This window comes from Vitis riparia, chromosome 2 (genome assembly GCF_004353265.1).
Source record: "Vitis riparia cultivar Riparia Gloire de Montpellier isolate 1030 chromosome 2, EGFV_Vit.rip_1.0, whole genome shotgun sequence".
NCBI classification, from domain to species: Eukaryota; Viridiplantae; Streptophyta; class Magnoliopsida; order Vitales; family Vitaceae; genus Vitis; species Vitis riparia.
The window spans coordinates 19,234,039-19,341,230 of NC_048432.1; the positions used below are offsets into that span (position 1 = coordinate 19,234,039).

Genomic DNA, 107,192 nt, shown 5'->3' on the forward strand with positions numbered 1-107,192 from the left:
GAAAGTGTAAAATAAAATAAAATTCACTCTGAATTTCTTTATGAAAGTATAAAAAAATGTATTCTTGAATAATGTGAGTATAAAAAAATGTATAAAATTCACAACGCTAACCTTGGAGCTCCAAGATCTAATAGTCCAAATTCTCTAAATAAGTACATGTTAAAAATGGTCAAACGGTGTAACAAACTGTAAGTATCGTACATAAAACATAATATTCAAATCATTACTACAAGGTATTATAGGTGGGCTAAACCATCTTCTAGCTACATGTAAATATTACACCAATAATTAAGATATAAATTTTGAAATGATTATGAATCTATGATAGAAGAGGAGAATTGTTTTATATATAGTTATATAATCTAAATTCTTTTAAACTAAGATTGGAAAAAATTATGATGCTAATTTGGCATAATATCAAATCTTAAATCTAAGTTTTTGAAGTGCAGGGTGAAAGATAAAGCACAAAGTAATGAGATGTTAGGTACAAAGTAATACAATCGGAATGAGGTCAAAATACACTTATGACACATTGTAATTGATAGTACATTTTTTTATATTATTCAATACTAGACTTTTATCCGTTAAAATCAGGTGTTATATAGTGTCTAAAAATCATCAATATTTTTAAATGTTATACTAATGAAATACCACCACAAACTTGGTGATGATTATGTTAATGAGGGAAAAGAAATAGAAAATTAAACAAATATTTGGTAATTTATACTTGGTTTTAGGAAAGTATTAAGGAAATAAAAGAATGAGGAAAAAAAAATATTTTTGTAAAAACTAAAAAAAAAAACAAATATAATTAAAATTAATTGGAAGCTTATCTATTTTCAAATTATTTAATTTTTATATATATAAAAAATAAGTTAAATGAGTTTGAAGTAACATATAAAAATAATTTATTAATTTTATTTTTTAATTTATATTTCCTTTTACTTTTATTTTTCTTCCCTATTTTCCCTAATTTTTTAAACTAAAGATTCTCATGTCTTTTATATATGTTGATTGAATTAACATTGAACGCCTAGAAGATGGATTGGTTGATTAAAATTTCCCATTATTGCTTACCAGTAATAGTGGAATCAATGGTCTAAAGCCAAAAAAAAAGATTTCATCCAAGCTTGGTTGAGAAAGAGTTACGAGTTATAAAACAATATATATATATATATATATATATATATATTAATTTGGGCGGGCATAATAATGAGATCAAATATTTTGTCTTTTGGAGCTCTATGGTAATGATGTGGCATCGTAAGCTCTCACACCCTTGGATATCAACCAATTTTTTTCACTGAGTGTGCGGTGCTAAGGACTCTTCCTTAGCCAACCTTCCTTCCCAGCCCTTAGAAAAACAAAGTAACAAGCAATCACAATTACAGGAACACCCTTCCCAACTTGTATTACTCAATTCTACAAGATACAAAATTGTCTTCCAAGTATCTCAATACTTGGTCTAAGTTAGAGTACAATGCTTGGAACCCTTTAAGCATTCAAAGACACATCCCATACTCTCATTCTCTATCTTAGATGCAGAAGGCCCTTTTAAAAGACTCAACTTGCAAGTTACAATTTGAATTTCAAAACCAAGGAGTCTGCTGGTGGTTATGCAACTGCCACAACCACCCCAACTGTCTGCATAACCACCCAGTTGGAGACATTGCTTCAGTCCAAGATGTCTCCTTGCACCAGCCATCAGCACCACAACCACTTGTCAATCCCTTGTAGCTAAATGTTGTCATTATCACTTGTTGACACTAGCTAGCTGGCATTCCCTAAAGCCTTTCCCATCAAGCTGCTAATGAGTCCCCCTAACAAGCTGTCTCCTCCTAGTAAGGTGCCTCTTGTGAATGGGTGTCCATCAACGTGTCTTTGGTCAAGGCCTTCTGAACCAACAGCATGCACCAACCAGTTAACAAGGTGCGTGGTGCATCATTGTGTCTTCCTTACACTGATGCGTGAGCCCATACCATGTCAAGGTGTCCATGGCTTGGGCTTGTTGTTAGTTCCCACTATCAAGTTAATCTCCATAGCAACGAGTCATGACATTGCGCCCATGGTTGTCCCTTCTTAGTGCACAAGGCATTGCGCCCCTGTGCCATGCATAGTTCTCATGGGCCTCAGTTAGCTACATGTCTAGTGCCCCATCAGACCATGGCATTGCGCTCATGGCTTCCCAACTGGCTCGCTGCACAAGGCTTAGGTGCCCTCGTGCTTGCGCAAGGAGGAGGTAGACTGCACCGGGCCCCGTGCCGTTGCGGCCACAAGGTGCACACCACACATGTTGTGGAGCCCACGTGTGCTTGCTTGAGTGTCGTCTGTGTATCCTAGGCACGCCCAAGGAAGTGTCATGGTGCCCCCTTGATGCGGTCAAGGCTTTCCCTTGGTGCCTCCTTGAGTCACCTACCACTCTCTTTAAAGAGCAATACAAGTTATTCTCAAGATGTTTGGAGAAGACATCATATATGCTTGAGGAGACATAATGAAATATTTAAATAATTATAAATTATATTCCAAAATGAACCTCACCTTCCATCTGCACCAGCTCCATAGTCAACATATGTTTGGCTCGTCCGCAATGTGCACGCAGTGCGTGTCTAGCTCGCGCATGGCCTCCTCGTTTTAACTCCTGGTGTTTGAACCACTAAACCTCCAGGTCATCCTTGCTCTCTGTCTAGACTCCTATGGGTGCAAGGTCTACCCATGAGGCCCTTTTCTCCATCTTTGGGTTAAGAGGCTAAGCGGCTGATATAAGCCGTGTATCACTTAAGATATTTTAGCAATTTATCTCAATATATTTTATTAAATAATAAAAAACTTATATGTACACTATATTTGATTTTCAAAAATACTAAAAGTGAAAAAAAATTAAGAAAAATGATTTTTGATTGTCTTATAAAAAATGTGAAAGAAAATAAAATATAATTAAAATTAATTAAAAATTTATATATTTTAAAATTATTTTGATTTTTATATTAATAAGTAAAATGAGTTTGAAATGATAAATAAAAATAATCTATTAATTAATTATTATTTTTTTCAAATTTACCTCTTTATTTTTTCTCTTACACTTTCCCTCGAAATTTCTAAAACCAAACATAACCCGACTTTAAATAAAATTTCAGACAAATTTTGACCTTCTCTATTTTTTTAGTAAAAATTTTTCAAGCCCTAATTTTAAAAGAGCTTAATCACTTAGTACCTGGGGCTTATTAAATACTTATAGCCACGAATGCCATCAAATGCCCCTTTATTTTCAACTTTTTACACGAATGACTTCTTTTAGCAGTGTAATTAACAAGAGGGTAGAGAAAGGACTCCCTCCACCGTAAACCGCCGTCGTGGAAATCACGGCCACGAGCCACTTTGCGGCACCTTGCGCAGTCACCGACGAGGCTTATCGTTATTGATGTGATTCGGAATAGCGCTTCCATGAAGTGCCGATCCGTAGCGTGCATCTGGTCCGGTGCTCCGCCGTACCACAGAATAACTGCCGCCGCAGTATTGACCAGGCCGCCGACTCTCTACACCGGCGGATCCGATGGCTCAATCGTCTGGTGGAATCTATCCGGCACCGATTCCGACCCGGTAATTGTTTGGCTATTCGAGTTAACTCGATTGCGGACTTATCATTTGGGCTTACTGCCATTTGTTAATTACTCTAGGTTCCGTTTGATTGGTGAGAAAATGTAGGCAAAGAGAAGGATTCTAATGTTGAATCTTCTATCTCTTGAAAATTTTCTTTCATAAACGTGAAAAGCTTGGCTCCAGAGAGCTTTACGGTTGTATTAGGCTCCGTAGAGTGGATTTCTTTTTCTCAGGTCTTTTCCTACATTTCTCAGCAACCAAACAAAGCCTTAACGACTGTTTCTCAGAGCTTGTGTTCACTCAGTGGGAGTTTAATGAAGTTATTAATTAGGTGGAGTTTTTCTCCCCTGGTCCTTACCTATGAAAATGTGACACTCAAAACACACACACATAAACTCATATGAATATGAATTCATTGTTTGTTTCTCAATTTATTTAGACAGTATCAGCCTAATGGAAGTCTGAATGTTATAGGAAATTAAACCAATTGCTATGTTGTGTGGTCATGCTGCACCCCTAGCTGATCTCGGCATTTGTTTTCCTATTGTGGACAATTCAAGTAATGTGAAAGTAAAGTCTATTCCAGCTGATCATGGCGCTTTAATAAGTGCATGTACTGATGGTGTGCTGTGCACATGGAGCAGAGGGAGTGGACATTGCAGGCGCAGAAGGAAAATGCCACCTTGGGTGGGCAGTCCATCCATGATTCGAGCATTGCCTACCAACCCAAGATATGTATGTATTGCCTGTAGTTTCATGGATGCTGTCCATTTATTTGACCAACATTCTGTTGATTTGGTTGAAGGGGGTGAGGCTTCCTTGGATAGAGAGTCTCAATATAGAAAACCCCCAAAATGCACTGTAGTTATTGTAGATTCATATAGCCTTACTATTGTCCAAACTGTTTTTCATGGGAATTTGTCTATTGGGCCATTGAAGTTCATGGCTGTAATTTTGTCCCCTGAGAATTGTGAGATGCAATCCGCCCTCATGGTTGATCCATATGGTAAGCTGCAGTCGGTTCCTATACTAAAGGACCCCACCTTAGGCGGGGAGAGTGGGGCTGGTTTGCATAAAAGTTCTTCTCATTTGGATACAACTATCTGGGAAGATGGATTGAGTGAGGGGGGTCCGGTGGTGTCAATTGCAACCCATGGACAGTTTTTTGTTCTTGTCTATAGAACCTGTTGTATATTTAGGCTATTGGCTAGTGGAACTGCAATTGGAAAGATTTCTTTTGTGGATAATCACCTCTGTTTCGAAGATGGTTCAACTCACTTGCACATTGTAGGGGGCATGTTTCTTGAAGGTAATGATGCTAGTAGTATGCCGAGGTCAGAAGATCCCTGTGACATAACTGAAGAAAATTTTATTGTGTGGAATGATAGAGGTTCAGCTATTGTGTATTCTGTATCATATTTGGACAATTTATTTAATTTTCAGCCTCTTTGTGAGATCCCTGCTGTTTCCCATCCCCATGATGCAAGGCTATCGATATCTTTCATCCAATTGAACCATTATCTTTTTCGAATTGAATCCGCTTGCTTTCACATTGAGGAACCTTTGCTGTGGAAACCTCTTGTTACAATCTGGTCTCTATATCAACAACATGATGACAATAGAAAGTTGTGTCCTCAATGCAAAATGGTTGGAAGAGGTGGTCTTTTTACAGACTCGGTTGTGGGCTTTGCTTCTTTTCATAAATCTGAGGGTCATGGGCATGATGTTGGTATAGAACCCACAGGCAGGGAGACTGAGTTAACTTCCCAGAAAAGTACAATTCCAAGTCTAGAAAAAATGAATAATATTTGCAGAGATGATGAAAAATATAGTTTTGTGCGGAAGGAGCAGGTTGTATCTTCTTCCATGGTTATCTCTGAAAACTTCCATACACCATATGCTGTTGTGTATGGCTTCTATAGTGGTGAAATAGAAGTTGCTCGATTTGATACATTTTTCCAACTACTAGAGTCACATGGTCAAAGTCCATGTGTTGAAGTGGATTCACATGCATCAAAACAATATTTTTTGGGACATACTGGTGCTGTACTATGTTTGGCTGCACATCGAATGGTGGGCAACTCCAATGGATGGAATTTTAATCATGTTTTAGTATCAGGAAGCATGGACTGCACGATTCGTGTATGGGATCTTGATACTAGCAATCTCATTACAGTGATGCACCAACACGTAGCTTCAGTACGCCAAATAATCCTTTGCCCACCTAGGACTGACCGTCCATGGAGTGATTGCTTTCTGTCTGTTGGGGAGGACTTTTGTGTTGCTCTCACTTCTCTTGAGACTTTGCGGGTGGAGAGGATGTTTCCTGGACACCCTAGCTATCCTGCAAAAGTTGTGTGGGATGGTGCTAGAGGTTATATCGCATGTCTCTGCCAGAACTATTCAGGGACATCTGATGCAGTAGATGTTTTGTTCATTTGGGACATGAAGACAGGTGTCCGAGAGCGCGTTCTTCGTGGGACAGCATCCCATTCAATGTTCGATAATTTTTGCAAAGGAATCAACATCAATTCCATTTCCGGCAGTGTATTGAATGGAGATACTTCAGCTTCCTCGTTACTTCTTCCAATAATTGAAGATGCAAGCTTGTTTCAATCTCATTTTAAACATTCAGTGAAGGGGATCACTTTGTCAAATACAATTACGACAAATGTATCTGAGCCCAGTACTTCCCAAGCACATGTTAATGAAGGAAGCTCTATGAAACTAATATCCACTTCATCATCAGTTTTTCAAGGCTACAAGCATCCCGTCAAATGCTCTTGTCCATTCCCTGGAATTGCTACTCTGAGTTTTGACCTTGCATCCTTGATGTCTCATTGTCTGAAGCATGAGTTCATAGGAAATGGTGGTGATAAGCAAGAGAATACCCATATGAGAGAACCGGGAACTGAGACACTGAAACCCCATCACATGACTGCAGATGATGGGTCTGATTTAAATGGGACCTTGAACAATACTATAGAAGGGCATGACTGGATTAGTTCACTTGAAAGATACTTACTCCAATTCTCCTTGTCCTTTTTGCACTTGTGGGATGTAGATTCTGAGCTTGATAAGTTGCTAATAACTGACATGAAGTTAGAGGGACCACAGAAATTTATTGTATCCCCTGGTTTCCAAGGGGACAAAGGTTCATTGACTTTGACATTCCCTGGTTTGGGTGCTAGCCTCGAGGTATTTTAAATGAATGGCATTGAGTGTTAATACTATTTCGCATTTGCCTTCATTATTCCTAAGTTGTCATATCAACTTTTCAGCTTTTGAAATCATCGTCAGAGTTTTGTGCGATGAGGTCACTAACAATGGTGTCCCTTGCCCAACGCATAGTTAGCTTGTCTCACTCTAGTTCAGCAGGCTGCAGGTATGACATTTTCCCACTGCTGCATGAAATCAGATTACATTCATTATTTATTTGTTCATTTGCTATTCTCAACATATTATATCGTAATCCAGGTTGGGGATTGCTGTACTGGCATCTAATTAATCCTGGTTGAGATGAAGAAATTCCATGGAAAATCATAATTTTATAGTAGCTAAGAAATGGAGATGGTTAGCGTTTCAAAGCGTTGTTAAAATTTTAGAACTTTTTATTTTATTTTATTTTATTTTTTATTTTTTTATTTTTTATTTTTTATTTTTTATTCCAAATGGTAGGATGCATGGTGATTTCTTTCTTTTTGTGATAGGCAAAAAATTGAGGCACAACCCAAGTACTCCGGGGATATATAGAAAGTGCCAAAAGATAGACTAGGGCAAAAAGAACAAATGAACAAAGGACCATAAGCCTAGCTTTTACCCAACCTCTCAATAGAGTCCCAAAGAGACAGGTCAAACCCTGAAGGAATCCTAGCCCAGTCAAAAACCATTTTTAAGCAAGACATTTTTCAGTGACTGACTTGAATGTTCATCTCTGAAATTTCTGTCATTGTGCTCCTACCAAATGCATCAAAACAGGCAAAGAAGGGCCATCCTCCACACACTCTTCCTTTTCCCCACACCCTTGTCAAGCCAAGCTAAGAGCACCTCTTTTACAAACTTAGGGAACACCCACCAAAGAACAAACAAAGACAGCCCAAGATCACACAGCATATGAGTTTTGTCACAGTGAATAGGGAAATGATTCCCTGACTCCTTTCTAAGCTTGCATGATTGCATCAAATGCATCTATTTGCCAAGGGTCAACCTCTTTTCATGAGCTGATTAACTGTAAGGATCTTCTGCCATATTGCTTTCCATGTGAAGAAGCATACTCTTAAAGGGCCTCTAAGGTCTAAATCCCTTCAGCTGGGAACTTCACCGATGCCTCAGCCGATGGTGATATGTAGAATGACATCACAAAAAATTACAAAATCCCCAAACCTGCAACACAATTTATCCTCCACCATTCCCTGTAAAGATGCTGCATGAATGTGATAAAAAAAACTACTCACCATCTGCATCTCTAATCATGGAATGCCCTATGAAAACAAGGGTTCCAGTGGCCCTTTCACTCCACCATTGCCCAAAGATTACCAACACTTGCATTTTTATTGGAATAAATTCTATACAAGGAAGGGTAGCATCTTGGAATGGGGGTTCATGTACTGTTTTACATCTTCAAACCTCAAGTCCAAGGCCTAGAGGAGGTGGATGAGGTGGGGATTTGGGTTGTGAAGGGTTGTGTTAGGTTGCTGATAAATAAAAAAGAATGAAATCTGGCTGTTGGTAGAAAAGGAGACAATGTCCTTCTTCATTGTGCTAAAATGAGAATTTTATGGCTCTTATGATTCACATTATTTAAAGTTGAGTGGGAATTGCCTTCTACTATCAAAAACTTCATCAAGTTGGCAGGGAACATTTGTGGGAAAGAAGCACATGAAGGTGTGGAGGGCTGCCTGTTTATGCTTATTCTAGACCACTTGAAAGCAAAGGAATTGTAGAACTTTTGTGAGTAAAGAACAAATGGATTAAGCTCTCAAAAAGTTTTTCTTGTGCTCTCTCTGGGTTAAGTCTAGAAAGTCTTTAGATGGAACCGCTATATCCATTTTAGATTTTGTTAATTGTTTGAACTCTTTTTTTATGGGGGAGAGGTGTTTTTTGTTAATCTCTCCATTCCATTGCCATTTTGGCATGTTTTTGTACTCCTTATATACTCGTGATTTTTTTTTTAGGTGTTGTTAATAAAATTCTTATTTGACTATAAAAAAAAAAAAGGAAAAGAAAAAAAAAGGAGACATGATAATACTTTTAAATTTAGCAATGATACGATACAAACTAGATCAATAGCAGGTTGTATATCACATAGTGGAGAAGGCTTATTAGGCAACTCTTTAGGGTGTAAAACTGAAAAGTCAACTAGTATGTTTTGTGCTTCTATCGGAAATTCCTTATTCTTCTCTTTAGGGTCATCCATTGCACATATGACTAAAGCAAAGATAATATTAGTATCTTTACTTTTCCTTTCAAATTCATGCATAGTCAGCACACTTTTTTATTGCTCCTCCTTTGACTTCTTAAAATTTTCTTCAAATAATGGAGAATATTCTTATGCCTATTGTGCACAAGAGTGTAGGTTTTTTGGTGGCCATCATGTTGCATCCTTTGATAAAAAAGCCATGATCTTTGAAGCAAGATATGGGCAACTTTCATTGGCAAAACATTACACAATAACATTTGTTTAGAGTTGTTACAAACAAAGAATGTAATTAAATAATGAAAACTTATTGGAATAGATGTATCATGCACCCATGGTACTGACTATGGATTTAGATGATTTCCCATTTGTTAATTAAACTGCATCAACCTAATATTTTTCTTGATTTCATTGTATTGTTGTTGGCATCCATCATGCTATTACTGCCTATAAAAAGGAAAAAAACATTTATTATCTTCAGTATCTGATGCCCAAAATATCATCATTGCATGTGAGAAATGAGCATATTCTGTCTACCTTTCATTTTTAACAGCTATGTTAGTTTTTAGGAGGTAAATGCTGACTCTTTTAATTGACTTGTATTCTTTGCAGTGCTTTAGCAGCATTCTATACTCGGCATTTTGCAGAGAAAATTCCTGATATAAAACCACCTTCACTCCAGGTGCCTATTAAGCTAATGGTTTTTGGTATTTGAATCTCTGATCTTAACTTGATAAATGGATGTTATATGAAATAGCTTCAATGTTTTATATGCTTTGGCCCAGTATCAATGAAATTTGTGGAATTGAATTAGATATATAAGATACAATAAAACCCCTGTAAGTAATGCTCTTGGGACCAAGAGAAATTATTATCTTAGCGGGATTATTCATTTATCGTTAAATGAATATTTACTAATTTATAAAGAGTATTATGTTTCTACTATAGAGTACTTGTACGTGTATGACTATTAAATTAAAATAAATAAATAAATATGGTAGAAAGTTAATACATAGAAACCTAAAAGATTCTAAAAATATAAAAGATGGTTATTGATTGTAAAGATAATTAGACTCTTAGAAGAGATATGGTGTCAAACCTTGTCAAATATGTGATGATTCCGAGGAGTGAATGGAGAAAAACAAAAATTATGAAAAGTTCCTCAATACTATATTATGAAATTCTATTTGCTATATCATGAATTTTTATTTGCGATATATATATATGTATGTATTTCATCAATTATTCATTTATATTTTCTTAGGCCCTTGAAGATTTCTAAAAATATTATTATCTTATGCATTTAGCAAGGTTATTAATTTAGTACACTGACCCGAGTTGGACCAGAAGATTTTATTATTTAAGTGAGGTTATTAATTTATCAAACATTCATTTATCGAGGTTTTACTGTACAAGCGACCTAAATATGTAACATATGTTTGATTTTTTTTTTTTAACTGATTAATACTACGTGCTTGGTTTTTTTATTTATGTTTGCAGCTTTTGGTGAGTTTTTGGCAAGATGAAAGTGAACATGTACGTATGGCTGCACGCTCTTTATTTCATTGTGCTGCTGCACGGGCTATTCCACCTCCCCTATGTAGTCGAAAAGCAATTGACCATACAAAACTTATGATCTCCACCAATAGCAAGAGGGCAAATGAAGATGGAAGTTCAAACAAAGAAAATGCATATAGGGATGGTCTGAATTCTGATACACCCCCTGAAACACCAGGGGATTCTCAGGTTGAGGAATGTAAAATACTTGCATGGCTAGAATCATTTGAAGAGCAAGATTGGATTTCTTGTGTTGGGGGAACAAGCCAAGATGCAATGACATCTCATATTATCGTGGCAGCGGCACTGGCAATTTGGTATCCTAGCCTTGTTAAGCAAAATCTTGCTATGCTGACTGTTCATCCATTAATGAAGTTGGTTATGGCCATGAATGAGAAATATAGTTCCACAGCAGCAGAGCTCCTGGCAGAAGGTATGGAGAGTACATGGAAGGAGTGCATTGGTTCTGAAATACCTCGTCTGGTTGGGGATATATTCTTCCAAATAGAGTGTGTAAGTGGTACATCTGGCAATTCTGCAGCTCAAAATCCTGCTATCCCTGTCACTATTCGGGAGACTTTGGTTGGGGTTCTTCTTCCAAGCTTAGCCATGGCTGATATACCAGGGTTTCTAAGTGTAATAGAGAGCCAAATTTGGTCTACTGCATCTGATTCACCCGTTCATTTAGTATCCCTCATGACTCTCATCAGGGTTGTGCGTGGTTCTCCAAGAAACTTAATTCAGTCCCTTGATAAGGTTTGTAGAGCTGATTCTTCAAACAAGCAACATGTCTCCATCTCGGTTGAAAGATTAGAGAAATAAAAAGAATAAAATTAAATAGAATAAACAAGCAAAGGAAGAAGAAATCATAGTTGCATCAATGAACATTGAGAAGTCCCATATTTACTGCAGATGGCACATTGTTCACACCATTCTATCATGTCAATACTTGGTATTTAAGATTTTCTAAATCTACTATATCAGGTGCACTATTGAATGGTGGGACTTAGCACATCTTCATGAGCAGTATCAATTTTAATGTCTATCATATATGGGACTTTTCTGTGTCTGTAGATGTCCCCAGTTTCCTCCAGTGGGAGATAATTGGACTGTAAGTTTTTGTTTGTAATGCCCCGATGTATAGTATCATGATTCTTATCAGTATTATACTATACATCTATTTATTTCTTTAGTAACATTCCATACTTAATTGCTGAATTCAGAATGTCATATATGATTTTCCACTTTTATCATATTTTTCTGATTGCTTGTTTCTACTCAACATATCTCATTCACTGAGGGTTCAAATGATTGAAATAAGGCTTTTGGATTTCAAATTTTTGTTGCTAACAACATGCTTGAAATATATTACACTTCATGAAACGTTGTTTCCCATACCAGGACATCGTTTTTCATTTATTTATTTATTTATTTATTTTCCGCTGAAATGAAGTGAAATATAGCAGAAAAAGAGGGCATCTGAATTCAATTTTCAGGGAAGGGGTAGATGCGGAGTGCCTACTAGGTGTTGGGGTCTATGTTTGAGAAGTTTGGTCCTTGGATGATGCCTTGTTTTTTTTTTTTTTTTTTAAACATTCAATTTTTTGGATTCTTGGTTAAAATTTCTTATGGAGACAGATCAGTCATGGTTGGCTGAAGCATTGATGATACAATTTTTTTCAATTTGTTTAATGAAATGTGTACCTTTTATTTCTGGGTCTTTTCAAATTCGATGCTTTATCTTGACAAATAAGCATCATTTTCTTTTAAACTATTGATAATTTTCACCCCCATGCATGGGTGTGACTTTTATTATCCTTCTCATCTATCAACATCCATTGCTATAGATCCAATGCATAAAAGATGCGGTGCCCCAATCAATACATGTCTCGAGGCACTGTTTGAGAAAACCTAAAAATCTTGTCATCCAAGGGGTGTTTGTCCAGCTAGATTTTATTTTGTTTGGGAAACAGATAGGACCAGTCCAACACCTTAACTTTATTTGAACAATCAGGTGCAAAGATGCAAAATTGAAGCCAGAAGTTGTTTCTCCCATTATACCAAATAGCAAGAGGAGTGTCTTTGATAATTTTTTTACTTCTTGTTTTTAGGTTATTGCTTATTCCGTGATTTTGTAAATCTATAATATTTGATCAGTTTCTTTTCTGATTATTGCATTACTTTTTTCCTTGGTGAACTTGCTACTTTCAAGATGCATTCAGATTTGATTGAGCTCATAAGTTTTAAGCTTCTATTACTTTCTGATATAACACCAATGAATAATTTTTATGAGTATGTTATATTTGCTTATGGTTCCAAGTTATTTCTGTGTGGATGTTCCTGACATTCTACTGCTAAGAATTTAAGTGCTTGAACAGTTTCTATGTGGATATCCCTGACATTGGGACAGATATGCAGGTGGTTAACTTCATTTTACAAACTATGGACCCTGGAAATTCAGTCATGCGCAGGACTTGCCTTCAAAGTTCAATGACAGCACTGAAAGAAGTTGTTCGTGTATTCCCTATGGTAGCACAGAATGACTCTTCAACACGTCTGGCTGTTGGGGATGCAATTGGAGAGATTAATAATGCTAGCATTCGGATATATGACTTGCAAAGGTATTGAAAGATGAATATATTTTGAATTTTCAAAAAGAGCCTCTTCTTTTCATTTAGTTATGTTTACATTTTTTATAAAATATAACTTCAAAAGTTCACTCATTTTTTATATGATCTTACCTTCTCTTTGTTATTCTTACATTTTCCCTCCTTATTTCCTGGATCTAAATTATGGGCCTTAACTAGAATGAACTTAGGTTTAAAATATGTTCTGGAAATAATACAAAAAATGAACAACACATAATACATATATAGTAGGATTTGAACAAAGAAACATTAAACATAGGACATTGAATCTGCTTCTTATTCTTTTTATTTGTTTCGTTGAAGTTGCTCCCTTAGTTTGTAAATTCTGGACGCTTGTCATGTAAGGAAAATAAAAAGTGGATTTGCTGTGATGCCTCAAATAAATTCTGAAGGAAATTCCTGAGGATTAGAAATAGATATCTTTTATGTTTTTTATTTTTAAGTTTCAGGCAGATTTCTTTATTTTGGTTGTTAGTTTGTCGTGCAATTAGCTTCTCGAAATGATGCCATTCTTGTTCTTAAACCATAATCATGGGTTCATGTTTGGGGTGTGGGGTACTTATATGTAGGGCAACATGAAAGAATGCCCTTGAAGTTAGAGATATTAATATGATGCCTTTGATAAGAACTTTTTATTTGGAACACCTCGAGGATTTTAGAAAAGAGCCCATTTCTGTAGATTGATGCTTTTAAGCTTTTGCATGATGTTAATATCATGGTATGTCTGGACAACCCCATCAGAGTTGTCTTTCACTTTTTTCTATTCATGCTGAGTATTTTGGACCATTCCAATATTCTGGATTTGTGCATCTCCAGTTCTTGGAATAACTGAAAAGGTAATACTTGTTTTACCTTTATGTAGTGTGACAAAAATAAAGGTTCTGGATGCAAGTGCTCCTCCTGGACTTCCAAGTTTGCTCTCAGGAGCTTCAGAAACAACAGTGACCACTGCAATTTCTGCTCTGAGCTTTTCACCGGATGGAGAGGTACCTATGATCAGTGCACGGGCCACATATACACAAAGTCCTTTTTCATTCTTCTACTAGTTTCTAATGCAATGCCAACCAGTTTTTGTTAAAAGTGTCATTATATCTACTTGTGGATTCTCTTGGAAGATAAGTAAAATAGGCTTCAAATGAAACCTGATGTCTAAAACCTTCCCTGCCTAGTCAACAGGTGTTGACCTTCAGCCAACCCAATTATTATTTCGTAGCAATAATTTGTGACATGTTCTTTTTGTTATTATTTAGTTTTTAACTTATATTTAGTGAAAAAAATTGTCTTATTCTAACTACAGTTTAATTTATTAAACATTTTGTATAAGATGGTTTGCTCATGGAGATTTAAGTGGCTTCAGAGCTGTCTAATTGTACCTATAATCCATATCCCACCATTGTTCAAGTATGGAACTCAGGATAGCATTTTTTGTTTTTCGTTTTTGGATAAAATATTGAACTCAGGATAGCATGTAGCACACAAAGCAAAATTTTCATTCCAACAAGTTCTCTCAGGCATAATTTTTAGTTCAATCTTGATCCTTTGTTAATCTTCTAGTTTTAGTTTCTAGCATTATGTATATCAGGTGCTGTTTGAGTGCCCATTCATCTGGCTGTATTTGCTAATTTATCCTTCCTACAATATCCCCAAAATGATTTGTAACACGTAATTATTGAAAATTCTGTTCTTCTCATCACTTTTTCAAATGGCTGTGCTTTCACAGTACATTATCGATCTACTTTTTCCTTTTAATTGGCTCTCCTGTGTGGCTTTATTGCTTTTTCTATAGACGCCATTGCCTTGAAAATTTTTGGGCATTATGTGACATGTCCTTTAAATTGCAGGGGCTAGTTGCCTTTTCCGAGCATGGATTGATGATTAGATGGTGGTCCTTGGGGTCAGCATGGTGGGAGAAACTCGGTCGAAATTTCGTTCCTGTCCAATACACTAAACTGATTTTTGTTCCTCCCTGGGAGGGAATGTCACCTAATTCTTCTCGGTCAAGCGTAATGGCAAGCATACTGGGACATGATAGGCAGGCCAATTCACAGGTACCCTCCTACTCTTGACCTGCTTATTTTGATGGGGATGACTGGATATATATATATATATAGAGAGAGAGAGAGAGAGATAGTAGTAATATGTTGGACTGAATCCAAATTAATCAAAGGATGATTTAGATATTAAGAACTGAGGTGTTGCCACACATGAAGAACTATCACAAACATAACATTTTATGAATTCTTTTTGTAGGAGAATACTAAGGGATCAGGGGACATGGACTGTTTGAAAGTCTTGATTCATAATATTGACCTCTCTTATCGGCTAGAATGGGTTGGTGAACGCAGAGTGCTAATCTTGAGGCATGGCCGTGAATTAGGCACATTCCAGTTATAAGCAATTCATTTTGCATATTCTTATTTGTGCAAGCTCTTGAGGGACGCCAGTTGAAATTCCCCAGATTATTGCTCAGTTTAACTTGCTGTCTCAACAAGGAAAAAAAGGAAGATCCAGCTAGATGGAGTCCTTCCTTTTTACACATGATTGGAATGAGACCTCATCCTTTGGCTTCTCATCATGATTTCAAGCTTTTGATCAACTCCCATGATTAGGGGTAATATGCAGTCTGATGATTTATTCTTTTATTCATTTGATGTTGGGTAGATTGTGGAGAGAAAATGAGGGGGAGAGGGAGAGGGGAGAAGAGGAGAGATCCCTCACACACTTCTGGCCAGCAGATCCCCCCATGTATTACATAGATTGGAATGTCGTTACAGAGCCAATGGCTCATTTTTCTGTTTGGATCTTGGATTTTCTTTAGCCATGTCTTTCTGTTTTACTGGAGGCAAGGCAATTATATGTATTAGTTTGAGAAATTTATGATGGCTGTAGCACAAGGTTCTTTACTATCACCATTTTGAGAAGTTACATGTCATAGAGACGGTGGCTATTGATGAATGGTATCATATCCTTTGGAGAAACTTTTCTTCTGTTTTTCTGTTCTCTTTGCTGTGCCTTTCATTAATGTCTTTTATGGTAACGAAAATTTGAAAAAACTCTTTTTTCTTAACTAGTTTGTTCCCTCTTTTGGATATGATGATGTTTGAATTATGTTGGTTTCTGGAGCAAGTAAGTGAAAAAAATTAATTGAGATTAATACAAGGAGTAGCATAAAAACAAAAATGAACAAATCACTTTACTAGACGACATTCTGAATCCATACCCATTTAATAGACTTTGAGAACTTGTAACTGAAGCCTCCCAAGTGTTTCAATCAAATTTATTGCTATTATAATTTTTCTTTTTCTAAATTTCATATTCTTCCCTCTTTTTTTTAAGAAAATAAAATTATATCAAGTGGAATTATTTATTTAGATAATTTAATCTTTTATTTTTATTTAAAAAAGGAAAATGGGCACGTGAAATCATGAAATTATGAGCCTCATCCTCTCCCTCTTTGTTCTCCTCACCTTCTCCATGTCTCATCCCCACTTCATCTCCTCGTTCTTTTAAATCATTCAATTTTTTTCTATACTTGAAAGGGAAAGAAGAAAAAGCGGAGAAGAGAAAGAAGGTAAGGTAGATGACGAAGAAAAAACAGCAGATTAGGGTCAGATTTGTAAAAAAATTGTCTAAATACGAAAATCTAAATTCAAATAAATTCCATAATCAATAATATTGGAAGTTTTTCTTTGTTCAGTGCATTATTTTCATTATATTTTTTTTCTTTATCATAGTCGTTCCAAATAAAAGAAAGCAATAAATACAATAAAATAATTTTATATATTTCGAATTTTGTACATTTAAATCATTTGCTTAGACTAAAATACAAAGAAAATTTTATGGTATTCATTCCATATTATTCTGAATTTTTTTATTCAGATTGTTCAAAATTTATAATAAAATTTATATATAATAAATACAATAATAATAATAATAATAAAAGTATAAAAAATAGGGATCAAAATATAAATAAATTGGATTAAAATACAAAGAAATAAGATGGAAATGTAAATTTAAAATACAAAATAATGAAACTTCGGATATAAAGCAATAGGTATCTTTCGATAGAGGTGATCACTTCATTTATGGTATGGAGAGTTATCATAGTTGGACCCTAAAGACAATGATAAATGGCTCTCTCTTGTGCACTACCTACCCTTCCCGTGTTCAAATCAAATTCCAGTGAGAATTCAAATCAACCAAAATACCATCATTACCACATTGGAATCTAATGACGTTGAGGAATGGGAGCACCAGATTTGTGATAAATCTCTGTGACATCTTATGTATATGACCTTGTGACACTATAACTCCCTCACGCCATGTCCACTCCTCCATCATCTTCATCTTCATCCATTTCACATGCATGTTTCCCAAAATACCCATACCTCTCAGTTCAAATAATGCACTTCTATAAATAGGAACCGGCCCTAGAGCGATCACTGCATGCATTTACAGAATTGATTAGAAGCATGGGCTATGGTGGAATGGTGTGGGGTCTGGTCTTGTGGTGTGTTTTGGCTAGCCGGAATGGTGTAGCCATGGAGGATGAGAGGTTGTTGGGGTTGGGTCATGATTATGGAGAGGCCCTTGGGAAGGCGATTTTGTTCTTTGAAGGGCAGCGGTCTGGGAAGCTGCCGTCCAGCCAGCGGGTGAAGTGGAGGGGAGACTCCGCGCTCTCTGATGGCATGCCTGAAAATGTATGAATTTTTTGTCAAAATAAGATTTTGAAAACTATTCTATTAATTGAACAAGGAAGAGGGGATATGAGAATGATTCTAGTTAAAGCACTTTTGCCCTGTAGCGCTTTTATTCATAACCATCTCATAAAAAAGCTTTTGAGAAAAATCATTTTGCATTTAAAAAAAAATACTTGGATTATGTTTTTAATAATGCATTATATAATAAGCATGTTGTTTTTTAAGAATAACTTGATAAGTTATTGTTCATGAATTGCTTCAGACGATCATTTAAATACCGTTGCCCATATTTAGGAGTTTTATGTAGAAGTGGAGTTTCACCTTCAAACATAACTTTTTCCAAGGATTTCCTTGGTTGGGATCTCCTATAAATTCCGGCTACTCACAGAGAATTTCATGGTTCGTGGTTGGTCTGTGACAGGTGAAATTGATTGGAGGATACTATGACGCCGGAGACAATGTCAAGTTTGGGTGGCCCATGGCGTTTAGTGTGAGCTTGTTGAGTTGGGCAGCTGTTGAGTACCGGACAGAGATTTCTTCAGTCAAGCAGCTCACCTACCTTCTTCAAGCAATCCGCTGGGGAGCTAATTTCATACTGCGGGCTCATACTTCATCCACCACACTATATACTCAGGTCCTCATTCAAAACTCCATTGATAGCTGAACACAGATAATTGGATGACCGTCAACTAAGCTTTCACTGTAACAACCAGACTGTTGGACCTTCGACCAGAAAATTATATAGGCCCCATTTGACAACTGTTCTTAGGGCAGCGGTCTTCTAACTTAGAAAACATGATTGATAAAGTTTTAACAACCAACGGTTTTTTCATAATTTGTTCTGAAAACAGTTTTTTAACAAGAAATTGGTTTTTATAACAAATTCGAGATGCTTTCAATTGTTTTTTATAACGTATTCTGGGTAATAATTGGAAACATGAGAAATACTTGGTAAACTTTTATATCTTATCATGGTGTGCAATAACTTTACAGAAAAGCTCAGAAAACTGTTTTTTTTCCTAATAAACTTTTGTTCCCGAAGTCAATTAAAAATTGTTTTTAAAAACTATTTTCAAAAACTGTTTTCTGATTATAAGTGATCATTAGTATGATTGCGATCCTTATTTGTTCATTGACACCCGCTCTACAGGTTGGAGATGGAAACAACGACCACCAGTGCTGGGAGCGGCCCGAAGACATGGACACTCCTCGAACGCTATACAAGATAAATTCTACTTCACCAGGCACCGAGGCAGCAGCTGAGGCTGCGGCCGCTCTTTCTGCTGCCTCAATTGCCTTTAAAGGGGTTGATTCCAGCTACTCTGCAACGCTATTAAATCGATCAAAGTTGGTAAGGAGTAGAATTTAAGTCGATTCATGCCACCCAAAACTCTAATATCTATTGGTCTGATTTGTTAAAGATGTGTTTCAGCTGTTTGAATTTGCAGACAAGTACAGAGGATCTTACCAAGCTTCTTGCCCTTTCTACTGCTCTTACTCAGGTTATCAGGTAACAGCCCAGCCACATACAAAGTATTAATAGCTATAATTGATCCTTACGTCTCATTATGGTTCCTAAATTCTTCAAAAGGACGAGCTGTTATGGGCTGCGGCTTGGCTGTACAAGGCTAGTGGAGAAAGCAGGTACTTGAACTATGTCTCAAGCAACCAAGGGTGGAGTCAGGCAGTGACAGAGTTCAGTTGGGACAACAAATTTGTGGGAGCTCAGACACTACTAGCCAAGGTATTAATATCGAAGCTTCAATGCTAATGTATTAATTCAAGAAAATAAAGATAAGTTTCAACTTAATTTAGGCAATTGTATATTCCCGGATAATAGAAATCATTTCATTATATTATAAAAACAATACTACTATTAGATTTCAAAACGTCCTTGTTTTTCTTTTTCTTGTATCTATTCCTTAGATTGTAACTCCTTTGCTCCACGAACTTTTCCTTTGTTCAGGAATTCTTTGACGGGACAAAGGATTTGGGAAAGTTTAAGACCGACGCAGACTCATTTGTATGTGCATTGATGCCGGGGAGTAGCTCTGTACAGATTAGAACCACTCCAGGTAAAATCCAAGATTTGAAGTCTTAATTCTCGACTTGAGCTTTTCAAGCCAAACAAACTGAGTTATGGCCTTTTTTGGTAGGTGGGCTTCTGTACACCAGAGACGGTAACAATTTACAGTATGTAACGACCTCTTCCATGGTGCTACTCATCTACTCTAAAACACTAGCCGCAGCTCAAATTGGAGGAGTCCAATGTGGCTCTGCACATTTCCCCACCTCTCAAATCAGAGCCTTTGCAAAATCACAGGTTAAGTGCATCATAGGATCAAGTTGTTATTTCTAAATTAGAAAATGGTAAAAAACAATTTTCAAAAGTAGTTACCAAACAAACCCTAACATAAATATATATTTTTTGTTGTTGGTTTAATAGGTGGACTACATACTAGGTAACAACCCCAAGAAGATGTCATACATGTTGGGTTACGGAAGCAAATATCCAATGCAATTACACCATAGGGGTGCATCCATCCCCTCAATCCATGCTCTTCCGGACAAGGTGGGCTGCAACCAGGGCTACTCAAGTTGGTATTCCTCTACCGAACCGAACCCAAACACCCATGTGGGTGCAATTGTGGGAGGCCCCAATTCTGATGATCAATTCAGTGATGTGAGATCAGACTACTCTCACTCTGAACCCACCACCTATGCCAATGCAGCCTTTGTGGGTTCAGTGGCTGCCTTGGTTCACAAAACCAGAGCAGAGCTTCCGCGCGCAGATGGGGCAGATGAATAGACATGGTTGATGTTTTGGGATATACCTAGAATTACACATATGAGTAAAAGTGAATGTAACTAAATAAAATGATATTCATATGGAATCAACTGTTTAGTTTATATTAGGTCTGTGAATTTAATAAGGGAATAAGTGCCATGATGTGTGGTGTAAAAAAACTGCCGTGACTACCGATAAGAAATGCTTTGAGCTTCGATGCAATTTCATTCTTTATTTATTTCAATTTTTTATCATAATTTATAGAAGCTTTCTAGCATTTCATTTTAGCTAAACATCCAAGAGATGCTACCTACCGACTTTTTATTCATTTGGAAGCCAAGAGCTTATTTTTTAAATTGCTCTAATATGTTTAATATATATATTTTTAAATATTCTTAAAAATAATTAAAAATATAGAATATATTTTAGAATTTTCGTATTCAATATAAATATATAGAATTTTAAAAAAAAATGTTGATTTTTGTTTCTTAAAACAATTGAGAATTACTTTTAAAAGCTGTTATTAAAAACTCTTTTTTGTAAGAATAAATCCTAAAAGTCAAAAACAACTATTGTAATCTCCCCTTTTTTTTTTCCTCATTCTTTTGGCAACCAAAGGAAAAATAAAAAAATAAAATAAATTATTTAAAAAAAAAAAAAACTACATAAAGGAAAATACCTCTGTGTAAATTGTAAGTAGGATTTTGTAACTAGTTGTTCACAAATGGGCTCGTAGTGCTGACGGCTGAGAAGAGAACAAGACTAATTCATTAGAAACGACACCGTTTTCTTTTCACTCTCCCTCAGATGTCACAGCCGTGCTATTGAATGCACATCCGCAGCTATATTTTCATTGGAACTTTAATTTGAAATAGGAAGTATATGTTTTGGGTGACTCAGCTTATACAAGTGATAAGGTTGGAAGTTATGATCTCCCAAATATTAAAATTTTTGTTTCACATTAATCTTGATTTTTTAAATTAACGCCTTAATATGGTATTAAATTATTAATTAATTCAAAAGTTTAGGCCGTTACTCTCGTGAGACCAATTACATATACCAAGTTAATTCAAATCCTAACAAAATATCGTCGCGCGCATCAGTGTGAACATGGAACGTTAAATGAGGATTTTAGGGAGGAAGCCGGTGAAGTAATCTGAATAGCTTAGGAGTTTTGAAAAGAATCAGCCCTTCTGTCTTGCAAGTCGCAAGGATGAGCGGACAATTTTTGTGGGGCTGCCTACGTGTTGTCTGCGTATAGAAGATTAAGAAAGTTTAAGGCCTTTTGGACTGTACTGCGGCGGACATTACTGGGCTTGAGCTCTGGATTCTTCAACCGTAATAATTAGCCTAACTAATTGTAATGACCTTTTTACATCCACATACTGTAAACCAAATGGTGTTTTTAAAAGATATGACAATCCAGGGGTTGATTAAACCAAGTCTTGCATTTATAAATATCAATGGACCATCACAACTTTATAACTTATTTACCCAAAAAAAAAGGGAGTTTATTATATATATGGTATCAAAAACTTCATTTCCGGGATCATGGATATATTTAGAGATATTTATTGAAGTCATTGAATCACTTTATGGAACAAATTCATTGCTAAATTTATGACTTAGGAGTTAGGACTCAATGGCAAATAACCCCCTTTGTACTATATTAAATTTATTGGGTCAGGCATAATGGGTGTTAATACCATTAATAATTTTTCAAATTATAACTTTTTGGATTCAAGCATTTGAATTCAAATTCCTTTGAAAAGGTAGGATCATCTTAAGTTCAAAGAAAAAGTTGAAATATGGAAGAATACATGGTAAAGTTTCGAGTAAGATACAAAAAATTAAGATAAAATATAAATTAATAATGAGATCCAAGTATAAAATAATAAGATTAATATAAAATAAATAACATCAGGCTTAATAAAAAATAATATGAGCTAAATGTATATATACATGGCATAACCTTATTAATCGGACCTTTAAATATATCTAGATTTAGTATAATATTCAAACCCTAAAATTTTGAAGCTTAATTAATCACGAGTGATCCAAGGTTATTAGTCAAACGCACATGTACTACATTATAATAAACTATAATGGACCGTCATTAATTTTATGTCGCCATTGCATACGTGGAGGAGCTGTGTACAACAAAGACACATGCAAATTAAAAAGAAGAGCCTAAAAGTCTTAGGGTATTAATTTTGCATTATTGAATGATTAATTAGGAAATGAGAGAGACGATGATGTTATCCTAATCCTGGTGGGAACTTAAAGAATTGGGAAACTAACTATCCAACTTGTTACATAAAATATCATTCTCAGATGTACAATATTCATCTTTCCTCTTGTCTAATGTCTGATACCATTTACAAAACCAGAAGTTAACAGTAAAAGAAAATGGAGATGGAGAGAGAGAGAAACAAGTATTGGAACAAAAGGTTAAAGGGAAAATTTAACGAGTAACATCCCATGTCGTGTGTGGTGGAATCAGCAACCGCCGGCGGCAGTTGCGGCGAACCAAGGTTGAGGAAAAGAAGACGGGAACTGTACAGAAAAGTCCATGTCCTCCAGGCCCAGGAAGAAATCGTTGTTCAGTATCTCATCAGAGATGTGAACCTCGTTGGTGTTATTCCTCTCGTTTAGCTTCTGATCTTCTTCTCCTCGGGTCTCTTGTTGGCTTACATATGGCTGCAACTCATCTTCCATGGCGGACATTAAAGGGGTTGTTGCAGAGAGATCGGAAGTTGAAATTGGAGAAGAGGACGAATCATTGGCCACTGTTGTTGGTGTGCTGGGCGGCTCGGCTTTGCTGGGTTTTTTAGGTGTGGAGAACTTGTTTCTGGTGATTCCGGCGAGGGAATTCCGGCGAGTTGGATGAGAATGGCTGTGTTCAGCTGTGTAGGTCACAATGAAAATCTCCGGATCTGTTCGGCTCCTCTCCACTTGTTTTCTCGCCAAACACCCCTTTAAACTACTGCACCTGTAATAACTCCTGATGTAAAAAAAAAAAAAAAAGGGCGAAAGACATGTGAGAGAGATGAATAGAATTATATGAGCCATGGCCTTCATCAAGAGAATTCCAAGCAAACCCACCTTGGATAAGGCGAACCCTTAATGGGTTTCTGCCCATATTTACGCCAAGCCCACACATCCGAAGACAGACCCTCGGCTGTTACATGTTGCACCACTCGTTTTTGCTGGCTCTTCCTGCTGAAAGCAAAAAATAAACATGAATGAAATGTTTCCATCAGAACTGCAACTACATATACCATAATCTAATTTCAAAGCACCAAACCCATAATCAATCAACCCACCTTTTCTTGGGTTTAGCCCCGTGAGAACCAGGGCCACCGCCACCATTGTCAGCAGAGCCAGGAAGATGGTCCTGCTCTTTCATCTTCTTTGGGTCTTCCATGGAAATGGAGGGCGCGGCAGCTGTTCGTACGGGAGAAAGCGGTTGCAGAACAGGGTAGAAAGGCTTGTACAACTGCTCCAATTCGTCCAAAACAGTGGTAGTTTCAAAGAAGTCGGGGAAGCTGAAGAGAAGTTCGTCTTGTTGAATCGCCAAGGGGCCGAAGCAAGGCAACGAAGTGTCCATGAAAGCGGCGGAGGAAGCTTCATTAATGGCGCATCCCCTAACCACAGACTGCAAATCCCAGTCCCCCATGCCCAAAAACTCGCTCATCATTGAGGAAGAAAAACAGCGAAAAATTAAATAATGGTGGCTCTGACTTTGGGTTGGAAAGAGAGATCAAGTTGTGAGAAGATATTCAGGGCGAATTTCATATATATACATCATAAATATTTGTCGACACTTGGAGAGGCCTCGTGGCGTCTATCCCATATCTTCAACCTGTTCCGCGTTTTCATTGGGTTGACTTTCAAAAATGTCAAAAGATAATGGTTTGAATACCACATTCGCATTATCAAAAAGGAAAAAGAGAAAGCGTCTCTCGCCTTTTCGATTTGAAGTAGTGTCAGAGCTCTGAAATGGAAGCACCTTCAACTACGAAATGTCTTTCCATGACACACTCATGACGGAAGAAATAAATTTTATAAGGACAAAAAGGAACAGAAATTTTGAGTTAATCTGTGGTACCTTTGACATTTCGCTAATCCATAAATTCACGGAAAAAAAGACATAACTTCAATAACAAATATACGACCCAGTAAAAAATAAGTCAAATGTATAAACTTGGACATAAATTAACGAGAATGAAATCTGTTTGTACATATGAGTTGATGATGCTCTTTTCATATGACACCAAAAAGATAAATTTTGATTTATATTTTAATTCATAACCAAAAAAACTAAGGTAGTTTTTGGATTTTTTATTTTTATTTTTATTTTTAAAATTAAAAGTTATTATCTTTTGAAAATTTAAAAAAATTTGTTCCTTTGTGAGCAGTCAATAGCTTCCAAAAAAACACTTATACGTGTAATTTTGTTCTTCAACGAGTTTGTGAGTTCATCACCCACGACCAGGAGCAAGTTGCAGAGTCGGTGGCAGCAGCGAGTGTGAAGCGTTTTATCTACTTTCAAGGGTGGGCCTCTGGATTGAATAAGAGAAAAAACCGTAATTAAAAAAAAAAAAAACTACAGGCTCGCACTCTTCGTACGTCGGCTGGGCACCATGGCCGGATAATTTGTCAAAAGGCTCGTGGGAAATTTTCTAAGTGTTCACGAAGTGTGTTTCGCTGTCCAATAGACTTTCAAACATGAGCTGTCAACACTTTTTAGGCACAAAAAGGCCGTGTAAATTCAACACCCCACCATTTGGATAGTTGTAACTTTTTATGGGGTTTGGGATTTGCTTTAAGGAGAGAATGATGGGAGACAGTTAATGAAAAGATATTAATATGAGAATGTGTGTGGGTGGGGGGTGATAATAAAGATCCTGCTTTTATGAATATTGATGAAATTTTTTATAAAATTAAAAAAAAAAAGCATGAAAATTGAATAAAGAAAATAAATCACAAAAAATGAATCAAAATATTGATAAGAATGAGATTAAATTTTTTTATTATAGTATTTTTTATATTTTTATTATAAAATATAATTCAGATAGTAATATGAATAAGAATGGAATTGATTTATCTTTTCTGTTTTTCTCAATTCCAATTTTTCAAAGTGATGACAATTTTTTTTTTCCAAAAATTTCAAGTTTTAAAAATTTATTTGTTCCCGAATAAATCAAAACATATTCCTAGTAGTTTTACATGTCCAATTTTATTCATTTTAGATCATATTTAAAATATTGGAATACAAAATGGGAATTGGAATTATAAATTCATTTTTATGAAAATTAGATCCTACTTTAACTAAATTTTGATTCATCTATTTGATACGGTATTATCAAATTTTTTCAATTTTCATCTTATTTTCATTTCTAGTACCCTCGCGAAACACTGTCATAACTTTAATACCCAATTTGAGGAAACACTTGCCATTTGAGTAAATGGGGCATGGACCTAATTTTTCCAGTCCTTACTCCGAATCACATAATGATGAAGCATCACATCTCCCTTGTGGAAAGGGAAAATGACCAAGTCATGCTTGCAAGTTGCGCAGTGTGCTGAACCCCACGAGTGATTGCAACCCTATTGCGTGAAATCCAGGAAACTCAAAAATAGACTTTTGGGACCGCCAACCCACTCTTTTTTTTTTTTCAGATTTAAAAAAGAAAAATGAAAATTGAAGTGAGAATGGAGAGCGTAGAGGGTTGTAGGCGAGTAGAGAGGCTTGATGGGATTGAAGGCAGTTGCGTTGAATGTGGGGAGCTCTATCCTGTACAGAATACGAATTTTAGATAATTCTAAAGCCTCATAATTAGCTTTCGGCTTTTGGCTTTTGGCTTTTGGCTTTTGGATTTGGTCCTTCTTTTCCTCTTTTGACATTCAACGTTTTACGCTTGAAAATTCCGGTTTGAGGAATTGAAGGCGCTTTGCTGGGGTTCAGTCAGAAATGGACCAAATGGTTGAAAGCCTTCCAGGCTGAATTGTAGACCGCATTGAAGAAAGAAGATGTTAGGAAATCGGGATACATTTCCTATTAAAATAACTTATTTTAACCATGGCTTTCGTACCAAGTTTTTGGTTTATTGTCTATTAAAATAATATGCACTTGTATACAATATCAACGTTCTTAAATCATTTTTAAAATTTCCAATTGTTTCCCCTAAATTTTTATTAAAAAAAAACCTAAAAATCGACATGTTTTAAAAAAAAAAAAAAACTAATTTTAAAAGAAATGTGGAGTTAGAAATTATTGAGAGATATAAAACAAGGTTACAAAAATAGAGAATTAAAATATAAAACAATAAAATTAAAGAGTATATAAGATACAAAATAATAAAACTCTAATCAAATCAAAGATACAAATATAAATAAAAATAAAAATAAATCGATACAAATCAATTAAAATTGATTATCGGTTTGACCATTAATTTTTTTTGTTATCAAATTGATATTTTAAAATTTATATATAATCATTTAATATTTGATAAGGCTTGTTATACTAGATTGTATTAAAGCAATGATTGAATTAATTTTTAACACGTGGATTGTATCTTGAACTAAAAAATTAAAATAAACTTTAAGTTTAAAATAGTTTCAATTAGTTTTAAAAATAAATTGGACTCAAAATGTAACTTAATGTGTATCTAATTTGATTTTGATTGAAGTATAATCATACCTTTTTACACCCCTAATCGGAGATAGTGATTCATGGTATTATATAAAAAGCGTACCATGCTTAGTCCTTCCAGGTATTGTACAAAATTTCGTGCTTTTTCATAAAATAGCCATATTGCTATTTTTCAAATTAATACACAATCGTACGGCACAATAATGATGAGTCATCACGACTGGCAACGACGTCGTTTGCATTCTCCAAAGTCAGTTCTGTTGTATTTTTTTTCAAATTCATTGTTACTCCCGCGCGCACGAACCAAGCCATGGCAGATCTCTGTGGATCTTCGACGTTCTTCTCCGATCAGAACCTCTGCAACGCAGACATCATCGGCTCCTCAGAGGCCAGAGCCAGAATCGAAGTGGCAGTTCTCAATTTTCTCAAGATCTTGAATTCTCCTTCTCCTGCTATCTCCGATCTCCCTCTGGTTCGTTGTTCGTTTCTCTCGGAAGCGCTTTATTTGATGTATCAGTGTTTGAATTTTGAAGATTTTTGTGTCTTGATCAGAACGAATCTAGCCTCAGTTTGTTCAGTTTCTGTTTGGTTTAGGAGGAAACAGAGGTTAAAAAAAGGAGCAAGTTGAATATTTGAATCTTTTGCTCAGAAGCGCGTAATTTGATCTATTATGGTTCAATGTTTAAGGTGTTTTTGTATAGTGGAAAACAAATCTTGCTTAAGGTTATAGAAGAAAATGGAGGAAAAGAAAAGGAAGAGAAAATGGAAGGTTCAAAATATTTGGATCTTTCGCTCAGAAATGCCTAATTTTATCGTTCGAATTCCAAAGATGTTTATGTGCAAATGAAAACAACAACTCTGTTTGTTTAAATTCGGTTAGATTCCGAGAAAATGGAGGAAAAGAGACAGAGGCAAAATGATTAAATCTTTTGCTCAGAAACGCTTACTTCGATCTGTTAGTGTTTTGAGTTCTGAAGATGCTTATGATAAATAAAAAATAAATATAGCCTCTGTTTGTTTACATTCCGTTTGGTTGCTAAGAAAATGGAGGAAAAGAAAAGGAAGCAAAACTAAACATTGAAAACATTTGAATTTCCACTTTTAAGTGCTTAATTTGATCTATTAGCATTTGAATGTGAAGAAGTTCTTTTGTGTGTGAATGAAAAGAAATCTAGTCTCTGTTTGTTTAACTTCCATAAAAGGAGGAAGAGGAAAGGAATCAAAATGAAAAATTAAAGAATGAAAGTATTTGAATCTTTCACTTGGAAGTGCTTAAATCCATTAGGGTTTGAATCCTAAGATGCTCATCCTGTGGGTAGTTGAGAAGGCAGATGATAAGAAGGCGAAGCAAAATAAAATATTCAAAGTGTTTGAATATTTCCATTAGAATCGTGCAATTTGTCCAAATTCTGAAGACGCATATTTGTTAATCAGATCGAATTTAACCTCTCTTTGTTTACCTTCATGTTGGTTGCTGAGACAAAGGAAAGAAACAAAATGAAAGATTCTAAATATTTCATTTAACCAAACAACTCCCAAGTATGTTTCTTCTGTGGACAGATCAGTAGAAGGTGGAGTAACAGTAGGGTGAATCGAGGATTGCTGACTGAGGTTTCTTGCATTTTCCTCTCGCATTCCTTTTGTACAAGGTCTTTGATGAGGCCAAATGCTGCTAAAGCCTTTGTTAGAGGTAACCATTTTCTTATTCGTCAGAAGGTTTGTACAATAAAAGGTTGATGATTTTTCAGTGGTGTGAGCAGTGTGGAAGGTTGTGGAGATGTGTTTCCAGATTCTGGTACAGGAAAAGAGGGTGACTCAGAGGGAGCTCTTCTACAAATTGCTTTGTAGTTCTCCACAGTATTTCAGTTGTCAGTTACAGGTTAACAGGACAATCCAAGGTCACTTCTACTGCCAATTGTGCTTCTTACATTAATTCTCTTGGGCTTTCCATACTATTTCTGACATTAGTTTATGCCTCAGATGTTGTGGCCTTGCTTCGGTGCAGTCGATATAGTCTTGGGATCATGGCATCTAGCAGAGGAGCTGTAACAGGCCGGCTTTTGTTGCAGGCATTCATCTCTGGTCTTTCCCTTTTTTTAACGTCTCTTCAGTGATTGACTATAAAATTTAACTTGACTAACTTGCCGGCCTTTAAGACTTTCAATCACAAGATAATGGATTTGGATGAACGACTTTGAAAAAATGGTAATGACTTAGCAAAGTTTGGTTTTTCACTTTTTCATTATTTGGGCTTGACTATGAGGCTATGTTTGGTTCCAGGAATATTTGAGGAACGGTAGGGAAAGAATAGAGGGAGGAAAATAAATAAAAATATAGAAAAATAGATTTAAAGTCAATATATTATTTTTATATATTATTTTAAATTTATTTTATTTATTTTTTTCTCTTTTATATAAAGATTTAATAATTAAAAAACATAAATTTCTAATTAATTTTAATTATATTGATTTTCTTTTGCATTTTTCATTAAAACCAAACATTAAAAAAAAAAAATTCACTTTTTATAGTGTTTTTTTTTTCTTTTGATTTGGGGATAAATTGACGTCAAGGGAAGTAAGTGTTGTTGGGAATAAGCTATATTGATTGAGATTTAGATTATATATCATATATGCTCCTAGTTATGACTCCAGAGGCTCAAAGTTGGGTCTGCTACCTTTGTTGTGGGGCAATGGATGAATATGGAGATCTATCTGGATAAAAATTTAAAACGAATGCGAGAAGATGAAGGAATGGGAACGAAATCCTTATAGGAGACTGGTTAACCAGTGGAGTCAGGTCTCCATGAAAAGTTTTAGAGTAATAGAATTAACTAAACATATTAAGGAGTCATCTTATCTATAGATTTTCCTTTCCCAAAAAGGAAAAAAAATCACCAGGAGATAGCAACAAACAGGCCTTGGTGAGCACACAACATGTTTACAAAGCATTAGTGACTTGATGAAACAAACCCTCGTCATGATTTGATGTTTTTGATGTTGTTTACTTTTAATTTGGATGGTATGATGCATACGTTAGTTAATGCTTGTTTCCTTGGTTTTGGAACTTCGAAAAGGAGCCAAACCAAGAAACTGTGGACTGTTCTGCATGTGGGTCATCTGGGCACGCCATCACTGGTGACATGAATTTATTAGAGAGGATGGTTATCAAGACAGATGCACGGTATATCATTGTGGTGGAAAAGGTATTTGGCCTACTTAAATTCTCCATAAACATAATGGTCATCCTCATTTCCATGCAAGGATTTTTTCAGTTATGGTTTCTGTTCAGCATGCAATATTCCAGCGGCTGGCTGAGGATCGAGTGTTCAATCAAATTCCAAGCATTCTTATCACGGCCAAAGGCTACCCAGATATTGCCACAAGGTAACTTCAAACGTGTGAACTGCTAAAGCTTTGGTTCAAATACTCATTGCATTTCTTTTTGGATGTTAGAAGCAACTCCAAGTGACAACTATTTATCTGGTGACTTTTTTTTTTTTTAAGTAATAGGGTTTTCTTGTTTGCTTCATATGATTATACCCTAAAGCTTGTAGAGTAATAAACAGGTTCCTGCTGTACCGAATGAGCAGAGCTTTCCCTGATTTGCCCATTTTGGCACTGGTTGACTGGTACGGATGACCTTTTTCGCCCAATGCATCATAAATGTTGTTGCTTCAGACTCATTTCCGGGACTTAAAAATTTCTAGGAATCCAGCTGGACTGGCTATACTCTGCACCTTCAAATTTGGAAGCATTGGGATGGGCCTCGAGGCATACAGATACGGTGCTTTCTTGCTTTCTCCTGCTAAAATTTTACCCTTTGCTGTATTAGAATTGAACATAAAAATACCAATTGATATATCTCCCAACATCCAGCTTGTAATGTCAAGTGGCTAGGGCTTCGAGGGGATGATTTACAGCTTATACCCGAAGAATCCTTGATTCCATTGAAGCCACGAGACCTTCAAATTGCTAAGAGCTTGAAGTCCTCAGAGATCTTAGAGGTAAAAAGCATCATCCAACATCACAGAATGTGATCTCTCTCGTGTTTAAAAACTTAGTTCTGTAAGAGAGTTTGTATTTTCTTTTTGTGCTTGTCAGGAGAACTACAGAAATGAATTAGAAGTGATGGTTCAGAGTGGCAGACGAGCAGAAATTGAAGCCCTCTACTTCCGTGGATACAATTTCTTGGGTAAATACATAGCAAAGAAAATAGTACAAGCCAATTACGTCTAATAGAATTAATGCAATTTTCTCTTGGAAGAAAAATATAAACTGGGTTAAAAGAAGATGCTTGAATTGAATGGATATAGTGTTACATTTGAAACCATGCTGTCTCTGATGCTTCAACCATCTTATTTTGCACTGTTCTAAAACAAAATGCATAATAATCATTACTGTCATTAATAATACATGCCTCAACTAAAAAATCCAACACACTCTGAATCATATAATCAGTCTAAAAAAATGTGTAGTGTGAGCAAAATAAATGCTTTCTACCCAATTGATTAAAGGAATCCAATAATTGCATTATAACTGAAACGGATCCAAATCCAGTCTCAACTGCAATGTACAGATCGTTGCAGGGCCCTCAAATTTCTAACAAAAATTTTCAGCCTCTCTTTGATGAGAGAGTCACTTCCTTTCCCTTCAATGAGAACTTCCTACTACCTTCAAGCTGCAGCCACAAGACAAAAATTGTCATTTTTTCACTTCTATGGTCAAAAGAAAATATATAATGCTTTCAACACATTAAATAAGAACATGCAAGCGGTTCCCTTGCCCTATAACTAAAAGAAAGTTTAGTTCTATGACAATCAACTAATATGTTCAGAAATGTTCTTTAGGTCAACCTAAACCTGGATAAGTATGTCATGAAAAATGACGAGAGCAGTTGAGATAAATCATTTGCAATCAGGACCAAGAAGCAGTATGCATAAATTAACAAAATTGTTCAAGAGATGCCACACAATCATACCTTTTGCTTCAAGTAAGATAGAGCATCCCTCTTTGAGGAGAAGTTGGAAAAAATGTAGGGTGAGTGTTCATCAATGAGTACTTTAAGCTGTTTCAGCTTCAATGACTTCTCAGGCACCTGCAAGAAGCAGTCAGTAGTGGTTAAAAGACATTTCTAGTTATTATAACAGGTCATCAACTTTGGGGGACACACCTGCCGAAGAAGCTGTTTACATAACCTTTTCAGCTTTACTTTGGGTTCACCATTCTCTTCTGTTTCAAACATGTCACCTTGTTTGCTTTTTGCTGAAGAACCATAATCAGAAGCATCCTCATCATCACTATCATTAAATGATGTCTTTTTCCCCTCAAAATAGCATCCAGCTACCTTTTTTGGGCGGTTCTTAATGCCTAGTCCTTGCTTACCAGTTGTGGCTTTATCCTGCAGATAAAAAAAACACATGTATCAAGAGTCTTATCTTGTTACCTTGTTTCTCCTATCTTTGCCCTTCTGGTCAGCAAATCACACATTAAACAGAGTTTTCAAAATTTATACCAGCTTGACTCAATGCAATGACTACAGTTTTAGTTATGCAGTATGAAACCCATAATAATTGCATATTTTGTAATGATAATGATAGTTTTTGTGTCTTGATATGGGGGAGATAAGAGTGCCAAAAAATCCATACTAGAAATAGTTTGTAAAGTTCAAGCAAAGAAAAGGGTACATACTTGGACAAGTTTGTAAAGATTCTCTTGATCTTCTTCAAAAAATGCAGTCCTCTTATTGAAATTTTGAGTGCTGTCAGTTGGACGGGACCTTTTTCTTGTAGATGCTCCAAGAAGACCTCCTGAGACAAATCCATACTTATGTCCCCACCAATCTTCTGAAACACTTTGGTCTTTGTTTCCTGACACAGAACAGGGGTTCTATTTCAAAAATACAATTTCTATCATATTTTCCAGCCAGCAGCAAAGTTGAGGAGAATATTGAGAAAATTAAAATGCTCTACATTGACCAGCATGCAACATATGAGATGTTTAGAGGTAGCATAGGCACATATATACAACATCAGTGAAGATGCTACATCATACAACCAAATGCTCAGAAAATCCATTATATGCAGTGGTTTTAAACAACAAATCATGAACAAAAAAAAAACAAATGACCTGCCAGTCCAACATGTTAAAAGACAACTTGCTGCTAAGGAAGTGTCAACTGTTGTTTAATGCAAGGAATCACAAGAACCAAGGGAGTCAGCATCAGATTCAGAGAGTGACACACAAACACACACCCAAGCATGCATAAGTACACTTCAGATCGCTGAAGTCTGATATTCCTTTTATTCTGTCATACACCTCTTTCCCATAATCATGTATCTATGAAACGTGGACATGGACATGGGGCCATTTTTCAACATGGACTCAGGATAACCCAATACCGAGGAACTAACTTAGTATTTAATGCATAGCATAAATCACAGCACTTGGGACAGTCACATCATCTTGAACAAATTGATAAGAGTATATTTAGAAAGAGGCACACATATACATATATCAAAAACACTGAAGCCTGACATTCCTCTTACCCTGTCATACACCTCTTTCCAAGTGGTAATTATGCATCTATGGACCGCGGGCATGGCACAGACATGCTACCACTTCCCAACATGGACTAGGGATGTTAGGGACAGGATCTCCCAATGATTTTAGCAATGATATAAAGACTAATCTTGGCAGCAACATGATGCTGAATGCTTGACTTTTTCTCTTTTAATAGTAACATTCCTGTCTTAAGTCTTATCCATAAAAAATTTTAAAAAATTAAAAATAAAATAAAATTAAAAAAGTCATCAAATTGTCTACTAAATTATACACGATCAGGAATATCATCCTTCATTACTTTGATGATTGGATCAAAGAATGCATGATACAGAGGTAAAATGATCATGCAGTGGCACCTCTTTTAGCACTAGCAAGTTATTACCTGGAATTTCAAAACACCTAAGCACGAGATAAAACAATAAAAATAAAACTGCACAAATCAAACAAAAGATGATACTTGGTTGAAATCTGGCTTTGATTCAGATAGTGGACATAGGATGGTCAAACCAGGTTTCAACTAGAACATGCAAAGTATATCATTCAAAGGAAACAAAACATGATAGAATTAAATGGAAACAAAATGCATGTGGAATTGAATTTTAACTAAATGAATGGCGGAATTCAATCACATCGAGAAAAATGGTAAGAGTACAGTTCTTGTTTACTTCAATTGCAAAAGCTACCTTCAACATGGAAAACATAACTGTCTGATTCCTCATCAGACCCCAATTCAGCATCTTGACTAGGATTTGTCTGTGGAGAATCCTCAACCTTTTTCACCTGCAGTACAAATTACCAGACATAAGTAAAAGGTGACAAATTCCAAACCAGTCATGAATTTAGTAATGAGCATACCCAATAGGGGAAACAATGCTCATATTCATGACCTTCTCAGCAAGTTGCAAGATTGATACCCATACCCCAATTTGTGGAGGAGTTGAAAATACGATAATGAGTCAATTAAAAGGATGGAATCTTGCCAACAGCACATTCTACTACCATCCTATTATTAGGTTGATACCTTAATATAAACTAATGTATTGTGATGGAGAGTTTCATATATTGATGGAAGATGAAATTTTTTTAACTTTTTTGGTCCCTGCCAGGACTTCATCTTCAACCCTCCCATGTCCCCACTCCAACTCCTCACCACAAGCTCCCATTTTTCTGTTTCATCTTTAAGTTTAGTATTGATTTAATTGAGAAATTTTCACAAATATTAAAATATTTTAAAACCAAAAGCTCATTAAGATAGACCTTAATAAGTCAATGTTATTTATTAGCTAACAAGAAAATGACACCCAAATCACTACATTATCTTCGGTATTGTTTTAATAAGTCATAGCAATCATCCATACAATAATATTACAGAACTTTGATTACACAACCTAGTCTTAAAATAGATCAGAAAAGAGATGCACTAATTTCAAAACTTGGAAAGTGCATGAGAACATAAAAACCAGGAAAATATGAATAGATGGTACAAACTCTATTCTTAAAGCATACCTCAAAATGTAGGAAGATATATGACACCAAAAAACCAGAATCTATAGAAGGAATGGGATTTTAAAATTTTAAAGGAGCATTCATTTCTAAATTTGAAAGTAGAGATATACTAGAGCATGCCAATAACAAACTAAGCCACATATAATATACCGGTGGCTGCTTTGTGGGGAAAAAGCAGAAGAAAGCATGAAGAATCGTCCCCTTGTGCCTCTTTTGGACACAATGGATGGGAAGAAACAGGAGAGTTTTCGAAAATGCACAACAGTCCATGCATATCTTTTTAGTTTGGGGGGTTGGAGTGTACATAGATGATACCTCTATGTCCATGATAGATTTTATAGATTGGTTGAACTCCAACTAAAGAGAGAGGTTTTTTGTTAGTTCTCTCCCTTTTTGTTTGCCTAATGCACGATTTGTATACATCATGTGTACTTTGGTGCCTTATTTTCAAACGCTTTTAATGCATTTTCTCATTTTGTCTATCCCATCCCACAACAATAATAATTAAAAAAATACTGGTGGCTGCAAAATTACAATCTTGCTATACCTACTTCAAACATCTCCACGATGGTGACAATGGTCCAATATCTCAATAAATGAAACATGGAGAAATTGTTTTTAAGGAAAAATAAATAAATAAATAAACAAAAAAAAACTAGCTAATGACAAAAAAACTTACAAGAATTCCTTCAAGATCCTTGGAAGAATATGAATGGACAAGCTTCCCTTTCTCTCTTCTCTTGTACCTGATCATTGCATACAACTCTCAACAACTACTAGTGAAAGGGGCACTGACCAATAACAATACAGAACTTAGGCAAAATGTATTTACCGTCCCTGTGGCCGAGTAACCTTGACAACTGGATCCTTGACATCTTTAGAGGCATCAGATTCTTTACCAGCTTGAACATCACTCTTTTCATCAACTGTTAAATACAAAGATGATAGTAATCGGTCTATACATTAGGATAGTAGAAGCAATGTTAAATCATTTATGTTTAGTTATACCTTCATCGTTGGTTTCCACTGCTTGCTGCTAATTATAAAGATCAAAAACAAAAAGAAAAAGATCAAGTTAACAAAAACAAATGGCCAGACCAAATGTACAGTTTGCTAAATTCTCGTTCAACGAATAAATGAAAATTACCACTTTCAATTTCTTGAGAATACTGTCAAATTGTGCAGTATCAAATGCCCAATTGTTTGGCTTTTCTACACCTACACCTGTTGTTCAAATCGAAAAACAAAAGGAAATCAATCAAAGCGAATCGTTCACACAGCTCGATATTTATTAATTCTCCTTTTGGTTTCCAACAAAACACAAGGAAAATACACAGTAACACAACCAGGAGAAACAGTCTTATCAAGCTCAATCGACCATAAAAGAATGAATCCACATTCTAAAACTTCATTTCTTTTTTACTATCCTGCATTTTCTCAACAACCAAACGGATCATAAATTGGATATACGAAACGCTAAAAAGAGATAAAAAGAACAAACCTAAAGTGTCCTGCTTGTTTTGGACTCTAACGTAGCCTTTAATCCCTTGCTTGTCCTTGCCAAGCCCTTCGCCTTCCTCCCACCCCTACATCTCGCCAACTCGAATCGATCAAACGAAATCGCATACCAAAAACTTTTCCCAGAAAAAATCTCCAACAAACTCAGAAGATGAATATACATATATAGAGAAAGACAGTACCATTTGTTTCATGAGGCGAAAAGCAGCGGATTGCCTGGCAATTCCGACGTAGCAGAGAGGGGCTTCAGGAGCGGCCATGGCCGCTTCACTGTTCCGCCGACGAAACAAAGTCGTTTCCCAAAGAGCGGAAAGAGAATAAGTTCAGAAGAGCTCGAAACCTAAGAGGGTGTGAAGGCAAAATTACGGTGCTTCTCGACCATATTTTTCGTTGGTGGAGACGCGTGGATCGGTGGGTGCCTTCCAGAAAACTCATGGGCCCCCCCAATATCGACGGCCCTTATCAAATCAGCTATCTGATACAGTAGGTAATTCCATAGTGCTTTGGACACCGCCTAAAATGGATATTATTTTTATCCGACTTCGAAATGGTTTTTTTTTTTTCCTTAAAAAAAAAATAAATCAAAAATAATTTTTTCAATTTACTTTTAAAAATGGTTAATTTCACTCACATCGAGGCTAAACACAGGCAATAATTATTAGTTTAGAATTTCGTGATCTATACCTTTCCCATTCTTGTTTTTCCGCTATGTCTTCTTTAATTCAAAATTAATGGATTCCATGAAATTTAAACTCTAATTAAGTGTATTTCAAGAAAGAGTGAAATTTACTCTCTTTTTTTAATTTTAAATAAAGCCTGGATTTATTTTTTTATTTTTAAAAATAAAAACAATTATACAAAATATAAGAAAGGGAAGTATGGCATTCTTAAAACCTCTTTAAAAATTTTAAAAATAAAAATAAAATCATGAGAGTGAAAAGTTTTTTCTTTCTTAATTTTTTTTTTTTAAAAAAAAGAAATGTAATGTAGGGTTTGGTTGAAAAAGTTTTCAAAAATAATTAACAAATGTACATATTTAAACCAAAATTCGATCAAATTTCTATTTTTTTAAATTATTTATTTATTTATTATACTTTACTTTAATTTCCCTTTATATTTATATAGTTATTTTTAAAAATAATAAAACTAATTAAAAGCAATTAAAATATGTTATTAAAAAATACAATATTTTTGTGGAACATATCTCAAAAACATATTTAGAAAACATTTAACGACCAAATATGTTATCATTTTTTTTTTCTAAAAAAACTTATTGAAAACAATTACACCTAGCCTTAGTTTTATTTCAACCACTCTTACAAACAAAAAAGTAAAACTTAAAAAAAAATCACAAAAAATAAAGTAAAATAAGATCTCTTTTTTTTTTTCACCAATCAAAATCTAAAATCTTTAATTATATGAAAATCATAATTCAAAATAGATTTAACTAATATGAAAATCACAAATCAAAACTTTTTTACACATAATTATATTTATTCAAAATTTTTCATTAAATAAATAAATCATAAACTCAATAAGATATAATGCATTAAATTCATTAATAAACTTAATAATTTTTTAAATAATTTAAAATTAAAATACTCATTAAATCAATGTCATAAATTAATGAATAAAAATTAATTTATAATAACGATATTATTTCTTTTATGCTTGTAACCTTATTTTTACAAATTTTTCATATTAAAAAAATGAAATTTAAATTGAGTGGAACATAATATGCTAGATTGTCAACAAGTTTAAGTTCAACAATTTGAGAATATGACTTGGAACTTAAAATAACTCCTTATTTTTTATTTGCATGTAACTATAATATTATGATTTTTTTTATTAAATTACTAAATATCAAATCAAGTATGATATAAGTATTTTTTATTTATTTATTGAATTTAGTATATTTTAAAAATAATTTTTTAAATAATATTGATAAAAGTTTAATGATTAATTTTATTCATAATTATTAAATTAATAATGATTTTTTACGATAAGAAGTTGTAGATAAAATAAGAGTGCATTTATGAGAAGTGTTTTTAATATTTAAAGGATAAATTTTTTTGAGTGTTATAAATGTTATAAATATTTTTTAAAATTATTATCAAATGTATTTTAAATCTGATAGAGAATATTTAATTCTCAATTTAAGCGAAATTCAAAATAAAATTTTCATATTAGTTCGATGCCGACAAACTTTTTCCTAACACATCGGACAAACCAAACCGACCGTGAATAGAGTTCAACATACAACCAAACACCCTGTACTTGTCAAAGCGGCTTTTGGACGGCCCACGCGAAAACGGGACTGGAAAGAACGGCGCCAAAACGACGTCGTTTGTTGAATTTGCAACCGTTCGCGATAACTCCTGCGTAGAATCCAGACGACTGCGAACATCAGGTGCCTCTGTCATCCGGCTCTCTCTCATGGGGTCTACATTGGGCGACTGGCCTTCGTTCGACCCTCACAATTTCAGCCAGCTTCGGCCCTCCGATCCTTCAAATCCATCAGTATGCTTTGGCTTTATCTAAATTTTATTTATTTTGGGTTTCTCTTCACTCGATTTGATTGTGTGCACAGATGCATTTCATCATTCTTCTTCCATAGTTGCATCTTAGGTTTTCTGGGTGTGCCTGGCTGAGTTCATTAGAATTTCAGGGGCTTGTTGAATTCAAAATATGTATAACCTTTCGTTTCTGAATTTGGACCCTAATCTGTTGTATAGCACTGATCAATCAAGCACTGTGTGTGGAAAATGTTCTGGTTCGAGAGTTCTTAAGTCAAGTAGTAGTATTAGACTATTGTCCTTTCTGATTATGGCTGAAGCTATTGACTCTCTTTTGGTACGTGGAAATAAGGTTTGGGAATGGGAAATCTATCCATTTCCCGTTTGTTACCGTGATTGGATTTCTTATTAGAAATTAGAAATTAGAAATGGGGATAGGAACATGGAAACCAAAACCCACCCTTTTAGAATTTCGATTCCTCTCTTCAACATGGCAGTCTGATTCACATCGATTCCGATTTATACTTCCATTCCTATTCCCAAGTCTCATTTTTGGTCTCACCTGATGGCAACAAAACTGATCTTTCTAGATTTTGTTTGCTCATGTTATTGTTTAATCTTTCAGCTTATTGATCAACATTTTTCTCCTTTCAAGAATCCATTTTAGGCCCTTATTCCTAACTGTTTAATGATGAGTCCAACATATCTTTTCCTCTAATTTTCCATGTACTAAATGCTTATGCTTGTAGAAAATGAACACTCGTTAGCATGAATTATAATTTAACCAAGGCATATGTTCATTTATTAATTTAGACTTGACAATGCACTGGAAATCTCTGAATTGGTTTGAAGCTGTTAAGGGGTTCCAATAGCTTATAAAACTATTGAAGATTGAAAAATGGTCTATTGATGTATGCTAATGTTCAAATAGATTTGTTCAGGACTAGATTATGTTATAATTTTTAGTGAATTTGTCTGAATATTTGCTCTTTATTTGTTTACCCTTGTTGTTTATTCAGTCTAGCCCATTTTCTGACATGGTGTAAGGGTAATTGTTTCTGAGACACATGCCAACCCAGTTTGAGCTCTGTTTCCCTGCTAATGGGAGAGTTGGACTACAACATAGCAGGTTGGGTCAGGTTAAAGATTTAACCGAGGGTCAATCTTATGCATAAAGGCTCAGTCATTGGCTAAGCTCAACCTGTGCTCCAGCAGTAGTTGCTTAACCTGGGTTCAACCCAAGTAATTTTTTATCTTGAGTGATGTGGGTCAGGGTTAGGTGAGGTTTGGTTGGGTTAAATTAGGCTTTTGGTTGCCAAAGAAAGGTCAAATGCAGGTTGTGCTTTTTCAAAATAACTAAAGGAGAAGAGGAGTGTGTATTAACAAAATTTAGACGGCAGCATATTAGCGATGTGGTGATGGTGATCAGAGATGGCATGATGGAAAATTGGTGATGGGGAAGATTGGTGGGTCTGTGGTTTCCCACATGATACTTTGAGAGAAAATGATCTTGATTTGAGAGTTTATCAGCAAAGGTTATTTGCTTTATTTTCTTAAGTCACAAACTCTATTGAAAACCCCAAATGAAACAACGAATGCACAAGAGGTCAGATTCAGGTTACTCAACACCTCAGACCCAATCCACTACCAAAGTAAAATTGTTTTGGAGATTTTCCTGCCCATGCAGCTCCCATGGATCAGGTTGGGTGGGCTGAAATCTGCCTGAGTTGGAGCTCTATGTGAGGGAACTATTTCTTTGAAGACAAAAAGAAAAGTAGGCATTCATTGAATGTAAGCAAGCAATCATTATTGTGAAATGTACTTTATAGCGCATTCATTGTGAATTATAGTTGTGGCTACTTGCTTGTGGTTTTCACTCTCTTATTCTCTTGGAAAACAAGGACCAGGGGAATGAGGGGTGAGTTTCCTTGCAAGTGCTAAGGGGTGAAATGCACTAATTATTTGTAGTTACTTGGATATGTTATTAGGCTTAGATTTGATTACAATTTAGCTAGTGATTATTTTGGAATATTTTCTTTTTGTTTCTGTTTAGGATACACACTGAATTTAACCTGTGTTGATTTTTGTGGAAATTAATTCCACCTTTTCTACAATCTGTCAAAGATATTTCCCCCAATTGCAATAAAGTGCATTGTCTTTATTTTTCTTAAGATGCATTTATGTTTTGTATCAGAAGATGATCCCTGCCACGTATCATCCTACTCACGATCGGACCCTTCCACCACCTGATCAAGGTAATGGACTCCTTACTCTTTCATTTTTGGATTTTTTTCTTATTTTTCATTTGTTTGTTTGATTTATTTATTTACTTTTTGGGAAGGTGTGGTTGGTATATCCACATATTGATAATCATTGTAATAAATCCATATAGAAATTGGTTGATGCTACTGGATCTCGTCTAATTATTTGGTGATGTTATTGTGAATATTTTGTTTTTAACATGTCTTTTGACTGGTATGCCTTTTTTGCTTCTTGAGAATATTTAACTAGATGGACAGATGTTTGCCCCAATTCAACACCATTATGTTGCAAAATGAAACAATTTTAACATAGTGTTAATCCATGAAGTTATATGGACATCCACTTTTCTTTATGGGGAAACCCTAGATAAATAGGCTTCAGAATCACATTTAGATTGGAAACATACATTTATTTGTAGTGCCTGTAGTTAAATAAAATTGGGAGGTTTCTCCCCACTTACACTGAATTTGAATCCAACATCCTTCTTACAGAAACCTATAGTCTCCTAGTGATATGATATCCTTGATGTGTACTCCAGAAAGCACAAGTTCAAAAAAAAAGGGGGGGAAAGACTTGTATGTGAACTTTAGATCTTAAACTTGATGCCGGAGGATTAAGGTAATAGGGGAATTCAAATCCTAAATGCATGACCATCTCATGATGTGCATGATGTGGGTGCTTTACTCATTTCTTGCTTCATAAGTAGTCATAACATGACAGGTACACTTCTGGTAACCTTGGTCACTGAGGCTCAAGCCTTAAGGTTAACCATCAAGGGCCTCAAAGCAATTCTTTGTGATGCTGGCCTGGAGGCATATGGGTGTCCACCACATTGATTGTCCTTTATAGTTGTTGTTCAATGTTCTTTGATAAGTTTCAGGTGAGTCTCTTTAAAGTTTAAACTATTACTCTTTTTATCTTCAGGGTTGTCATTGCACTTCCATCAAACAGTATTTCAAAGTACAGATGGTCTTTCAGTGAAAATTTCAACTATGATTTAAAAAAAGGTCCTAATGCCCTGTAGTTGTGTAACTGACATCTTATTACTTTAAGAAGATTCTCAAATAAAGGTTCTAAATTTGCTGCACTTTGGGGTTTGAAATCTGATTTCAATAACAGTGAAAGAAAGGCCTAATTGCAGCATTTTTGGATTTGAAACCTATTCAATGAAAGGTGATCATGTTGGGGTGCAATAATGCCCACTCTTAGGCCTGGGATAAATCTCCCAAATGATGGTGATGTTGAATACCATAAAAGGCTTGACCTATCTCATTGGATACCAATTGGTTTTCAAATGAGATGGTCAAAGCCTGATTCAAGAATTTGTATAAGAGCCAATGTCATAGGTTCGACTCATGGGAGCCTCTTTTTGGGTTACACAAATGAGGCTAAATACCATTAAAGGTTTGTCCTACATTCACTGGACATTAATTGGTTTTCAAATGAGATGATTGGAGTCCGGTCCAAGAAATTAAGTAACTCTACTTCCTGTAATTTGGATGTTTGCTTCATAAAGTTTGATTCTACCTAGCCACTTTAGTTTCATCTTGCATCTCACCCATCTAAATCCTCATGGCAGTGATATCCACTGAAACCAAAAACATCCTTCTTAGACATTTCTACCAGCGCGCTGAAGAGAAGGTTAGAATTCAGTTCCTTATGTTGAATCAATAAGCACACATAGCAGAACCTAGTTTTTTTAGCAACTCATTTCCTTCCTACCTGCAGTTGAGACCAAAGAGAGCTGCCTCAGAACACCTGACACCAGAGCATGGATGCAAGCAACCCAGAGCTTCTGCCTCAGACTGAGCTTTTCTCCATTGGGAAGTCAAATATCGTCTTCAGCTTGTATATAACTATATATGTATTCCCATACTCAAATGTGTAAACTGAAAGAAGACTTGCTTTATCATTATCGCAAAAAATGCTTAGCCACAGGCTAGTAGATGTTGGGTGTAAAAATCAGATTAAGATATAGCTGGATTATTCCCATCCCAGACAGTGAAATTATGAAATTGTCTTTCTTCTCATACATTCATGCCTTTATTCTTCACATTTTCCTGAAAATCGTCCATTCAGATGCCTTAAAAGGCCAATGGGGTAAGCTCCCAATGCTAGTTATGGTCTTAATCTTAAATATTTGACCTAATTTATGGTCTTAATCATGGATGCTGCATTTCCTCACCAATAAGTTGAGAAATGTGATTTAAGTATATGAATTCTTAGGCCGTGTTTTATTATCAAACAGTTTCAAGGAAAGAAAAAAAAGTGATTTTCTAATATTTGGTTCATTATTAAAAAAAAAAAAATTGAAGGAAAATTTAATGTAATTAAAAGTATTTAGAAAATTTTTAAAGTTATTTTATTTTTATATAAAAAATTTAAAACGAGTGAAATAAATTTGAGGGAGTATGAATGGTTTATTAATTTTAAATTTTTCTTCACATTTTTAGTCTAATTTTTTAAGAATCAAATATAAGGAAAAGAAGCTTAATTGGATGGATATAGTTTGTTTTGAGTTTATAGCCTGTACAATCACTCTTACCATTTTAGAATGCGTTCACTTAATTTAGAGGTATTACCTTTTATGAATATATTAATAGCTTCCTCTTTCTAGTCATCATATGTGATATGACAACTCATTCTCCTTTAAACTTAATTTTTGTGTCCCCAGAGAGAAGTTTCTACGGTCGTGTCCCTAAATTGATCGGACTCCAAGGGAGCTATATCCACGCAATATGCCAATGAGTGTCTATTATATCTGCAATAGACATGCTTCAAATAATCCATTTAAATGGCTATGTCGGTCCAATTATCAAGGCTATGGATAAAATTATTGACGAGGTAAGTCTGAGATGAATGCTGGTCCGCGTAACAAGTCTGGCTAATTTAATATATTTTAGATGCATGCTGGTCCGCGTAACAAGTCTGGTCAGTTTAATATATTTTAATGACTGGGATAAACAAATTCAAATAAATTATTAAAAGATAATTAAAATAAAAAAAATTGCCCATAATTCTGACAAGGGAGTTCCAAATTCTAACAATAGTGCGTCTCCATCCTCTGAGTGTCTACCACGTGTTAAATGAGGTGAGGCTTTGAGGAGCAGTATCCACTCATACTCTGCCACGTAATATCCACGTTACATCTATGTTCACGTGGCAAGACAAAAGTTATATGAATGGGCAATAGGTATACAAATATATGGGCAACTTATTACTTTTATTTTCCAAACAAATTATTCGTGTTTCATGACATTTAGCAATTTTCTGACCTCAAACTTAGTTGGTCAGTAAAATTATCCCAATTTCACCACTCACCACCCCACCCCACTCGCCAATCTCCATCTATGGTCAAGGCTCCTTAAAGGAAAGGAAAAATATATAAGGAAAATGATTTTTTGATTTAAAAATAAAAAAGGATGAAAATTAAATAAAACTACTATTTTAAAATTATTTAATTTTTATATGAAAAAAAAAAAATAAGTGTGATAATTTTTTAAAAAATATATAAAATTATTCGTGTTTCATGACATCTAGGAATTTTCTGACCTTCACTTCATAGTCAGTCATCACAATTCTCTAGTTTCTCTTGCTCTCACCTCACCTCTCGCCAGTCTCCATCCAAAGCTTCCATGGCCATGGCTGCTCCCATTCACGCTTCTTCAATTACCAAAATTTCCTCCACCAAACAAATCTATCCTTTTACTTCACACTATCGTCCTTCTTCACTCGTTCTTTCTCACACTCTGAGTATCCGTTCAACGCTACGGCGGCCGATGGTCGCCGCCGCGGCCACCACGGCCGTCGAAGCGGAGCCGCGTTCGAACTCCACGGCTCCCTCCAAATCTTTGCCCTTCCGAGTCGGGCACGGCTTCGATCTTCATCGGTTGGAGCCCGGGTACCCTCTCATCATTGGCGGCATTGATATTCCTCACGATAGAGGCTGCGAGGCTCACTCGGATGGTAGTTTTTATGTTCTGATTGAATAATTTTGTGATTATGTTTGGTTATTGTGGTTGAATTGAGGTTTGATTGGGATTGCAGGTGATGTGCTGCTTCATTGCGTTGTTGATGCGATTTTGGGTGCTTTGGGGCTTCCTGATATCGGCCAGATTTTCCCGGATTCGGATCCGAAATGGAAGGGAGCTCCATCCTCTGTTTTTATCAAAGAAGCGGTCAGTACGTTTTCATTGTTATTCGCGCCATTTAGATTATTCGACTCAAATGATTCAAACATGCCCATTAGATAGCATCATGTCAGTCTGGATTCAACTGGAATCATTCTATTTGCTGAGCAAGGTGCTTGTTTGAGAATTTTATAGTTACTGCTTTTTGCTCACAACACACCGGCACAAACAGAAACATAGATTATTATATTCACATGGTAATATTTATACTGAACTGAAGTACTGTAGGGCTCCAGTAGCATTTCTTCATGAAGCAAATTCAAAAGCTAAGTTACAATATGAAAAGTTGCCAAAATCAGTGAAAACTTATTTATTCTAGTGCTTATTGTGTACTTGCATTGAAAATTTAGCAGCCTTATTGGTTGTTTTTGTAAATACAATGAGACAGTGTTGCTATACGAGTTCCTACCAGTGGTACTTGTAACGAGTAGTAGTTTTGAGTCTTTTGATCATCATCCTGCGGGAACCTGCAATTTAAAGGTGGTGTCATTCTTTGAATCTTTGGGTTGGAGGCCAAGGCCGACTAAGGTGAGTAAAAATGATTGCTCAGAAATAAAACAAAGCAATCCAAATAGGAGTGATGTAGGACAACCCTAGGATGGTTGCCTACACTCAAGGGTAGGTGGGCTAGGGTTTTATTTTTAGGGTGTAAGGAGAGGAACAAAGAATAAATTTTATGGTAGAGAAAATAAGATAAGAAATAGAGAAAAAATAATAAACAATGAAGAAAAGATGGAAAATCTTAGAGTCTCACTTAGAAGAAATCAATGGAATCTCACCATTGAGGGTTGCAACCTTGCAATGAAAGAAAATATAATATTATTCATAACAATTAATCCATTTGATTTACATTGATTAGCTTATTTATAGGCTTCTCTAAGAAATCCAAAGTCTACTAGGACTCTAATAACCTATTATGATTCTAATTCTAATTATAACATCTAAAGTCTACTAAGACTATAATAACCTATTATGATTCTAATTCTAATTATAACATCCAAAGTCTACTAGTACTCTAATAACCTATCATGACTCAAATTCTAATTATATTATAACTCAACTAGCTAATCCTAATTTGATTCCAACAAATGTTAATCTTACTTTATTACAACTAATACTAATTCCCTTTCTTAATATATATCTTGAAGATTCATCCTCATCAAGGAGTTATGTTTTTTTTTTTTGGAAATACAAAAGTGGAACCATGAAAAATCTTGTTATCTTCACAGGAATGAAAAAAGTAAGCTTCAAATTGAAGTCCTATCATGGTGACTTAATCCACCCAATGGCAGTGAAACAAAGTATGTTTAGAACTATTTTGTTTGTTTCTGGTTGGAATTCATAACTTCGAAATAGGATTCCACTTAGTAAAATTATTAAATCTTTTCATTGAATCTTCATAGGGCATTAACCGACAATGAAAAAGAAACTAATATACCCCAACTATAGATTGCTAAAATAACTTGAATCTGTAACACCTTATATACACACCACATTGTAAATTAATCCATAACAATCAGCTCCCTTTATCAAAATAAAAAGAAACAAACTATGATCACATCCCCAAACTAATACTTCAAAGCACAACCACTCAATAAAATCTATTAAAGATAGTGGACCCACTTGACCATCATTTGGAAGATACCCACAAGATCACTTGTATACATTAGATATAAGGGATTCCTCGAGAGATTGGTTTGTGTGCTCCCCTTAAAAAGTTCTTCGGTTGCGTTCCTTCCAAATTGTTTAGAAATGACAAAAAGGAGTTTTTTTTCCTTGCCTTTCTCATTTTCTAGCCCACAAAGCTTTCATTTTGACCCATTAACAACTCTTTCCCTGAATGAGGGAGAACACATGAAATGCTAAATAAAGAAAATAGAAAGTGCCACAACCTTCTTGCCCTCCCATAATGGATGAGGAGATGGTCAATTGATTCTCCTGTAATTTTACATATGCAACAATTACCCTCCAAAAACCATCCTCTTCTTTTAAGTTGGTCCATGGCTAGGATCTTTCCCCAAGCTGCTTCACACATGAAAAAATGCAGTTTGATAGGAGTCCGACAGCCCCATACTCTGTGAGTGGAAACATATTTCACCCTCAAACTCAAAATGTGGAGACTTCACCAAGAGTTCCCCACTTTTGTTAGCCTTCCACACCATCATGTCCTCCTCTCTGCTACTTCCTAACACATATAGCTTCTGAAGAAGCTCCTCAACATTTATCTATCTACCAATCTTAAAAATGTCTTAATAAGTATGGATCCCACATGACCATCCCGTCCTCTACCTCTTGAATATCATCCACCCATGCATCTTTGGTAGCTGCAGAGGAGAATAGAGATGGAAAGGAGTCTTTTAAGGGAGCACCACTGCACCACACCTCAAATGTTGTTCTGACCTTAAAAAACTCTAATCCTTAGATGCTTCCTGAGGCTATTTGGGATACCTTGGGTGGATGGTGACAAATATTTATTTGCAAAGGGAAAGAGGAACATATGGAACATGAGCACATGAAGCTTGTTTTAGTGCTTGTAAACAAATTAGAAGATTATTCCATGGGTTGGAGCAATATGAACTCTTTGTTTGTGCAGTGAGGGAGATTTGTTGGGAGTGTGAGTCTGTTGTTCCTTTCAGTCTCTGTCCTTAAAATGTAAGGAGTCATTTTTTTTTCTCCTAAAATCTTCGACTTTTTTCATTTGTTCATTTATTTTCTGTTAATCCATGAATATCTCCTGTTTACCTGGTTTTCACCCTCCCATATATCCGCTTTATGTCCCCTGTAGGTGCCTTGTACTTTAATTCATTGTTACCTATAAAAGACAATAATGGCTATGATTGGGCAAGTTCCTTTAAAGATTTAGCTGTAAAACTGGGCAGTGAAACCAAATGCTGAAAGGTACAATGAGAATAATGTTGCAGTTGAATTTTTTTTCTTATGTTCTGTTCAGTTGAAAAAGGGTGAGAAAACAAGGAAGAATTTCATGTTAGGAGCATACCTTGCTTCATGGAGGTCAAGTAGCCTTCATTTTGGAAGGAAAATTTGGACTAGATATCCTTCTGTCAAACATTTTGAAAGAACTTTAGAAATTTCTTAGGCACTGTTTATACATATAATTTTATCACAAGCGCCCAATAAAAACGCATGACCAAAATACAAAGGCAATATACAAAGGATGTCACACAACAAAGACAAAGGAAACAGAAAAAACTTTCCTCCCCTTCACTGGAGTCCAACTAATCAGTAAGCCTAAAGAGAACGTAGCCACATCAACACACTTTTTAGACCACAGAAAAGATCACAAGGGAAGGAGTTTTTGAGCTCTTGATATGTCAAACTATCTACTATTTATCTTCCTCCATATATTCCATACTAAGCATAGTGGAGCATCTCCTATGCCTGCACGATAGACTCTCTCTTATTAAATATGGCATTGCCCATGTAACTCCAAATCTCTCCTTTTTAACTGATCCAAAGCCAAAGCCTTCCACACTGCTTCCCAACCAAAGAAGCCCACCTTCACACAGCCACAAATTCCAAACTACTTGTATGGGAAATGCCTCTCCTCCCTCTGATTCTATAAATGAATAGAAAACTTTGACCGAAAAATTTACCATTCTTGGCTCCCAATCAACTGCTTATATGTGATTACCCTCAGGATAGATTTCAGAATAGAGATAATATCGTGAGCATACTGTTTTTTCTGCCAGTTGTCTAAAATACTATAATTAAAGGATATTAGTATTGCCTGTCAGTGAGAATTGAAATGGTCCATATCCTAAAAGAAGACACGGAACTGGTCAAGTTGATGAAAACTACACAATTGATATACAAACTAGGTAGTTTCTAGTAACCTGAATATGGATAGTATGTGATCAGAAATAAGCCACAAACTGAACTTGGTGGCAGAATCCATCAACTGTTAGGTGTTAACTAGTGTTTGAAATCAGTAACTGGTATTCTACATTCTAATACTTTATAAGCATTTGTACACGCTAACTCTGTAACTTAGTAGTTAAGGTCGTATTCTTGTTGTGAGTACTGTAGCAAATTTGATGCAATAAGTTCCTTCTGGCTAAAATGCATTCTTACATGATAGTATAGCAATATAAGCCATTAGAAATTTCGGTTCAACAAAAAAGCAGGAAAAAAAAAAAAGATGTTTTGAACACCCTTTCACATGATTACTTTAGTTTTATCCAAGGTTGCCTTATCAGAAGTGACAGACTAACATGCATTTTTTTCACTTTCCTTCTTGGGAATGTAGGGGTAGATGATGAAGAATTATGGTTCTAAGCAGTTGAATCAATATGTATAATCAAGCCAATCCTCTCTGATATGTTTCATTTCAGGTTAGACTTATGCATGAAGCAGGCTATGAGATTGGAAATTTAGATGCCACTTTGATTCTTCAAAGACCCAAACTAAGCCCGCACAAGGAGGCTATCAGGTCGAACTTATCACAACTGCTTGGGGCAGACCCTTCTGTGGTAAATCTGAAAGCTAAAACTCATGAGAAGGTTGACAGCCTTGGGGAAAATCGGAGTATTGCAGCTCACACTGTGGTTCTTCTTATGAGGAAGTAGACAATCCCATTTAAAAAGTCTGATAATTGTACTTTATAAGCATAATGTATACAACTTGCGCACACTCATAATTCAGTCCCCTCACAGTTGGACACAATATTTGGTTGGAATAGAACATTCATGGAGCTTGATCTTGAATTTATTCCCTCCCTTCCCCCCCCAGCTTCGGTTTTAAGTTTTCAGGGAAGTCAGTAACATAGTATTAGAATCATGGTTAATGAGAGTTCTGAGTCTCTCATACTGTTTTTACACTGAAATTGACAGAAAACTCTTTTCTTCCTATATTTCCGTTACCAGGCCACATACACTCATAAGATGGTTTTGCTCCCAGTCGGATGCATTACCATCCTGCAATAAAACTAAGGAAAAATCTAGGGTACCAAATTGGTCCCCATCGAACATTAAGGTATAAAAAAATAAGACTAAGGTACAACATAATCGAATCATGCACCAAGGATAACTAAGGAGACTCGGTATAAAATAATAAGAGCTGATTTGTGTATATGACAGTGTCACTGGTGTTTGTTATTCTTTTTTATATATAACAAAACGTGCCCTTTGATGTCTTAAAAATAAATAGTATTAGATTTTATGGTTTCTATTATTTTTAGACATGGAAAGATATTCTAAATTATTAAGATGGTGGGTGGGATTGGAGATCTGAACGACCACCGGCCAGTTCATCTCATCACCACAAGTGGGATGAAACCTACCCCGTCTTTTATCGAATCATGTCTCTCCAAATTCTGAAACGTCGGTTTGATTCATCGGTTTCTTCTTTAACTTTAGTCATCACTCGTCTGCCTAGCCAACCAAAAAAGAACAGGTGCTTTCAGTTCTTTTCTTTGTAGGTAGTACAGAACAAGCCTTTTTGCATATGGACTTGTGCATATCACCATTCGGGAAAGTTGTGCACGGGATATGATGGCTTTTGAATTAGCCATAAAGTGATCACCACTTCTCCTTAATTTGAATTGAAACATAATGTCCATATCCAAATTCAGGAGAAATGTACCACGTTCTCAAACTTAGAACTACTGCAATAAATTTCTGAAAAATGTTGAAGGTGTGAATATATAAAAATTGGTTTCTTTCCTTTCACAGCCTGCGTGTCCTTCAAGTAACAAATTTTCACTGAAGAACAAAACAAAAGCAAGAAAAATGCCTTAAAAAGAAACAGAAGAAAGCGCAAAATTATTCAATTTTGGCAGCCTTGAATCCAGCTTATGGGCCTTTTGGGTTTGCCTGAGGATGGGCTCTAATCCCAAGCCTATCCTTGAGCTAGATTATTTATTTATTTGCCTACTTATAAGTTAGGTTCCGATAGCTACTTTTTTCAAAGGTATTTTTTTCATATCCATCCAAAAAGTTTCTTTCATAAGATGTCATGTGGGCCTTATTGTTTTATATCCCAGCAAATCTGATTTATATACTTGTACCTTTATTCTAAACTCCAAAACACTTTTAATAAAAAATAGTTATTTAATATTTGTTTTTTTATAGATTTTTTTTTAAAAGAATTTGTTTTAAAAATAGATATTTTCTAAAAACATATTATTGTCACTTATTTTTAGGAGTTGTTTTAAAAAATAATCATATAAACCTGGAGAATAATTAAAAATCAATCACTACAAAAAAAAATGGTTTTAAAATTAAGAACCTTATGATTTTGTTTGAATTAACTATACCTAATATAATTAAAATTAATTAAAAATTTAAATATTTTAAAATTATTTAATCATTATATAATTCCTTTAGTTTTTTTTCCATTTTTTCTTTTTTATTTTATTTTTCTCATATTTTCTTTTGAATTTGATTGAAAAACCAAACATAAAACAAGTTGTTTTCAAAAACATCCCCCAAAAGCCCTTGTACCAAATTACCAAGGAGTTGGACCAGGTCAAAGTGAAAGCTGAGAGTATTAATTTAATGGTGGTCCTGTGTCAGACTTCATTTGATTCGAAAAAAAAAAGTCAAAAAGGCCAATTTCAACTAAGAATGAAACACAGTCAAAAATGCTGGTCCAATTAGACATTTAGCAGACTACGAAAATTCTTGTGGATTGCCATAAATAACTAATTACAGCCACCCATATGGATCCTTGACCCACATCTTATGAGGTCAGAATTTTCCAACACGCCTTCTAAAGTGTGTTTTGGAAAGAAAATTGGGTCACTTCTACTCTCTTGGTCTTTCAGTACTCATCTGAGGCGATTCATTTATGCGTACATGCTTTCTAATTTGAATATCTCCTTTGAAGATCTACTCTTTTTCTTTTTTCCTTTTTTGGTATCATGTCAAAAAATGCAACCCAATAAACATCCACCAAAAATATCACGTGATTAAAAATATTTCAAAATTTTAACAACTATTTTATTTTATTTCTTCATACTTATGTTGAATATATTTTGTATAAGTTTCAAATTTTTGAAACTCCATTCAACAATACAGACTCATAACTCATTCAAGGTTCAACATGCTATCCAAATCACTACTATAAATTTTATTTTTTATTTTCTAATTTATTGCTCATTGGGGAAATAGCTCTAAGATTTCATTTATTTTCTTATTTATTTTTACATGGCAATGTTAGCTTTAGTTCCAAACGTCCAGGGGGTATATAAAGAAATTAAATGATAAGAGAAAAGTTATAAAATTCTTTTTTGCTTAATTATCCTTAAAAAAATTTTAAAAAAGAAAATTAAATTATTAATAAATATATATATATTTTAAATTTTTTAAAGAAAATTTAGGAAGAAATTTATTTGTAGCTCTTGTTGTTTCCTTTGATATTCTTTTCCTCAAATTTTGTATGAGAATAACTAAACATAACTTAAAAAAAACGGTATGAACCAAAAAATATGCCAGGGGGCCATGGGTTTTGATTATAATTGAGTTTGAAAGTCATATTAATTAATTAATTATCTCTATTGTTGATCTGCCCAAAAATCAAACCATTCATAGGTGTATTTTTACCAGACAAAAAAGTTGAGTAGACGGGGTTTGTGGGTTAGGCCAGCCCAACGAAAATAGCTGATTTTTTTTTCCGTTTCAATACCATTCTGTTTTACTTCAATTTCTTTCCACTTTAAGTAAGTATTTATCATTTAAACAATGAGAAATCAAAATGGTCTACAACAGGCGTGTCAAACGTGAGGAAATTGACGAAAGCTTTTTGCAGAGAAAATGACTTAACCTCTACTCTTTTGTTCTCTCTTCCAACCTACGTGTATCTTATTTTTCATACTTGTACTAAATAAACGTGACTCACTGTTGAACAATCTAGAAAGACCACCATGGATGATTAGATTCATAGACCCTTATTTTGAATTGAATGCACCAGATCAGACATATTTTCAATCAAATAAATTATGTTCCATTTGTCCCAAATTTTAGTACTAATTTTCATGATAAAAAGTTGGATAAAATCAGAATATTCCTTTTCGAAAAGATAGTAGACCTATATGGGTAGGATTACTGTTCAAGATCTTTCTTAAAAACATAAGATCAGTTCTTGTCTCGTCCATTTGATGTGAACTGCATATCGAATAAGAGTCGGTAGTTTTCTACATGTAATTCACACGTAATTTATACGTGTAATGTGTTTGTGTATGTGGGTGGTCATTTCCATCTGTTAATAGGGGTAGGTGGTCAGTCCAAAAATTGCCAGTAATAGAAGCATCAAATGGGACCAAAAAAAATTAATGCCCATCCCTCCCACATCCGCGTGCTAACGTCTGAAATGACCTCATCTTGTAGGGTGTTGGTGAGAGGTGAGAAAGTTTGAAACATCTTCTTCACACGACATGTAGCCATTATATTCCACCCTTCTAATAGTTTGAACCGAGTATAAATGATTTTGGGTAAAATTCATCTCGTCGTATCTAACTCATTTAATAAATAATTTTTTTTGGGGTCAATTCCTATAACACAAATTTGACTTAAATTAATAAATTTAATAATCTTATTATTAAATCTAAATATAATTTAATAATATTATTAGTATTTGAATAATTCTACATATTTCAAAGAAGGAGCTTTGACCCTTCCAGGAACCTTCACAAATCAGAGACCGCATTACACCTATATATATTGAGTAGTGAAGGAGTACTTGGGATCATCAGACTTGTGTGCTTGTTGAATTGAGAACCAACCACTTCAAAGACCGTCTTTTCTCTCTCGCCTTCTGTAAATTCTCTTCATTCACACATTTTTTACCCCATTTCTCTCAGATCCTTGAATTCGGAATCATGGGGTACATGAGTAATCAACAGCAGTTGTTGTCCAAGATAGCAACCAACAATGGCCATGGCGAAAATTCTCCTTATTTTGATGGGTGGAAGGCATATGATAGCGATCCATATCATTCTATTGAAAACCCTGGGGGGGTTATCCAGATGGGTCTTGCAGAAAACCAGGTAACAAGGACAGCATGTAGTTTTCTTGTTTTTAGGTTTTTGTGCTAAAAACTTAGACCTAATTATCTTCTATTCTTGGTTGCTAGCAGCTTTCCTTTGATATAATTGAAGAGTGGCTTCTGAAGAACCCAAAAGCTTCCATTTGTACTGTGGAAGGAATGAGCGAATTCAGGGATGTTGCTATCTTTCAGGACTATCATGGCCTAAGAGAGTTCAGAAATGTACTAAACAAAGAACCCTTTTGGCTAATCTTTGTGCTGATCTATCGATTAAAACAATAAATATTGATCTCTAGTTTTATTATACATGATGCAGGCTGTGGCCAAGTTTATGGGAAAAGTGAGAGGAGATAGAGTCGTATTCGATCCCGACCGCATTGTAATGAGCGGTGGAGCCACCGGCGCTCATGAGCTGGTCACCTTCTGCTTGGCTGATCCTGGTGATGCATTCCTGGTCCCCACGCCTTACTACCCAGGGTAATAATAACAATAATACATCAAGTTATTTATTGTTTCCTTACCTCTTTGTTACATATTTTATATCTGCAATGGCGAGAATTAATAATAATGTAGGTCGGTCAGTGGATTAGGTGAATCATTAGACCAACTTAGGATTTAAATTTATTAGGGTCAAACTCTTTTCTACATATTCTTGTCACTGTTTGGCAGCTGAAAAAGAGGGTGGTTAACCTACTGCTTATACTAAAATTAAAGCATGCATAAACTACATGGTCAACACCACAGCAGTGATTAATTTCTTTCTGTCAACATCTTAATAATTAAGCCATTGAGCCAACTTGAATTATTGGTGGGGGCATCAATGTAACCAATTTACCAATGAAACCAAGAAAATTAGTGCACAGCTCCTTTTCACTCGTAGAAATTCTCGAATGTCCCTTCTTCTGACGAGCATTGAAAAGTATTGAACAAACGTGAGGTCCATCCTTCTCCATTAATGAGCACTACTAAGCTTTCAGCCACTTGTGTAGAAGAATCTGTTTCTTGGATTAGGTCAAGCGGTTCCTGGCCAAATTTCAAGAAGACTTTCTACCTTTATTAGCTGGATGTGTACGACTTTTCTCTTAGTCTGTCCGTAGTAATTGTTGATACGTTATCATTCCCACCAACTACTTCTACGTACCTGCTTGATATGCCATATATAATACGGAAAAAAATAAAAACAAAAAATGCAAAAACTATGAACATACAAATATATATATATATATACTGGTATTTTCATGAGCTTGAACTAGAGAGACTACAAAGATTGGCAAGTCTAACAAATTGAATTTTTGGCATTGAATTTCAGATTTGATAGAGACTTGAGGTGGAGAACAGGAGTGCAACTCCTTCCAGTTGTTTGCGAAAGCTCTAACGATTTCAAGATTACCAGAGAAGCATTGGAAGCGGCATATGAGAAAGCCCAAGAGGACAACATCAAAGTGAAAGGCTTGCTCATAACCAATCCATCAAACCCGTTGGGGACAGTCCTGGACAGGGAGACACTGAAAAGTCTAGTGACCTTCGTCACTGAAAAAAGCATCCACCTCATCAGTGACGAAATATACGCTGCCACCGTCTTCAGCTCACCCGGCTTCATTGGCGTCTCAGAGATAATAGATGAAATGGAATGCAACCGTGACCTCATCCACATCGTCTATAGTCTCTCCAAGGACATGGGCTTTCCTGGATTTAGAGTCGGCATTGTGTATTCATACAACGATGATGTAGTGAACATCGGCCGCAAGATGTCGAGCTTCGGACTGGTTTCTTCACAGACCCAACACCTAATCGCATCAATGCTATCAGATGATGAGTTTGTTGAGAGCTTCATTACCAAGAACTCAGAGAAGCTGGCCACAAGGTATAAGACCTTCTCTAGGGGACTATCCCAAGTGGGCATTGGCTGTCTTAAGAGCAATGCGGGTCTCTTTTTCTGGATGGACTTGCGTAGACTCCTCAAGGAGCCGACAGTTGAGGCTGAGATGGCACTGTGGCGTCTGATAATCAATGAAGTCAAGCTCAATGTTTCACCTGGCTCATCCTTCCATTGCTCGGAGCCTGGCTGGTTTAGGGTTTGCTTTGCAAACATGGATGATGAAACCATGGAAGTGGCCCTACGAAGGATCCGGAACTTTGTGCTTAAAGCCAAAGAAAAGGAGGTGTCTGCCAAGAGACAGCGTTGGCAAAACAATCTCAAAGTCCGCTTATCATTCAGAGGATTGGATGAGCCGCACTTGATGTCCCCTCACTCTCCTATTCCTCAATCACCCCTTGTCCGAGCAAGGACTTGAGTACAAAAATTGGAAACTATGCCTCAGGTAATTGTCGGATGTGTTTTTTCCCCGTGCAAATGCAGGGAGTTTATAGTAGAATGCTGAATTAATTTACATCACTGGTCGCGATATTTACCGGATTCTCGTTTTGATCGAAGTGTCTGATCAAAACATTTGTTCCCGTGGGTTTGCTTTAATCCACAAATGGATTTATGCAACTTGCATATCAAATGCTCTGGCCCTTCACCGATCTGTAGCCTGTAATTTTTCCCACATGGAGGATGATGCAACTTTCATCGACCATGTAGGAGTAGATACGTTCAAATGTGTATTTTTATTTTTTAGCATCAAATTTGAAGCAAATATTGGTGCTGAAAATGGATAGTATTTGTAAGCACGCAGTGTGATTTAAGTACATGAGATGTAAAAGGATCTTTGTGGACGCTCATAAATAAATTGTTTCTTTCCTTTCTTTTCTTAAAAGTCTCTACTTAAATGTGAAAATGCGGCTGATCATATCAATCGATTTTCTCAGAAGAAAGCTTTTCATTTGATTACATATATATGCAGCTGCAATCCTCTTTCTCGATCAACCCCACTAGAAATAGCAACAGGGCATGCAATCAACTTTTCAATATTTCCTCATCATTTTTGCAACAACCGTATATTCTAATTTATGAATACATCATTCATATATAAAATTTGTACTGTTTAATGTATCCTACACATCTGACATGAAAATTTGTTTTAGGACATATTCGGAGCTCCGTGTGGAATTTGACATGTTCTGTTGTGTTTCAAACTATAGCGTCTGACTGTGTCGGCCCATAAAATCCATGGGCATGAATTAATGGGTAACCCTCAAACTACCTTTAAAAATTTTCTACATTTTGGAAAACATTCTACATATTTCAAAGAAGTATAGCTTTGACCCTTCAAGGAAACTGGTTCAATTAAGAATCAATCACTTCAAAGTCCACCTCTCTTGATCACTTGTGCATATATGCCCTGTAAATTCTCTCATTCCCACATTTTTTCACAGCATTTTTCACAGATCCTTGAGCTCAGAATATTCGAGTAGACGAGTAATCAACAGCCATGGCTGTCCAAGGTAGAAACCAACAATCACCAGGGAAAAAGCTCTACTTATTTTGATGGCTGGAAGGCATATGATAGAAATCCATACTATCTTATTATCCAGGAAAATACATTGATTTCTTTCTTGTTGTTTTACCTCTTTGTCACATATTTTATAGATTCAATGGCAAGAAATAATGAAGATTGATGGATTAGTTGAATCATTGGACCATTTTCAAGCTTAAATTTAGTAGGGTCAGACTCTTTGCTACCTATTATTCTCATAGCTTGGCAGCTCATGAAGAAGACATTGAAGAGGGAAGTTAACCTACCATACACATTCTAAAATAAAAGCTGAAGTTATTAAAAGGAAGAAAGAGTGTAGAATCTAACATCTACATGCTCAACAGTCAACACCACAGTGACCAATCTATCTTTATATCAACATCTTAATAATTAAGCTACTGCACCAGCTTGAATTATTGTTGGGGGCATGAATGTAACCAATTTAGCAATGATGAATGGAAGAAAATGATGTAAACAGCTATATTACATATAGAAACTCTTGAATATCGACGATGGGGATTGAGTGATAGAGACGAAATGAGGTCCATCTTCCTTCACTATTAATGGAAACTACTCATTTTTTTTCCGCCGATCTTATAGGAGCATCTGTTTCTTGGATTAGGTCCAATGGCTTCTGGCCAAATTGCAGAACACTCCATTTGCATTGTAATGAGCTGGATGTGTACTATGTTTCTCTTTCTATCTATATTAGTTTTTCTCACATCATCATTCCATGAGTTCTCAGCCAACCACTTTTAATTTTTGATGTGCCATATAATTATACCAAAATTTATTCCATAACCCTGCAATCTTAAAATAAATTAAATTATTATATTGTAATAGTGTACAACAATTTCTGTTCTTGATTAAACACTTTAGAATAAATATTAATTAGATAATGTTATTTAAAACAAAACTCTATCATACCTGTTTCAGATGGAGTTTTTTTTTTTTTTAATGATTTATTTTTATTTTTTAAAAACTTTGAGAGCAGTAAGTAATTGGTTTTGTTTTGAATTTTCCAAGTTTATGTAAAGGATAAAGAAAAACTCATCTTTTGCAGATGGAAATGAGCCCTTAAATCCCAGACCATTTGTAGGATCTAAGACTATCAATCACCTAAGAACTTATCATTTTATAACTTTAAGGGTAGTTGACTTATCAAACCAATTAAAATATATATATAAAATATTTCTATTCCATTTTTTAAATTAAGAGGGAAGTTTTAAACTTTTAAACATCCCAATGGCAGTAAGTTCCATTTGATTGCAGATTTGATAGAGATTTGAGATGGAGAAGAGGAGTGCAAATCACCATAGCAGCCTTGGGAAGCAGCCTATGATAAAGGCTAAGAGGTCAGCATCAAAGTGAAGGGCTTGCATATTATAGTAAAATGAACACCTATGTATAATGTATGTGGACCTCGATCTATATATAGAAGCAAACTAGGCTCAATGAGAGTCCATGGTTTTTCTTCTTCATCTTTCATTCCTCTTGTTATGCTATACTTTTTTATTTGGTATCAAAGCCTTCTTCCATTTGTCCAGTAAGTCTTCTTCTTCCTCAACCCCCATCCCTCGTCCAAACTCTTCTTCTCATCATCTTGCTAATGCCCTTGTTATGCTGTTTTCTTCATGTATGAGTCCACTTAGTTTGATGTCTCACAAGGTTATAAGAAAGAAAGAATTCTCGTAAGAATCCTCCTAGTTTTACAATTTAAAGCTCAAGAATACAACATAAACTAGAATTAAAAGCGCCTTAATCGTTAACTAAAATCCAAGAGGCCAAAGTGGTTAAGAGTGTATATTTGATAATATTTTTAGTTAAAGTACTTTGTGTGGAAGTACTTTGAAAGAATTATGTCAAATGATTAGTAGGAAACACTATAAATAATTTTTAAATTTTGTGTTAAAATGCTTTTTTTCTTTAAAAAACATTTTTTATACTAAAAATATTTTCCAAAATCATTATCAAACACATTCTATCATTAAGATATAAAACTAATCAATGAGGGCACGGAGTTGCATTGTTGCTACCTATGACTTCAAAGATTTGGAGAGAAAATTTAAGCACACCCTTTTAAAAAAAATATTTTATTCATTTAATTGAATTTAAATTCAGATTTAAAAATATAAATAAGCAATTTTCAAGTTTTCAATTAATCATAATTCAAGTATTAAGAAGCAGATTTTCAGAGAACATGTACCATTGGAGAGTTATGAAAACAAGCTTAGTATGCTTAGTATTCAAATCCATATTGATAAGGTTATGCAACTCGATCTATCCATCCAATCTAAGTCTAACCTATGTTGGACATAGGTTAAGCACCTTTTGGATTCGGGTTGGACACAAATCCGACGCAACCCACCAGTTGCAGCCCAAATTTGGCGTACCATAGGAGATATATTCAATTTCCACTCAGACATCCAATTGGGCCCAAATGATTCTACAAATAGGGCCATTGCAGTTAAAATCTGGCGAGACCCAAGTATAGGTTGAGTTTGACTAGGTAGGCCCATAATTACCCAACCTAAACCCAGGCATAATTGTACATGCTTTTGATAAATGGGCTTTAGCCCATCAATTGGCTGATGGTTTGTTTGAAGCTTATGATAAATCTCCTATCATTGGAGTTAAAATGTTACTGAACTAACTGCCTTTATAGTAGCAATAAAATAAGAAAAAATAAAATAAAATAAAATATAAGAAATAACTAAAATGGGAAGACAAATTCGTCCCAAGTTTTTTCTTTAAGTTCTTACTGTTTGGACTTTGGAGGTAGGAAAAAGGAAAGAAAAAATGGCGCAAAATAAATTAAAATATTTATCTTATGTTGAATATTTTAGAACCTATTTGATACAATTTTAGAAAAATAATTTTTTTTTAATAAAAAAAATCATTTTTAAGAACAAAATTTTAAAACAATTTTGAATTATTCCGGATAATTCCCTAAAAACACCACAAATATATTTGAAAAACAACTTATATTCAAAATAAATTCTCAAAAGTTAGATAAAATTTTGTTAAACGTTTTTTAAAAATTAAAATTGATTTTCTGTCTTAAACAATTTTTTCTAAAAGACTCTTAATATCTTATATCGAGAAAATGAGTATGATGCTCATGAAAACTTATTTGAAATTTAATGTTAGACTTAGGTTAAACAACGAAAGATTAGTTGGAGTGGGACATGGGTGGACAAACGCAAATTACGATGACATGATGCCTGTGGTTACATGCCAAAAACCATGACTCCATTACCCACGTAAGCAAACCAAATTTCTCACCATTACTATAATGATTGCACCTATGACGACATTCCACCTCATGGGTACCAAAATTTCTAACGATGACCAAGTCTACGTTCACATTTTGATAAGTGTAATGGATGGTAGTTTTAAATTCTAAAAAAATATTAAATATGATTTCATTTTCACAGAAATGACATTCATTTTTTATTTTTTTAAATTCACCATTTTTTTTTTATAGCCATTTAAAAAAAGAGAGATTGAAATTCGATTTGTTAGGTTTTTCTTTTTCTTTGTCATTAGGGTTTATGTCTACAATTTTTAGAGGAGAAGTTCCATTTGTACTCCCCTTTTGAACTGTTGAAACCTTTGGCTGTAATTCATTTTCCTTTCTTTTTTATCACTTCCTCCCCTCCATGTAACTCTTTTTTGGAAAGATTAAGAAATGAAGAAAATAAAATGAAAGAAAAAAAAACAAGGAAAAGGTGGTGGAAAAAAAAAAAAGAAATTAGGTTTTGGTTTTGGTTTTTGAAACATTTAATGGAAAATACAAAAGAAAAAAAAGTTGAAGGAAAGCAAAAATAATACTAAAAATTTAAAAATAGATTTAAAGTATTTATCTTGTCTATTATTTAAATTCATTTTATTATTTTAATTCTTCTATATAAATATTAAATAGTTTTAAAATGTACATATTTATAATTAATTTTAATTATATTTAATTTTCTTTTATATTTTCATACTAAAAAAAATTATTTTCTTGAATTTTTTTCCTTTACTTAACATGAAAATGTGTATAGTGACATGAGCTTGTGATGTAGTCATACCTAATTGTAGAATGGTTAATGTAAAAAGTATAAAAAAAACACCAGAAATCGTTAATTTATATAACATAATCCAAGTTTTTAGTGTATTAAACTAATTAGTTTAAGTAAGCAATTTTGTTTTAAACTTTCATGAATTTGACTTTATGTATTTTTTAAGTTAAATGACCTTGAATAATTCACTCACAAGATAGTTAAGTTAATATGATTGTATTGTTGGAAGTATAATAAAATAAGTAAAATGTATAATAGTTGTATAAATTTATTGGGCAAAAAAATCATATTTAAAAAGGAAAATTATGAAGAATGCTCAAAAGCTTATTAAGAACACTCCAACGCTTGTGGATCAAGTGCTATTGGCACTCAAATGTCCTTATTAACCCAAGGATTCCCCTAATCATGTTTTGATGGTAACTAATCATAGTTAATACACTAATATTTTCAAAATCAAGGTAAGCTTTAGGATTTAAATTGAAAAATTCAAAAATAAAAACAAATCATCAAAGGATTCATGAAGTGCAAGATTTGGAGATCATGAAGACTATTCAAGAATAGAGACTTAATGTAAGATGATAACTTGGGTGCACTTAAAATTTTTATCTCATTTATACATCATTGTCATACTCGTTGGAAGATTTTAAAGTCATATTTTTTTTTTTTATAAACTCAAGTTTTAATAAATTAAAAAAACCTTTGGTAAAAACCTCTAAATTTGGTTTTATAAAAGTGTTTAAAAGATTTAAAATGGGAAAATACAAGTTTTTGATCTAAAAATGACCAATTGGTCAAGGGAGGGCTCAATCGATTCAACTAGTTAGGGAATTGGTCAACTAGTTACCCTTTCCCAATCAAAGATTGGTCAAGTGGTATACTAAACTCACTTTCTCATCTACTAGCCTTGTCTTCCCAGTAAAGGAGTACCTTTTTCCCAGTTGAGGTTTGATCAAACCCCCAACGATCACCTACCAAATATTTAATGCTCAACGACTGGTTAATCGATCAACCGAAACTCAATTAGGAAAGGCATGTTGGTGCACTTTTTGGTGTCGAAAGTTGAAAACCTATAAATAAAGGGCTCTCATTCATTTATTGATAAGAGAATACCTGCATTGAACTTTCTACCTACTTGTTTCTCACACTCAAAACTCTCATTCTCTCTTTGGTGTATTAAACTCTCATTTGCAATCCATTTCTAGTGCACCATTTGTGTTCATCCTAGCTTTGCTTTGTACTTACTCATTAATTGTGCTAGGTTGAGTGTCTTAAATTTTAATTCTTCAATTAAGGTTGATTGTTTAGTCTTTAAGTTGAGGGTAAATTTAAAGGATTGATTATAGTATTGCACATTAAAGTCGATGAATCCAATTATAAAAGCTTGGAAGCTTATTTGAAACTTCATACTAATGGAACTTCACACGGAAGGAGCTTAAAGAGAAGTGGGTGAAGGTGGGAATTATCGAACCATCATAAATAATGTTTGCAATATCTTGTACTCTTATATTTTTACTTTCATTTTTCTCTAATTGTTGCTAAGAGTAGATTTTAGAACTTCACCCTCCCTTTTCTTGGGTGTTTTTTTAATTAATTAGCGTTTAATTTACGGTCCTTAATAAGTGCTCAAGAGTTTGTGACGATATTTGCATAATTTCTAAATTTTTTTTGAGTTTTTAAACCTATTTTTTATGAGCTTTGATTTTTTAAATCTATCTAGTCCTTCAAAGATTTTTTTATTTATTATTTTTATAAATGTACCCATTGATTGTGCTATTTGGCAACCCCACAGCTCTAGCTCAAAATGCTACTACCAACTAGGATTCAAGAGTAAGTCTCTCTTTGAGTTTATTCATGACAATTTATCCATTCTTTCAAGTTGTTAAAATGTTTCATTATAGAGTATGGAGATGCATAGATTAATAAATATAGATATTGATCGATCGTAAGCCTCAAGGAATGATAACATTTGAGTCAAGGTAAATCCTTGTACTTGATCTTTCATGATTAATGAATTTGTTTTATGATTGATTGATGCATGATTTTTATATTGTACAATTTTTTATAAACTCTATAGATGGTTCCAAGTATTCTATTAATTGAATGTATGTAATAAAAAATAAACAAAGTTTTTAAAGACCTATTTTTTGAATTATAAAAAAAAAATGAATTGTATCATAAACCAAGATCATAAACTTTTAAAAGTGAATCTAATTAAAATCTTTAGAATCAAAGATAATATGAAGGTTTAGAGGAAGATAAAGCTATCAAAAGTAGTTACATGATCTGTTTCACATGCCCCTTTTTTTTTTTGGAAAGGATATATATTTAATACAAGAGAAATGCAAGTAGGAGTCTCCATTTTCAAGAGGTAGACATCAATATTTTTATTTAAGAATTATTAAAAAAATATTCCTGAGTCTAAATAATTTGAAGTAGAATTGGTATGGTCCAAACCGTCCAATCAAAAGAGCGACCATCAAAAGATTGGAAACTTTGTCATCTTAAATTGATTGGCCTTTTAACTATATTATAAATTAATTAATATTTATTAGGTGACCAGATACTTTATTTAAAGGCGGTGTGGCCCATTTTGCATCATCTGGCAAAATATAAAAATGAGAAAGGAAAAGATTTATGTTGAAAGGTATACATAAAGTTAAAAAGAAAAATAAATAAATAAATGCATTATTATTATTATTATTATTTAAGGGCGTATAGAGTATTCAACCCTTATGCAAAATGATGTCCGCAGGTTGCTTTCATTGCGTTTGCGTTTATCCTTATCAACCTATACCATTTTTTATTTATTTCTTTTAATAATGATTTTTTTTTAAATGAATAAAGGCATTTTAATATTCATGAATAGTACTCTACACTCTTTTAGACTATATTTTTTAAAACAAATCTCAAAATACACTTAATAATACCCCAAAAAAAAATTATTTTTTTGGGAAAGCTGATTTTTTTTGGAGCCAGAGCCCCTCAATAAATACCATTTAATTTTGGAGTTCTGCAAAAACCAGGGATCATAGGAAAGCAAAAACAATAAAAAGAAAAAAATGAAATCAGAGTGGGGAACCACCAAATTGAGAGTCAATGTTGACTGGAGAAGAGATTCTATTGGTGGGTTTCTAACTATAATTAACAAAGAGTAGCCATCATAGAAGATGGATTTTATTCAAGAGACTTTAGCAGCCCCATAAAAAGTCTTTCTGTTTGAAAAGGTTATGCCACCGAACCCCAATGGGTTTCTATTTTTAAAATATATTTGGTAAACTTTTGAAAGAAAATATAGTTTTTTTCTAAAAATATATTACTTTTTTAAGAATTTTTTTAGGGTTTTTTTAATAGAGTTTAAGAAATAATAAATAAAAAAATGAAGAAAATTTGTTTTAAAAAAAATTAAAGTATTGTAAAATTTTTATTGCCTTAAATTTAAAAGTTTTTAAAAACGAAAAGTGAGAAATCTATGGAAAGGAAATGGTTTTTAAAAACAAAAATAGAAAGTATACTCAAAGGACATGGATAATAAGTTGAAATGATTCTTTAAATAATTATAGCCTTTTAACGTTGCTTTCAAAAATCACATCTTATGTTATACAACCTATTGTCAAAAATACCCTTTTGGTTCTAAGTTCCTATTCAAAGGTTAATTGATTATCATTATCTTTTATAACCCCAATAATAGAAACGCTTTTAGCTAAAAGCACTTTTACATATGACATATAGCCAAGAGCCTAAAAGCCTAAAACCTCTTCCAATGAGACCCACCGATTAAGTCCCACAAAGCCTAGACCCACCATTGCCCTTCCACCACAAAATCTCTAGGAATGTCAACTTCCTGATCCCACAACATTTATCTCAAAAAGAGAGATGGAAAGAGAAAGGTTTCCACAAGATTTAGACGGTGGTTTTCTTTTTTTTTTTTTAATAGAAAAAATTAAAATATTTTATTTTTTTTATTTAATTAAAAATAACATATTGACATCATCCGATATAACTAAACTGAACCTATTGATAACAAATTCATTTTAATTATATTGGATGATATCACCAAGTTACTTTTAACTGAATAAAAAAATCAAATATTTTAACTTTTTTTATTCAACTAAAAAACAAACATCACTTTATTTTCTATATTTTATTGTCTTTTCCTTCACATTATGATAATCAAACAAAGCAGTGACTGTGAATTCCATACCCATTCAAACTAACAAATACGAGCAACAGACCACATTCCAAACATTTCTTACACTATTGCAATATTGCAATATTTGGTTCCATAAAAGAACTAAAAAAAGAAAATTAATAATAATAAATTACTTTTTATATAAAAATGATAATACGTAAAATATTGTATAAAATATTTATGGACTTTAAATCTATTTCTTATTTTTTATTTCTTAAAAATTTTTAACCATGAGACATAGTTTGATTTCTTAAAATTTAAAAAGAAAAAAAATGAAAAAAAATATTAATAAAAGTGACTTTCTCAAATTGAATATCATGACAAAAATTAAAAAGATTTTTCTTAAACTATATACCACACTGCGAGTCTGCGAGTTCCGGTGGAATCATGTGCCGTCCATGAAATAAAAACTATAACATTTTCTCCAAAGTTTTGAAAATCAAATACAGTGATAATTCAGCATATAACACAGGCGTTTGGATTTTCCTCTGCACTTTGGACATGGTAATATCTGGTGAGATGAGGATTGTATGCTTTGTAGGCATCCACAAGCTCTTGAATCTGCTTCTCTGTATCTTTCTTCTTGTCTCCATCCTTCTTCTCATCTTTCTTCCCTTCGTCTTTCTTTCCATCTTCCTTCTTCTCCTCCTTTGCAGGCCCAACAGTTAAAATATCGGTGTGCCACCCTTTTCTTAATTTGCTCACGATATCTACTGGGTCTACATCTCCCACCACTGTTAATTTCTTATCCTTCATGTCCATGGCTATAGAGTTGACTCCTGCAAAGTTTTTACACAAGACAGGAAGGTGTGATTGCTTGAAGAAACCCAAAAAATAAAAAACCGAGGCCTGCTTTGGTTTTCCTCTGTTTTGTCGTGAAACAAACAGGGGTTGTGATGAGAAAATTCAATACCTGAAAGACTTGAAACTGCTTTCATGGCCTTTTGCTTGGCTTTGTCATCGTGTAAGTCCAATTTCAACACCACTTTCTGCGATGGAAAGAACAGGAATGGTGAATAACATAATAATAACCTCTGAAATGATTGGAGCAAAAAAGAAAAGCCAGAAGAGATCTGATTTTGTAGCTTCAAACATCTAAGTCATGGGGATGAAGAGGATCAAAGAAAAACGAAAAACAAAATCCAAGTAAGTAGAGATTCCAAAAGGTGATTAAATATAAAACCCATCAAGGATCATGCTTCAGCTTCATGAAATGAATCAAAAAACACAGCCCACATGGGGTCATGAATTTTAAAACCCATTAGCGAAAAGATATAATATAAAGCATATTCAATAAAACAGAAACAGGGAGAGAAAGATCCAAGCTTTTGCTAAGAAACTGAGCTTGGATTTTCCAGGAAAAAAAGCTCTTACCTTCATTTTCAGAAGGGTTCAAAGGTATGATCAGGACTTGAACCCTCTACCACGGAAAAACAAATATAATTTAGCAGAGTATGAGAGGGAGAGTATATATAAATGTGAAGCAGAGGAAGGCGATGGTAGTGCCTGATCCTTGTATGAAAAGGTCTTTCAATTCTCGGAACCTAAAATAATGCCAAAATGAGTCCAACAAAGAGGAGAGAAGACTTTTCGGGGAAGGGCAGGGGCAAGAGGTCGAAGTTTCGAGAGCCTTTCGACCAAGTCCAGTTCCTCTACAATTCATTCCTGGAAGTAACGCCTTGACTTGTCGTACCTTTGAGTCACACAACTTACATGGAGAAGCACCCAAGAAAAACTGTGATTAAAAAATATTAATTGCACCCATCACTTGTATCAACTTTTTCTTCTTTTAAAATACAGTCATTATGTAAAGAAACCATATAAAGACTTGATTTCAAAGTGATGATAAATAGTTGCCTTTGATGGGTGATGGCTCCATACCCATGGTTTTCGTAGACGCCGGCTAGCACGCACGGGTGACCACTAAACAATCTGCTTTCAACGATCAGGTTAACCGTAGGAATCGTAAGTCAAGATGAAAGCAAAATGAAGGTAAATTACAATTTATCTTTATGTTTAATTTCTTAGTTATTATAAGGAATTTGAGATTCGATAAATCCATCATGCTAATTCTTATTCAATGATCTATATTGATACATTTTTGCTTCTTTTTTTTTTTTGTTTTATCGTTACTATTAAAAGTTTCTTGATTAAGGTATAAGGAGATAAACATTCTGTTATTATAGTAATTATATTAGGTGTAGTTTTCAGTGACTTTATCATGTATATTTAATATTTATTTTATTAGCATGAATGTTGTGATGCTCATCCAAGCATTTAAGAGCAATTGACTACTAATCAACTGAGAACCAATCGTGATTTGTAGCTATAGAGCGATGATGCATATGGTTTGATTAGGACATCTTAGATAAATGTAATATCATCTAAGTGTGGGAGTAAGGATGGTATACTATGTATAATATAAATAAATATTTATGAGGTAGATTTATAACATAAAGTTCAACTCTCCATGGATAATTTACTTGTGCTCGTAATTTTTTATTGAACTCAAAAATCATGACAATTTAGTTTTATACAAAATATATACTATGATTACGCTAGTAGGGTGACTTAAACCAACACAACTAAATATGTTTTTTTTTTTTTTCATTGTTTTTATAAGATTAAAAACAAATGATACAAGTTAGGCAAGTCAACGGTGATTGCTTGGTCAATCAGTATTCCTATATAAGTGATTTAAAACAAAGAGTTTCTTCCTCATGCTCATGATTGCCCCTCAATTTCAATTATTTCGTTTTTTTAAAAGAGACAATTGAATGTCTTGTTTTAGGTTACTTGTGGTGTTTTTCCACGACATTTCTTGTCTTTTGATGGAAATTTTTGAAAATGAGGAATATATGAATTTCATAAGTTAACTATTAAACAATGGATCAATTACAATACACGTTATATATTATTTGATTTTGTTACTTTGTATAATACTTATATTTCATTAGTTTATAATTTAATCCTATTCATTTGTATTTTGATATTATTTGTTTGTATTAAAATTCAATAATTTAAATTTTATTGTACATATTTAATGATCATTATAAATTCAATAGATATAAAACTAATATCTAACATTTTCCTAAATAATAGGAAAGAATCAAGACACTTTATATGTTATACAAACTTTATTTCACACAAACCTTAGCTTACATAGTCCTAGGCGAATTTTTTATATTTTCATAAGGACAATTAAATTTCCCCTCATAATGACTATCGATAAAAATAATCTTCATATCATTCCACTTTCAATAAAATAAATAAATAAATAACTTATTTTTACAAGAATACAGTAATCTTAAAAAAGGATTTTTAGAAGTTATTTTTATCATATAATTTTTTACATTTTAAAAAATTTACCAAACACATAAATTCTACCCCAAAAAAACTTCTAACTATTTATTTGTCATATATGAGATACAAATTTTCAATAAATATGCCATAATAATACAAATAAAATATGTAAAGCATTAAAGGAATAAAATTTAATGATAATTAATTTCACTCACATAGGCTTAATATAAAAATACTTACCATTAATTTCAAATTTCATCCATTAATACATTTCTTTTACAAAGTTTATTTTTGAAAAAAGAGTTTAGGTAAAAGGGATTTGAGATAACTTTGAAAACAAAGTTTATAGGCGAAATACAATTATAAAGTTGTGAAATCAACGATGATTTGAGTAGATTTACATCAATTTCCAGGTGAAAAGGACAAGTGTAGTAAAATTTTTCATAGACTAGAATTTCTATGCTCATACTCTACTTTCCCACGGCGACGCAAAATGGCTAGGTCTACGGTCTACCTCGAAAAGGAGGTTTCTAGAATGAAGAAATTTCCATGAAGGCAGCCACAACTGTTGATCCATCATCCACGTGTTCCTATCGCATATTCCCGAAAAATAAAACATAAAACATAAAGCAACAACCACCACCAATTTTCACAATAAATCCGTTGAACTGCATATATATTACAAAGATATGGACCGATTCAGCTCACTCAAAATGTCATTAAGAAAAATTGACTGGCTAAGACTTCTCGTATGCATAGAGTGGCGGATAACTAACCTTTACTGAGTGCACCATTTCATGATATGCGTCACCACTGCAATTATTTGACCAAAAAAGGGCAGGGAGGGGGGCAAATCCTGGACGAAAATATTATTAAAAAGAGGAAAGTTAGGGTCGTGGGGAATTCTGAGCTAAACTGCAGCTCCAGCTTGCACGGATGCATGAGCCAATTCTAGTGCCTCCTCAACCGAAGATGCCTTCTGAAGCTTGGTCATATCAACGTGAGGTTGGCTCCTTGCGAGCTTCGGAAGGAGTTGAAATTCCTGAAAAACGATATGGTAGGATGATCAGTAATGTAAGAAAGAATTTAAAAGCAAAATCGCATCTGTTTTACCAGCAAACCCGCCAAAAAACACATTGTTTCTTGTTTTAAGAGCCTGATTTCTTACTCTATTTAGGTCATTTCAAACAAATTACTTCGGATTTTTGTCCTTTCTTCCTTCTTTTTTTTTTTTCTTCTTCCTCTGGGGCTTTCAGATCCTTCTATAATCCAGTTCCAGCAACAACACAATTAAAACCAACCACGCTTTTTGCCATCAAGATTTTTTCTTATTTAAAACAAGAAAAAAGGAAAATGTTTTTTTTATTTGGTATTATTATGGAAATTATGAAAGAAAGTCAAATATAATTACAATTAATAAAAAACTTAATGAAAAACTTATATATTTTTAAATTATTTAACCTACATATAGAAGAGTTAAATTTAATGAAACAAGTTTGAAATAGTATATAAAAATAATTTATTGACTTTAAATCTTTCATCACCTTTTCTTTTCTTCTACTTTTCCTCTCTATTTTCTTTCACTCATATTTTCTCTCCAACCTTCGGAACCAAACATATCCTACAAGATACTTGAAAATCTCTTCAACAAGATAGCTTACCTCAGGACTGCCACTTTCAAGGAGAACCCCTTTCAGTTTACCTGTTGGCAGCAAGAATATATTAATCATTTCTTTGTGAAGTGTAAATTAAATCAAGTGAGTGTCTGTGCAGCTTATGATACCAGAATCTATCCAGAAAGTAGCAATCTTCGGGTCAAAATTCCCTATTTCAACTGTCTCTCCAACTGCTTGACAAGATAAACAAATGCGTGTAAATCATCAAAATTGCGAGATAACACATGAAGAATTATTGATCAAATAACAGAAGTTCTAGGATGTGGTGCAAGAAAAACATGTAGAGATTCTTACCATTGTCCCCAAAAAATTGCCACCATATTTTCCTTGGGCTCCCTTCATACTCAAACACCCTCGAGTAAAAATATGGGAGATAATCGTATCTGGATATAATGCAGTGACGCAAATCATCAATGAGAACGTTTCAGAAGGTGAAAAGATGGACATGGTAAATAAGATGTTCAAAAAGTAACAGTAAAAAGGAATCCAACTTACAGATGTGTTTTTGCAGTCAATAATGCATTTATACAATGCTGTGCTGAGCGACGAGCATGATCAACATGTTCAACTCGTGCGATACGGTTATACATCTGTTTAGCAAGAACCACATGTATTTTTATATTTGTAAGAAAAAAGAGAATCACAACTCAATCTGTGAAGAGCATACCTTTAATGGGAATGCAGCCACATCTCCAATTGCAAAGATTCCAGGTACACTTGTTCGGAACTGACCATCAACCTACAAAACTTTGAAGGTATAAGTTTCATACTGATAGAAGTAAAAATAAGTAATAATTAAGGAGCCAAACTGAGTATATCGTGCCTCATGGAAAAACTATTTTATTACACCAAGTTGGAACCATAAATATTTTTAAGGAAAACTAAAGCCATAATTTAGAAAATCCTTATCTGTTACGAATTTTGTAAACAACCAGTTTCATTTTAAAACAGCAAAGCAGGAATTCACACTACACATACATAGAAACAATGTTCATCAGATATGACATCTTAGTATACTACAATATTTCAAGTATGGTCATTTCTAAAATGTTGAGAACAATGGCTGTCCATCTGAATATCCTGGTTGAAGCACCCTAAATTTTTTATGACAAATAAAATTACTTCAGGCATGGACACAGACCTGTATTCCGCCCACAGTGGTATTTATGCCCACCCTTTCAAATGGACTAACAGCAGGTTTTGCTCCAATACCAATAATAATCTGCAGAAAAAAAGAAGGCACTGTCCATTACATCACTATTTCAAGCCACCTCAGAGTCAGTATATACCTGACTAAATCAGGTCTTATTTCCAAATGTTCCCAATAAATTACCGTGTCTGCTTCTATGGTGGATCCATTTTCAAGTTTTACAGCAGTTACATGTCCATCAGAACCAGCTTCTATGTTTTTGATAGAGGCTCCCTGATTGAATTAAAACAAATTTAGAAAAAATCTGGTGCATGGAGTCATGTTGCTAAACAAATATCATTTTCATTCAAATGCGAGAGGGATAGAGAGAGCCTACCTTCACAAATTTGACACCATTCTCCTGATAAAACTCTTCATATCTCCGTGCAAGTGAAGGAGTAAACAATCTTTGCAAAAGATGATCCTCTGGAAATATAATCTGTTTTTCCCATGAGATAGAAAAATAGTGAGCTAAAGGTTATGAAAAGTAATAACTAAAATAACCTAACTTTACTACTGTGGAATTGTCTTATAGGTTTAGTAGCAGGAAAGCATATTAAATCCTTCCAGAGGTTAACAATGAACCTTACCTATTTTTTTTCTTATAGATAAATGACTAGGCATATAAAAGAGGAGATCTCATGACCTATGTTGTCTCAGAATTAAATGTTCTCCAAATAAGTAGGACTAGGGCAGAACATCAACATATAAAAGAAATTCATTAACAATAGTAGTAGAAGAGAGAGCATAAAGAAGATTTCTGAGGTGGATGTTATCCAAGAGTAACAATTTCATAATTTTACTTCAATAATCCATAAGGACAGATTTAGAGGAGAATGGTCATAGAAATAGGATGAAGAGAAGATAAATCTTCCAAAATGTTGTGTGATCAAATTCATTTTTAATCAAACCAAACAGAAGATGTAACGGGATAACATAGAGAGAGACAATCGTGCTACATGGCACCCATCTGAGAAATCAAGGAAACTGTCAATAAAATGAAATTAGATGAAACAATGAGTGAAAGACTGGGGAGATCAGTTAAATAAACAGCATCCATGAGAAGCTTGAGGTAACTCCAACGAAGAACATGATAAGAGAAAGCAGGCTAAGGTTATGCAGCCAAGAACAATGAGCAACAATGGTTCCAACAATGAAAAGTTCTAGTTCAAGTTGAAACTGCAGTAAAGACAAAGAAGCTCAAGAAGGACATGACTTAAAGTAGCAACAACAGATCAAAAGGGCATGTCTAAAAATTTTACTCTAGATAGATTGGAAAGACATGATAACAGTCATGAAGCCAGCTTCAATAAGTTGGGGCAGGACAGAAATCCAAAGTATAAATTTGCAAAAGCATTGCGGTTCCAAAGTCATTTTCCAACACAAAATCAATGTTGCAGTGATAACACAAAATCACATCTACTAATCAAACATCAACAAGCATAATCTGTTTCAAATTCATAATGTTGCAAATTTGTAGAAGATATTTCAATTGGAAAAAGATCTTTCACAATGACAGATTTACACGAAGTCATGCAATATAAAGAGCATCAAATAAGAGGAAACTGGATAGGGGAAAACTCTTTGAAAATAAGATGTAAAAAGACCATCTAGTGAAACTGAATGATTGAACAAAAGTTAGCCTAGTATGCCAAGGTGGAAGTTATCATCTATGGACAAGTCTCATTCACATGAACCAACAAAAATATTCCAGATATATTATTAAAGGTGCACAAATTACAGAATACTTTTATTAAACAAATATTAGCTCAATAAACACCAATACCAAGCCCAATTATCATCAAAGCACAAAAAATGAAGTGAATGCATACCGTGGTATCAAGTTTCCAACCTGCAGCCGCTGCAGCAACCTCCATACCAATGTAACCACCACCAACAATAACAACTTTCCGTGCCTTCTCCTAGAAATCAAATACAGGTTCTTCACAACAAGAAATAAGCTGTAAAACTCTTAACTATTAGGCAAACCATGAAAAACTACATGTTATAATTTTTTTGTCTGGTGTTTTGATTTCATAGAAGAAAACTGTGAATAGATTTTGCTTGCATTCTGAAAGCAATGTTAGCAACCCAGGGTATTATTTATTAATATATTTAGACATCATATTTAAGTAATCCTGAAGCCAAAAGATTTCCTCAGTTTAGTATTAAATCCAAAAGGAAACAAAGAAAGAGGGCAGAGGCTTACGAAGAAGGATTACTTGAAAAAATGGAAAATTGCATTGTGGGTTATTAGCAAGAATGCATTTCTATAAGGTTTTAGAATCCTGGAGCTCATCATGGATCTCGAATAACATACAAAATTTTTGAAATCCAACTTACAAAGAGAAGGTTTCATTTGACAACACCAAGGACGAGTTATTAGAATCTAATTGAAGTTCCAGGAAAAAAAAAAGGGAAAAGAAAAACTGAAGTTACCAATGATGATATCAATGAATCAGCATCTGCAACATCCCGGATGTAATGAACACCAGGTAAGTTTCCTCCTATTTTATCTGGAAGTCTGAAATCAGGAGAAGAGAAGAATTCATCTTCTGATCGCCTATTTATACTTTTGAACGTGCAACATAAATCAATGAAGAAACTACAAGAACAGGCTTATGATACAAACATAGCGCTGATAAGCAGATAAGGTAGTGAAAATAGTAAGTGTATATTCAAATACATCATTTGCTCCTAGTTTGAAGTTCACAAAAATAAGAAATGCTTCTTCAGAGCAACTATTTCTATGTTCATAGGCAAGTCAATGCTTTGCGGGCAAGGGTTGTGATGAATGAAAATTCATTCCTATGACAGAAATAAAAATCAAGTTCTGGAACATGGTAATTCCATAACTCTTGATTTTAGCCAACACTACCATCAAAGCAACTTATCAGTTTCACGACAAATATAATTTAGGAGCAGTCTTCAGGACAGGCAATTCTATATCTAAATGATTAAATTAGTAATTACATACCTTGATGCCGTACAACCTGTAGCAATTATAAGGGATCCATACTTGAGGAGTTTGCCTGAATTTGTCATCAGGGTTTGTTTTTCAATATCAATACCTGTTACTGGATCTTCATATAACATCTACCAAACATGAAAAAGACAGTGTTAAATATACCATACAATAACATACTTAAGCAAAAAAGAAAAGCCAGGAAATCCCAAAAGGCAAAATTCAAAAATAAATATTTCAAAAAGAGCCCATCTTTGCAGCCCCAGAATAGCACGCCATATTGGGAACTTTCATGTCTATCCAAACCAATATGGATTTACTGTAGTCCTATTGGCTTGCATCAAACTTCAAATTCATAGCCTGTGATGTTCAACACAAAATGGGGTAGACGAATTTCACCACAATAATGTCATCTACACAGGACACCCAAATGCAACTCAGGAAACCTAATTTATTTGCATGAGGCTACAAAATTATCAAGCAAAAACAAAAACATAACACAAAAAAAATAAAAATTTAACTTTAGAAAGACAAGAAATAATACCTCTATCCCTTTCTCTTTATACCAATCAGGGGTCTGTCTCTCTCCACCCGATCCAACACAAGTATGAAAACCCTACAATATAAGTGCAGAACTCAAACAAAATGTGATATTGGAATGAATAATTGACAAGATGGTCAACAACAACTCCCTTATTATTACTGGTCCAAAATTATAACAATGAACAGAATTTTTGTGCTAATCAGTGAATTGGTTCAATGTTAACAGCCGAAGTTGTGAAAACAGATGATCAATAGATTTGCTTATGTGAGCTTATCAAGCTCACTGCTATATTCATACATTAGCCTTTTAAGTTAAAAACCAAATCAGACACCAAGTGCCTACATATTTCAACTCACAAATTCCAACACTAGTAAACTAAATCTTTGGAATTGCAAATTTCTGAGGGTTGAAACATTAGGAGTTATGCAGAGAACTCTTACAGGTAATCGTGCTGGCTTTTTGTCCAGAGGGAACAGATAGCCTTTTGTCAAAGCAGGACGCTCGTATGGCGCAAATGCCTGATCGGACACAAAAAATAGTTCTCAATTTAAAGATGCAAATTCATACGATCGTTTTCAGTATAATTCAGAAAAGCTAAATGAATCACCTCTTTAGATACAATGCAGAGCTTTCCATCAGCCATACCGTGTTCAACAAAAGTCCGTGCTGCATACCCAGCGGCATTTCCACCGCCGACGATAACAAACCTGCAAAAAATCATATCCAAAGCTCGTAATGAGCTCAAATTCGAAAATCCTCCCTCTTTTTGGTTTCTAAGAAAGCAGAAAAAGAGAAAAATCTCCTATTCAACTCAACTCAACTAATCCATATGCTGATTCTTCACTCTTCTCTCATCAACCAAGCAAACAAAAAAAGCTGCAAATTGAAGATTTTAAAGTAAATAAAAATTCAAAGAACTCACTCTCGATTTTCGTTAGCGAAAGCACACGAAACGACGCCGTAACGTCTGGCTGAGGCTGATGATCCGAATGAAGAAGGAAGGCGGGTCCGATTCAGAGAAGCATGTTGAGGACACCAGAGAGAGATTCCATGCTTCAGCGGCAACGAGTTTGAAATACTAGCCATCAATTTACGAACTGTAAATCGTGAGATACGAAAATGAAATCAGCCGTTAGGGTTTTGGAAACGAAACAAATATCGAAGTGAAGCGGAGTGAGTTGGGACCTGAAGACATTGAAAATTGGAAGAATTTGAAATGAAATGATTTAATTATTGATGAGGTGTGCGGTTGGCCCTAGAGGAGGTCCAAGGGTCGTGACGTCCAATTGAGATACAATGCTTTTGGCTTTTGGAGGCGATTGGCGCAGTAGAAGAGATGAGATGTTAACATGCGCGGGTGGAACAGGGTGTGCAGGGTAAAAGAGGTCAGTGACCTCTCACTCTGATCAGATACCCTTCCGCCATTCGAGGTGGTTGAAAGTTCTGTTCGAGTTTGAATGGGAAGGTTGAAATTTGGGCCCAATCGATTTCGTGGTCGAGTTCACTCGTGCTTTTGTAATGGGCTCTAGTTCATGGTCTCTTAATAGGCCCTAAAATTTGGGTACCACCCTCTTAATATCAGGCCAGCTATGGGCTTCAATTCGTCTTCTCTCCTGAATTGTAAACATGACCTATAAAAACAAGTGGATTTAGCGTTGCTTCAAGTCGTGTCAAAATTTGCCACCTCTTCGAATAAATAAGTCAAGTGGATCTAGATGAATATTATATGGACTTGTGTCATTTTCGAGTCCAATTTGCAAGTGGTGAAAAAAATTGCCAATTGATAAGTGTTTATGATATTAGGTGTATTTTAGATTATTATTATATTTATTTTTGAAATTAAAAGAATCATGATGTATAGCATTATTCTTGGCACTCTATTTATTGTTAGTCACCTGAACAGAAAGGAGTAAGAGCTTTTTGGATTTTAGTCAAAGTGCTTTTAGTTTGTAAAGTTTTATTTTTGTATTATTTTTATCTCACAAAATCACTTTAAAAAAATATATGTTAAATAAAGTATTGACTCTTGAATCTATGCACCAAACCAGACCTTTACTGCTCCAACTTTGATTCCTCTGATACATTCTATGTATGTATGCAGAACCATTTACACCCAGGTGTGCAGTTGATGCATTAAAAATCGGTAGCTTTAGAGCTAAAACTTTTCATATACTAATATCTCTGAGGTTTCTAACACTTCATTTACCTTCATTTGTCACTTTCCCCGAGGACTGGAGTCACAAGGGCAGTGTGCTATACTAATTTTAAGAAGCTCTCAGAAAATCTCAGGCTAAACTTTCATTGACAAGCCTGTCTGATTCACTCTCTGGTTACGGGTTGGTGTGAGGCAGCGGCACAAGGGCATGGGCCCTGAAATATGACAAATTAATGTTTATGCATGGGCGGCATCAAGCTTCTTGTCAAGAGTTTCTGCTGTCCCTTTGCTGCATCAAGCTTGAACTCGGCATGCCATCCTTTTTAGCATATATGTGCCATGTTCTCTCTAGGTGGACATATTCTTAAAAACATGTTCAGAAGCAAACAAAATATAAAATAAAACTGATGCGGATACATACAAGACCTAGACATAAATATTCTCAATCGATCAATCTAAGTGAAGCAAGTGGCAATGGCAGAGACCTGTCACCATCCTCCCACAGGCGAACCAGTCGATGTCTTTGTTTCTAATGCTGATGGTGTTGCTATCCATGAAGAGGGGGGACTCTCTTGTTTTAATCTGGGTGTGGAACAAATGGCAAATGCTTCACTTTCAAGGAATTTTACACACTGAATTTCAGTTAAAAGAAAGTATGCAAGCTTGCTAATTTATCATCAAGGCAGCCTTCCGCCAGTCAGTCATACAAGCAACAAAGAAAAAGAATGAGAGAATCAGTTCAGCAGTGCCTCTCTGCTAAAAACATTCAAAGTTTGAGGATGGATAGTAAAGCTCTCATTCTTCTCTGAGAAAAAACAAAACCTATTGGCTATGTACATATTTCTTGACTGGCAGCTTCTGTACCCTGAACAGATTACAATTAACACAGGACAGAGTACATTTGAGAGTTAAGTAATGGATGCTTCAACACAACCAGAGTGGCTGATCCCGGGAGCATAACATTACCTCAAAATTTTAAAAACCCAATACCAATATCAGACCCCAAATTCAAATGCGCCCATGAAATTGAAGATTCAATTTCGCGCCTGCAGTCACATAATTGGACTAGAAACTTTACCAGCTTGATCCAGTATATCAAGCATTTCTCCCCTGCTCCTCACCATCCTGTGAAACACCTCTCTGATTTGTTGCTGCAAGGGGCCCAAACCTTCCTCCATTTTCCGGCAAGTCTCTGCCAGTTCAGTCACCTGGGCAGCCACCTCCTCCACACGCTCCGGCTCTGCAGGGAAGTGGAAAGAATCGGCAAATTCGATCAGGGATTGCCCTAGTTTCTCCATCTTCTGCATCTCCTCCAACAACCCAGCTGAACCCTTCTTTTCCTTCTTCTTCCAGTCCTCTCCAATTCGGTCTTGCAGGCCAATAATCGATTGTGCCCAAGGCAGTTGCCGTGGAATAGGGAAGTGGGTGGGCAAACCACTCCTTTCTTGGCAAGGAATCGCCGCCACTAAGGTCCATGTTACGAACGACAGGACAATGCTCATCACGAACACCGGCAACGCCAGGCCGGTGGATTCGGCGCCGCGCGGCGCCGCGATATTGCCCAACATCAACTGAATCTGCTTCGCCGCGGACCACGACTTCGACACAGTCCAGGACAGCGATCGGAACTGCCCGGCTACCCGGTCCTTGGAGCCTCTCCGGCCGAAGGACCACGCTCGCTCCGTCGCTTTGGAATTGATGCTCTCCTTGTCCTCCACTGTCATTGACGCCACCAGAGAACTCAAAGCCTTCTTCGCACGCCGAACTTGGCCTTCACCAATCGGCCTCTGTTCCAACGCAGTCACTGCAATCTCCGCCAATTTGTGCCAATGCCGAACCGACTCCACCCCATGCGTCACCGCATTACACACATCCAACGCCTTCACCACCCGTTCAAGCAGCTCAGGAATGAGACGATCCAGAGGGGGCCTGGCGATATGCGAAGGGTCACGACCCATAAACACCAGCGCCTTGAACTCCGCTTCGCAACAGAGAAAGACATCAAGCAGCTTCCGCAGCCAAGCTATTGAAAGAAGAGGGTCGACGGAGGCATCAGCAGTGGCATCAGATGCAGAAAGGAGATCAGAGAAGCGATCAGCAACATGTTTTTGGAAAATCTCAAGGTCCTCAAGGTCTTGCTCATGGTTGCCATCCATAGAGGCAATCTGGTTTCTGCGGATGCTGATGCGGCCCAGAAAGGAGCCCTGATACTCAGTTGCAGGCATGATTGAAGAAGAAGGGGTGGGAGATCGAGAGAGAGAGAGGGACCGAGAGACAGGAAAAATGAAAAGGGAAGAAAGCAGAAGAGAGGAAGTCAAAAAAGAAGAGGGTGAGATGAAGAATCGGTTGTGGCAGTTATACATATGAGGTTATACACATGTACATCAGTGGTGTAGCTTATTGGGGACGAGACCGTTTCTTCTTTATCTTCTCTTGGACGCTCACTGCGAACCATTCCTCCTTTCTTCTCTTTCCCTTTTTGCCCTCCTATTCACTCGAGTTCAATTCCGATTTCCAAATTCCAAGTAGGTTGGTGCAATTCTTACTTATTTTAAAATAAGCTCTTTTTCTTTTCTTTTTTTTTTTTTTTTTTTGCGTTTTTTAAGTTTCCTACATCCATTGTCATTCAAGTTCCGAAATCTAACGGTTAGTTTGGTAATGGTTCTTTCATATGGTTTTTTTTCTTTAAAATATAAAAATAAAAAATAATTGAATTCAAAGGGCATTTTCTATATTTTTTTTACTTTTTTTTTTATAGAATATTTTGAGTAGTAGAGAATGGTTTGATATTATATACTAATATATTAATGTAGAGTACACTAGTGGAAAATAAATTAGAAAAAATATTTTTTATTTTTAAGTTCCTATATAAAATTTTATTTTTAAAGTTAATTAAAAATCTGTTTGATAATAATTTCAAAAAATATTTTTAATATTTATAATAATTAAAAAAATTTATCATTCAAATATTAGAAATACTAAAAGCATTTTATGGAATCACTCCTAAACGGATTATAAGAGTGCAATTTGTATTAATTTTAAAAAGCATTTCTAGTGTTTTTAATACTTAAAAATTTTTATCTTTTAATTATTAAAAATTATTAAAAATATTTCCTAAAATTAAAATTATTATCAAACACACTCTAAGGTTATTATAAGTGTTTTTAAAAATTGTTTTAAACAATATTGAGAAACAAATCTTAAAATATTAAATAGGAATTTAAAATTTTTGTTTAAATAAATTATTTTGTTGTAAAAATATTTTAGGATTTGTTAAATAATATTTTTGAAAAAAGTTTTTGAGAATAATTGTTGCAAAAGTACTTTAATTTTTCAACAACAACAAAAGAACACAAAACACAATATCATTATATATAATATAAAAATTTTCAATCATTTTCTATATTTGGGATTGAGAACTTTACAAAACACTTCAAAATACCTGACTTATTATAAAGTTAATGAAAAAAAATCAACTTTAAGCCAAAATCTTGCTTAATGTGTATTTTAGCTTAAAATTTTATTTTAAAAAAGTGTCCCAAATAGTATTTAGTATAATTTAATTATTTTTTATATATCTTGTTTGGACATAAAAATTTCTTTTTAAGCAATTTTATTTTTGAATAATATTTTGCATGAAATTCCATTCTATTGAATTCAATTTAAATTTAAGAAAAATTCAGAGCAGATAAATTGAGAGAAAAGAGATTCCAGAGAATGGCAGTTCGGTGGTATTGGGAAAAAGAGAGGGGAGTTATAGCGAGAGGGTTGGAAAATGAGGAGTTGGCGAGTGAGGGAAGATGAAAGCGGCGTTGAACGCGTTGTTGGACAGAAGGAAGAGAAAGAGGGGCCAGTGTAAGAGCCCCATCGGCTCTCAGCCCTCAGCTCTCATTGGGTGGCTTTTGACCCAGTCCTCTCTCCACAACCCCTCCCACCATCCATATTCAGGGGCAGGGACCCACTCCCACGACCCTCCTGCCGCCCATCCTCGCTCATCACACTGCCCCCAATCATCTGGTTGATTGACGGCCTGGATTTTATCTGGATTTCTGTGTCTTTTTTTCTAGGCAGATCTGGCCCCAGTCTACCTGCAGATCTCTTGAACCCGGCCCACCCGCTCAATTGGTTTTTCGTTTGCCGGTCTGATAAAATCAGTCAAATCGATTTACGTATTTGATTCAACCAATTATAGTCATTTTAGTTTTTTTTTTTAAATAATTTTAAACCAAATCCAATCTATCAATTTTTTTAACCATACACACCCTCAAGTTTAACATAATTTATACATAATATTTATGGAGAAGATAATTAAAGAGGGGTGAAATACGTATGCCTTTGTTTCAATATCAATGATCTTGATAATAGATATTTCGATTAAAATATGGAAAACATGTCCCAAAGTTTCATTCTTCCTTTCAAGTTTCAACATCCTTCCCGAAATATGTGTGATGAAAGCAGGAAAATGGAATCTGAATTAATTATCAAAAATATAGACAGAAAAGTCAAGATGTTGGGGACCATAACTCTGCGGCTCAGGGCCTCAGGCTTTACAAGGTTGACGAGGCCTAATATATCATTTGCCAAACGTGGCGATTACTTGGAAATGGAGCCGGCTCAACCCGGTTGGTCAACCTCATAAAACCATTAATAAAAATATTTTATTTTAGGTAAAATCATCAGAGATTGTTCATTTCTTTAATAACAATAATTTCTCAGCAGGTATGACTTATGAGCATGGTCCATCGAGACAGCTTTCACGTCTGTATTTTCAATTGTGTGCGCTTAATATGATTCTTCTCAAACAGATTTTCCAAGAATTTAATAACGCATGTTTTTTTAAAAAGAAAATTATTTTCTCAATACTTTTTGAATTGTCCAACACATAAGTCCCATTTTAGAATTGTCCAATACTTTTTATTAGAAATAGAAAAAGAACATATATCTTTTACCATGAAAAAAATTTGTATTTTACTACTATCTTAGCCCTCATTATTATTATTATTATCATTATGTTGTATGAGCTTCAATAAAATTGACCATGAAGGGTAATATATTGGTTTTTATTGAATAACTTCATCTTGTTAATTTTTAATAAGAACAATTACTTTTTTTTTAATCAAAGTAAAAATTAATTTTATGCTCTTCTTTAAAGTCATAAGACATTATTATTATTTTTAATGTTTATTGAAAAATATCTTTTATTAGGGTATCATTTCGAAATCAAAATCGGGTTAATTCTTGATAACTTTTTGAATTTGTATTTTTCAAATTACAGTTTGTTCACTTGGAATAAGTATTTAAAAGAAATAATAATTCAAAAATGACAAAATATAAATACTTCAATGTCAATGCTAGTTGAGTTATTGAAAGTTATAACGGTTGTTTTCAAGTTTGATAAAACTATTAAATATGGTGGAAGAGCTTATGCGGGTGATTGTTCATTGTGTAAATGAATTTTATAATATTAGGATTTTAGAATTTTGCTTTCAACTTGGATTTTCAATTAAAGTTAAAATGAAAAATTTATTAAAAAAACATAATTGTCAAATATAAGGAATGGTGAATTATGTTGAATGGAAGAAAGTCAAAGAAAGATTTAGTAAAATCTCGTAACCATGAATGGAAAAGTGGATGAAGATAGAAGCCCACACGGCATCATGTCTAATCGCTATTTGATTGGGTCACCACTCATATCTTCATCTGGGTCCCTAATTCACAGAGCCAAGTGGGGTTTTATTTATTTATATTATAAAGAGAATCTTATAGGATTTTAGCGCCCCATTTGTGATTGTTCAACAGATTAAAAGATGCTTTGGTCTGGTTACTAGGCTTTCCTATAGCCTACATGTGTCCAAAGCTCTTCAGAGTAAATTCAAAGGTCAACCTTTTCCTTCTAGACATATCCTATGCACCTGATCGGAGCCTCTTGCATCACGTGACCGACCACTCCTCTGAGCCCGACCTCTATTTGAATCCAATTTTAATTCGAGGGAGGTGTTTGGATGCAGCGATTTACACGCCCTAGCCGAGCGGAGAATTGGCGAACCGCAATCCAAACGCGCTGGCCCAATCACCCCACGTTGGTCCTATGTAAGCCCAATTCTAAACTATATGTAAAGTGGTTTGTGGTTGCGGTTAGCCTGTGGCAGAAATTCTGGGCCCCCAAATGTAAAGCAGGCCAAACAGTTGGATGGGCTGGGCTGCTCTGCTCTCCTTGCTTTAAAGTTTAGGTCTAATTCAAGTGGGCTTTATGGTATGTTTATCGTCAGATTCAGGAATCTCTATATTAAAAGATATAAATTTTTTTAATAGTAATATTATTTTTTAAAACAGTCCCTGTATCAATTTTATATTTTTAAAGTATTTATATATATATATTTTTTGCTTTGCAAAAAAGTAAGAGATATTTAAAATTAGCTACAAAACTGAAATAAAAACATTCATATAAGTAGATGATTATTAATCTTTATATAAATAAAATGAAAATAAATTTAGAAAAATATGATTTATTAGTTTACCTTTTATGTGCTAGAACATCATTAATTTTGTTGTAAAATAAAGACAAATATAATGCAAATCAAAGTAGTAGAGATAAAATATATCTTACTTTGATATATAATATGGAAGAAGGAATCAAAGAAGAGAATTGAGAAAGTGAAAGAAAGAGAGAAAGAGAGAGAATGAGAGGAAGAACTTTCTTTCTTTCTCGGGATGCTTTTACATGGAGGGGTAAGAAGCCTTTTATAGGCTTCATAATATGAACTCCATTTACTCATCTTTAAGATGAGTAATGGGAGTTCATAATGGCCATCAATGTGGTCATTCATTCTTTTCATTTACAACACTCCCCCTTGGATGACCACCATATTAAAGAATATGCCTCATTAAAACCTTGCTAGTAAAAAACCCTATAGGAAAAACCTAGCGAAAGAAAAAAAGTACAATATTCTTTTCTTGGTATATTAGGACTGTCTCGTTAAAAACCTTGCCAGTAAAACCCAGTAGGACAAACCTGGACGAAGGAAAAAGAGTACAGTACACTAACACCCTTTTACAAGCATACTCTCCCTCATGTCGATATCCTTGAGTTGATGCATTCCAATCCTGTGTATTAACTTCTTGAATGTTGAGGTTGGCAATGATTTTGTGAATAAATCTGCTAGATTATCACTTGAGCGTATTTGTTGCACATCAATTTCACCACTCTTCTGGAGTTCATGTGTATAAAAGAATTTTGGTGAAATGTGTTTAGTTCTATCTCCTTTAATATAACCCCTGTTATTTGTGCAATGCATGCAGCATTATCTTCAAATAATGTTGTCGGGTCACCTTTGATAGAGGAGAGTCCACATGATTCTCGAATATGCTGGATTATAGATCTTAGCCATATACATTCACGACTTGCTTCATGAATTGCAGTATTTCCGAATGATTTGATGATGTGGCTACCATTGTTTGTTTGACAGATCTCCATGAAATAGCAGTACCATTGCAATTAAACACATACCCTGTTTGTGACTTGCCTTTATGTGGATCTGAAAGATATCCTGCATCTGCATATCCAAGCAATTGTTGCTTTGATTCCCTTGAGTAAAATAAACCCATATCAGTAGTTCAGCGAAGATAACGCAATATATGTTTGATACCATTCCAATGTCTTCGAGTTGGAGCGGAACTGTATCTTGCTAATAAATTGACAGAAAAAGCAATGTCTGGACGTGTACAATTGGCAAGATACATAAGTGCACCAATAGCACTAAGATACGGTACTTCAGGACCAAGTAACTCTTCATCCTTTTCGCAAGGACGAAATGGGTCCTTTTTCACATCAAGTGATCGGACAACCATAGGAGAACTTAAAGGATGCGCTTTATCCATATAAAAACGTTTCAAAACTTTCTTAATGTATGTTGATTGATGTACTAAAACTCCATTTGGGAAATGCTCGATCTGCAGGCCGAGACAAAATTTTGTTTTTCCAAGATCTTTCATCTCAAATTCTTTTTTCAAGTAATTTGTTGTTCTTGTGAGCTCTTCAGGAGTTCCAACAAGATTTAAGTCATCAACATACACTGCAATAATTGCAAATCCGGTTTCTGATTTCTTAATGAAGATGCATGGGCATATAGGGTTATTCACATACCCTTCTTTTAGCAAGTATTCGCTAAGGCGATTGTACACATGCGTCCAGATTGCTTTAATCCATACAAGGATCGTTGTAACTTGATTGAGTACATGCTACGAGGCTTTGTATTATTTGCATCAGGCAATTTAAATCCTTCGGGGATTTTCATGTATATATCATTATCCATGGATCCATATAATATGCTGTAATAACATCCATGAGACGCATATCCAGTCCTTCTGAGACTGCCAAACTAATTAAGAAACGAAATGTGATTGCGTCCATGACAGGAGAATATGTTTCCTCGTAGTCAATACCAGGTCTCTGCGAGAACCTTGTGCTACTAATCGCGCTTTATATCTTATGATCTCATTATTCTCATTGCGCTTTCGTACAAATACCCATTTGTACCCAACAGGCTTTACATCTTCAGGTGTTTGGACTACAGGTCCAAAAACTTCTCGTTTGTTAATGAGTTTAATTCTGCCTGTATAGCTTCTTTCCATTTTGGCCAATCATTTCTATGTCGACATTCTTCACATTTCATGGTTCGGGATCTTCATCATTTATTATGATATCAGAGGCCACTTGGAAAGCAAAATATTGTTAATAACAATATTATTTCGATCCCATTTTTCTCCTGTTTGTACATAACTTATTGAGATCTCACAATTTTCAGGTACCTGTGCCTCTTCAGGGGCTTCTTGTTCAATATGTGCCTCTTCGGGGGCTTCTTGTTCAATTTGTGCCTCTTCGGGGGCTTTCTGCATTATTTGTGCCTCTTTTAGGGCTATAGATTTATCAATTTTAAACTGATCAGTCATTTTGATGGTCTCTTCTAGAGTGCCAAGTTTTTCTTGGGTTCTCCTCTTCCGGGGAGTTACATCATTTGAGCCGACAGGTCTACCACGCTTCAGGCGTATCTTAGATTCATTTGTTAACTGTCCTACAGGGACATCAATCCGTGCTGGAGTATTTGCAGCCGGGATATGTGACTTTGTCACTTTCTTGGTATCAATGAATGCATCTGGTAATTGATTTGCAAGATTTTGCAAATGAATGATCCTTTGAACTTCTAGTTCACATTGATTTGTACGAGGATCAAGATGGGTCATAGTAGATGCCTTCCAACTAATTTCTCGTCGTTCTTCAAGAATCGACTTTTCTCTCCCTAATGATGGGAAAACACTCTCATTAAATGACAATCCGCAAAGCGGGCTGTAAAAACATCGTCTGTCAAAGGTTCAAGATATCTTATGATAGATGGAGAATCAAAACCTACATAAACCCAAGTCTTCGTTGGGACCCATTTTAGTGCGTTGTGTAGGTGCAATTGGTATATATACTGCACACCAAAGATTCGTAAGTGAGAGATATTTGGTTGTTTTCCAAGCACAAGTTGTGAAGGGGAGTATTCATGGTAAGTTGTAGGTCGAATACAGACTAAAGCTGCAGCATGCATAATAGCATGTCCCAGGCGGAAGTAGGTAATTTGGTTTTCATTAGTAATGGTCGAGCTATTAATTGGAGACATTTGATGAAGGATTCTGCTAAACCATTCTGGGTATGAGTATGAGCAACAAGATGCTCAATATTTATCCCTACTGACATGCAATAGTCAATGAATGTTTGAGAAGTAAATTCGCCAGCATTATCAAGACGTATTGTCTTAATTGGATAATCTGGAAATTGTGCTCGTAATCTGATTATTTGTGCAAGGAGTCTAGCAAAGGCTACGTTACGTGTAGAAAGGAGACAAACATGTGACCACTAGTAGAAGCATCTATTAAGATCATAAAATACGGAATGGTCCACATGGTGGATGGATAGGCCCACATATGTCCCCATGTATTCTTTCTAAAAAGATTGGTGACTCAGATATGACTTTAGTAAAAGATGGTCTGATTATCAATTTACCTTGTGAGCAGGCAGCACATGAGTATTCATTGGGCGAAAGAATCTTCTGGTTCTTTAGTGGATGCCCATGTGAGTGTTCGATTATTTGACGCATCATTGAAGACCCTGGGTGACCTAGCTGTCATGCCAAAGGACAAAAACTTTTGGTCGTTGAACTTCTGGTTCACGACAACATATGATTCAATAGGCTTTATAGTTGTATGATACAACCCAGAGGAGACAGCCGGGAGTTTTTCCATTATAAGCTTCTGGCCAGATATGATGGAAGTAATATAAAGATATTCTACATTATCTTCATTCATAGTTTCAATATGATATCCATTTCTGCGATATCTTTAAAACTGAGCAAATTTCTTCTGGATTTGCTAGAATATAACGCATCATTTATATGGAATCTAGTTCCATTTGGCAACATTATGTTTGCTCTTCCAGAGCCTTCAACTAAGTTTGTAGTACCAGATATGGTACTTACATTAGCTTTTATTAATATCAATTCGAGGAAATATCTTTTATCTCGAAGAATTGTGTGCGTGGTCGCACAGTCCGCGAGACATACATCATCCTCATTCATCTTGAGACCAAATAACACATGGATTTCAGATATAACAAAAAAAACAGGGCATAATGTAAATAACAAAGTAAATCAGATGTAAATATAAGACATAATAATATATTATTTATATATAAAGTAACATCAATCAATGTTAATTTTTTTCATCATTTATCAAATGGTCTGTTTTTTCATTGGGACCTCCAAAGAAATCAATGTCATAGTAGGTTAGGTCCAATCCATCACCATCGGTAAAGTTCATCTCTATCTCTTTTCCTTTAGCTTTTATTGATGCTTGATAGAGGTCGACCAAATGTTTGGGCGTACGACAGGTACGCGACCAATGCCCCTTCATACCACATCTATAACAATTATTCTCATAGTTCTTAGGAGGTTATCTTGTATACGCTTCCATTTTCTTGTATTGTCTCAGTATTGTTCCACTTCTGGTGGTGCAATGAGGCTTTCATTTTCTGAGAATTATTACTATAAGAACATGGTATCGGGGATTTCCACGACCAATGACACGTCCTCGTCCTCGTCCACGTCCACGAGTTTGGGACGATATTGCATTCACTTCAGGAATGGTTCAGATCCAGTTGGACGAGACTGGTGATTTCTCATCAAAAGCTCATTATTTTGTTCAGCAACAAGAAGACATGATATTAATTCAGAATATTTTGTAAATCTACGCTCTCGATATTGCTGCTGCAGGAGCACATTCGAGGCATGAAACGTAGTAAAAGTTTTCTCTAACATGTCTTCCTCTGTGATTTTTTCTCCACACAGCTTTAATTGAGAGCTGATTTTGAAAAGTGCAGAGTTGTATTCACTAACAGTTTTAAAATCTTGCAACCTTAGGTGCATCCAATCATATCGAGCTTTTGGGAGAATCACAGTTTTCTGGTGGTCATATCTTTCTTTCAAATTACTCCATAGAGTAAATGGGTCCTTTACCGTAAGATACTCATTTTTTAAACCTTCATGGAGGTGATGGCGAAGGAAAATCAATGCTTTTGCGCGATCCTGCAGGGATGCTTGATTTCCTTGTTTGATCGTAGCTCCAAGGTTCATTGCATCAAGATGTAATTCAGCATCAAGGATCCAAGATAGATAGTTCTTTCCCGAAATGTCAAGTGCCACAAATTCGAGTTTTGTGATATTCGACATTGTCAAATAACTTCATATATATGACAAAACAATATTATTAAAATCAGTTATAATAACTTGATAGCATTGGTATAACTTTGATTATAAACAAAATCAAATAATTTGTTTATAACTTTTAACAATATGTAACAAAACAAATCAACAATAATATAAATATGTAAAATTTTATTCTATATAAATAACTTCAAGTTTAAGATACGAGAATTACCTTCAGAGCAATTCGTGCTGATAACGTGTTGTAAAACAAAGACAAATATAATGCAAATCAAAGTAGTAGAGATAAAATATATCTTACTTTGATATATAATATGGAAGAAGGAATCAAAGAAGAGAATTGAGAAAGTGAAAGAAAGAGAGAAAGAGAGAGAATGAGAGGAAGAGCTTTCTTTCTTTCTCGGGATGCTTTTACATGGAGGGGTAAGAAGCCTTTTATAGGCTTCATAATATGAACTCCATTTACTCATCTTTAAGATGAGTAATAGGAGTTCATAATGGCCATCAATGTGGTCATTCATTCTTTTCATTTACAACAAATTTCATATTATTTAATCAATTAATATTTTTAATTCATAAAAAGAAGTTTTAATTAAAAAGTTCATATAAATATTCTTAGTTTCCAAAAATGTATTATTCCAAAGAAATTATAATATGCATTTGGTGCATGAATCTACACCATCTAATATGTCAAAACACTTAGTTTAAAATATTGATAATTAAATACCTCATCAAGTCAATTAAAATAATTATAATGAATTTTAAATTCAATATATCATTATTTTAATATATTATTATTCAATTATTCCTAATTTTGGAAAATATCTAATTAATTTTTAACAACATTAAAATAATTAATGTTTAAATTACGCATAACTAAATATAATTTATAACTAATTATAAATTATTACTAGCTCCAAGAATACTTTAAAATAAAGGTTTTAACTTGTTCTATTTAATGATTGAAAAATGGAGAGGCATCCCAACTTGAGTGCTGAAAGCAAGACTAATAAAAATAAAAACGGATATATGATTAAAATGGATGAAATAATCTAAAATTTGTAAATATAATATTTTACATCTTTTAGCAAAAAAATAACATTTTTTTTTGTAAAAATAATTTCTTTTAAATTTATCTAAAAATTTAAATATTGAAGGACATATTTATTAAAAACATATTACTTTTCAAATTCAATTACAATAAAATATTTATCCATTCTTCTTTCTTTGGATAAGCTTCTAAATCCAATTTTTTAAAGAAAAATGTTTGAATAAAACCCATTGAAAGTAAGAACAAAGCTATTAATATCCAATCAAAATTTCTCCCATTGAATGACAACCCAATCAAGAATATTAGATAATGTTTTTGTGATATCCCATATTGCATAGAAAAAAAAGTTATTGGGACTATATAATTTAAAAAATATATATATGACATATAAGATAGATATAGAAACTAAGCTAGTCACTTAATTATAAAAAAATATAACTTATTTAAAGAAATGTAAAAGATAATCTTATATTATTATAATATATTACAATATATTATCTATTAATATAATATATTTGATTTATCTATTTATAAGTATTATTTATTTATTAATATCATATTTTAAAATTTTGTATTTTATATATTATTTTAATTAATTTTAAGTTATTTATAAATTATTTAAAGTAAATAACTTATAGTTAAATTATTATTTTTTAATAATGAATATATATAGATAAGTCTTAAAATTAATTTAAATTATTTCATTAGTAAAATATAGTTCACTCATTGTCTTTAGAAACATTATCTCTTTCTGGACAAAGGTTTCATCTATAAGAATTATAAATTTAATTTTCCAAATAATTATTAATAATAAATAAATTCAAAATTCAAAATTCTTATTAAAAAAGTTATTTAATTGATAAATGATTAAAAGATATGATATCAATCATTATTAATTATTAGAAATTAATAACTCAAATTAATTTTCAAATATTAAATTATTAATAATTAAAAAAAATCATCTTTATAATTATTTTAATAAATTTGAAATTTACAATAGTGATAAGTAAAAAAATAAAGGTAAAATAAGTATAAACAACAAATTCACATGTGGCCTTTTATCAAACATAATGAAAAAAATAAATTTATTCCAACATAAATTTTGAGTTAAAAAAATTTATTTGAATTAACAATAAATATAAAATTTTAGATTATTATGAAAAATAAAAATAAATTCACATTTAAGTTTCAATTTTTTTCCAACATAATAAATTAAATAATTTTTTTTTGAAATATTAAAATATATATGGATGTATGATTTCCACTTAACTTTATAAATCGAAGTTGGTTTTCTGTTAACATTATAAATATTTGATGTGGGTCAATTAGGCGCCTTTTAACCTTATGAACGTAGGGTGTTGGTAAATTTTCAGAGATGTTATAAAGTTTGACTGAAAGTTTTTGTTTCAATAGGATGTGTAAAAATTCTCTAGTTTCTTTCCATAAAAGAAAAAAAACCACGTTGGGTGGGGGCCTAACCTTTTAGACGTTGCCTCCATTAATGAGAAGACAAGTGTGAACTGACACGCAAAAGACACCCAATCTCATTAATCTCATGGTCCGCAGGGCCGCAACGAAGAAATAAAAGGTTGAGAAAAAGTATAATAAAAACATGGAGATTGGCCACCCGACATGATGGAATAGGCATATATGGTACAATGCATTATGTATAAACCTCCAAACTGGGGCATTGGAATTGTGACCCTTCACATGAGGAGTCTAAACTGCAATTAGGGTTTTTTATTCACTTGTGTTGAGTGTCTCAAAATTATTGTGTGAACAGTTTCGTCATCTTCAAAATCATTGAATTTAAAGATGGAGAAATCATTGCTTTTTAGAAACTTGTAAGTTTAGCATATTAGGCCAAAGTTTCCAGTTCAATACTACTGGGATTTCACCTACCGGGATGCCCCATATGCACTATACTTCACAACCTTCCTAGAATTGTTTATTTCGTGAAGACAAAACACTGGTCTGTTAGCCTTTCTACGATTCTTGTCTGCTTTCAGTCGAGAAAATTTTTATATTGGGAAAGAAGAACAGTAGAAAAGGCGCATCTCACCTGCTAGTGCAACAAATAGTAATAATATATTGAACTATGTTGGCAAAACCATCTAGGGTTTTCGAGTTTGAAAGCGAATGTTATGATTTTAGGCTAATAGTGGTACTGGACCATTTGTGTTATATAAAAGAAGAACCAAAGCGTACAAGTTCAGAAAGAAGATGGGTAATGATTGTTATATATGGCAAGGAATTCTTCAATGGGGTTGTGCATCGATGCAATATCTGAGGATTCATGCATGAGTTTGAACAGCTGGCAGGGTTATGATTTTCATTGCCTCCTTCAAAATCGCGCTAAAAACAAGGTTTTAGTTTTATAACAAATTCATCCTTCCTGTTGAACCATTGGTTAAAGAATCATACTTAATTTGACAAAGAGTTATATATTTTCTTTTCTTTTGTTAGGTCACACGCATGCCTTTGAAAGAAAAAAGATTTGTCTTTTATGAAAGCGCCATTACTGTCGTGACATTAATTTCTTTCAAGAAATACTCTGCTGCGATTTTCAATCAGAGAATTTTATACACCAGGAAAGTTTCTGATTTGTCTTCTCGCGCCTTGTCATTTCTAGGAATGTTTTGATCATCTTTTTCTCTTTCAGGGAAGGACTCTGTGTGTGAGTGAGTGAGAGATAAAGGGAACAGACTTCTAATGATGGAAAAGGGTCCAAAAGAAAGGAAAAGGAGAATTAATGGGGGAAGAGACTTCTAATGAAGGAAAAGGGTGCGTATATAAGAGAAAGGAAAAAGAGTCAATATGAGGGGCCGCGGTGGGGGAGAGAGCTTTCTAATGAAGGAAAAGGGTCCATCAGATGAGAGAAGCCATATATGGTGGGAACCCTTATGCTTGAGTGACCAAAGTCAGCATCCCACAAGAGATGTCCAAAAAAAAAAAAAAAAAATTTACAATAATAAAGAAGACAGTATGTGAAGCATGAGAAGCACATTTAAAGTAGAGATGGACTAATGGTAGAGACATTTCATCCATGACTTAATAACTTAACCAACCATGCTTTTAAAGGCAAAGTCTCAATATTTTATTTCACTAACACTACTTAAAAACCCCCATGGTAGGCCCTCTTAGCCACTCCATTGCTCCTCCTTAAAGCTAAGTATAATCATTCTCCTTTTCAATTCCTCCTGGGTCATTTTTTCAAATGATTTGTATATTACTTTTGAAGTTAGCTTGCGATCCATCCAAGCAAAAGTCACTTCATCTTCACATCAATGTGGTGGATGATTTGCATCAAGCAACAGACCCCTCATTTTCACTTTCAACATCTCTCTATATCCACACATCATTCAATTCTACGTATGTAAACATCATCTAAAAAAAGCAAAACACTGTGACCTATACAAAATGAATACTTAATTTTGTATTCTAACTAACCTTTCGTTAACCACAAGTTAATCATGCACTTTTCTTTAAATATGCTTAGGCAATCATCATTAGAGAGAAGATTAGAGTATTACTTTTTTAAATCACTTCTGTTGCTTATGACATCATGGCTCCAGAAAAAAGCACAGAAAACTACTTTCCATTCTGGAAAACATAGAAAATTCTTGATGAGGCCCAGCAAACAAAAGGGGAATTTATGAGGGAATGATTTCCTTTGGGGCCTCATACCATTTCTGCACACTGATATGTTCACCTCATGGCCATTTCCAGCTATGTGGGAATGCATTGGGGTCCATACATCAGATGATCCATGATGATTTGGCTTTAAATTGGTGCACCGACATCTGACTGGATTGGGAGCTCTGATTAATAAGTCTCAGTTAATGAGGATCGGTAATGGTTGATATGAACAAAAAATTAGGTTATGAATTAAGTTATAAAGTATATAGACAGCTAATATGTGAAAAGTTTAGTTATCATGATACAGTTGAGCAAGAAATAATTAAAAGAAAATATAACCTAACGGGGAACTAGAGAATTCCGATCCACTTGACATTGATTTGTACATTGATCCCAGAAAGTCACTTGGGTGTGTATATATATATATATATATGAACAACTGAATCTAAGAAAATCTGAAAAGGTCCAGAGATAACGAAACAATCTAAGATTAAGTTCTAAGATATATATGTTAAACCCTAACTGAGGCCTAAAGTTGATATCTATTGTCTCATCAAGGAGATGTTGTGGATCAACAGCCAATTGGATTGGGTGTCATTAACTGTGATAAATATAGATATTTTCCTGGACAATAAGCATTATTTCTTGTCAATTAAGCAACATAAATAATCAAGTAAACGGATTGCAATTAAGTGTATAACTCACTGTGTAAATTAATTGATTAACCTTGCAGAAAGATCAAAACCACATGCTTGTCATCCTCAGTAACCAATGTCTATTTTGGAAACAACAGGAATAGATATATAGATATATATTATATATATATATATATATATGAGTCAATATCTGATTTGCATTGGTTTGAATTCAGGAGTTACGTGATGCAACCGTCATCAATAATTACCAAAACAATAATTCCAGAAAATAAAATAAAAATGATCATGAGTCACGTCTCAGAATATTGCTGAAATGATATATAAATATATATATATATATGGCAGTGTTCGGGTAAAAAACACAAAATTAAGAAACTTCGTTTTCGTGTGGTCTCCAGATGTCCCCTAAACTATGGCTACCATCATCCCTTCTGTTAAAAACTTTGGCATTGTAGATCTGTTCTCTTGAAATCTCTCTCTGAAAAGCTTTAAATTTCTCTCATAAATAGCTCATACGAAACCATGCCAGTAGACTAATTGATCAATCTTAATAGTATATTTTACAAAACTTTTACATTTTCATATTCTGATTCATTCATGGACAATCACCAAACTGGGATTTGTGTACTGAAGACAATAATTAAAACAAAATTAATTAGAAGAAAACCAATGAATGTAGTTGCAGAGGGAGAGGTGTGGCTTGGTGCATGACCGGCCGACAGTATGACGTGGCCGGACACTGGAGGAAGAAGCCATGGCATGGTTGGGGTGGGGGTACGTGAAGTTGGTTAAGGGTTACGTAATACAAGTGTACGTAGAGATGAGAGAGTTAAGAATAAAGCTGATGAAATGTCGTTTTAGGGTTAGATGGGAGCGGTGGATCCCAACTGTGGAGCCCATCCGGTGCAAATGTCGGCTGCTTGCAGTTGTACTTAAGGACTAGTTCTTCCGTCATGAGCTAGGCATTCAATTTCCATACACACAAATCACAGCAAAACAAATTAAGAGGATTTGGAGAGCTAGCTATAGCTAGGAAAAAGAGAAATGGGTCACCATTCTTGCTGCAATCAACAGAAGGTAAAGAGGGGGCTTTGGTCCCCTGAGGAAGACGAAAAGCTCATCAGATACATCACCACCTATGGCTATGGTTGTTGGAGTGAAGTCCCTGAGAAAGCTGGTCTCACCTCTCTCTCTCTCTCTCTCTCCATTCTCTTACACAAACCACACATCCCACACATCTGAATATAAGCTGAAAACTGAAATGGTTTTTTCTTTTCTTTTCTTTTCTTTTCTTTCTGGTCGAAGGGCTACAAAGATGCGGCAAAAGCTGCCGCCTGAGGTGGATCAACTACTTGAGACCCGATATCAGAAGAGGAAGGTTCACCCCAGAGGAGGAGAAACTGATTATCAACCTTCATGGGGTTGTAGGCAATAGGTTAATTCTAACTCACTCTACATCCTCTTCATGTTATAATTACAATTGCAGCCAAATAACCAGTTCTGGGCAGTGTCTCAGAACCGTGTTTGTTGATCATCCTCCATTTCTGGGTGTGTTTGGAAGCAACTTCAATGTCATTTGCAGAAGAAATAATTTTCTTTTATTTTCTATTATTTTTTTTTAGAGAGTCATCATCACCGACCTTGGAGTTTACCTTCTAAATGAAATTTTAAAACCTTGTTGGTTAAGCTTGTGTATTGGTTTCTAGATTATGTATTAAATAATAGTCAGAATTCCCCGTGCTATTAAACATGTTTTTAAAGCATGCATCACCAGCATTGGGTGGAAGTTAAAGCGGCAATTTTGGAGGTTGACATGGAAGCTTTCAGCTGAAATTACATGTCCTCTAGACAGTGTATATTCAAAACTTCCACATCATTATATCTTTATTTTTATACCAATAATTCATTCTTTAATTCGTGAAGTTACTTCCAAACCCACCGTATTCATGAACTTATCACAAACTTTGAGGTGTTTCAGTCCTCTTAAGGACTGACATTTGTTTGGGAATTGTAGATGGGCTCATATTGCAAGTCACTTGCCTGGAAGAACAGACAATGAGATAAAGAATTACTGGAATTCGTGGATCAAAAAGAAGATAAGGAAGCCGTCGGCACCTCTAGCATCATCTATAACAAACACTGAGCATTCCCAATTGGGCTACGGTTCGAGCCAACTGGACATGGTGAATCAAGATTTGATGATGAAGCAGCCTGCTCAAGAAACCCTATTTTCTTCTCCTGCTCCTCTATTTATGTTCGACACTGGTTCACTAGACTTGATCGGGGATGGCAATGGACGAACGGAGCTTTTCCAGGAAGTGGCAGGCTTGAGTTCAGAAACATGGCAGCTGAACCAGCATCAAGTTGAAGCACTACCTCCTCCAGCATCTTATTCAGTTGGCATGGATACGAATTATTTGCCTCCATTGGTAGAGAACATAGAGAACATGGTGCCCATGCAGGTGCAATCTTGTAGCATCGACGAGGAGGGAGAGATAGCACTGGAGTGCTTACAGAGGCAGGAGTTGAATGACTGGGTTGAATCCCAACAGTGCCCAAGCTTTCTATTCTGGGATCAAGTTGAAGGACACCTTGGAGGAGAAGAGATTGCACCACCTTCATCCAACATGGGAGCTGTGTTATCGTCTTACTCGACATCTCTATAAGATATTGGAAGATGGTGAACACTGATCTCATCCCCAACTTCTCTAGGAAAAGGGCTTAAAATGGTGGAGGTTACTGAAAAGAGTTTGTTTCTTCTAGTGTCTTCCCCCCCTTTTTTTTTCTTTTAACTATTGGTGAGGTAATTATGAAATTGTGAGGATATACAACATAAGCATTCATGCAATGTTTTCTTGGTTTTTTTTTTGGGAAACAGAAGAGAAAAAAGAATAAGAGCAAGCTCACAGCCTGAAAAGGAGGGAGATGATGAGATAATTTGCTCTTTCACTGTTTGTCATGGTGTTGATTGATAGTAATGGTTTTGCTTTTTTTCACTTTTCAAGCCTTTTTTTTAATGATAAGCCTTCTCACTTGCCTGCTATATATGGGAAAAAATAGAGGAAATTCAAGTGAATTAATGAAACACAAACTTGGGAAATGTCATTGAATATCTTGGCTTTCATCAGCAATGCTAGCTGGCTGTACTACATGCAGTGCAGTATGGATCTCTGATGAGCTTAATCCTTCTCAAATGATTTTGTCCACTGCAATTTTCTTTTCAACTGAAAACAAAATCATCATCCATGATATTTAAGATCATCACTTTCCTATTCCATGAATTACCCTTTCCTGGCTTCATGGAAAATACATGCATGGTAAGATCATGAACCATGTTTCTGGAGTGCCTGATCAGAACACTCTCCAGCTAGCCACAAGGTTAATTTTCACCCATGATGAAGATCATTTTGTTGAAAATCAATTCAAAGAGTAAATTATTTGCTGCAGATAGGTTCTTACAAACTTGAATAAAACAGCACTGTATGCATATATGCCCAAAGTGATGATGATGATGATATTGATATTTCCTGTGGAAAATTTTCAGATCTGTTCAAAATTATTGTAGCCACTTATTTGGAGAAGGAAAAAGAGGAACATTATTGTCCTCTTTGGTAACTTGGGTTGTTGATCTCCTATCCCATTATCTTGCTACTTATAGTTAAAGCATGATCACATTTTCAGTCATTTCTGAGAGGTTTGATCATTACTTTTACTTTACAACATACAGTTAGCCAAATCACAGCAACAACAAAAATATAAATATATATGATTCTTGGTGAATACTGCCTAGTGATGCTATTAAATGATAACTGTTTTGAACCCTATACAGATGTTCTATATACAGAAAAAACTTTGTCGCCCAGCATTAACCATATATCATTCAAATTTAAGGTAGCTAGAAAGGGTACAGTAGTACTACTACTGCATCGTGAGTGTGATATGATCGGAAAAATCGCCCCGCATAAACTGGCTTTTTCCTCAAAATGGACCCTGTACTTTGATGACTTGGATCCTAAAGATTGTTGGTGACGAAGAAGGCAAAATAGTCCATGAGTGAGACGCCTAAGTCTCATATACATTAGCTGTACTGTCCTATTGGTCGTCCACATGGAAGCCATAACCCCAGTTCATCATATGCTGCTCATCATAATTGACAATGAAGGATGTGCCTCTTTCTTCTCCAAGTTCTGAAACCCCCATTAAATAGTTTCAAATTTTCTAAGGGTTTGGTTTAACTATATATATAATCTGTGATTTTGCTTGCTGGGGAAAGTTTTCGTCTCATGTGTCCCTGTTGTGCTAGCTGTGACCTTTCCCCTCATTTGAAGCAACTTGATATATCAGACTGCAAGCTGAAGAATATATGTATGATGGTACATGTTCATGGAATCATGAAATCTTCAATTACCAGCTTCTAATAAGAGTCTTGGTTATTTCTTTATTTGTTGATTTCTTTCGTTTTCTTGTTGGAATTCTTAGAGCATCAGTTATTGGTTACATGCAGGCTTCTTGTCAAGAAGCTCTCAAGGAAGTCTGAGACCATGGTTGCTCCCCATAATCAAAGCCCAACTGAATTACTCAATTAATTAGCAATATTCAAAGATGAATGACTCCCTTAAAACACCAAAATTCTTCACTACTCATGAAGAAATTGACTCCAAAATTTTGCAGCTAAAAGTAGTTGAGTTTTGCATGGAGAGGGTTGGAAGCTGTCATTGAATCATGCCAAAGGGTAGTTGATCATAGGTGAATTTTTAGTGGTCTGAGTTTGATTTCCATGTCCAACACTAAGCTCTCTTATATTTGACTCTTTCTCTGGTGTAGTGGTATGTAGACCCATCAGGCCTTGCCTCTACAATTGAGAATTTTAAATTTTAAATATTACATTATATAGAGAGATGGGTCAGGATCATCTCAAGTGGAAAAAGACCTCCAATGGTAAATCCAATCCTTGTTATAAGCTAGCATCATCCCTTATATTTAGTTTTATAATTTCATACAAACTTTGTTCATTAAAGCTCTAATTTAAAATAAAGATAAATGTAAAATGAAAATTGAAAAAACATATGTAATTCTCAAAGGAGGTGAATGAGTGTACTTTTTAAAAAATTATTAATTAGGAGATAATATTCTAACCCAAATTAAATATATTAGAATTAGGCATAATCAGTATAATCAAAATAATCAAATGATCAAGGGACACGAGACTTTTTATGTCTAAAACCTTTATATTAATTATGAAGATAAAAAACCATGAGATTTAAGACCTCAAATTTAAATCTACTATTTGAGATTAAGTCATATAGAATTACTTGACTACTTTATCCTAAGAACTTACTTTTCAAAACTTACAATTTAATCTATGTCCACGATGCAACAATCTTTAATTACTCTAGTAAGTATTCCTTAACCTCGCTGAAGATATACATAAATTCTAACAAACCTAGATTCAATGTTTTGAATCCTTCTTGAAAGATTGGAAACAGGGATTGAAAAATTGGGAAATATCGGATATCGGTCGTCACCGAAACGATAATGGCCACCGATTATCGATCCACGGAAATATTGCCAAAAAATCGGCAAAATCGCCGATATATCAGTGAAATATCGGTGAAGCACCGATAAATCGGAGAAAAATCGCGAGTGGATCTTACGCGCGGAGCAACCGGAGGTATTTTTACCGATTTTTCGGAAAATTTCCCGATATTTCCTACCAGTCCAGCCCGCGCAGTTGTGTTTTTCAGCTTGGCTCAAAAATCATGGATTTAGGGTTCGTGAAATTTAAATCCAATGGCACAACAGCGAAGAGACCCCTAAAACAGATCCAGAAAACACAGGAGCAAAAGAAAAGCAATTTTTTGGTTTTCTTTGGGGTTTTGAATGGATTTTCTCGGAAATCAAACGAGGATGAATTTTCCTGGAAATCTAATGGGGGATGGATTTTCTTGGAATCAAACGGGGGTTGCAAAAAAAAAAATAATAACATGATTAGATTAGTACCTGCGAGGATTGAGATTTGAGAGTAGCAGAGGAAAATAGGGCTTTTTTTAGGGATTCTCTCGTTGGAGGACAACTTCAGAAAAGGGTTCTTGATGCCCAAGAAAGAAGTGGGTGCCTGTGGACCCCGCATTTTGTGCTCATGCGTTTCCCACTCGATGGCTAGCTCGATTTTTATTATTTAAAAAAAAAAATTGATTTTATTTGATTAAAAAAATGACTTGGAGTCGCCACTTATTCTTGTTTTATTTTTAAAGGGTAAACAAAATAAGAAAGAAAAACCCTAAGTGTGACTCCTTATTTTGGAAAGGTGGTCTGTGAAAAACCGGATCGGGTTCGGGGTCAGGTTACTTATCAGGAAGGTACGGTACAGACCATAACACCCCTTTAAGTCCCTAAAGTCGAGTCTCTACTAATAAAATGAAGCAATCATGACAATTGATGAGGGAATCAATGAATACCCATAGTGATCATGCACATGTGAGAATCTAAACATGCATACAGAAAATGATCCGAGCGGATGTGGATGCATACCTGGGCAGTGATCCATAAAGCGCTATCAAGAAGTGAGGTTAGTGCACAATTAAAGAATAATTTCGAGCATGTCATAGAGCAGAATAAAATCAATCATGCATGACAATTAAATCAATCAATCCTCCAATCGATCATAAAATACGTATGTGGGGCCCCCACCAAAGCCCGATCGATCTTGCATGAATTAATCTCACAAATTCCATTATTCTGAAATTATGAAAATGACATTCACGCTTATATAAAATTAAGAGAAAAAAGAAGATTATTTAAAAACCAAAGCGGAATTAAAAACTGTTCGAGTGAAAACTGGATTTTTGAAATTTATTTGAAAATTGGAGTCTCGAAGATTGTTTGATAATTGGAGTCTCGAAAATTATTTGGAAATTGAATTTAGGAATGAGAATTTTGGAAGTTAAATTTCGAAAATTGGAATCCTGAAGAATTATTTAAAGATTGAGTTTCAAAAATAAACGAATAAATAAAATGATAATGATTAAATAAATCGATATGAGAATTAAAAATTTCGGAAATCGGAATTTAAATTTAGAAATCGGGATTTTGAGGAATTGTTTGAAGGTTGAATTTTAAAAATAAACCAATAAATAAATAAATAAAATAATGACGATTAAATAAATTGATGTAAGAATTAAAATTTCGGACATTGGAATTTAATTTAGAAAACAGAATTTTGAGAGATCATTAAAGGTTGAATTTTAAAAATGAACAAATAAATAAATAAATAAGATAATGACGATTAAATAAATTGATGTAAGAATTTTAATTTCAAAAATTGTAATTTAATTTAGAAAATGGAATTAATGTTTTTAGGAAGATAAGTCATGCAAATTGAAAACAAAAGGGCTGACTTGAGGTGGGTATGACTTTGGAATGGGCATGGGCCAACTTAAGGTGGGTGAACAAATCAATTGAAGTGGGCATGGGCTTGGAATGGGCATGGGCCAACTTAAGATGGGTGAACAAATCAATTGAAGTGGACATGGGCTTGGAATGGGCATGGGCCAACTTAAGGTGGGTGAACAAAACATGAGGCCTTCCATCAACACGTATGGGCCTGGGCTTCAACTCAAGCCCATATCCATTAGCATAATGACCCCAAACCTAAACGGGCCCAAAGGGCCTCACAGCACACAACTTGCTTTATAATAGTCAACTCAAACCATGCCCAATTGCACCTAGGCCCAAGGGCTCAAAACCAATATGCAAGACCCACAAACAATAAAAAAAACGTCCACTGTAGAAATTAAAATGAACAAATTTACCAAACCTTTCCCTCTAGGATAAAGGATAAGGAAGTGGGGTGGCGTGGATGGAGGTTGCCACGGTGGTGAGAGAAAATGGGTATGAGACTAGTGGAGCGGGTGATGGAGGTTAGGAAAATGAGAAAGGTGATAAGTAAGAGAAAAGAGTATCAATAATATGATGAGAGAATGGGTTAGTGGGTGTTGATATGGGTATGATGGTATGGTTCCCGGAAAGCATGAAGAATGGAGGTGCGGAATGAGAGATAGGTTAATGAAAGAATGGGTAAGGTGGGCATGATAGGTGATGATATGCATGATTCCATGCATGTGGATAGGAAGTGGGCATGAAGAACGTGGTGTATAGAGAGAAAGGTGGTAAGAAAGAATGAGTAAGGTGGGCATGAGAGGGTGATGATATGCATGATTCCATGCATGGTTTCATGCATGTGGATAGGAAGTGGGCATGAAGAACGTGGTGTAGAGAGAGAAAAGTGGTAAGAAAGAATGGGTAAGGTGGGCATGAGAAGGTGATGATATGCATGATTCCATGCATGGTTTCATGCATGTGGATAGGAAGTGGGCATGAAGAACGTGGTGTAGAGAGAGAAAGGTGGTAAGAAAGAATGGGTAAGGTGGGCATAGAAGGGTGGTGGCATGCATGGTTCCATGCATGGTTTCATGCATGTGGATAGGAAGTGGGCATGAAGAACGTGGTGTAGAGAGAGAAAGGTGGTAAGAAAGAATGGGTAAGGTGGGCATAGAAGGGTGGTGGCATGCATGGTTCCCATGCAAGTGGATAGGAGAATGTAGAGAGAGAAAAGGTGATGACGGGTATAGTAGCTAGGTGACATGGGCATGCATGGAGATGGGTATGAAGGTGGTCATGCATGTTGAGACCATGCATATGGACTAGGGAATGGGTATGAAGGTGGTCATGCATGGCCGTGCATGGCCATGCAAAGGTGAGAAGAATGAACTTGAAGGGCACTTGAAAGAGAATAGGAGAGTGGTGTGGTGTAGAGAGAGAAAGTGTGATGGATGAGAGATGAAATGGGTTAATGGGTATGAAGAAAGTTTAGAGTGAGAAATGAGCTTAGTAGGATGGTTTGATGGGTATAGGGGATGACAATGGGTATGAAGAGGCATGATGAGGTATGGAAGTCATTAGAATGAGCAAAATGATGAATCAAGCTCTTGGTAATGAATATGATAGATGGTGGGGATGGTGAGGGTGAATGCAAGCAAACTCAAAGTCCCAACAAAAATAAGCAAAAATTCCCAGCAAATGCATTTAAACACTGAGATAAAAACTCATTAATATCCAGATAACACAAACAAAAAGGAAAGCCTTAACGTGAGAAAAACCAACCTGTAGAAAAGAATCCATGAGTTCCCTTCTTGCCCGTGATCAGCCTCCCTCCTCCTCCTGAAAACCCTCTGCCCTCTTTTTTCTCTCCAGCAACCTCTTTTTTTTTTTCTAGTCTTTTTTCTTCCCCCCTCCAAGCTCGTCCCCCTCTGTTTCTTTTGCTTCTTCTCCCAAAAAAATCTTCCAACGGCCAGCCTCGAGAGCTCTTTTCTTTTTTTGTGCCTGCAGCTGGCCATCCCCTCCATAACAGAAAGCATGCTCCTTCTTCTAGAATCTTCCTCATCTTTACAAGTGTCGCTCTCCTATTTGTCCTCCAAATCCACTATTTGATTCCACTAATAGCCAACCCGAGAGTGACACGTGGCCAAATATGCTGTAGCAAAACAAGCCCCACATGGGTCTACAGTGCCTTTTTTATTTTTAGATTTAGTGGAGATAAAAAAAATAAAAAAATGAAAAAAAATCATGAGAACAATTTTCCACTCTCTATATAAATAATTATTAATTATCAACATTTATTTTGATTATTAAATAAATTAATATTAATAGAAAAAGTTGTTATCACGTATTTTTAATAAAATTTTAAAAATTAAATCTTAAATAATATATTTTATATAAATTAATTTAATTTTTCATTTAAAATATAATAAATATGTTTTAATAAAAGTATTTTAAAAAATTTAAAATAAATACTGTTTTCAACCGGATGAACTCCCTTCATCTAATAATATAATGAAATCACATCGATCTCTTTCTTAGTATAAGGACTATTGCAGTCTCATATGTATTATATTTATGTATAAATTATTTTTATTGAATAAAATCAAATATTTCTTAATTCAATTATAACTTTATACACTTTCAAAATTCATATATATTATTTTTAAAATTCAAATATCGAATCTACCAATATATCTCTGTTTACGATATTTTTTTTTCTTAATTATATATATATCAATTACACTCACAAGAACTTTGAAATGTGTATTCTTACTTATTTTATCATTTTTTGAATTTTTTTCAAGCATTCCTATTAATTTTAAATAATTTTCACTTCACCGATATTTGTGAAAAAATATCCACCGATATTTTCGATATATCCATAAAATCGAAGCACCGATATATTCATAAAAACCGATATTTCAATCCTTGATTGGAAATAGTATAAGTTTGATTACTTATCTCGATAAGTGTCCCTTAAAAGAGTTATAATAGGTTTTATATAGGCCTTTAGACACTAAGGGATCGATATCTCAAATTTTTTCAAAAACAATTTTCGTAATTATCCATAAAAATATTTTATCATAATCTGACAAATTCTATACGAGCACTCGAGTGCCTCAAGCGCTTGAGCACTGCTTCTATCGCTCAAGCATCATTTTCAAAATATTAATTTAAGTATTTTTAATTCAATAAAAATATACACTTAATCTATCATAATTCAAACTTATTATATAAATCAATATCTAAAAAGTTTTATAAACCAAAGAGTAAAAGGAATAAAATTACTAACTTAAAAGGAAGATTCATTGTCCTAGCAAAGTAAGTTAAAAATTTTAGAATATCTATATCAATTTATTTTTTCATAACTTTCTTTTCCTCTCTCATTCGGTCTCTATCTTGTCTTTAATGAACATGTGATTGTATTAATTATTTCTGTGGCTAATTCCTTAAAAATTGCATTTTTGGTTAACTAACTCAATATGGATCAAATTCTAAATAAAATATAATCAACTATTCATTATTGGAACACAAGAAGGATTTAAATTTTTTACAAAAAATAAAATAAAATTAGTGAGTACTAGTAATCAATATTTTCAATTTGACATGGGGCAAAACTTTTTAGAATTGATTTTCATTAAAATTTGTTCATCTTTTTATCTGTTTTCAAAAATACCTTAAAAACATATTTAAGATAACTTCTCAAATATTAAAAGCAATTTGTGAAGGTGAAACACAATTTTTAAGGAGTGTTGGAATAAAACTCTGAAATGAAAAGTATCTCCATATTTTTAAATAGAATTTATTTGTAATTTGAAGAAGCCGATGAGGTCGTTTTCCTTCAAGCTCAACATCAAAAGAAATCTTTTTTTAAGTTGTGTAAAAACTTTTCAATTTTTTAATATTAAATATTTTTGTAAAACAAATTAAAAAAACATTTACACTGATCTTAAGAAACTTCACGGACTATAATAACCTAGATAGGCCCAATTTTAGGTCCAATCAAAGCCCAACCCGCAAGCTATCCAGAGGCCGTCTATAAAGTACGGCGTTATACAATTTTAGGGTTTCTGCAACAAGCGATAGAGCGTGAGAGATTTCACCAGAGGTTTAGCCGCCCTCTAACGCCGTCGCTGCATTCTCATCACCACCATGGTCCGTCCTTCTCCAGCGGAGTTTTTCTTTTTCTTTTTTTTTTTTTTTCACTTTTTTTTTTTTTTACAATGCCCGTTTGGTTACTGAGAAAACGAAGGAAAAGGGAAAGAAAGCTAATTGGATTTTTTTTTT

The 107,192-nt window shown here is 34.6% G+C and overlaps 13 protein-coding genes across 21 annotated transcripts in view; 8 read left to right on the forward strand and 5 right to left on the reverse strand.

Moving 5' to 3' along the window:
- Positions 1–3,272: 3,272 nt before the first annotated feature.
- On the forward strand, positions 3,273–16,205 carry LOC117931947. 3 transcript variants are annotated; one of them, XM_034853015.1, is made up of 9 exons: positions 3,273–3,597; positions 4,072–6,795; positions 6,879–6,982; positions 9,626–9,695; positions 10,514–11,326; positions 12,989–13,191; positions 14,081–14,204; positions 15,060–15,266; positions 15,469–16,205. In XM_034853015.1, exons 1-9 carry the CDS (start codon positions 3,442–3,444, stop codon positions 15,610–15,612), a joined length of 4,545 nt encoding a protein of 1,514 aa, XP_034708906.1. In that variant the 5' UTR covers positions 3,273–3,441; the 3' UTR covers positions 15,613–16,205. The 3 variants fall into 3 exon arrangements, with proteins under 3 accessions (XP_034708906.1, XP_034708913.1, XP_034708916.1); XM_034853022.1 differs by lacking the exons at positions 14,081–14,204; positions 15,469–16,205 and having other exon boundaries at positions 15,060–15,152; XM_034853025.1 differs by lacking the exons at positions 14,081–14,204; positions 15,060–15,266; positions 15,469–16,205 and having other exon boundaries at positions 12,981–13,161.
- Positions 16,206–17,631: 1,426 nt separating this feature from the next.
- Positions 17,632–20,833, forward strand: LOC117905398 (endoglucanase-like). The gene is made up of 8 exons (XM_034818329.1): positions 17,632–17,918; positions 18,340–18,552; positions 19,069–19,269; positions 19,351–19,428; positions 19,510–19,662; positions 19,885–19,993; positions 20,075–20,241; positions 20,365–20,833. The coding sequence occupies exons 1-8, from the start codon at positions 17,691–17,693 to the stop codon at positions 20,725–20,727; spliced, it is 1,512 nt and encodes a 503-aa protein (XP_034674220.1). The 5' UTR covers positions 17,632–17,690; the 3' UTR covers positions 20,728–20,833.
- A 2,161-nt stretch (positions 20,834–22,994) lies between these two features.
- LOC117928980 (WRKY transcription factor 22-like) lies at positions 22,995–24,467 on the reverse strand. 2 transcript variants are annotated; one of them, XM_034849149.1, is made up of 3 exons: positions 24,033–24,467; positions 23,812–23,925; positions 22,995–23,710 (listed from the first exon to the last, which is right to left on the reverse strand). In XM_034849149.1, the coding sequence occupies exons 1-3, from the start codon at positions 24,404–24,406 to the stop codon at positions 23,206–23,208; spliced, it is 993 nt and encodes a 330-aa protein (XP_034705040.1). In that variant the 5' UTR covers positions 24,407–24,467; the 3' UTR covers positions 22,995–23,205. The 2 variants fall into 2 exon arrangements, with proteins under 2 accessions (XP_034705040.1, XP_034705049.1); XM_034849158.1 differs by having other exon boundaries at positions 23,812–23,928.
- Positions 24,468–27,663: 3,196 nt separating this feature from the next.
- Positions 27,664–31,690, forward strand: LOC117904308 (meiotic recombination protein SPO11-2). The gene is made up of 10 exons (XM_034816853.1): positions 27,664–27,836; positions 28,925–29,054; positions 29,125–29,262; positions 29,345–29,433; positions 30,438–30,566; positions 30,653–30,747; positions 30,930–30,992; positions 31,071–31,147; positions 31,240–31,367; positions 31,465–31,690. Exons 1-10 carry the CDS (start codon positions 27,675–27,677, stop codon positions 31,597–31,599), a joined length of 1,146 nt encoding a protein of 381 aa, XP_034672744.1. The 5' UTR covers positions 27,664–27,674; the 3' UTR covers positions 31,600–31,690.
- On the reverse strand, positions 31,635–37,273 carry LOC117904315 (uncharacterized G-patch domain protein DDB_G0278987). Of its 2 annotated transcripts, none has more exons than XM_034816870.1 (11): positions 37,131–37,273; positions 36,932–37,016; positions 36,578–36,654; positions 36,439–36,463; positions 36,263–36,356; positions 36,110–36,176; positions 34,608–34,704; positions 33,052–33,230; positions 32,534–32,761; positions 32,342–32,458; positions 31,635–32,041 (listed from the first exon to the last, which is right to left on the reverse strand). In XM_034816870.1, the coding sequence occupies exons 1-11, from the start codon at positions 37,206–37,208 to the stop codon at positions 31,976–31,978; spliced, it is 1,113 nt and encodes a 370-aa protein (XP_034672761.1). In that variant the 5' UTR covers positions 37,209–37,273; the 3' UTR covers positions 31,635–31,975. The 2 variants fall into 2 exon arrangements, with proteins under 2 accessions (XP_034672761.1, XP_034672755.1); XM_034816864.1 differs by having other exon boundaries at positions 36,439–36,466.
- A 2,024-nt stretch (positions 37,274–39,297) lies between these two features.
- Positions 39,298–43,758, forward strand: LOC117927022 (DET1- and DDB1-associated protein 1). 2 transcript variants are annotated; one of them, XM_034846395.1, is made up of 4 exons: positions 39,298–39,468; positions 41,662–41,719; positions 43,306–43,367; positions 43,455–43,758. In XM_034846395.1, the coding sequence occupies exons 1-4, from the start codon at positions 39,385–39,387 to the stop codon at positions 43,533–43,535; spliced, it is 285 nt and encodes a 94-aa protein (XP_034702286.1). In that variant the 5' UTR covers positions 39,298–39,384; the 3' UTR covers positions 43,536–43,758. The 2 variants fall into 2 exon arrangements, with proteins under 2 accessions (XP_034702286.1, XP_034702280.1); XM_034846389.1 differs by having other exon boundaries at positions 39,307–39,468; positions 41,659–41,719.
- Positions 43,759–45,275: 1,517 nt separating this feature from the next.
- On the forward strand, positions 45,276–50,644 carry LOC117932334 (2-C-methyl-D-erythritol 2,4-cyclodiphosphate synthase, chloroplastic). The gene is made up of 3 exons (XM_034853550.1): positions 45,276–45,692; positions 45,774–45,904; positions 50,269–50,644. The coding sequence occupies exons 1-3, from the start codon at positions 45,362–45,364 to the stop codon at positions 50,500–50,502; spliced, it is 696 nt and encodes a 231-aa protein (XP_034709441.1). The 5' UTR covers positions 45,276–45,361; the 3' UTR covers positions 50,503–50,644.
- Positions 50,645–54,605: 3,961 nt separating this feature from the next.
- LOC117932327 (1-aminocyclopropane-1-carboxylate synthase) lies at positions 54,606–57,671 on the forward strand. The gene is made up of 4 exons (XM_034853537.1): positions 54,606–54,920; positions 55,010–55,141; positions 55,236–55,396; positions 56,229–57,671. The coding sequence occupies exons 1-4, from the start codon at positions 54,753–54,755 to the stop codon at positions 57,211–57,213; spliced, it is 1,446 nt and encodes a 481-aa protein (XP_034709428.1). The 5' UTR covers positions 54,606–54,752; the 3' UTR covers positions 57,214–57,671.
- Positions 57,672–66,876: 9,205 nt separating this feature from the next.
- LOC117928653 (heavy metal-associated isoprenylated plant protein 39-like) lies at positions 66,877–68,262 on the reverse strand. Its single transcript, XM_034848611.1, has 3 exons — positions 67,966–68,262; positions 67,505–67,580; positions 66,877–67,370 (listed from the first exon to the last, which is right to left on the reverse strand). Exons 1-3 carry the CDS (start codon positions 67,969–67,971, stop codon positions 67,048–67,050), a joined length of 405 nt encoding a protein of 134 aa, XP_034704502.1. The 5' UTR covers positions 67,972–68,262; the 3' UTR covers positions 66,877–67,047.
- Positions 68,263–70,197: 1,935 nt separating this feature from the next.
- On the reverse strand, positions 70,198–77,724 carry LOC117904568 (monodehydroascorbate reductase, chloroplastic/mitochondrial). Of its 4 annotated transcripts, none has more exons than XR_004649602.1 (18): positions 77,454–77,724; positions 77,191–77,365; positions 76,876–76,975; positions 76,709–76,786; positions 76,269–76,340; positions 75,737–75,855; positions 75,199–75,283; positions 74,592–74,681; positions 73,097–73,198; positions 72,904–72,993; positions 72,712–72,792; positions 72,238–72,309; positions 72,066–72,160; positions 71,865–71,953; positions 71,678–71,743; positions 71,556–71,596; positions 70,671–70,936; positions 70,198–70,484 (listed from the first exon to the last, which is right to left on the reverse strand). XR_004649602.1 is itself a non-coding variant. In XM_034817248.1 (17 exons), exons 1-17 carry the CDS (start codon positions 77,461–77,463, stop codon positions 70,805–70,807), a joined length of 1,497 nt encoding a protein of 498 aa, XP_034673139.1. In that variant the 5' UTR covers positions 77,464–77,724; the 3' UTR covers positions 70,495–70,804. The 4 variants fall into 4 exon arrangements, 2 of the variants coding, with proteins under 2 accessions (XP_034673139.1, XP_034673156.1); XR_004649601.1 differs by lacking the exon at positions 70,198–70,484 and adding an exon at positions 70,493–70,562; XM_034817248.1 differs by lacking the exon at positions 70,198–70,484 and having other exon boundaries at positions 70,495–70,936.
- Positions 77,725–79,060: 1,336 nt separating this feature from the next.
- LOC117927920 lies at positions 79,061–80,806 on the reverse strand. Its single transcript, XM_034847651.1, has one exon. The coding sequence runs from the start codon at positions 80,784–80,786 to the stop codon at positions 79,476–79,478; it is 1,311 nt and encodes a 436-aa protein (XP_034703542.1). The 5' UTR covers positions 80,787–80,806; the 3' UTR covers positions 79,061–79,475.
- A 15,705-nt stretch (positions 80,807–96,511) lies between these two features.
- Positions 96,512–98,522, forward strand: LOC117906834 (transcription factor MYB61). The gene is made up of 3 exons (XM_034820068.1): positions 96,512–96,702; positions 96,831–96,960; positions 97,540–98,522. The coding sequence occupies exons 1-3, from the start codon at positions 96,570–96,572 to the stop codon at positions 98,189–98,191; spliced, it is 915 nt and encodes a 304-aa protein (XP_034675959.1). The 5' UTR covers positions 96,512–96,569; the 3' UTR covers positions 98,192–98,522.
- Positions 98,523–106,996: 8,474 nt separating this feature from the next.
- The window catches only part of LOC117926630 (40S ribosomal protein S10-1), a 42,217-nt gene continuing 42,021 nt past the window's right edge, over positions 106,997–107,192 (forward strand). Inside the window, exon 1 of the mRNA XM_034845811.1 lies at positions 106,997–107,060. Coding sequence (XP_034701702.1) covers positions 107,058–107,060 — 3 coding nt within the window. The 5' untranslated portion in view covers positions 106,997–107,057. The remainder of the gene's footprint in view (positions 107,061–107,192) is intronic.

Excerpts from the sequence above, each read along its gene's own strand:
- LOC117906834 (XM_034820068.1), top strand. The coding sequence starts at position 96,570 with ATGGGTCACCATTCTTGCTGCAATCAACAGAAGGTAAAGAGGGGGCTT. Across the intron at positions 96,703-96,830 it reads TGAAGTCCCTGAGAAAGCTG|GGCTACAAAGATGCGGCAAA; the intron begins GTCTCACCTCTC and ends TTCTGGTCGAAG. Across the intron at positions 96,961-97,539 it reads CATGGGGTTGTAGGCAATAG|ATGGGCTCATATTGCAAGTC; the intron begins GTTAATTCTAAC and ends TGGGAATTGTAG.
- LOC117927920 (XM_034847651.1), bottom strand. The coding sequence starts at position 80,786 with ATGTATAACTGCCACAACCGATTCTTCATCTCACCCTCTTCTTTTTTG.
- LOC117904315 (XM_034816864.1), bottom strand. The coding sequence starts at position 37,208 with ATGGCCGCTCCTGAAGCCCCTCTCTGCTACGTCGGAATTGCCAGGCAA. Across the intron at positions 32,762-33,051 it reads ATCTTTACAAACTTGTCCAA|GATAAAGCCACAACTGGTAA; the intron begins GTATGTACCCTT and ends TTTTATCTGCAG. Across the intron at positions 32,042-32,341 it reads TATCTTACTTGAAGCAAAAG|CTTGAAGGTAGTAGGAAGTT; the intron begins GTATGATTGTGT and ends TTGTGGCTGCAG.
- LOC117928653 (XM_034848611.1), bottom strand. Across the intron at positions 67,371-67,504 it reads AGCAGTTTCAAGTCTTTCAG|GAGTCAACTCTATAGCCATG; the intron begins GTATTGAATTTT and ends AAAACTTTGCAG.
- LOC117928980 (XM_034849158.1), bottom strand. The coding sequence starts at position 24,406 with ATGATGAGCGAGTTTTTGGGCATGGGGGACTGGGATTTGCAGTCTGTG. Across the intron at positions 23,929-24,032 it reads GGGGCTAAACCCAAGAAAAG|CAGGAAGAGCCAGCAAAAAC; the intron begins GTGGGTTGATTG and ends TTTTGCTTTCAG. Across the intron at positions 23,711-23,811 it reads AAGGGTTCGCCTTATCCAAG|GAGTTATTACAGGTGCAGTA; the intron begins GTGGGTTTGCTT and ends TTTTTACATCAG.
- LOC117931947 (XM_034853015.1), top strand. The coding sequence starts at position 3,442 with ATGAAGTGCCGATCCGTAGCGTGCATCTGGTCCGGTGCTCCGCCGTAC. Across the intron at positions 9,696-10,513 it reads TAAAACCACCTTCACTCCAG|CTTTTGGTGAGTTTTTGGCA; the intron begins GTGCCTATTAAG and ends TTATGTTTGCAG. Across the intron at positions 13,192-14,080 it reads CGGATATATGACTTGCAAAG|TGTGACAAAAATAAAGGTTC; the intron begins GTATTGAAAGAT and ends ACCTTTATGTAG.
- LOC117932334 (XM_034853550.1), top strand. The coding sequence starts at position 45,362 with ATGGCCATGGCTGCTCCCATTCACGCTTCTTCAATTACCAAAATTTCC. Across the intron at positions 45,693-45,773 it reads CTGCGAGGCTCACTCGGATG|GTGATGTGCTGCTTCATTGC; the intron begins GTAGTTTTTATG and ends TTGGGATTGCAG. Across the intron at positions 45,905-50,268 it reads CTGTTTTTATCAAAGAAGCG|GTTAGACTTATGCATGAAGC; the intron begins GTCAGTACGTTT and ends GTTTCATTTCAG.
- LOC117904568 (XM_034817248.1), bottom strand. Across the intron at positions 75,856-76,268 it reads ATAAAGAGAAAGGGATAGAG|ATGTTATATGAAGATCCAGT; the intron begins GTATTATTTCTT and ends CATGTTTGGTAG. Across the intron at positions 71,744-71,864 it reads GCAATTTTTTGGGGACAATG|CAGTTGGAGAGACAGTTGAA; the intron begins GTAAGAATCTCT and ends TATCTTGTCAAG.
- LOC117905398 (XM_034818329.1), top strand. The coding sequence starts at position 17,691 with ATGGGCTATGGTGGAATGGTGTGGGGTCTGGTCTTGTGGTGTGTTTTG. Across the intron at positions 18,553-19,068 it reads CCACCACACTATATACTCAG|GTTGGAGATGGAAACAACGA; the intron begins GTCCTCATTCAA and ends CCCGCTCTACAG. Across the intron at positions 20,242-20,364 it reads GAGCCTTTGCAAAATCACAG|GTGGACTACATACTAGGTAA; the intron begins GTTAAGTGCATC and ends TTGGTTTAATAG.
- LOC117904308 (XM_034816853.1), top strand. The coding sequence starts at position 27,675 with ATGGCAGATCTCTGTGGATCTTCGACGTTCTTCTCCGATCAGAACCTC. Across the intron at positions 27,837-28,924 it reads CTATCTCCGATCTCCCTCTG|ATCAGTAGAAGGTGGAGTAA; the intron begins GTTCGTTGTTCG and ends TTCTGTGGACAG. Across the intron at positions 29,055-29,124 it reads TGCTAAAGCCTTTGTTAGAG|TGTGGAAGGTTGTGGAGATG; the intron begins GTAACCATTTTC and ends TGGTGTGAGCAG.
- LOC117927022 (XM_034846389.1), top strand. The coding sequence starts at position 39,385 with ATGGGGTCTACATTGGGCGACTGGCCTTCGTTCGACCCTCACAATTTC. Across the intron at positions 39,469-41,658 it reads CCGATCCTTCAAATCCATCA|AAGATGATCCCTGCCACGTA; the intron begins GTATGCTTTGGC and ends GTTTTGTATCAG. Across the intron at positions 41,720-43,305 it reads CCTTCCACCACCTGATCAAG|TGATATCCACTGAAACCAAA; the intron begins GTAATGGACTCC and ends TCCTCATGGCAG.
- LOC117932327 (XM_034853537.1), top strand. The coding sequence starts at position 54,753 with ATGGGGTACATGAGTAATCAACAGCAGTTGTTGTCCAAGATAGCAACC. Across the intron at positions 54,921-55,009 it reads TGGGTCTTGCAGAAAACCAG|CTTTCCTTTGATATAATTGA; the intron begins GTAACAAGGACA and ends GGTTGCTAGCAG. Across the intron at positions 55,142-55,235 it reads GCCTAAGAGAGTTCAGAAAT|GCTGTGGCCAAGTTTATGGG; the intron begins GTACTAAACAAA and ends TACATGATGCAG.